Below are 144179 nucleotides of genomic sequence, written 5' to 3'. Positions count from 1 at the left end.
TGATGATGATGATGATATATATATATATACATATATATATATTCACATATATATATATATATATATATATATATATATATATATATATATATATATATATATATATATATATATATATATATATACATTTATATATATAAAAGCATATGTATATATATATCTTCATATGCATATCTAGATTGTCTAAAAATTGTCTGCAAAAATTGTCTGCAAAAATTTATCTACTGTCATGGATAAAGTTTAACTGTAAAAATGCAGAATTATCTGAGTAATGGGCATTCAAAACAGCATGTATGTATAGAAATGTATGAAAGAAGTCTTTAATGATTAAGATTCAAATTAAGGAAGTGCAATCATAATGTTTAGCAGTTCAAAACTGTGAGTAGTAAAATGCAGAAATATGTCTGCTGATTGTGAGAATAAAATATTGATCACTTCGCTAAAACCTGCATGTAGTATGGGTTATTTCCCTTGGTTCGTTTAAATAAAATATTAGTAATATGTAGTAGATAGAAGGATTCATTGGAAGGCACCTATCATCGATCCTTTTCAACAATCACAGTATGAGATGGCAGCATGGGTTTCCGCCCTGACATCAGAAACTCAGAGTTTTATCATGGCAACCCAATAATAGATACATATTATTTACAGATATATATATATGCATATATATACATATATATATATATATATATATATATATATATATATATATATATATATATATATATATATATATATATATATATATATATATATATATATATATATGCATATATATAAATAATTATAGGCATCTATGTAAGCATATATGCTATTGAAGCAATTAAATTCTGGCTGGAGAAACACCCAGAAGCATTTCCTAATCGCATCAGCACAACCTTCATTACAGAATCACTTAAGTTCATTCTGACCAATAATTACTTCCTGTTTGCAAACACACACTTTTGCCAAAAATGTGGTATTGCGATGGGTAGCAAAACTGCACCAGTCCTTGCGAACCTCATAGTGGGTTTTTTTTAATTATCATTATATGAGATCTCACGCCAGAAATTTGGACACCTTTTCCACATCTACTTAATGGAAAACTGGAAAAGATACTTGGATGATTGTTTCATCATATGGATGGAATCCTACGAAAAACTTCTAGAATTCAAAACCATACTTAACAGCATACATCCCAGCATTCAATTCACTATGGAATTCATCATCTCCCTTTTCTTGATCTCTTAATTATAAAAACACCTAATCACCTAAATCACAACCGACATCTACCACAAACCTACAGATTCATAACAATACCTCCTATTCAGCTCATGCCACCCAAAACACACCAAGATAAATATCATCATCATCATCATCATCATCATCATCATCATCATCATCGTTTAACGTCCGCTTTCCATGCTAGCATGGGTTGGACGACTTGACTGAGGACTGGTGAAACCGGATGGCAACACCAGGCTCCAATCTAAATTTGGCAGAGTTTCTACAGCTGGATGCCCTTCCTAACGCCAACCACCCAGAGAGTGTAGTAGGTGCTTTTACGTGTCACCTGCACGAAGGCCAGTCAGGCGATACTGGCAACGGCCACGCTCGAAATGGTGTCTTTTATGTGCCACCCGCACAAGCCAGTCCAGGGGCACTGGCAACGATCTCGCTCGAAAATCTTACGGAAGCCAGTCAGGCGGTACTGGCAACGGCCACGCTCAAAATCCCCTTCAATTTAGCTAAAAGAATTTGCACCATTGTCTCTGACCCAACCACTCGAGAAATACGCTTACAAAACCTTAACAAAACACTATTACAACGCCAATATCCCTCCACACTCATAGATTTTGGAATAAAACATGCCAAAGAACTTGACAAAAGCACACTAAAAGCCAACCAACACAATAACACACCCAACCCCAAAATACTTCCATACATCTCCACCCACAACCCCCAAAACATCGAAGCATACACCACAATCAAACAAAACCTCCCCTTACTAACCATAGACCCAAAAATGAACAATATCATCAATACACACAAAGTCCTTAAATGCAAAAGGCAACACAAATCTTTGAAAAAACTCTTAACTAATGCCAAACTACACACACCACTTCCACCCCCATCAGTTAAAAAATGTGCACGCCCTAACTGTGGTACCTGCCCCTACCTACTTGAAGGCTCTGAATTTACCTTCAAACGAGGAACAAAGTTTAAAATCAAGACCAATTTCTCTTGTTCCTCTGGGAACCTCATTTATGTCCTCACATGCGCAGGTTGCCAACACAACTATATCAGGCAGACGATCCTCCCTTTGCGTAGAAGAGTAGCAGTCTATAAAGAACAAATAAATCTCCCACAACACCACCAAATTCCACTCAGTGGCCACATAGACACTTGCGCCAGAAATAAAAACCCTAAATTCTTTATATTTCTTTTCTATCAATGTAAAGACAGAATCTCCACACAAGAAAGAATCAACAATGAGAATCTTTCTATAGAGACATTCCAAACACTTCTTAACATACAAACCCCTCGGTGACCATATTCCCTTCTCTTGCCTACCCAATGAAATGCATACAAATTTACTTCTTGTTTCTCTAAGAACAGACATAAACTTCCTGTTGACAAAGAGTCCAGAACTCCAACTAAAGAGTATAAAACCCACAGAATTGTCTTCCCTTACACACACTTCCTCTTTTGGCACCACACTTCCTACTTAACACATAAACTTTCAGCCCCTTTTTTTAAAACACAACACAACTTTTAATTCCATGCATCCTAATCTTTCTAACAATTATCTACATGGATTACCATTGAACTTTAAGAGCTCAAAGACAATATAATGTATTGGTATATTTATTTTTTTATATATTAGTTTTTATCTTTTTGTAAAAAAACATTTTCATTTTCCCTCTTCTTGAAAATTTGCTATGCAATGAAAGCTGGTTAGAAATCCCTTTTAATCCTCCTTATACACATCTTTATTAAAATATGCTTTCAATTTAGCATTCTGCCTTATTATTATTTTTTATTTGCCTATTATTTCTCCACGTGCGGTTAACACAACCCCACCATTTACTGACTTATATATATATATATATATACATATATATATCTATGTGTACATATATATATATATATATATATATATATATATATATATATATATATATATATATATATATATATATATGTACACATAGATATATATATGTATATATATATATATATATATATATATATATATATATATATATATATACGCATATAAACATATATATATATATATATATATATGCATATATAAATATATATATATATGCATTTATAGATACATATATACACATGCATGTATATTTAGATATATATATATATGCATATAAATTGAAAATGCTTGACATAGGAATAAAGATACGATAAACAATTTTAAAAATGGATAAAAAATGTCAAAATTCAAAATATATATATGCATATATATGTATATATATATATATATATATATATATATATATATATATATATATATATATATATATATATATATATGCATATATATATATGCATATATATATCTATATATATAAAAATGAGAATGTGTGTCTGTCTGTCTGTCTGTCTGTGTGAATCCCTAAAACTCGAGAACTACGCAACCAATTTCATTCAAATTTTACACATGCTTTACTTAGGGTTCCAGTTGTGTTTTAGTCAAAAAAAAATTTTAACTTCTTGCAGAGTTCGAGCCCACGGCAACATAATATCTCCTCCACTATTTAAGTATTACGTGTCAAAAGTGAAACAAAAACACTCATGTCAAATACTTTCACTTTAAAAATGAAACTATTCCACTAACTGAAACAATCACATTTTGATACTGTAATGACAGATACTTTCAGAGAGAGAGAGAAAGAGAGAAAGAGAGAGAAAGAGAAAGAGAGAAAGAGAGAGAAAGAGAGAAAGAGAGAGAGAGAGAGAGAGAGAGAGAGAGAGAGAGAGAGAGAAGAGAGAGAGAGAGAGAGAGAGAGAGAGAGAGAGAGAGAGAGAAAGAGAGAAAGATAGAGAGAGAGAGAGAGATGTATATGTATACATATAGATGTATATGTACACGTTATTCTACTAACTGAAACAATCACATTTCGATACTGTAATTACAGATACTTTCAGAGAGAGAGAAAGAGAGAAAGAGAGAAAGAGAGAGAAAGAGATGTATATGTATACATATACATGTATATGTACACGTATATGCATAGATATATATAGATATAGATCTATATGCATACATGTATATGTATACATATGTGTAGATGTATATATATATATAGATGTACATGTAATATGTACACATATATACATATATATACATGTATACAGATATCTATACATATATACACCCATCACACACAAACACATGCACACAAACACACACATTAGTCATTTGTTTTCTTATCCAAAACTACGTCAAAAGTACTGAACGGATCTTTATGAAATTTGGAAATTATATTCTATGTATAACGGCCATAACTCCCATGAAAATTCATATATTTTTGATGTTGATGAAATTTTAACCCGAACATAACAGATGAGCATTATTTGTAATTCAACGGTACAACGGTTTAAGACTACCCTTTCAGATATACTTACATTGGGATTTCTGCAATGTGGTGCATAAATTGTCAAGTAAATGAGACGCATCTTTGCCTCCACTGATTCACTTGCAAAGCGTTGAGTAAAATTATTTCGTTGCAGACCTCCTTTGGGTCTTTTTATTATCACTGCGACACACATAGTCCCCAGTTGGTAACATTGATTTCAAGGCCCTCCTAGATGAGAGACTGGCATTCCACTTAATGTCTATGTTCCATGCTGGCATGGATTGGAGAGTTATTAATGTAGAAATATGGTATCGTAGCTACTAACAGTTGAGGGTTGCGTAGTCTAGACGGCGTTTTTAGATTTCATTATTCTCTTTAACCCGGGCAAAGCCGGGTATTTCTGCTAGTATATATATATATATATATATATATATATATATATATATATGGGAGAATATACAAAAAATAACAACAGACGAGGACAGGTGGTGTAAATAACAAAAGTATATATTAGTATGACGCTCGGGAATACGGAAAGTCTTTGACGTTTCGAGCTACGCTCTTCAACAGAAAGAATACGGAGACAAGGAGAAAAACACGGAGAAAAAAAATTGAATAGTGTTCAGTCAACGGTCAATCATAATAATGGCCGATCATAACAATGACTGACCGGAAGTTAGAAATTCTTATTTCAGGAGAGCTAAGAAAGGGGGAGATAACAAACGGTGATCGGGAACGAGGGGCTGTGTGTGGGAGGTAGACTGCTGGTGATCTTGACGTATGTAGTGTGAAAATGGGGGAAGGGAGAAAGGAAGAAAGTAGTTGGTCAGTTGTAGTGTGTGCGTGGTGTGATGCGAGGGTATTGGTGTGGTGTGCGTGGTGTGATGCAAGGGTATTGGTGTGGTGTGATGTGAGGGTGTTGGGAGGTGGGGAAGGCATGGGTGGAGTGTGGGGTAGAGGTAGGGGTATGTGGGTAGGGTGGGGTATGTGGGTAGGGGTGGGTGGTGGGTGTAAGGAATTGGATGGGGTGGAGTGGGAAGGTAGAGTAGGAGTGTGTTGGGGTGTGGTGGGATGAGCTTATGAGGGGGTGTTGACGAGGAGGGAGAAGGGGAAGGTGGATGTAAGAGAGGGGGAAGATGGGTATGGGAGGGGAGAGGAAGAGAGGAGAGAGGGTGGGTATAAGAGAGAGAAGGGGGATTGAGAGAGGGGGAAGGTGGGTATGGGGGGAGAAAGAGAGGAAGAGAAAGAGAGGAAGAGAAAGAGAGGAAGAGAAAGAGAGTGAGAGAGAGGGAAGAGGGGTATGGGGGGGAAGAAGAAAGGAAGAGAAAGAGAGTGAGAGAGAGGGGAAGAGAGTGAGAGAGTAAGGGTGAGAGAGTAAGAGAGTAAGAGTGTAGAGAGTAGGAGAGTAAGAGTGTAGAGAGTAAGAGTGAGAGAGGGGGGAGTACGGGAGAGGGGGGGAGGGGGAGTACGAGAGAAGAGAGTGAGAGAGAGTAAGAGAGAGGAGAGAAAGAGTAGGGGTGAAGAGAAGTGGGAGTGGAGAGAAGTATGAAGAGAGGTACAAAGAAGTAGGAGTCGGAGCAGGAGGTGGGGGAGGGGAGAGATGGGTGGTAGGAGGGAGGGTGGGGGAGAGAGACAGGAGGAGGGGGTTAGATGAAGAGTGGAGGGGAGTTGAGCCCATGTGGCGCAAAGGAGCGAAGATAGAAGATTAATCCCTGTTCACGGCGCAAACGGGAGTCCGGATGGCCCCTGTGCATGGACAATCCAAACACAGACAGGTGTTGCCGCAAGGAGTGGCCGGCAGAACGGAAGTGGCGTGACACCGGGGTGTCATTGCCGACGTTGATATCTCGGAGGTGTTCCGCGAATCGGTCGGCCAGGCGCCGCCCCGTTTGTCCGATGTACAGGGATTGGCAGAGAGAGCAGGAGAGGCAATATATGATGTTGGTAGACGTGCAGGTGAAGGAGTCGGTGATGCGATAGGGTCGGTGATGGGTGCTGGTGAGGAGGGTGGTGTTGGAGAGGTAAGGGCAAGTGCGGCAGCGTGGACGGGAGCAGGGGAAAGAGCCAGGTTGGGAGGTTGGGTTGGGGAAGAAGCTGTGGACCAAGAGGTCCCGTAGGTTGTGGGCTCGTTTGAAGGAGGGGAGGGGTCGATTAGGGAAGATGTGGGAGGTGGAGGGGTCGGACTGGAGGCGCCGAAAAGCTCGGAGAATGGAGCGTTGGAGGGGTAGGGTGGTGGGATGGTAGGTGAGGGGAAAAGGGAGGCGGGAAACGGCAGGGCGGGTTCGGGGGGAGAGAGCAGATGCACGGTCCACAGAACGTGCTCTGGCAAGGGCGGTGTGGATGGTGGTGGGTGGATATCCACGCAGGCTAAAGTGGTGAGCCATGAGTTGAGACTGAGTCTCAAAGTCATGGCTGTCGCTACAAAGTCTGCGTAGACGGAGGAATTGGGAATAGGGGATGGAAAGTTTTGTGTGTCTAGGGTGGGAGGAGGAGAAGTTGAGATAGGAGTGTGAGTCTGTGTGTTTGTAGTGGATGGAGGTGCTAAGGGCGGAGTGGAGGATGCTGACCGAAATGTCGAGAAAGGGGACAGAGGTGTCAGAGACAGTACAGGAGAAGTGGAGGGCAGGATGGAAAGATTGAACGAAAGAGAGGAACGAGTCAAGATGTTCGCGGGAGAGAGAGGTGGCACCGATACAGTCGTCGATATACCGACCGTATAGTTCGGGAGTGGGACCAGTGAAACTGGAGAATATTTGGGCCTCAACATAACCAACGAAGAGGTTCGCGTAGTTGGGGCCCATTCTCGTCCCCATGGCCACTCCCGAGAGGTGCTGGTAGATATCTCCCGCGAACGAGAAGCAGTTGAGAGATAGGACAAGTTCGGCCAGACGAATGAGTGTGGAGGTGTCGGGTTGTGGGTTGGGGCGTTGGTCTAGAAAAAACTTCAGGGCACACAGCCCCTCGTCGTGGGGGATCACTGTATAGAGGCTCTGGATGTCTAGAGTGAAGAGAAGCTTAGAAGGGCCGGGAGGGAAAGAGAAAGAGTTGAATAGACGAAGCGCGTGGTTAGTGTCATGAATGTGGGAAGGGAGAGAAGCCACTAGGGGAGCGAGGACCCGGTCTAGGTATTTTGAGATAAGCTCGGTGGGGCAGTTGCAGGCGGAGACGATGGGGCGGCCAGGGTTGTTCGGTTTATGGATCTTGGGGAGGAAGTAAATGGTGGGGGTGCGTGGGGTACGAACAATAAGGTTGGAGGCGGTGGCGGGGAGATGGGAGGAGAGGATGAGGTCATGGATAGTGGAGGACACAGTCTGTTGGTAGCTGGGCGTGGGGTCGGAGGGCAGAGGGCGGTAGAATGAGGTATCTCGAAGTTGACGGAGAGCTTCGGCCTCGTAGAGGTCCGCGCGCCATACTACCACGGCTCCACCCTTATCAGCCGGTTTTATGATGATGTCCGTGCGGCGTCGGAGGGATCGAAGGGCCGAGAGTTCGGCTGGGGAGATGTTGAGTCGAGATGGACGCCTGGAAAAGTTAAACCGGCCCACAGTGCGTTGGCAGGCGCCCGCGAAAAGATCAACTGCCTGGAACTGGCCAGGAGCAGGCGTCCACTGGGATGGTCGTCGGCCCAGGTCAGTGAAGCAGTCCTCGTTGGGTGCGGGTGGTGTGTTATGGAAAAGCGCACCCAACCTAACGCGGCGCACAAAGCTGTGGACATCAGCACGGGTTTGAAATTCCTTGCAGGATGGAGTGAGTGGGATGAAGCGCAGACCCCTATTGAGGACGGAGCGCTCCGCCTCAGAGAGAGGAATATATATATATATATATATATATATATATATATATATATATATATATATATATATATATATATCTATATATATATATATATATATATATAACCTTGTGGTATTTCATCATGGCCGGTATGACAGACTTTAACAGACTGTAATAGACTGGCTGGTTTTCTGTCTTTTATACCAATTCCTTTGGACAGCAGCAGTATGTGTTTGGCTATTTTTAGAATTGATGCCAAATTTATTTTTAGAAATGATGACATTTGAGAAATTGTTTTGTGTTTTGGTTGTAGGGATAAGATTTTTAAACCCCAGTAGGTGTTTGGCTATTCTTAGAAATGATGCCAAATCTATTTTTAGAAATGATGACATTTGAGAGATTTTTTGTGTTTTAGTTATAGGGATAAGGTTTTTAAACCCCAAGTAAGATAAATTTAATCATTGTTTGTTAAGAGTGGGTTTGAATTTCTTAATAAAGTCCTTTTCTTTGCATTTTCTCTCAATTTCATTTCGGTTGTAAAGTTTATGGAATGGAAATATAATAAAAGTTTGATGACCACATGTTGCCAGATGGTTACTCAGTGGTATTTGGCGGACTTCTGGGTTTTTAATCTGTTGTCGATGCACCCGTGAGCGTTCCGATAGTGCATTACCTGTCTGGCCAACGTACAGTTCTTCACAATTAGGGCATTTGATGCAGTAGATTAGATTTCTACTTTTGCAGTTCATGTTCGCATTGGTGAATATTTTCCCTGTTTTTGTGTTCATATATGGGCCGGTATGGATTGATCGGCATGTACCGCATCGGCTATCATTGCATTTGGATACAGTGAATGTTTGATTTTTGTTGCTGAGGTTAAACCTTGCCTTTGTTAATAGCTTTTTCAAGTTTTTAGGTTGTCTCTTACTGAGAGTTATATTTTGATCTGTAATGATATTTCTCAATTCCTTACTTTGTGCAAGGATCAGTAAGTTCGCTTTGGCGATATTAAAGATGTTCTGGTGGCATGGATTTTGTGTCACTATAAATGGAATGATCTTTTCCTGTTTGTCTTTTCTTTGCGGTGTCCTCAGTTGTTGTATGGGTATTTTCGAAGCCCGCTGAATACCATTTTCTATGAGTCGTGACGGGTACTTTTGCTTCAGCAGAAATTCTTTCAGTTCTATCAGGCGCTGATTTCTGGTCTCTATATCCTCTACAATAGTACATATTCTCCTGGCTAGGCAGTATGGTATGTTGCGTTTTGTATGGGGTGGATGGCACGATTTAAAGTTCAAGTATTGGTGTGTGTCTGTGTGTTTGTAATATATATCTGTGGTAATGGCGGTGTTCTTTTTAATTACCATTATATCTAGAAATAGTAATTTGCTTCTGCTCATCTCCTTTGTAAATTGGATGGATGGGTGTAGGTTGTTCAGGAGGGTGTTAAATTCTTCCACGGTTCTTTGAGGTTTGGTCCAGATTATGAATCAATCATCCAGGTCTCTCTTCCATGCTTTTTCTATAAACTTCCTAATTTCGGTATTATATCTCTCCTCTATTTCCTGGTAGAGTTTTTGTTCCAAGTAATCCATCACCGAATTCGCATAAACGGGAGCAAACCTCGTTCCCATAGCCGTGCCTTTAATTTGGATATAGTTCTTACCATTGAAGAAGAAAGTTTTATTTTCCAGGATAAGTCTCACTGATTCTAGTATAAATGTCACCGTGTACCTGTTGGGAATTGCTTCTCTGTGTTTGTCTACCCAGTATTCAACCGCCTTTATTCCTAAATCATGTGGGATATTTGTGTATAGGCTTACTACATCAAAGCTCAGTAGGATTGAATTTGTTTCAGTGGTTTTGGGAAGATGGGATAAAAAGTCGATGTCATCCCGAATGAAACTGGGTATGTATGTACATAGTGGCTTCAAAAGAATGTCGATGAAATTGCTTAGACGGTGAGTAGGGCATACTGGGCCAGCTATAATTGGTCTAAGTTTTAAATCTTTTGGATGTAGCACTTTTATGTATTCACTTCCTTGTTCTTTTACTGCCTGTTGAATGTCTTCTGACTTATGTATTTTGGGTAAGCCGTAAAAGTTACTGGGTTTTGGTTCGAAGTTGGTAATGTAGTCTCTTTCATTGTCAGTGAGTGAATTGTAGTGTTTAGAAACTAGGTGGTTGATCTTCTTCATGATGTGGTGGTCTATGTTCGAGGGTATTTCACAATAGAAGGTTGTATCCTTTAGTTGTTCCTCAACTAAATCCTTGTAGTATTCCACATCCATGATGACGATTGCACCCCCTTTATCTGCTTGTTTAATTATTATTGTTTCATCGTTTTGTATGCGTTTAAGTGCAGATATCTCTGATTTGTTAATGTTCGGCCTAACTTTGGTATTTTGTTTTAGGGGGAAGTTTGATAGGGTGTCAATATATTGGTCAAGGTAGATATTTCTGCCTTTTGGTGGAGTGAAATTTGATTTATTCCTCACTAAAGAATCTTCGGTTTCATTATTATTTTTATTATTAATATTAGTGGTGAAGAATTCGACAAGTCGTAATTTGCGACAGAATTTCTGGATATCTTGGTGGTTGACTGTTGGTGTAGGTGTAAATTTCAGGCCTTTTAACAGAAGTTGGGTTTCATCATTGTCAAGATCTCTTCTGGAAAGATTAATTATCTTAGGATCTATATGTCCAGTTGTTTTGGGTATGTTACCTCTTGGAGTGTTTCTTTCTCCGGTGTTGTCCTGACATTAAAAAATGAATTTTTTTTCTGTTTATGGTTACTATTTTTGTTAGTGTTGACTTGAAGTTTGTGTTTTCGTTGTGTTATTTTACCTGGTGTTGTTATGTTTGCCGTCCAATTTTCAGAATTATACATCTTCTTTTTCAATTTGTAAGTATTGGTTTTAGTGATCTGAGAGGATGGTCTGGTATTGTTTCCGGTTCTAGGTCGGTTTTTTTTCCCGTTTTTTGTAGGTAATCATTGTTGAGGTTTTGAAAATGATCTGGTGTTCCTACGTCTAATGGTCTGATCAGAGAAATACTTATTTTGTTCATGTTTTTTGTTTATAATGTGTACATTAGGGTGTTTGCGTACAAAAGGGGAAGAGTTCTTACCGTAGTTCCTCTTTGATTCCTGGTGGAATAGGCGTTTATGTTGCCTCATGCTCTGGCTTTTGTTACCTTGGTGAGATTGTTCTTTTTTACTGTTATTTCTCTGGGTTCTAAATTCTTTACCGTAGTTGGTAGAATATTTATCCAGGAATAGTTGTTTCTGCTGCCATAATTTTCGTGATTTGTTCTCTTTGGAGATATCTTTGATCCATAGTTCGCGCATTTTTTCTTTTACATTGCCGGTTGCTAGTTTTGATATTTCATCTTCAATAAGACTGTCGATTGCTTCATATTTGGTTTTATAACGGGATTGTTTAGACAGGGTGATAGAAATGTCGGTCCTGAATTTTGTTAAGGTGAGATCCCATCGGAGTTTTGTTTCTTCCTCTGGTTCTCCTCTAATTTCTTTAATTAGGTACTTCCGAGGAAGTATGGGTGCCGTTAAGGAAATCCATTCTGAGTGTGTTTCGGCATATTTTTCGCATTTATATGCTTTCCAGAAGTTTTGTTTTCTTATATTGAGAGATTTCTTCCATGTCTGCCAAATTTCTTTTCTTTTTTGGTGGGCTTCATTTTCCAGATTTCTTTCATTTATTTCTGATATCCACGGAGGTTGTGGTAGATTTTCTTTGGTAGACTTTATAATTGTTGGTATGATTTCCGTGAGATTCTTCATTTCATTGTTTATATGTTCGTTGATGAGTTTTCCATCTGTTGACTGTTTTTCTATTTCTTCTAAGATAGAGGATTGTGTTTCTATCATTGTGATGAGGGTTGATAGTTTGGATGAAATTCCCAAATGCATACATATATATATATTTATATATATGCCTTACTCTGTCTCTCTCAATCTCACTCTCTCTCTCTCTCTCTCTCTCTCTCTCTCTCTCTCTCTCTCTCTCTCTCTCTCTCTCTCTCTCTCTCTCTCTCTCTCTCCCTCTTTCAATTACCTCTCGCTTCGTCAGGACTTTAAACTTACGCTCACACCCCAATTTCCCTACTCAATCTCAAACCTCTACCGAAGAATATGAATCTTCAGAATGATGTCCAGATAAGAAATTTTCTGTCTTTTCAACCTCGTTCATACCCTTCTATTTATGCGCTGATCATTACACCTTACTTAATGCTGTCTCTATTCTGTCTATTTCATTACCATGTTGTCAAATTCATTCTTTTATTCTAGTTTATCACACAATCACTTATTTCTATAATTCTGTCTTAGATTAGCTGACCGAAAACCCTCAGATTTTTCAATTCTATTTTACTATTATCAACATTGCTGTCTTGTTAAACTATGCTACACAAATCTCAAAAGAATATCTTTCCCCTTCATGTTCTGACCACTAACCCTAATCCCTCTCTATGCCTTATTCTGTCTCTCTCAATCTCACTCTCTCTCTCTCTCCCTCTCCCCCTTTCGATTACCTCTCGCTTCACCAGGACTATAAACTTACGCTCGCACCTCGATTTCCCTACTCGATCTCACTTTGCTCATGGTCACTGACCCTTCCACCCCCTCCACCAGTACCAGAAGTTCCTATCCTCTCCACCTGTACCGGAAGTTCCTATCCTCTCCCATCCTTTGGTTGTCTCTCATGAACACTTCTAAAGGCTTCACACAATCCCCACCCCTACTTAGGGTTTATCTCCTCCTATGTAAGGTAGTGATCATGTAGAGCAAAAATATGATAGTGTAGTGTATGCAGGTTGAATTGATGGCTACTGCTTGTTTAAGAATTCTGCCAAATCTGAGCTTTCTTTTCAGGTACATGATGCTGCTGTCCCCCGTCCCAGGTCTCACGGGCCCATACCTCCCACACCCTCAGGGATGGCACTCTCAACATCGGCACACTAAAAGGTAGGTTTGGTGAGATTGTTGAGATGCTTGAACGGAGATGTGTCGATATATGCTGCCTTCAAGAAGTAAGGTGGAGAGGAGGTTCCACTAAGTTACTCACAGGCAAAGAACACAGGTACAAGATTTTCTAGGCAGGGAACACAGACGGGGTTGGGGGCGTGGGTATACTTCTTGCGGAGAAATGGGCGGATAAGGTAATCGAGGTAGTCAGAGTATGCGATAGAATACTTAAGATTAGATTAGTCCACCATCATGGGTTAGCAACCATTATCTCGGCCTATGCCCCTCAACCAAGGCTACCCGATGAACAGAAAGACAGATTTTATGACACCCTCTTGCAGACTACCTCGTTGATGAATGACAGAGACCTTCTCTTCAATGGACATGTTGGACAACATTCAGGGGGCTTCCATGGCGCACCTGGAGGCTATGGTTTTGGTTCCCGCAATTAGGAGGGAACCAGGCTGCTGGAGTTCTGCAATGCAAATGACCTCATGGTTTGCAATACTAACATCAGGAAACCTGCCAGTCACTTAGTCGCCTACCGTTCTGGCAGACACACTAGCCAAATTGACTACATCCTCGCCAGAAAAAGGGAAAGATGGCTGCTTATAAATGCCAAAACCTTACCAGGCGAAGAATGTACCCCACAACATAGATTAGTAGTTAGTGACTTCAGAATCAGGGTTGAGTGGCTGCCCAGAAGACGATCAGCATGGAGGAGAAGGGTCTGGAAGCTTGAAGATCCCGCAAATGGACAGAAATTTAGAGACATATTATTCAAAGCCTTTGACGAAATAGAAGGGGATATAGCTTCACCCAATGTAGAAGACAACTGGAGGTTTCTATGGGACAACCTGCTGAGGGCCACTGACCGGATCTGTGGATGGTGCAAAGTCCCCTCCCGACCCAAAATAACGTAGTGGTCGAACAATGTTGTTGACAGGGCTATTAGACAAAAGAAACAGGCTTGGAAGGACTGGAAGAACGGTGGTAGCAGGGAATTGTATCAGACTGCCAGAAGGGAAGCTAGGAGACAGGTTTATTTAGCCAAAGGGGAAGCAGATAAGAAAAAATTTGCCAATGTTCTGCGCTGTGAGGACCAAAGACTTGAAGTATTTCGTGCTGCAAGACAGTGTGTGAGAGAGAATTGTGATGTCGTAGGAAAGAAATGTGTTCGCATGTTAACTGATTTAGTAGGTATTTATGTATTATTGGAACTTCAATTAGAAAATTTTAAATTGGAGGGTGGTTGACAAAAGGGATGACCTTTTATTAATAACTAAGAATTGCACCAATAGAACACTAGAATTATATAAGAAGAAACTATATAGTTTTTTTTTAAAGAAATGGATTAACGATTACTATATATAATGAGAAATATGATGTTAATTATTTAGATGCTAATTTTAATTTAATAACAGGTAAAACCCAACCATTCCATAAAATTAATGAAAACATTAGATATATTAATGCTAATAGTAATTATCCAGCCTCAATTAAGCAATCATTAACATATAATATAGGTAAGAGAATATCGTTACTTTCTTCTAAATTTGAGATTTTTCAAAAACATGCACCTTATTATAATGAAGCCCTTCGTGGGGTGGGATATATTAATAATATTAAATTCTTTAATAATTTGTAATATAATTATAATATCAAAGATTATAATATTAATGATCCATCTATTTTCTATAATAATAAACATAACATTAAGAATTATGATAAGATCTACTTAGGTAATAATAGTAAGAATAATATATATTATGACAATAAAAAACATAAACATAATTATAATGGACAAAATAATAAGATTAAATTTAATTCATTTAATGATAATAATGAATTTAATGATATAAATAATAAATACAATAATATCTATAATAAAAACAAAATTTGGCTAATTATTCCTTACGGCGTATGAGTTAAAACTAACATTATTAAAGAGATCTTATACATAATTGATATATTCCTTAGAGATAATAAAAAATATAATATTGTTTCTAGTAATAATTTGGGAGTTGGTTATTCTACTACTAATAATGTTGGTAATATTATTTCTTCTTTTGATAGATTTAAGTTAAATAAGTTTTACAAATCTAAATTAAATACTTATTCTAATAATAATAAGAAGAACCAGGACATAATTAATTGTACATGTAGAGATAAGGCCAAATGTAAATTTAATAATAAATGTGATTTGAAGAATGTGGTGTATAAATGTATAGTGACTTTAATTGATGGGAATAAATTGAATGGTTATAATTTAAATAAGATTTACATAGGATCGACTTCGAATAAAATTAAATTACAGAACTAAAATCTAAAAATATTAAGTACATTTTAAATTGGGAGATAGTTTGTAAGGCGAAATCTCATCGTATAGGTAATAATTTTTGTATGTCGTGTACTAATGAATTTAAGGATATATCATTAAATAATAATAATACTTTGATTAACTCCTTTGGTGAACATAAAATTAGATGTAGACATAAATTAAGTTGTTTATATAAGTTTAGCTAATTGTGTATATATATGTATATATATGTATATATGTGTGTGTGTGTGTGTGTGTGTGTATATATATATATATATATATATATATATATATATATATATATATATATATATATATAAACCCTATTTTATGTTTACTAGTAGTTATAATTTGTACTTATAAAGTGTGTATTAATTAGTACGATAATATTTTTAGTGAATATTATATATTAATAATTAAATGATACTATGATTTTTTATAAAAGAAATAATTTAAATATTTTAATTAATTTATTTAATGTATATATATATTAATTTATAGTATTTTAGCTTCTTTCATGTATATTATCTAATTTAGGTATTTTAGTTTTAATCTATTAGACTTTAAAATTATTTAGAATTTTAATTTTCCAGTAAATGTTTATAATACAGCTAATTTTTTATTATGGTTACAGCTAAAATGCATTTTGATTTTATAAATAAAATTTAAATACATATTTATATATCTCTTTATTCTATTACTTTTCTTTACGCCATATTTTCACACGACTTAATTCTAATAAACGCTAAGTTAAAAGTATAGCATTTAAAATTTTAGTTTAAACTAAAGCTTCGATAAGATAAGTATTGCATTTATTTTCAGTAATATCGTTAAGTGCTTTTCTTTTATTTAAGGGTAAAATAAGTATTTTTATATAAATTCATTTGATATTTATTGTTAGTCGATATACATACATTGATTTTATTATTATTGTATTTTGAGTTGACAATTAGCTATATTTTTTTATAGAGTTGATTTTCGATCGAATTATTTTGAATCGATTTGATTTTTATTTTATTGTCTATTTGAAAATATGGTAATAAATCACGTGTAGTCATTTCTACTATTTTAATATTTATTACTTTGTACTTTTTTGATTTTTATTATAGGTCTTTTTAGTGTATGTACTTATTAAATTTTTATATATGTGATTGTGGATTTTCATGGATAAATTAAATAATTGTGGTTTTTTTCTCTAAATTATATATATATATATATATATTAGCAATCCACCTAGTGGTCTCGTTTTTATATATACATATACAATAATCCTTTGAGATCTCAGATATTTTTTCTGAATCTCCTTGATTCTTTCAATGTGCTTGTTCCCTGGTATTAAATTGATATCAATTAATATCCAATTTTTTACCCTTCTGTTTTAATTTAATTAACCATAACCACATTCTCAAAGTTGGTAAATTCGATGCGGAAACTATTTTCTGCAGAGATATTTCCGGATTTAGCGCGTCAAAACGAAAACTTCTGAATCTTACCATAAATATAATTAACAGAACCATGTTCACGTTCTTCATTCATGGGGAACAACTAGTATATGATTCTGGGAATTATATTTCTTTCGTGGTCCATACTGATGAGAAACAGATATTAATTTTGAAACCAGTCTGCAGATAACATCATATGTATTTATGTAATTTTCACTTGTCTTGCACGTATACATTTTGTTGCTTCGCTAAATTTTTCTTTGAGAACAATTCAGTCTTAGTAGACGCATTACATGTGATCTTCTTCTAGCACATTAACAGTCCACCTAGTGGTCTCCTTTATATACATATACAATAATCCTTTGAGATCTCAGATATTTTTCTGAATCTCCTTGATTCTTTTAATGTACTTGTTCCCTGGTATTAAATTGATATTAATTAATATCCAATTTTTTACCCTCTGTTTTAATTTAAATATACATACATAAATAAATATATATATATATATATATATATATATATATATATATATATATATATATATATATATATATATATATATTATTTTGTTTAAAAGAGTTCCAACACTGTCTGTTTTTTATGTTTTATTTATATTCCTTGTGGTATTTCATATTTTCTATACCTTGTTGTATTTCATCATGGCCGGTATGACAGACTTTAACAGACTGTACTAGGTTGGCTGGTTTTCTGTCTTTTATACCAATTCCTTTTATACCAATTCCTTTTATACCAATTCCTTTATACCAAAGGAATTGGTATAAAAGACAGAAAACCAGCCAACCTATTACAGTCTGTTAAAGTCTGTCATACCGGCCATGATGAAACTCTTTTAAACAAAATAATATATTCCTCTATACACAATCATACAACCCCCCTTTTTTTGTAGGTATTTATTTTTACTCGCATATATATATATATATATATATATATATATATATATACACATATATGCAGATATAAATATATGCATAAATATATATTTATATATATATATATACATATAAATTTATATATGCATATTTATATATATATATATATATATACATATAGATATGTATATGCATAATATATGCATATATATATATATATGCATATAAGCGTAGGAGTGGCTGTGTGGTAAGTAGCTTGCTTACCAACCACATTGTTCTGGGTTCAGTCCCACTGCGTGGCATCTTGGGCAAGTGTCTTCTACTATAGCCTCGGGCCAACCAAAGCCTTGTGAGTCGTATATATATATATATATATATATATATATATATATATATATATATATTTATATATACATATATATGTATATAGATATGTATATGCATATATATATTCCTATTATATATACATATATATATGCATATATATATATGTATCTACCCACACACAGATATATATATGTGTGTGTATATGTATATATATATATATGTATATAACATACAAAAATAAGAGGAATGACCAGCAAAAGTGGACTCCTATATGCTAGAAATAGATGCTGAATCATCTAACCACAAAAATTATTTTTCGTGGTTAGATGATTCAGCATCTATTTCTAGCATATAGGAGTCCACTTTTGCTGGTCATTCCTCTTATTTTTGTATGCAATATAATTTTAATCTTCGGAATTTTTTAATATGCTAGACCACTGGTTTTAATTGATTAATATCAATTTCTACCCTTATTAATAATTTTTTAATATATATATATATATATATATATATATATATATATATATATATATATATATATATATATATATATATTACAGTCGGACCTTAGGCTTCGAACTTTAATTAGCAAATAAAATAATTTGCTGTAAAACATGGTAAATGTCTTTATTTTTCATTCTCTTCAAAATTGCTCTGAACTGTGGTTTAGACTTCTTGACTCTTCCTTCTAGTATGTTAGGCTACCTGTTAAGGCTCGCCTATTTGTGTTTAAATGTACACTAATTTATATATGAAAAATATGTCTAATGACTTTGTATACATGCTAGGCCACTGGATGTAAAAATTTCTATAATTTTTCTTACTCTATATTACATTTAAGAAATGATTTTAGCAATTTCTGAAGTTTAATTGGAATCTTTACACGCCAGCATTTGAAACTGTGCTTGCGCAGAGGATTTGAAAAATTATAATATATAAGGATGAGACATATGTTATTTTGTCTCTAATTTATATGCTAATATTTTGGCATATCCCCTGATGAGAACTTCAACTAGCAAAGTATTTTATTTGCTAATTAAAGTTCGAAACCTAAATACTAACTTATCAGATGGTATCTGTGAATATTAATATTAGCTAAATAAGTAAATATATAACTTTTAGTGCAATATATTTTGAATTATTATACTTTTTCTATAAATCTTCTTTATTGATATTAATAGATATACCATCTGATGAGTTAGTATTTAAGTGTACAATATGTATAAATATTAAACTATTTCTGAATAATTTCTTTTCCTCCCTCTATTGTGGTAATACTTTGTTATATACTCAAAAGTATCCATAAATTTCTATCTTTTTGTTAATATATTCTTTTTAATAACTCTCTGAATAGCCATAAACTTTATATGTATACAATATAGCAACATTGTTTTAAAACATTTAACTTCAGTACTACATGATAAGACTTCCCCTGTTTCATTATCAATGGTCTGCTAGTGGGCGACCCCCCTTAATTGTCATCTTGTTTTAAGTTTTCCTTTACCAAACCTCATGATTTTTATGTCTATACGAACTATGATTTCTGTCTGCTCTCTCAGCCCTACCTCTAACAGATAATGCCCTTTATTCTCTCAGCCTTAGATACACAAGGTTTGATAAACTAGTCTATAAATTAAAACTGACCCCATAAAAACAAATAGAATCAGTGACAGGCAGAGTCTTCTTGACAATTTATTTATTAACTTCTATGTTGTAGTAAAAGCAACATATTTTTTGTCTATCACTTTAACTTCTTGGAGATTTTAGGTATAATTATACTACTGTGTCCATCTGTTCTAATTTAATTAAATTCTATGTCTTTGTGCAGCTGAGGATTGCTCTGCATTTTAAATTGATGTAATGATTACATTGTTCAATTAAATGGAGTTGCATGAAACGATCGTACTGCATTACCTCTGGATATCCTTGTTGCTTATTTTGATATATATATTTATATGCATATATATATATATATATATATATATATATATATATATATATATATATATATATATATATATATATATATATATATATATATATATATTTATGTGTATATATATATATATATGTGTGTGTGTGTATATATATATATATATATATATATATATATATATATGTATGCATGCATATATACATATGTTGATATATGAATATATATGCATATATATACATATATATATATGTGTGTGTGTGTGAGTGTGTGTGTGTGTGTGTGTGTGTGTGTGTGTGTGTGTGTGTGTATGTATATATGCATATATAGACATATATATTAACACCACTCACAATACTTGCAAATCTAAAAAAAAAAATAGTTTTCTTGTTATTGCAACAAATTCAGTAACTTGGCTAACTAGAACGCCTTAGCAGCTCTTTTAATATAATTACAGAAATGTTATTCCACTCTTTCTAACCAGTTTCAAGATAATGTTTTTTTGACAGCCCTTGTATTCTTCATGACTGAGTATCAATGTCACACAACCTTTTTACTCTGTTACTCGGTATTTATTCTACAGCCTATAATGTTACACAGTTCAAAAGCAGCTTTTTTTCTTTTTATACACTTGGTTCAGTGTTCATTTCAAAATCGTGAAATAAATTATTTTTGTATGAAATATTGAATTATGCCTTTTGAATTTTCTTGAACTTTCACTTTTTTCACCATGACATTCATTCAATCATGAATTTTCTAACATTCCCAATAAGTGTTGACTTTCTGTACTTTCTTACATTGTTGTTGCATACTAACTCTTGCTAAATTGGTGACTTTCCATTTTTTTTATAGCATAACTATGCTACAGGAAGTATGTTTTGCACCTATATTGACATTTTGTTTCGCTTGAACTTCATGTGTGTACGTTTTGCTGTTTTCAATATTGTCAATTCTAGGAGTGTGTGTGTGTTTCTACGTTTATTACATCTATAGCAAACTATAGTAAAGAACATTTTATGCTGTTTTAATGAGCCCACATCTAATGAAGTAGCCATCCTTATGGTTGGTGATCCCATTGAAATTCATGATATTCTCATTTGTGTTCAAGATAACTTCAAACATGTTTCACAGACTCATCCTTCTTATAATGCTCTCCAGTATAATCTTCTGTGGAATTATTGGATATTATTTCAATATTCCTCAGATTGAAATACAACAGGATAGCCAATTACAAACAAAAGGGTGTCGTCAAATAACTTCTATTCTTACCAACTGATGTTAAGACCAGAACAATCCAATCCTTTCTAATATAGGCACAAGGCCTGAAATTTTGAGGGAGGGGACCAGTTGATTACATCGGCCCCAGTGTCTCACTGGTACTTAATTTATTGACCATGAAAAGATGAAAGGCAAAGTTGATCCTGACTGCATTTTAACAGGCAAAATACCACTCAAGCATTTTGCCTGGCATGCTAATGATTCTGCCAGCCTGCTGCCTTTCAGAACAATAACCAGCTATAGTTATTTCAAATACACTTCTCTACAACGACCAGGTTTCATTAGAAAATGAAAATAGTTTCACACTTTCAATTTGAACCAAAATTACAAAGTGTTACATTACGAGAGTGACGATGTGTGAATAATGAAAGTAATGTTTCTCCGAATTAGTCACATATATATTATAGTAAATAAAGCTGCTTATTATCTATCTACCAAGTAAACTATGTTTTTGACTCAACAACCCTTTTTTACAACTAAAATAACCTTGGCCACTAGGTTGGGTCGCACAATTTTGAGTTCATTTTCGGACAATATTTTGATTTGCTTCTAATGTATCACTTTCATCCGATGTTTCACACATGCGTAGAATTCTACTCAGACAAACATTTATGAAAATGTACACATAAATATTGTATTAAAATAAACCTTAACCCCAAAAAATTGCATTAAAAGACATCAGATTTTCTATATGTTATGAGGAAATACAACCTCACTCTCTCTCTCTCTCTATCTCTATCTATCTCTCTCTCTCTCTCTCTCTCTCTCATGCATATAAAGATGTATGCATATGTATTTATGGGTGGAGATAAGAATATGCACTCCCAGTGTTTAGGGTTAGGGTTACGCAGAAAACAGGTGGTGTGCATATTCTTTACCTCCATCTATTTTTGTACATGTATATGAAAGATTCGTGAGAGAGAGAGAGAGAGAGAGAGAGAGAGAGAGAGAGAGAGCGAGTTCCACTTGCACATACATGCACAAAATTTCATACATCACAACACACATCTTCACTCACTCTCTCTCTTTCTCTCTCTCACACACACACATGTCCATTTCATATACGTACGTCATACACTTTCCCTCTCACTGCAAAGCAAATGTTGCCTTTTCACTTTATCCTCTCTTTCAATTTCTGCTCTCTTCAAAGCATATAGAAATTAAAACAATTTTACGGAAATTAACAAATAATCATATGATCCCATATATGTCGAGTTGACAACTTTGCTTTTTCCAATCAAAGAATGCCATAAAATAACTTCCTTTGACACACACTCTACGTAAAACTTCTGTGTGAATTATGTTAATTCTTGCAGTGTGCACGTGCAAATTTACAGCTCAAACCCAACTGAAACGATTTTCTGATCTTTGATATAAACTTAAAAGGAAGTTTTCTCAGAAATCCTGTCCTTTACCTCTTCTTTCTAGCATGTCCGAGGTGACATTTCTGCCCCACCACCCTTATTTTTTCGTTAATTTCTTCCATTTCCTATGTTTGCAATACAGGACATTAGGATTTCACCCACAAAACACGGTCTCAATATTTTAATTTTCTCCCTCTCCACACCAAATTCATTTTTTACTGTTTTCAAATTTTTATTCTTGGTAATCCATGGAGGAAAAACAGAGAGTTTGAATCTTTAAGAATTTTACCCATCACCTCACCACTTTCAAAAAGCTACACACTCCCAATGTTTCCCTTTTAGCTTTTTGGAAAGCAAGGAAGTTTCTTCAGAAATAATGTCATTTACCTGTTGTTTCTAGCGTGTCAGGTTTTCTGGTGGTGGTCTGGTATTTTTTAAGTCTACTATTTCAGTAGAATTCTCCGCATGCGGGGAAACATCAGACAAAAGTGAAAGAATTGGAGATTTTAGCTTTTTGAAAGCTGGTAGGTGATGGGTGGGCGAAGTGGAGGAAGCATTCAGTGCTTCTTTAAGAAAATTAAACTATAAAAAATATATATACATTTCCCAGATTTGTAATCTCTGTATTTTTCTACGTAGATAACAAAAGAAAAATATTGAAAAGGTTACAAATTAAGAAATTGCGGTGGGGATAGACGGAAATTAAATTTTTTAAAATGTGATTTCTGGGCAAAATCGTATTAACCCCCTTTTATATGATGAAGCAATACATGGTTTCTGATCCTTCTTCAGAACAGAAAGCACTCTCATGCAAACCCATGCAAATTGTACCCCTGCCCTTCACTATTAAATAAAAAATAACTTACATTATTCCATTAACTATATATCAGTTGTGCTGATTCTGCCCATAAGAAAAGAGCAAATAATACAATGTGCTTGTAGGTCAAAACGCCTGGACAACGCTGGGATGCATTGCTAGTGTGTGTGTGTGTATATATATATATATATATATATATATATATTAATATTATCTCAGTTATTAAAAAAACCTTTGATAATGTAAATATGTTAATAGTTACCAGAGGTAACGTGTATGTTATTATCTTTATTTCTTCTCAAATAAATATCCTGTACCCTGCTTTACCATTAACAAACGTTAATATCCGTTCAATAATATAATATAATATAATATATCACTAGGCTACGATGCTTCATTTATTTTTATTCACTTTCTTCACTACATATAAATATGTTATTAGTTTCCCTTATATGATGTACTCCCTTAGTTCCCTCCCTTCCTCCATTTTTGACTCAGCAATTAGCTCACGCTCTTTCAAATTTAACAGTACTACAACATATTTGTCTTTCTCCCCCATTTAAATAACTCTCTGAGTTTAACCCCCTCCCTTTATATCTCTATGTAAACAAGCGTTCTTATTCCTAAAGCCCATGGAATAATATCATTGACGCCTTTATATCTGTATGTAAACAAACGTTCTAACGGTCACTGACCATGTAACATCTCTGCTCGTAAGTTACCTCATCATTTCGTTTTTGTCTTGCTATTATATGTTTTATTATGAACTCCCTGAAGAGAAATATATGAGGAATCCCAGCAGCTCTTACTTCTTTGTGAAGTAGCTCTCATTTATTTTGAAACATGTGTAGGAATTAAAGGAACTTTTATTTATATGCGTTTTGTTCCATTTACTATATATATATGTATATAATGTTTCGTTTTGGGATTTGGTTTGCAAGATTTTTTATGTGATTACGTGTGTTGAAGCTTATTCTGTTGTGTCTGGGGAAAGTCATTTTCTTTTTGTGCCTTAAAATTTAACACACTGACCGTTAAAATTTCCACTTATTTCTTATTTTTATTTTCATAAAATTTTCGTTGCGTCTTGCAACCTTTTCAATAGTCTTGACTCTGTCCATTATTTACGTTGCGTTCTGTTTTTGCTTTTTTTTTGTTTTTGCGCATCGTGTGTCTCAGTGTGTGTGTATGTATGTATGCATGTGTGCATGCGCGTGTATGTATGTCTGTGTGTGTGTGCACATGTATATATGTATGTATGTGTGTGTATGTATATATGTATGTATGTGTGTGTTTGCATGTATGTATGTATGTATGTATTCTGCATTTGTGTGTGTTTCTCTTTTTTTTATGTATGTGTGTGCATATATATGCATGTACCTCTGTCTCCTTGTGTGTGCATGTCTGAGTGTGTGTGTGTGTGTGTGTGTATGTGCTCTGCTGCTATGTACCATGTTTGCATGTATGGGTGCACATCTTCATATGTGTGGACAAATGTGTGTGTATATGTGGCCATGTGTTTCAGTCTCTATTTGTGTATGTGGTTGTCTGTTCTTATATCCTATGTACCTACCCGTCTGTATGTAGACCTGTTGGTTTACGTATACATACATGCGCATGCACACACACACACACACACACACACACACACACACACACTCACAGACATACATACATCTATCTGCATAAAAGCCCATCAACTGTTCTACTTTACTTGTGTAAAATGTGGGTATGGGGGTATGATATCTATGTATATTTCCTATTTAGTATTGGGGAAGTTTCATTTATAAGGACGTACTCCCGTATTTGTCTTAGAGTTGGGTCTTTTGGGTGCTTAGATAAGATGCGGATGTCAAGTTGACCCAAGTTGCCTCCATGCTGGTCTTTGGCATGTTGGTAGAGTACGGAGGACTGTTTTTTGTCGTCATATTGTCTCATATGTTCGTTTAGCCATTCCACAATGCTCCTAGATGTTTCACCTATATATGTCATATTCAGGTCTTTACAAGCACCTTCCATGCATTTTATGCTGTAAACTACATTTCTATTTCTGCAGTTAATGCCAGGGCTAATCCTACATACCATGCAGTTATCATTGGTACATATGGTATTCTCAAAGGGGTACGTCCTACATAGCTGTGACCTGATGGAGTTCCCTGGCTTTTCAACAATTTTAATGTTGAGTTTGGACTCCTTCTCCATGGGCTGTGGCCTCTACAAACATCACTCCTTGATATCTGTCGGTTTTATACTACGTGTTCGCCTTGTTGGCTTTGTCACAAATTCTTTGTATCCTATTCCATTCTTTGTTTCTATATCTAGGGCAGGTACCACTGGTATCATTACTTATAATCTTATCTAACCTCTTTCTAGCTCCCCTGTATACTCGAACCCTATCTTTCTGATCATATCCAGAGAACTGCATGCGGTGCATGAAGTTCTGTATATGTTTTTTCGTTTCATAGGGCTCGCATAGTGGGGAGATGTTGTTCATTATCCTAACTAAGTCTGCTATCAGTATGTTAATTTTCATGCTGTGTGACAAAGCTGAGTTCTTGTGAACAACATGTTTTGAAGCTATGGGTTTCATATAATATGAGTGGAGGAGCTGCACACTATTGTTCACAGTCTCTAACCAAAGTTCAGTATCAAGTACCGGGAGCCTATTGTTGGGGTGTTTAGTCGGGTAATCTATAGTTACCTTGATACTTTGGTGGATGGAGTTAGCTATTTGCTGGATGCTCTCCATTACGTTCCTTTCTGTTTCTACATGACCGTCACTAGAGTTGGTCCTAACTATGATATTAATGTCATCTACATATCTGCTAACCTATGTTTGAATTTTCTGTCCCACCAGGTCATGAAGAGGCCGGCCACATCTCCAGCTACACCAACGCCGATGGCTGCACCTTGAACCTGCATGTATAGTTTTTTGTTGAACTTTACTATGTGGTTCTTCAAGGTGATTTTTATACTGGCCCCTATTGCGTGAGCAATTATTTCCTTTACCTGATTGTTGTTCTCAGGGTTTTGGGTGGGTGCAGTTCAACCACTCCAGCATTCAGTGGTGCTTTTTTTCACTGCTGAAGTGATGGTGGGTGGTCTTCCCCTCTGTGGTCTGGTGGGGCAGAATCTACTGAGGTCATGGTCATCTAAATAGTTACTGTCTTAGCTTAGTCTGAGGAGGAGCCCCAGTTCCTTCATGTTGACCTTGCGGAACTCCACCTCACTCTCACAGATCACCTGAATGCATATCTCCACAGCAAAATCTATGTCTATAGATGGGTAGAGTGAAATCACATCTATACTACCCACTACACAACCTGTGAGGTCGTTGGAGTGGTTGCAAGTACTGATTTTACTGAGAAGATCTTCCGTGCTCACACAGACATCTGGAGACATCTCTATGAGAGGTCATAATACCTGTGAGAGGAAGTAGGACAGTCTATAGTTGCTGGAGATATTTGCTCCACAAACTGGTCTGGTTGGAGGCCCCATGACAGGGTTTATGTAGGGTTTGTGGTCTTTGCGTAACCCGTATAGTGTAGGAATGTTGTTGTTGTTGGTAGCTTGGAAATTGTGTGCTGTCCTTTTTGTAGGTTGGAGTATGTTGCACCACATTCCCATGTGTGCGTTGAGGATTTTTCCACTTTATCATGTTCTTGTGGTGCAACTTCTCTCATGTTACTGATGTGTTGTTGCATGGTCTGGACATAGTTCTGACGGCTGTCTATTGACAGTCTGCCAGACTTGTCCGTAGGGAGACACACTAATTCTCTGTTCCTAATTCGCTGTCTCGGTTTATGTAGGCCTCTGTCAACAGATGAGCTGATCTGGTGGGTCCCCTCCTCACTATGTTTTTTAGTGGATTTGTTGTATCGGTCTAAGATATGTCGGAGTCTATTTCTAGCTAAGGAGATCTTTGCTTCTGTTTCACTGTCGATTTTGTTAAAGGGTAAGTTTGTGGGGGAGGTCCTTGTCATGTCATAAGATTTGTTGTTAGGGTTGTAGAAGGCAGAGTGTAGGGTGTTATTATCATTGTGGTTGTTGTTGTTGTTATAGTTGCTGGTGTTGTTGTTGTTGTTGGTGTTGGTGTTGGTAGTGCTTGTGTTGTGCATGTGGTTGTTATTGTTGTGGGTGGTGTAGTTGGTAGTTCTGTGGTTGACGTGGTTGGTATCATTGTCTGTGTGTGGGATGTTGTTATTATTGTTGCTATCATCATCGTTACTATTGTTGTTATTATAATAGTTGTTCCCGTTTCGAACACTTGTGCTGTTATTGTTATTGCTATAGTTGTCTGAGTGCTGAATGTTGTTGTTATTGTTATTGTCACTATTGTTGTTGCTGTTATCATCATCGTTACCATTGTTGCTATTATGATAGTTGTTTCTGTTTCTGTTTCGTACACTTGTGTTGTTATTGTTATGGTTGTCTGAGTGAGGAATGTCGTTGTTGTTATTGTCACTATTGTTGTTGGTGGGACAGAAAACTCAAACATAGATTAGCAGAACAGTCCACAACTCTTCTACTTTACAGCATACACGCGCATTCACACATACATGCATACATACATACACACACACTGAGACACACGCATGCGCAAAAACAAAAAAAAGCAAAAACAGAACGCAACGTAAATAATGGACAGAGTCAAGACTATTGAAAAGGTTGCAAGACGCAACGAAAATTTTATGAAAATAAAAATAAGAAATAAGTGGAAATTTTAACGGTGAGTGTGTTAAATTTTAAGGCACAAAAAGAAAATGACTCTCCCCAGACACAACAGAATAAGCTTCAACACACGAAATCACATAAAAAATCTTTCAAACCAAATCCCAAAACGAAACATTATATACATATATATATAGTAAATGGAACAAAACGCATATAAATAAAAGTTCCTTTAATTCCTACACATGTTTCAAAATAAATGGGAGCTACTTCACAAAGAAGTAAGAGCTGCTGGGATTCCTCATATATTTCTCTTCAGGGAGTTCATAATAAAACATATAATAGCAAGAAAAAAACGAAATGATGAGGTAACATGGTTTGTCATAAACACCTGTACTTTGTGGGGGGGGGGGGTTGTCACTTTAGCTATGAATTAAGTTAATGAATTCAACGGGATACACTGTCTGCAAGTCGTTGGGTTCAGCATATTATCCTCCATTTTCTAATTGATATACAAATTTATTGCACTTGGTATAACACTAGTGTAACAATAATTGGGTACCCTCCGAATAGATATTGGATAGATACTATCTCTTAGTGGATTGAAACCTCAACACTTAACTCTCTCGCATTATATATATATATATATATATGGGAATCATCTTAAACGTAAGACATTATGACCGATTATGAAAACAATAGATGGATAAGGTTATGACTTGATTCATTTGAAAAAAACCGTTAGAGAATTGGACGCTGCCGGATAGTGGGTTGGACAACACATACCTATAAATGTGTGAGAACGTACATGCATACATAAATACATATACACAAATACACACATACATGCATATTGATACACACACACATATATATATATATATATATATATACATATACATATATATATGTGTACTTGTATATATATATATATATATATATATATATATATATATATATATACACACACACACATATATATACACTCATACGTCCACATTTATACATATGCACATACGTACCCACACATATGTGTGCATGTCCCCATATACACATATGTATCCATTTATATATACACATGTATAAATAGAAATAGACTCATACACGTAGCTATACATCTACGCCTATTACCTAATAAAATAAACAGATACGCATATACATATACATACATGTATACATACGTAAACACACGCATGCACATACATACATACATACAAATACATACATACATACATACAAATACATATATATATATATATATATATATATATATATATATATAAAAGAAAAAGAACTCAAGTGTTTTCATATATACATACATACACATACCCATATACATATATCCACATATCCATATATATGTGCATGTATACATATATATATGTGTGTGTACACACACACACACACATACACATATATACACATACACACATATACCCATACATATACATACATAAACACACATACACGCATACATACATATATACACACACATACATATAGAAATATGTACTTACATACAGAACCTAATAACGCATGCATATGGGTTTATACAAATACATACACAATTATATATGCTTACATATACGTAGATATGTACACATATACACACATATATACATACTTACAAACATTAGAAAAAAACTACCGAATCACAAGTAAAACAACACTTAGGAATGCTAACCTTGAAGCGAAAAAAATTATGGAGGAATATGATTTGCAAAAAAGAACTGAACCCTTAAACCCAAAACGACCCTATTTCATTTTAAAAGACCATAAGACAAACTTTTGGAATAGCCCTAAATTACGCCTAATTTGTCCATCCAAATCAGATATTGGTATCCTTAGTAAAAATATACTTGATAAATACATTCCCACTTTAGTTAACAAATTAAAACTTAGTTTATGGTCTAATTCTTTGCAGGTAGTTGACTGGTTTCGCAATATTAACAACAAAAACAATGCCAAATTTATCCAATTTGACATTTCTAATTTCTATCCCTCAATTAACCCCATTATTTTAAATAAAGCACTTTGGTTTGCTCACAAGAAGGCGGGTATGCCTAGAGACGAATTTAAAGTCATTAAAGCAGCTAGAAATTCCATAATTAAGTTTAATAAAAAAAACTATGGATACGTAAGGACACCCCAGAAGGATTCGACGTCCCGATGGGAAGTTCCGATTCAGCTCAGATAGCTGACTTAATACGCACATACATTCTATACGAATTAGAAGACCAATTCCCAGATGTTAAGGGTGGTCTATACAGAGATGATTGTCTATTATACTTAGAGAACACCACAAATCAAAAAATACAAAAAGTTAAAAATAAATTAGCTAGGTTTTTTAACAGAATGGGCTTTGGTATAGTATTTGAAGATGAAACATCTATAGCTAACTTCTTGGACGTCACTTTAGATCTACACACTAAAACATTCTTCCCGTATCACAAACCCTCCACTAACCTAAAATATATCAGTAAATCTAGCAATCATCCAAATTCAGTAACGAGAAATTTGGTCAAAAATATTTCTCTTAGACTATCCAATCTTTCTACGAATGAATGCATCTTCAATAAGGAGGCTGAATTTTACAATTTAGCTTTATCAAAAGCAGGTTACAGAGAAAAGGTTAATTATATAGATTCTAATTATGAAACCGATATGAGTAATAATATTAATAATAATATTTTTAATAGCAATAGTTATAATGATAAAACTTTTAATTTAAATAATAACAATAAATACGAAGATAACCCCAACCATAAATTACCTAACGATAGCAACAAGATTAACATCCTTTCACGAAATAAGGGAAATAAAAGCCAAATAAAACCTTGTCTCAATGATAATAATAAACTAAGACTATTTATAAACAATACCGGAAAACATTCTAAACCAGAACCTAATAAATATGTCTGGGTAGTTCTTCCTTTCAGTAAAAATGTAAAATCAAACTTGGTATACCAGTTCCAAAACGCTATAAATAAGAACTTTCCTAAACACTCTCATTACTCCCAAGTCATAAATACACACAAGGTTAGATTCGGTTTCTCTAACATGAAGAACATTTCACAGATAATATCTGCACACAATATGAGGCTTTTGCATCCACTAGAGAGTTCAAACAGTAATATCATTGAACCAAACATTATTAACCCTTACCAAAATAACAATAATAACACTAATAATAATAATATAGGGAACAATATTAATAACACGACACATAATAGTAATAGTCATAACAACAAAATCATTATTTCAGAAGTCAATTCCAAAAGAATTAGTTTTTTAAGTGAAAATGTGAGACTCAGAAACACTATCTACCAATGTCAAGTTAGTACTCCCCAAAATACTCACTTTTATGTAGGTTCTTCCTCTACACCTTTATCCACTAGAATTTCTAACCATTTTTCATCCTTTAGAGATAGAAGCAAACGTAATACCACGAGCCTTAGCAAACTAATTTGGGATCTTAAAGATAATAACATTAAATTTAAACTAGACTGGCTTATTCTTTCTATTTCTAAGCCATATGAAAAGGGTGGAAAATTCTGTGATCTATGTGTAACAGAATTCCTTTTCATTTTATTTTCAAAGAATAATCTGGTAAATACTTTCATAGAACATTCTTACAAATGTAAACACTGGCAAAAACATACATATTCTGCATTCAAATAACAATAAAGGTTTTCATAAAACGCTATCATATTTACCCGTAATAAGTAAATTCTTAAAATAGTTCTAATAAAACATATTAGTTTTTCCCTCAGGTTAGAAGATTAAAATTATTTACGATTCTAATTATTTATCTATACTTTCGTAATTTATTAACCTTAATTAGAGTATATTTTAAATCTTGATAAACCCTTGTAACAACCATAACATACTAAATTTATGTACGTATGAACATACCGGTATGGGTGTTTTTATATATACGCGTGTATCTGTGAGAGAAAATGTGTATATATATATATATATGTGTGTGTCTGTGTATACATATTTAGGGTTTTGTATAAAATAGAGGTGTTTTAATTGATTTTTCTGTGTACATATACGCATTATCATTTATATTTTCACTCTTACCCTTGTTTTCACTCTTATCAATATTATTTTTTTTTAAATATATAAATATGCATTTTTGTGTAAAAATGTATTTATTAACACATAGGTTTGTTTATATATACATATATGAGTGTACTTGTGAATAAGTATGGGAGCATATTTGTGTAGATGTACGTATGTTTGTAAGTATATATATGTGTGTATATGTGTACATATCTACGTATATGTAAGCATATATAATTGTGTATGTATTTGTATAAACCCATATGCATGCGTTATTAGGTTCTGTATGTAAGTACATATTTCTATATGTATGTGTGTGTATATATGTAAGCGTGTATGTGTGTTTATGTATGTATATGTATGGGTATATGTGTGTATGTGTATATATGTGTATGTGTGTGTGTGTGTGTACACACATATATATATATGTATACATGCACATATATATGGATATGTGGATATATGTATATGGGTATGTGTATGTATGTATATATGAAAACACTTGAGTTCTTTTTCTTTTATATATACATATATATAGCCGAGCTTTTCGGCGCCTCCAGTCCGACCCCTCCACCTCCCACATCTTCCCTAATCGACCCCTCCCCTCCTTCAAACGAGCCCACAACCTACGGGACCTCTTGGTCCACAGCTTCTTCCCCAACCCAACCTCCCAACCTGGCTCGTTCCCCTGCTCCCGCCCACGCTGCCGCACTTGCCCTTACCTCTCCAACACCACCCTCCTCACCAGCACCCATCACCGACCCTATCGCATCACCGACTCCTTCACCTGCACGTCTACCAACATCATATATTGCCTCTCCTGCTCTCTCTGCCAATCCCTGTACATCGGACAAACGGGGCGGCGCCTGGCCGACCGATTCGCGGAACACCTCCGAGATATCAACGTCGGCAATGACACCCCGGTGTCACGCCACTTCCGTTCTGCCGGCCACTCCTTGCGGCAACACCTGTCTGTGTTTGGATTGTCCATGCACAGGGGCCATCCGGACTCCCGTTTGCGCCGTGAACAGGGATTAATCTTCTATCTTCGCTCCTTTGCGCCACATGGGCTCAACTCCCCTCCACTCTTCATCTAACCCCCTCCTCCTGTCTCTCTCCCCCACCCTCCCTCCTACCACCCATCTCTCCCCTCCCCCACCTCCTGCTCCGACTCCTACTTCTTTGTACGTCTCTTCACCTCTCTTCATACTTCTCTTCACCCCTACTCTTTCTCTCCTCTCTCTTACTCTCTCGCACTCTCTTCTCTCGTACTCCCCCCTCTCTCACTCTTACTCTCTACACTCTTACTCTCCTACTCTTTCACTCCTCTTTCTCTCCTCTCTCTTACTCTCTCTCACTCTCTTCTCTCGTACTCCCCCCTCCCCCCTCTCCCGTACTCCCCCCTCTCTCACTCTTACTCCCTACACTCTTACTCTCCTACTCTCTACACTCTTACTCTCTTACTCTCTTCCCCTCTCTCTCACTCTCTTTCTCTTCCTTTCTTCTTCCCCCCCATACCCCTCTTCCCTCTCTCTCACTCTCTTTCTCTTCCTCTCTTTCTCCCCCCATACCCACCTTCCCCTCTTTCTCCCCCATACCCACCTTCCCCTCTTTCTCCCCCCATACCCACCTTCCCCCTCTCTCAATCCCCCTTCCCTCTCTTATACCCACCCTCTCTCCTCTCTTCCTCTCCCCTCCCATACCCATCTTCCCCCTCTCTTACATCGACCTTCCCCTTCTCCCTCCTCGTCAACACCCCCTCATAAGCTCATCCCACCACACCCCAACACACTCCTACTCTACCTTCCCACTCCACCCCATCCAATTCCTTACACCCACCACCCACCCCTACCCACATACCCCACCCTACCCACAAACCCCATACCTCTACCCCACACTCCACCCATGCCTTCCCCACCTCCCAACACCCTCACATCACACCACACCAATACCCTTGCATCACACCACGCACACCACACCAATACCCTCGCATCACACCACGCACACACTACAACTGACCAACTACTTTCTCCCTTCCCCCATTTTCACACTACATACGTCAAGATCACCAGCAGTCTACCTCCCACACACAGCCCCTCGTTCCCGATCACCGTTCGTTATCTCCCCCTTTCTTAGCTCTCCTGAAATAAGAATTTCTAACTTCCGGTCAGTCATTGTTATGATCGGCCATTATTATGATTGACCGTTGACTGAACACTATTCAATTTTTTTTTCTCCGTGTTTTTCTCCTTGTCTCCGTATTCTTTCTGTTGAAGAGCGTAGCTCGAAACGTCAAAGACTTTCCGTATTCCCGAGCGTCATACTAATATATACTTTTGTTATTTACACCACCTGTCCTCGTCTGTTGTTATTTTTTGTATATTCTCCCATATATATATATATATGTGTATTTGTTTGCATGTATGTATGTGCATGCGTGTGTTTACGTATGTATACATGTATGTATATGTATATGCGTATCTGTTTATTTTATTAGGTAATAGGCGTAGATGTATAGCTATGTGTATGTGTATGAGTCTATTTCTATTTATACATGTGTATATATAAATGGATACATATGTGTATATGGGGACATGCACACATATGTGTATATTTGTATATGCGTGGGTACGTATGTGCATATGTATAAATGTGGACGTATGAGTGTATATATATATATGTGTGTATATATATATATATATATATATATATACAAGTACACATATATATATGTATATGTATATATATATATGTGTGTGTGTATCAATATACATGTATGTGTTTATTTGTGTATATGTATTTATGTATGCATGTACGTTCTCACACATTTATAGGTATGTGTTGTCCAACCCACTATCCGGCAGCGTCCAATTCTCTAACGGTTTTTTTCAAATGAATCAAGTCATAACCTTATCCATCTATTGTTTTCATAATCGGTCATAATGTCTTACATTTAAGATGATTCCCATGCTTTCCCTGATGAGAAGGTTACAATTTTAATATCAAAGATCCCTATGGATCACACAGGTTGTAATCCTTTGAAACATATGTAGGAATAAAGTATGCAATTATAACATGCGTTTTCTCCATTCCTTAAATTCTTAAATATACTCAAATACCCAAAATTTCAAGGAGTTCCTGCCTTAAAAACAGGAACTAAACCACAGTTATTTTGTGTTCTTTGCTACATTGGTTTCTATTAACCCATTTATTATATCAGAAGAATTTTTATTCATTAAGATAGAAGAAATACACATAATTATATATATATATATATATATATATATATATATATATATATATATATATATATAGTTTTAGGGAAAATAACCAATTTTCAAGAACTCATCGATGAAAATCCACTATCACATATAGAAAAATTAATAATTAAAAGCACAATAAATTTCTTTTCTATTTGAAAATTGGTTATGAAACACGTGTAATCTTTTTATTATATTTATCTTATGATATTTACCTTACTTTATATTATACTCATTTATTGTGCTTTTAATTATTAATTTTTCTATATGTGATAGTGGATTTTCATCGATGAGTTCTTGAAAATTGGTTATTTTCCCTAAAACTATATATTTTTATATATACTTTATCTATAAGGCTCAATTTAATTTTAATTTTTTATAAATTGATTTTAATTGAGTTTTTTACCTGTAATTTTGGATTTTGTCCCTAATATTATTATTATTATATATATATATATATATATATATATATATATATATATGATGTGTTATACTGACTCTGATGTGAAAATCATGTGATTTGTGGAAACATGCATAGCGATGTATTAAATATTTATAATTCCATCCTGCAATTACTGTTATTATTATCCTAGATTATATTGGTATAACCATGATGCAACCCCAAAAAGCTGACTGACTAGTCAGTATCATTAGACGGTAGCCAGTATAATGAAATAGGAGCTTTATTTACATACCTCTAACGTTACCATAAATGAATTTAATATATATATATATAGATATATATATATATATATCCACTTCTCTGGTGCCTAAGGACTGGGAACAAATAGTCTCAACTTTGAATTAGTAGGGATGCCATTCAATTTCACTGTGTTGTGTATATGTTTTGCTGCATTGCAATTCACACCAGTGTAAAGTCATGATCATCTATCTAGCTTTACACACATTCACACACACACACATTGGTGCCTAAATGCATTGCCAAATTGGAGTGGAACTAACAACCACTCTGTTTACAGCTATGGCAACATACACACAATGGTTGCAAAGTCTTAGAGTTTGCAAAGAAGCCATATGAAACATTTGGATGTGTTCCTCCCACTGATGTTGAAGCATGTCTGAATACTACATTAATCTTGTTCTAATCAACCTTTTGATCTCTGAAAGTCTGCAAATGTTATATTTATGTATATGTGTATGCCTATAAATGCATGTGTGTGTGTGTGTGTGTTCACTAGGAGGATACCTGGCATTGCTAGCTAATTAGTTACATTTAACTGATTGCAATTCTGCATAAAATTATTTCAAACAGGTTGTTTATCTAACTTGTAATAGAGATTTTTTTTTTCTTTACCTCTTAAAATTTTACTTTCATTTCAATAGCTCACCATGAAAGAAACGGCAATATATCCACAATATATGGATGAATTTTGCAATAAGCTTCCTATCCACTGCCTTTTTAATATCTAATTATTTAGAAAAGTTTTTCCAATTTCTGTTTTAAACATTATACTGAAAAGTCTGCAAAAAGGAAATTCATAGGTTCAATTTTAAAAAATTATTTCTCTTCTCTATACCTTAACCCTAAAACTTAATAGTAAATTCAAACTTTAAACCCTAACCCTGAATTATAGCAATTCAGCAAAAATTTCAAACACATTGCTTCTTAAAATTTAATTTGTGTTTCAATAACTCGATACAAAATGAAATAACGTGAAGGCATTCCAGCTGTATCCTGTCAACATATCATCATTGTCATTATCATCATCCTTTAATATCCACTGTTCATGCTGGCAAGCAGAGAGCTTGCACCTGTACATGTGTGTGTGTGTGTCTCTCTCTCTCTTCTGTTTTTAATCATTTAAATTTTTCCTCTGAAAAAGGAGCTGGTTTCTAGCAAAGATACAAAGCTCTATCTTTGGAATGTGGATAATGAAAACAATGTCACATTTTAAACTGAGAAAAGTCTTATATAGTTTTATTGTTCCACTTATAGATTGTATTTGTAATGTGCGAATCAGTTGGTTGATTTTGCTTTATGAAAATCCCCTGCTCGATCTGTAGAAAAGGAGTGGGAAGTAACTCTATTAGATGCACCCAGTGCAAGCTATGGACACATAAGAGGTGCAGCAATATCAAAGGAAGGTTAACTAGGAATTTAGTTTTTGTTTGCAGCAGATGTTCTGGAGCTATAAATACAGGAAATGTGCAGATAACAACTTCTACCACATTCTAGGGAGAAAAACTAGAAGTGGTTGATAGCTTCCGCTGTCTTGGTGACCAAATAAGCAGTGGAGGTGGGTGCGCTGAAAGCGTAGCTGCTAGAATTAGAATAGCCTGGGCAAAGTTCAGAGAGCTCTTACCTCTGCTGGCGACAAAGGGTCTCTCTCTCAGAGTAAAAGGCAGATTGTATGACGCATGTGTACGAGCAGCCATGCTTCATGGCAGTGAAACATGGGCCGTGACTGCTGAGGACATGCGTAGGCTCGCAAGGAACGAAGCCAGTATGCTCCGATGGATGTGTAATGTCAGTGTGCATACTAGACAGAGTATCAGTACCTTGAGGGAAAAGTTGAACTTACGAAGCATCAGTTGTAGTGTGCAAGAGAGACGACTGCGCTGGTATGGTCATGTAGCGAGAATGGATGAGGATAGCTGTGTGAAAAAGTGCCACACCTTAACAGTTGAGGGATCCTGTGGAAGAGGTAGGCCCAGGAAGACCTGGGATGAGGTGGTAAGGCACGACCTTCGAACATTGGGCCTCACCGAGGCGATGCTTCTGACCAAGACCTTTGGAAATATACTGTGCGTGAGAAGACCCGGCAGGCCAAGTGAGACCTAAATCTAAGGCCCAGCCAGCCACTTATGCGTACCTTCCTTCCTTCATTGGACACTAAATTCCACTTGTGAAGACCTGTTGAGGCAAGTGAAATCGAAATCGAGTTGCCAGCGCCCCCGGACTGGCTCATGTGCGGGCGACACATGAAATCTTTCGAGCGGGATCGTTGCCAGTGCCCCTGGACTGGCTCATGTGCGGGCGACACATGATATCTTTTCGTGCGAGATCGTTGCCAGTGCCCATGGACTGGTTCTTGTGCGAGTGACACATGAGGTTTCTCGAGCGAGATCGTTGCCGGTGCCCCTGGACTGGCTCATGTGCGGGTGACACATGAAATTGTTTGAGAGGGATCTTGCCAGTGCCTCTGGACTGGCTCATGTGCGGGTGACACATGAAATGTTTCGAGCGGGATCGTTGCCAGTACCCCTGGACTGGCTCATGTGCAGGTGACACATGAAATTTTTTCGAGCAGGGTCGTTGGCAGTGCCCCTGGACTGGCTCATGTGCGGGCGACACATGAAATCTTTCGAGCGGGATCGTTGCCAGTGCTCCTGGACTGGCTCATGTGCGGGCGACACATGAATCTTTCGATCGGGATCGTTGCCAGTGCCCCAGGACTGGCTCATGTGCGGGCGACACATGATATCTTTCATGCGGGATCGTTGCCAGTGCCCCTGGACTGGCTCTTGTGCGGGTGACACATTAGGTTTTTCGAGCGAGATCGCTGCCGGTGCCCCTAGACTGGCTCATGTACGGGCGGCACATGAAATCTTTCGAGCGGGATCGTTGCCAGTGCCCCTGGACTGGCTCATGTGCGGGCGACACATGAAATCTTTCGAGCGGGATCGTTTGCCAGTGCCCCCGGACTGGCTCATGTGCGGGTGACACGTGAAATCTTTCGAGCGGGATCGTTGCCAGTGCCCCTGGACTGGCTCATGTGCGGGCGACACATGAGGTTTTTTTCGAGCGGGATCATTTGCCGGTGCCCCTGGACTGGCTCATGTGCGGGCGACACATGATATCTTTCGTGCGAGATCATTGCCAGTGACCCTGGACTGGCTCTTGTGCGGGTGACACATGAGGTTTTTTTTTCGAGCGAGGTCGCTGCCGGTGCCCCTAGACTGGCTCAAGTGCGGGTGACACATGAAATATTTCGAGCGGGATCGTTGCCAGGCCCCTGGACTGGCTCATGTGCAGGCGACACATGATATCTTTCGAGCGAGTTCGTTGCCAGTGCCCCTAGACTGGCTCTTGTGCGGGTGACACATGAAATGTTTCGAGCGGGATCGTTTGCCAGTGCCCCCCGGACTGGCTCATGTACGGGTGACACATGAAATCTTTTGAGCGAGTTCGTTGCCAGTGCCCTTGGACTGGCTCTTGTGCGGGTGACACATGAAATGTTTCGAGCGGGATCGTTTGCCAGTGCCCCTGGACTGGCTCATGTGCAGGCGACACATGATATCTTTCGTGCGAGATCGTTGCCAGTGCCCATGGACTGGCTCTTGTGCGAGTGACACATGAGGTTTTTCGAGCGAGGTCGTTGCCGGTGCCCCCGGGCTGACTCGTGTGCGGGCGACACATGGGGTCTTTCGAGCGGTATTGTTGCCAGTGCCCATGGACTGGCTCTTGTGCGGGTGACACATGAGGCTTTTTCGAGCGGGATCGTTAGGAAGGGCATCCAGCTGTAGAAAGTCTGCCAAATTAGATTGGAGCCTGGTGTTGCCATCCGGTTTCACCAGTCCTCAGTCAAATCGTCCAACCCATGCTAGCATGGAAGGCGGACGTTAAACGATGATGATGATCCAGACGGACAGTAAGCCATTTAACTTACAAAACCAAGTATTCCAAATATTATTGGAATAAATGCAAATTTGTAATCCAGATATAGAAGCTGAAGGTTTTGAAACAGTTGTCCACAGTTGTTTTCTTTCTCTATGATTTTCAAAGAGATATTCACATCGGCAGGACAGATGACCTCTATGATGATACATACTTTTTCTTGCACATCCCAAACAATAATATCCAGTCTGTTGTGCTTACACTTGACAGATGTTTTGAGAATGTTCCACCAGTGTTCCTTGTGCTGGTATTTGTATACATATTCAATAACAGGAGGATTCGCTATATATATATTCCAGGAGTCTTTTTCTGAATGGCATTGTATATTGTTTTTTGCAACATCATGTTGCATAGGGAAGAAGTACTTTGATGACACTTTGGGGCAGCTGCTAATCACAGAAATATGACATAATCTACATTCATGGGTGCATCTTGAAACTCCAAGAGCTTCACTGTCACTTTTGTTGCTTAGGTATTTAGTAGCAATCTCCAGTTCTTGGATTGCAAATGCATAACCTTTGAAGTCTGATATGATGTAGTAGTCATGAGTCCAAGAGAAGCTTCACTTCATGTCAATGTTACTATCTCCTTCAAGTCTTCAAGAAACACACTCATGCATGGTCTTTTTTTGATATGCTGAGGATATCACCTTCAGGCCTTCTTTGAGGCATGCTAGTCTGGTTGATTTGGGGAGGTCATCAGTAAAAGAATGCTTCCTGAGGGGCTTATTTCCAACATGTAAGATATTGTTTTCTTCACTTTTCAGCACTAAGCTGCTGTTGTTTGACAAGTGCTATCTGAGAGAGACTATGCAACATTCAAAGGCTATCTGATTTCAAGCCTCATCCTCATCCTCATTTAATGTCGGTTATCCATGCTGGCATGGGTTGGATGGTTTGACCAGGGCTGGCAAGCTGGAATGCTACATCAAACTCCAGTCTGCTACCTCCTTTACCTCTTCTTAGGTAGTCGACAGACTACCTAAGAAGAGTCGATATCACTATTTTTGTGGAGATTTCCAGTTGATGTTAGAATTTTGTGGGTTTTAATGTTTATGAAGTGGATTTCTATTCGCCAGTCAAGTATCCCAAATGTTGGAATCAGCACTGGTACAATAAATGCACTGTGGGATATAGTCTTGTAGAGGAGAGTTCAGACTACCATATTTTTCTTAGTCTTGGGTCATCATCATCATCATCATCGTTTAATGCCCGCTTTCCATGCTAGCATGGGTTGGACGATTTGACTGAGGACTGGTGAACCAGATGGCTACACCAGGCTCCAATCTGATTTGGCAGAGTTTCTACAGCTGGATGCCCTTCCTAACGCCAACCACTCCGAGAGTGTAGTGGGTGCTTTTACGTGCCACTGGCACGAAGGCCAGTCAGGTGGTACTGGCAACGGCCACGCTCAAAATGGTGTATTTTACGTGCCACCTGCACAGGAGCCAGTCCAGCAGCACTGGTAACGATCTAGCTCGAGTGTCTTTACACATGCCACCGGCACAAGTGCCAGGAAGGTGACGCAGGGCACAGGTGCCATCACGATTTCGCTTTCGCCTGCCCCAAAAGGTCTTCACAAGCCGAGTTTCATGTCCTGCATAGGAGCCAGTCCCGTGGCACTGGTAACGATCTCACTCGAATGACTTTACATGTGCCAGGAAGGCGACACTGGGCACAGGTGCCATCATGATTTGCTTTCGCTTGCCTCAACAGGTCTTCACAAGCTGACTTTCGTGTTCAATGAAGGAGACGACGTTGGCATGGGTGCCAGTCGTCGAATTTCGTTCGATATCACTTGTCTCAACAGGTCTTCGCAAGTGGAGTTTTGTGTCCAATGAAGGAAGGTACACATAAGTGGGCTGGCTACACCCCTGGCGGAGGCCTTGGATTTAGGTCTCACTTGGCTTGCCAGGTCTTCTCACGCACAGCATATTTCCAAAGGTCTCAGTCAGAAGTCATCGCCTCAGTGAGGCCCAATGTTTGAAGGTCGTGCCTCACCACCTCATTCCAGGTCTTCCTGGGCCTACCTCTTTCACAGGTTCCCTCAACTGCTAGTGAGTGACACTTTTTCACACAGCTATTGTCATCCATTCTCGCCACATGACCATACCAGCGCAATTGTATCTCTTGCACAACCACAACTGATGCTTCTGAGGTTCAACTTTTCACTCAAGGTACTTATGCTCTGTCTAGTATGCACACTGACATTACATATCCATCAGAGCATACTTGCTTCATTCCTTGCGAGCTTACGCATGTCTTCAACAGTCATGGCCCATGTTTCACTAACATGAAGCATGGCTGTTCGTACACATGCGTCATACAGTCTGCCTTTTACTCTGAGAGAGAGACCCTTTGTCACCAGCAGAGGTAAGAGCTCTCTGAACTTTGCCCAGGCTATTCTTATTCTAGCAGCTACACTTTCAGCACACCCTCCCCCACTACTAACTTGGTCACCTAGATAGCGGAAGCTATCAACTACGTCTAGTTTTTCTCCCTGGAATGTGGCAGAAGTTATTTTCTGCACATTCACAGTGTTTATAGCTCCTGAACATGTACTACATACAAAAACTAACTTCCTAGTTAACCTTCCTTTGATATTGCTGCACCTCTTATGTGTCCAAAGCTTGCACTTGGTGCATCTTATAGAGTTACTGCCTACGCCTTTTCTACAGATCGAGCAAGGCCATCTACCTGTAGGTGTTTGTGTTTTGTCTACCTTCCTACTTATTAGGACTTTGGTTTTAGTTAGGTTGACTCTTAAGGACCTTCGATTCTAGTCCTTGCTTCCACACCTGAAACTTCTCCTCTAGTTCTGATAGTGACTGTGCAATTAGTGCAAGGTCATCAGCATAGAGGAGCTCCCAGGGGCAACCTGTCTTGAATTCCTGTGTTATTGCCTGGAGTTGAGGACTGAACCTTGGTGGACCTCCTACCTCTACCTGGAATTCTTCACTGTACTTGTTGCCAACCCTCACCTTACTGACAGTGTTCCTGTACATGGCTCGCACAGCTCTCACTAACCATTCTTCTATCCCTAGTTTCCTCATTGACCACCAGATAAGGGATCGGGGGACCCTGTGAAAGGCTTTCTCCATGTCAACGAAAGCAAGGTACAGAGGTTTATCCTTGGCTAGGTATTTCTCCTGCAGCTGTCTTACCAGAAATATAGCATCAGTGGTGCTTTTCCCAGGCACGAACCCAAACTGCATCTCATCTAAACTGACTGGCTCCCTAATTAGTTGGGCTATGACCCTCTCTGTGACTTTCATTACCTCATCTAACAACTTGATACCTCTGTAATTATTTGTATCTAAAGCATCACCTTTACCTTTGCAGCAGTTGACAATGGTGCTGCTACACCAGTCATTGGGTATGATTCCTTCGTGTATCACCTGCTTAACAATACGGGTGACTAGGCTATAGCCGATACTGCCAGATATTTTGAGCATCTCTGCACACACTACCTTGGTATGATATATTTTCATCAGTGCCTAGGTACTTGTAGCATTCTTTGTGTGGGACAGGAGAGATGGCGAGACAGTTGATGTCTGAGGAATTGATTTTCCCATTCAACAATCAAATAAGAACATTTCTTCTAGCCAAATTCCATTCGTACATCAACTGGTTAATGTTTACTTTAACTCTTGGTCATGAAAACCGAAAAAAAAAAAACAAGTGTAATAGGCGTAAAAAAATGTGTATTAAACAAATATGGAAACAAAAATTTCTGCAAACAAACTAGGGTATGGGGAAAGGACTTTCAGAAAATTCACAAGATCCACTATTTTCCTACATAACTTTTAGGAAAATGGATATCTTTTAATGAAATATTATATAAATACCTTTCAAATGGCATCGATTATGATTTTAAAGAAATTTTTGGAGAAAATCTTTTCCAAGGGGATGGGGAGAGAACTTTTGAAGAGAAAGAAATCCATAATTTTTTTTTGCTTGAAAAAATCTTTAGATTCATTTATTTTTTGTTTGAGTAATAGAAAAAGGTTTTAAAAAAGATTCCATGTATTATAGTGAGAGAAACAAATTCATAAATACAGTGTTGAATATGGTTTCACCATGGAAAAAGTTAATGGTGATTTAGCTGTTGTTTTTAGCACATTTCCACCATTGGGATCTTTTTCAAAACCTTTTTCTATTACTCAAATGAAAAGTAGATGAATTAAAAAATTTTTTTCAAACTTATTTCCATTACACTGAAGCAAAAAAATAATTTATGAATTTCTTTCTCTTCGAAAGTCTTCTCCCCATCCCCTTGGATAAAATTTTTCTCACAAATTTCTTTATAATTGTAATCTATGCTGTTTGAAAGATATTTATATAAAATTTCACTAAATGATATCTATTTTCTTAAAAGTTATGAGGGAAAAAATTGGATCTTGTGAATTTTCCGAAAGTACCCTCCACCCCAGTTCATTTGCACAAATTTTTGTTTCCATATTCGTTTAATACACATGTTTTTACACCTACTACACTTGTTTTCTTTTTTGTTTTGGTAACCAGGAGTTAAAGTAAACATTAACCAATATTTTTGATAAAAGGAAAATTTTTTAATATACCAGTATAATTTTTAAGTGACTCTGTATTGAATGAATGCATGCTGTTAGATAAAATAGCTGTATAACTTTGACATGAGGCACAATTTGAAGAATATTATCAGTTTCCGGAGTCTGTTTTGATAAAATGAAAATTCTTTTATTATACTGGTATCATTTTTTTTTTAAATTAAGAAGTGATTTTGTTGTTATGACTGTTTGGAACACTATAAGCCTTACAATAATAACTATCTGGACTGATTTTGGCCATTTTTTTTTAAACCATGGGAAGAGCGTTTTTGGTAAAAAAAAAAACTGTGAATATTTTCAGAGGAAAAGGTAAACAATTCAAGGGAGGTTTGGCTGTTTTTTAATGTACCAGTATAATTTTTGTAAAAAAAAATTAAGAAGTGATTTTGCTGTTATGGCTGTTTGGAATGCTATAAGCCTTACAATAATAACTATCCAGACCCGTTTTGGCCATTTTCGTTTTTAAATTAAAAACTATGGGAGGAGCCTTTTCGGTAGAAAAACAAAAATTGTGAATATTTTCAGAGGAAAAGATGAACAATTCAAGGGAAGTTTTGCTGTTGTTCCTAGCACAACCCAAACCACCCTCCATTTTCACTCTCACATATATTGATGTCTTTTCAATATTTTTCTCCCATTAAACACATTAGTGGAATATAAGCAACAAACAAAAATTGTAATCTAAATTTTTACCGTCGCCTCAATCAAATAAAGCCATGTGTGTGTATGTAAGAAAAAACACCGCCTAACAGAAAAGTATGCTATTAAAATGAATTATTATTTATGTAACTCTTCCTTTAAATCACTGTGGATAAATGCCAGCAATGATCTTCTCAGGTTCTCCAATATTTTAATTTATAAACAAAAAGAATCAGGGGTAGGGAGTGGGGTTGCAAAAAATTCGTAATTTTTCAAATTTTCTTTTCTTTAGCATAAAAATGTATTTATGGGGAGAAAAATTTTGAAAACCATCGATACATGCAGGAATGATAAAGAAATGTGGAGGGCTGTCTCAGGATGTGCTAGAAACAACGGCCAAATCTCCCTTAAATCACTCACTCTTCCCTCTGAAAATATTAACAATTTCTTTCTTTAATTTTTTTTACTGAAAAGGCCACTCCTATGGTTTTGAAGTGCAACAAAAATTGGCCAAAATAGGTCCGGAGTGGGATGATGAAGGTATGGGGGTTGCAAAAAGAAATTTCGAAACTTTTTTCATCCACCCCCATCCCATCATTTCAAAGGTTGTGGTTTAAAAAAAAATGAGGAAAATCCCTGTCAAAACAGAGTAGTTCTAATTTATTTGGTCTTCCTTTATCCAAAACTTCTCTCCCCACACACTCAGAAAAAATTTTCCCCACTAATTTCTTTATAATTGTAATCTATGCCGTTTGAAAAGGTATTTGTATAAACTTTCATTAAAAGATACCCATTTCCTGGAAGTTATGAGGGAAAGAAGTCAGATCATATGAATTTTCCCAAACTCCTCTCTTCACCCTCTTGGAAAAATTCTTTCCCATAAATTTCTATGTATTCTGAAGTCACAACATCTAAGCAATATTTGTAGAAAATTTCATTAAAAAGTATCCATTTTTCTGGTTGTTATGAGGCAACAAAGTCATGGACATATACATCTGCAGTTATGCCCTTTTATTTATACAATTTTTTCATTTCATGTTTATTCCATTCATTGTTTGCAATGTTCTCTCTCTCTCTCTCACACATACACACTGCAAAGCTGCTGAATTGAAATGCACTGCTGAACTGAAATCTCTTTCCTCCTCCATTGTTGGACTACCTTGATGTTTGTTTAAAAATGAGAGATTATGACTGTGATAAAATAATGAAAGTAATATTTAATAAACAAGTGAGCACTATTATACAAAAAAATAATTAGACGTAAAATATCATAAAAATTACTAGAATTGGGAATCAAATGTGAAAATATTATCAAGTGACTAGCAAAAAACTACCCAGGGGGGGGGGGGCAGTCTTTCTGCTAGTTTATATAATGTCTTTAACGTAAAACAAAATTATTATTAGATTCTCCAGCTGTTGTATCAATATGAATAGCTTAGAATAAAATTTCACTGGAAATAGATTATCAAAATTTAATAAGAGGAGAGGGGGGTCTTAAATCAATAAGTGGGGGGATAAAAGTGGGGGTGGGTGGAAAAAATCTGAAAAACTAATAAGCAGGGGAGGGATGATTATTCAAGACCCCAGAGTAGCTTACTCTTCTCCCTTTTAATATGAGAGCCTTTGTTTCTCTGAGATTTTTTTGGTAACTCTTATCTTTCTGTGAAGCCGGTCACACTGGCAAACAAGCAGTCACTTAGACACAGCTTCTGTTGATGTTATTATGGCTGTCAACTGCTATAGTCAAAGAGATGATGGTAATGTTGTAAAACTCAGCGGACTCATAACTGAGCTGGTGATAGTGTTGCACATGAGATTGGTAATCTTCTTATTGTTTCTGCTTTCACTTTCCCAGTCAGAAGAGGAATGACAGTGACAACACTTGTGACCAGGAGAACAAGGTAGCCAGTTGAAATCATAAAGGTATAATTGGTGTTGCTCTTATTATTTCTGGGTTTGACATGTTGTTTATAGATGTGCTTCTCTTCCCAACAGCTGTTGTCACAATCAATACATGCACATGCATTTGCTGCTACACAGAAAATTTTTTGGAAATAAAACACTTTAAAGGGTACATCGTTTTAAAGCCTTCAGTTTTTTAGCAATGTCTTAAGCAATATTAAAGATAAACTTTCCAAACATGGTCAAAGTTACAGAGTGTCAATATTTACAATCAGAGCAGCTTGGATAGGAAAATAATAACTTAGGCACAAAGTGCCAAATTTTGGGGACAGGTGTAGTCAATAACAGGAACGTCAATACATAACTGGTACTTATTTTACTAATTCAGATGAAGGAAAGGTAGAATTAATCTCATAGAATTTGAACCCAAAACATGGTGGTGGTGATAGTGGTGGTGGTGGTGGCAGCAGTAGTAGTAATAGTAGTAGTAACATAGACACATATGACATATTTGAAGGAGGAGTACAGTCAATTAAGCTGACTCCCAATACACAACTAATACTTATATCAACTCCAGAAGTATGAAAAACAAATTCAACTCCAACAAGACTTAAGCTTATATATGCAACAAAATCCTACCAAAATATAATAGTAACAATAATTTAAACAACTATCATTAAGATAAAAGGAAATAATTTTTAATACCAAATCTTTTTAAAAACTTTTTTAGTTCAATAAATTTTATAAAATTTCAATTTAAATGGAAGATAAATAGTTCAATCAAAATTACATTATAGAAAAATAAATAACATTGGAAAATAAATAAACTCATGCATTAGAAGGGAATTGCATAAATGAATGTGACTGTATGCATGGTAAGTAAAATGAATAGCTTGGTTTGCAAATATTTTTATGATAAAAGAACAAATGTCAATATGAATCACAGTAGCATGAAGGAGAGGAGAGATGAATACTACCATCGCAGATATGGTGCTCGTCAGTTATAGGTAATAAATCTGGTAGCTAATGACCAAAGTTTGCTGAATTGTAATATAGATAACAATTTTGATTTTCAATTTACTTTAAAGAATGAAAATGCTCATTTCCTTTCTTAGTCCTCATTGATAAGGTATAAATGGCTTTATTTAATAGAATCAGTGTTCAGTTCGAATTTTCTAAAGTCAGTGGTTGGAGAGAAAACATAGGTATGAGAATGAGTGGCAGAGATCTGGCAAGGATTGGGAAATGCATAGTACAAGGCCTGGGAGTAAGGCAATATGAGAAATGAGAGGAGGCAAAGTAGGTGATATACAACTAACAAATTCAAGAGAAAACTTCTTATAATTTCAATACAAGAAGCAGGAAGAGAATACAGCCCACCCATGCTTATTTGGATAATTTTGTTTTTGCAATTAAGAATATGTGTATGCTTATATAAAAATCATCCCTGAGGTCTGAGCAGAATTCTATTGTAGGTTAAATCTATGCCTTTCAAAACCGTGTTACTGAGAGAGAGAACATCTGTAATGGCTATGAACTGATGACCTTCTACCCTCAGTTTTAAACCTTGTTAATCTACTTCTATTTCATAAACTCATAAGTGTTAGCAATGACTGAGTCAATACAGTATCAGACACCCAGCCAAAAGACTAGTAGTTCATATCTTGTTATCAGCACTACACCATGTCTATGACCAAGATCTTAAACTCTAAATAACCAAATCTACAAGCTCTACAAAGTCAATCAAGTAGTATCATTATAAAACAAGATCCATTCAAAAACTACTGCAAGTTTGGGTGATGTTAGAAGTGCTAATAGTATACAAACCAACTCACTGAAACACATGAATTGGAGCACCAAAACTACTCTGCTGATTGATAATCAACAGCATTCCTTAGTATGACAGACTGCTAACGAAATCTGTGACCAGAAAAGGCAAATAAAGTAGAATTAAAAGCCTCCAGCCAACAGGATAACCTTCACTAATGGATTACCCACTTTCAGCATCTTGGGAAACCATCAATCATTACTGACATGCTTGTAGAAACTAGTATAAACTACAAACTGAATATCAAAGTGAGTAACTACACAGCAGATGAACTAACAGTGCTCTGACTAAAAAGATATTTGAAACCAGATCATTTAATGATACACTTTAACTGATTAACTCTGTCTACAGTCAAAATCCACCCAATAAATAGACTGAAGACTGTATCCTCCCTTTGTTTGAAAAAGGTGACTTGACTTAGCAGAGAGTTACTGGGGTATTAGCAGCTGGAATCCGAGAAAATTTTTCATTAACTGTCTAATAGATGGTGTTTCAGTAAAGAAGCTTCCAGCCTTTCTGTTATTTGTACATTACTCAGTTCACAAACATAAGATACTATAAATTCTACCGATCTATGGAATCCTTCAAGAAATAGTAGATACTCTACAGAAACATTTGAGCATAGAATTTTTTTAGATTTTTTTTTATGGTGTTTTACAAGGAGACACTAGCATCTTTCTTATTCATACTCTGTCTTGACTATGTTCTCTACATTTCAATAGATTACAACATGGAACATGGCATTATCTTCACAAAATTAAGAAGTTCCAGATACCTAGCTTCTACAATAACAGATGCAGAGTTATCTGAAGACTTATCCCTAATATTGTTTACAATAGGAGCCACTATCCTCTTTCACATTCTGAAAGATGCCACAAGAGGCATTAATCCTTATGTAACACTAGAAAAATTAAATTCATCAATTACAACTTGGAGGGGATGATCACTTCATTGTCTAAGATTGATAAAACCAGTAAACTTTTTTACATACCAACATGTATCAACAAAGTTTATACAATACTTTAGTGTCAACATTATACAGATATCTCACCTTTTAAAGTATCTAAACAGGAACTTTTTTCATGAAGTGTTTGAATCTGCAATACTTTATGACTCTTCTACATGGATACTAACAAGAAGGTTTGAAAGTATACTTGATGGCACCTACATGTGCATGCATCATGCTATTTTGAAAATGTCCAGGAAAGAACATCCTATACAAGAAAGACTGTACAAAAAGCTTCCAAAATCCTACAGTATCAAACACTATTCAAGAAAGAAAAGTTTACTTTGCTTTCTGTTGAAGTAAGGAGGAGCTGATTACTGACACTCTCTTCTGGACAGCTTGACATAACCATAATTGTATTGGTTGCCCCATAGAAACAAATATTACTGGATGTCATTGGGTGGAATTATCACCTGTCATGGCAAATAGAAATGAGTATAGGATCAGGGTCGAGTGAATTCAAGCACGCTTGATCTGAAGATGATGATAATGGCTATCATTACCACTTCTAAGTGAACTAAAAAAAAAGTAACTATCTTCAATACAAAAAAGTAAACCCTACTACCTCTGAATAAATATTTGCTAACCTTTCTTAAAATTTAAATACTCGTTACTATTGAAAAATGTCAGGCAACATGAGTTCATCTAGGCATTTCAATTACATTTGTAAAAATATCTATCCTGGTTATATTAGCATGAAAAATATGGATGTGCAACAGTTGCTTAATTAGCAACAGAAACAAGAGGCATCAGCTCTTAAAAAATAATTATAAGAAAACAAATGAATGTCACATAATTCCTTAAATTATTAAGGATATCAAAAAATATTTTGTCTTCATATAATGAACCTACTGCAATAAGATATCTTATAATTCATTAAGTTCCCACAGAAAACATGGTGAAAAATAATATAGATATAAAAGAACTGAAAGAAAAAGTAATATTTATCTGAAAGAATTTATGAAGGGAAAATTTTATAATCAGGATTCCATTCTGTTAGGATGCCAATGTAGGAGGAAATCATTCCCAGAAGGCCCAATACTCCAGGGGAAAGGTTAACATGATGTAACATGGCCATAGGTAAAGGTAAGTCTGTGGTATTACGTATTAGATCAAACAATAATGGCTTGTTTTTCAGCAAACTAAAAACATACAGCTGTAACTGAGAGCAATTCTTCATAGCAGTGTTGTTAGTTATACACCCCAGTTGGTAAAAGTCTCTTCCAATGCTGCATAAAATACTTGCCAGCCAGAACTGGGCAGATAATTCAGAAATCTTAGAGCGATTGATCTTTAAAATACCAACACGGTCCAACCAAATTAAATTATCAAACAGCAGATACAAGGCATTATTGATCTTCGCTAAAGAGATCAAGGTTCTCAAGACTATATCATCAACATGTAAAGTCTTTAATGTACTGTTCAGCAGTTCAAAACTTTTCCCAAAACGAAACACTGAAAAGAAAATAAATAGATAAATAAATAAAATTGATGTAATTACAAAATGAAATTTCTGTTGAATTTTAAAAAATCAAAACATCAATTAAACTGAATTAAATTTTGAAAAGAACTTAAAACACTTCAATATGATTTACAAACACTTAAAACATAGGATTCATTAGATATGAGTTAGAGTTCAAGGAGGCAATTCACACAGAAAAATCTAAAAATGAACAAAATACCAGTTTATATTAACAGCTCACTTATGCTGTGCTGTGTGCCTTGCAAAATACATTTTGTTGGTTCAGTACATACAGTAGAAAAATAGATGCTATTTAAATCAGTGGTTCCCAGACTTTGTCAGACTGCCATCCCCTTGGCACTCAGGCCACATTCTTGATGCCCACACTCCATACCACCACAAACATAGACCTCTTTCTACTACAAATTCTAACAACTGTATTTCACAAATAAAACAACCCATTATTTTGTTGTTTTTACAATATGAAAGAGTAAATTTACATCTCACCTGTAACTATGTTGTTTTCATATTTTTAATGTGATGGATGTATATTGTGCAAGAATATCAGCTTTTCGATGTTTGGCTGAAAGGTACTAAGAAGTAGTCTCAGATCTCTGTGTTCAATAATTTTCAGTCAGTTTCCTCACTTAGAAAGAATCAGAGCAGCTGCACAGAAACCCCGCTCCACAAAATATGATATTGGAAAGACAATAAAGTACATCTTAAGTTTGTTCCACAGTGCAGGGTAGCAGTCAGAAATGTCCTTTTGCAATAAAAAACCTTAGCATGATTTCCTGAACTTTGGCCTCAGCTCAATGTCATTTTGAAGTGAAACCAGCTCTTTCTCCACTATTCTTATTTCCTCATTACTGATTATAGAGTGTTTTGCAAACACACTAAGTATAACTTTTTTAATAAACTGATGAAGCACCGATGACAACCTACCATCAATGGTATCCTGTCTATTGCTCAAACACAAAATACTGACATTTCTTTTGTATTTGTTTCTCGTCTTACAATCAATAGCTTTTTGAATCAAATGTTAATCTTTGACAAAACAAACATAAGCAAGAAACATACTTTTATTGTTTGGCAAAGGGGACTAATCTAACTGTAAGCTAATTTTGGTTGTTCTAAGTATGTTGCACAATATATCTTCAATGTTATAGTATTCTACATTTTAAAATACTTGTAACATGCATTTTTCGAGAAAAAAATTTTGTACTTCCACTTCATTTTAATTTTCTGGATTAAAATCACGAAAATAAAAAAAAGGAAATTCATATTCATGCATGATAACTTACCAAACAATTTTTCCTGAATAAAGATGGCTAATATGTGTTTCAGAATGTGGAATATTGCAACATGATGAAAAATAATAATAAAAAAAGGGTGGCTTGTATTCCAATTGTGTAGGGATGAGTAGACATTTAAAAAAGCATTGATTAAAATGTTTTAAAGAAAGTTCACTGGCAAGTGTTTTGAAACATATTTTAAAATATACTACAAAATATATGTAATATATTATATTGTTGTTGGCACTCTGTCGCTTACAACGTCGAGGGATTCAGTTGATCCGATCAATGGAACAGCCTGCTCGTGAAATTAATGTGCAAGTGGCTGAGCACTCCACAGACACGTGTACCCTTAATGTAGTTCTCGGGGATATTCAGCGTGACACAGTGTGACAAGGCTGACCCTTTGAATTACAGGCACAACAGAAACAGGAAGTAAGAGTGAGAGAAAGTTGTGGTGAAAGAGTACAGCAGAGTTTGCCACCATCCCCTGCCGGAGTCTCGTGGAGCTTTTTAGGTGTTTTCACTCAATAAACACTCACAACACCTGGTCCGGGAATCGAAACCGTGATCCTATGACCACGAGTCCACTGCCTTAACCACTGGGTCATTGCGCCTCCACAATATACTATATACTATAACATAAGGAAAAAAATCCCTAAAAAGGAAAAATGAGAAAAATTCCAAAGTAAGTCAACTGTTCTGAAAGTTTGACAAATATAAATGAAATGTTGTCTTTTAAAACTTCATAATGATGGAGTTTCTAAAACATAAATTTGAAAAAATTGTGGGGAAACTGAAAAAACAAAACAAAAAAACAAAAAACAGACTAGTTAAATAGTGAACTCCAGTTAGAACTCACTATGATAATGTACATCTTAGAATACTCCGCCAATTCTAAAAAAAAAATATTAGAGTAACTTATATTTATAACAACATTTATTCAATCATTGTATGAGTCTGTTGGGTCAGGCCTATTATTTAAAACAAATGTATTACGACAAATTATGAAATTTGTCTGATACAGAAAATTTACAAAATCCGTATATATATAAGGCAGGATGTGTGTGTGTGTGTGTGTGTGTGTGTGTGTGTGTGAGTGTGTACGTGAATGTAATTTATGCACGTACACAAATTAGCACGCATGTCGCTCCAATTTTAGGAGGAGATTTGGAATGACCCTATCTGCATTTTCGTCAACTTTTTCTCTCGATAAACTTTTATCAATTTTGAAGTTTGTTGACATGGCGAAGTCAAATCTGTGCGTACACGCGTGAAGGAGAGAGAGAGAGAGAGAGAGAGAGCGACAGACAGAAATAGTGTGTCTGTGACAGGGGGGAGATATTGAGTGTTTGCCAGCGTCTAACAAAAAAAAAGAACGAAAAAGTGGAAGAGGGAAACAAAGCGTATTACGAAAAAAAAATGTAGGTAAGGAAGACAGAGTAAGTGTAAAATGTAAAATGCATTTTTTTTCTTAAACATGAGATATAGTTTAAAATATACAATGTTTTTGAAAGACACTATATTTTATAATGAGAGTATATATACTTTCTCACACAACAATTAAAATATATTTATTTAAAATCGTTCATCTTTCTCCCCTTCTCACTCTCACACACACATGCACATATACTACTTTGGGAGCAAAAGAGTTTTGTTTATATTTCACAACTATGAAACAAAAACGTATGTAACAATTTGTCAGTCACAACCCCCCCCCCAACCCGTTTTTCGGACCACAAAAAGAGTTTGGTAATTTTTCAGATTAACACTCGCACGATTTCCACTAGGGTGTTATGGTTAGGGTGTTAGGGTTAGGGTTTTAGGGTTAGGATTAGGGTTAGGGTTAAGGTTAGTGTTAGGATTAGGATTGGTGTTAGGTTTACGGTTTTAGGATCAGGGTTAGGATTAGAGTTAACCTAGAAGGGACAGGCCCCTTATTTTTTGGTTAAGGCTGTTGGTAAGTTTTCCTAAGTTATTCCAATCCACATCCCCAATGCAAACCTTCTATGCAGATCTCTAATGCAACTTTAAAAAAAACAGTCATTGAGTGGAAATAACCAATAAACTGATTATGGGATTTCCCAATCAAATTGCCAGCAAACCATTTTCAGCCAAACCAATTTCAACGGATTTCGCTCAAATCTGATGTCGATGTTACTTATTTTGGTTTGGAATAAAGCACTTGATCACTTAATAATCCTAGCTTAATCCCGAGCAGCACCGGGCTATACTGCTAGTATATTATAAAGTTATTAAAAACCATGTGTCAATCCCTAACATTTACATTCATAAAATGTGTTAAAATAATTGTACAATCTTTGCTAAAAACAAAAGTCAATATATTAAATTATAGAAGATATGGAATTTCTTACCTTAATCCTAAAACTACAAACTTAAGATAATAGCCATGTGGAAAACACTGAAGTCAAAATTGTAGTTATTGAAAAAGAAATGATTTGTTTAGTGAAAGTAATCAATTTCTCTGTATGTATATATCATCATCATCATCATCATCATCGTTTAACGTCCGCTTTCCATGCTAGCATGGGTTGGACGATTTGACTGAGGACTGGTGAAACAGGATGGCAACACCAGGCTCCAATCTAATTTGGCAGAGTTTCTACAGCTGGATGCCCTTCCTAACGCCAACCACTCAGGGAGTGTAGTGGGTGCTTTTACGTGTCACCCGCACAAAAAGAGCCAGTCCAGGGGCACTGGCAACGATCTCGCTCGAAAACCCTACAAGGCCAGTCAGGCGGTACTGGCAACGGTCACGCTCAGGATGGTACATCTTATGTGCCACCCGCACAATAGCCAGTCCAGGGGCCCTGGCAACGATCTCACTTGGCTTGCCGGGTCTTCTCACGCACAGCACATTTCCAAAGGTTTCGGTTGGTAGTCATCGCTTCGGTGAGGCCCAATGTTCGAAGGTCTTGCCTCACCACCTCAGCCCAGGTCTTCCTGGGCCTACCTCTTCCACGGGTTCCCTCAATTGTTAGGGAGTGGCACTTTTTCACGCAGCTATCCTCATTCATTCTCACCACATGTCCAAACCAGCGCAATCATCTCTCTTGCACACCACTACTGATGCTTCTTATGTTCAGCTTTTCTCTCAAGATACTTACACTCTGACGGGTATGCACATTTACATTACACATCCAGCGGAGCATACTGACTTCATTCCTTGCGAGCTTACGCATGTCCTCAGCAGTCACAGCCCATGTTTCACTGCCATGTAGCATGGCTGTTCGTACACATGCGTCATACAGTCTGCCTTTTACTCTGAGTGAGAGTCCCTTTGTCGCCAGCAGAGGTAAGAGCTCTCTAAACTTGGCCCAGGCTATTCTTATTCTAGCAGTTACACTTTCAGTGCACCCACCCCCACAACTAACTTGGTCACCCAGATAGCGGAAGCTATCGACTACCTCTAGTTTTTCTCCCTGGAATGAGATGGAAGTTGTTTCCTGTTTGTTTACAGTGTTTATTGCACCTGAACATCTGCCACATACAAAAACTAACTTCGTAGTTAATCTGCCTTTGATATTGCTGCACCTCTTATGTGTCCGGGTACATCTTATAGAGTTACTACCTACTCCTTTACTGCATACTGAGCAGGGCCATCTACCTGAAGGGGTTTGTGTTTTATCTACCTTCCTACTTATTAGGATTTTGGTTTTTGCTAGGTTGACTCTAAGGCCCTACGATTCTAGTCCTTGCTTCTACACCTTAAACTTCTCCTCTTGTTCTGATAGTGACTGTGCAATTAGTGCAAGGTCATCAGCATAGAGGAGCTCCCAGGGGCAACCTGTCTTGAATTCCTCTGTGATCGCCTGGAGGTCTATGATAAATAGGAGGGGGATGAGGACGGAACCTTGGTGCACCCCTACCTCTACCCGGAATTCATTACTGTACTCATTTCCAACCTTCACCTTACTGACAGCATCTCTGTACATGGCTCGCACAGCTCTCACTAACCATTCTTCTATCCCAAGTTTCCTCATTGACCACCAGATAAGGGATTGGGGGACACTGTCAAAGGCTTTCTCCATGTCAACGAAGGCCAGGTACAGAGGTTTATCCTTGGCTAGATATTTCTCCTGCAGCTGTCTCACTAGAAATATGGCATCAGTGGTGCTTTTACCTGGCACGAACCCAAACTTCATCTCATCTAAATTGATTTGCTCCCTAATTAGTTGGGCTATGACCCTCTCCATAGCTTTCATAACCTGATCTAACAGCTTGATGCTTCTGTAATTATTAGTATCTAAAGCGTCACCTTTACCTTTGTAGCAGTTTACTATGATGCTGCTACACCAGTCATTGGGTATGACTCCTTCGTGTATCACCTGGTTCGTAATACGGGTGACTAGGCTGTAGCCAATACTGCCAGATATTTTGAGCATCTCTGCAGCGATTCCTGATGGGCCGGGGGCCTTCCCTGTCTTCATACTCTTAATTGCTTTATCTACCCTGGTACTGTCAACTCAGATAGCTGGTCCCTCTGTTGGGTCGACATACGGCAGGCTCTCTTTCTCCCATTCATTCTCTTTATTAAGCAATCTATCATAGTGGCATCTCCAGACCTCTTTCTTTGCAGCCTCATTTAGTGCAAGCGTACCATCATCCATGCGAACACATTTCTCTCCTACAACATCACTATTCTCTCTCCTACACTGTCTTGCAACACGAAATACCTCGAGTCTTTGGTCCTCACGGCGCAGAACATTGGCAAATCTTTTCTTATCTGCTTCCCCTCTGGCTAAATAAACCTGTCGCTTAGCTTCCCTTCTGGCAGATTGGTACAATTCCCTGCTACCACCGTTCTTCCAGTCCTTCCAAGCCTGTTTCTTTTGTCTAATAGCCCCGTCTACATCCTTGTTCCACCACCACGTTACTCTGGGTCGAGAGGGGACTTTACACCAGCCACAGATCTGGTCTGTGGCTCTCAACAGGTTGTCCCGCAGAAATCTCCAATTGTCTTCCACGTTGTATGATGCTATATCCCCGTCTATTTCGTCAAATGCTTCAAGTAACTTGTCTCTAAGTCTCTGTCCATTTGCAGGGTCTTTAAGTTTCCATACCCTTCTCCTCCAGGCCGGTCTACTTCTGGGCACCCATATTGCCTTGATCTCGAAGTCGCTAACTACTAATCTGTGTTGGGGTGTACATTCTTCGCCAGGGAGGGTTTTGGCATTTATAAGCCTCCCTCTTTCTCTAGTTCTGGCAAGGATGTAGTCGATTTGGCTAGAGTGTCTGCCGGATTGGTAGGTGACTAGGTGACAGGCAGGTTTCCTGAAGTTGGTATTGCAAACCATAAGATCGGTTGCATTACAGAACTCCAGCAGTCTGGTTCCCTCCTCGTTGCGGGAACCGAAGCCATAGCTTCCATGTATGCCATGGAAGCCTCCAGCACGACGTCCGACATGACCATTGAAGTCACCAGCCACAAAAAGAAGGTTTCTGTCTCTTGTCGACGAGGTAGTTTGCAAGAGGGTGTCATAGAATTGGTCTTTCAGCCCATCTGGGAGCCCCGGTTGAGGGGCATAGGCTGAGATGACAGTAGCTAGCCTATGATGAAGCACTAGTCTAATCTTAAGTACTCTGTCACATACTCTAACTACCTCGATTACCTTATCAACCCATTTCTCTGCTAGAAGTATTCCTACGCCCCCGACTCCGTCAGTGTTCCCTGCCCAGAAAAACTTGTACCTGTGTTCTTTGCCTGTGAGGAACCTCGCAGAACCTCCTCTCCATCTTACTTCTTGGATGCAGCACAGATCTACGCGTCGCCATTCAAGCATCTCAACAATCTCACCAGACCTACCTTTCAGCGTGCCGACATTGAGAGTGCCAATCCTGACAGTGTGGGAGGAGTGGGTGTCAGAAGAGTGGGCCCGTGTGACCCTGGGATGGGGGTAAGCAGTGTCATGAACCTGAAAAAAAAGCTTGCATTTGGCAGAGTTCATAAACAAAAACAATACCTACAACCTTCATATACTACTCAATCTTTATGTTCGCGGAAGATGATCTAAAAAGACTTCCGGTACTGGTGGAGGGGGTGGGAGGGCGGGCGTACCGCGGGCTAATGGAGTTTCGTCGTGGGTTCTATTAGCATAGAGATTCCAATACGAAATTGTGGTCGAGTTGGAAAGCGAGCTGGTTATATGTTTGGGTTCGCGTGCGAGTCGAAGAGGAAATGGTGGAAGAAATGGTGATTCAGAGAGAGATAGAATACAATAGGGAGGGAGAACCGGCAGCAGTACGTCATGCTGGTCAAATTCGTTAGGTTTTTAGAAAAAAGTTGAAAGAAACACAGCAGTGTTTAAATGTGAGATTAAATGTTTAAATCGGTAACAGAAATGAGAGTTAAAAATCGTAATTTTTAAAGGGGGTTAGAGACAAATTTCAGTCAGGTTTGGGCTAAGGAGCAAAACTTCAACAAGTAGATGCGAAGACGATAGATCGCGTGAGAGAGAGAAAAAAAATACATAAATAATCATGAATTCAAGACATAAATGTATAGTTAGAGAAAACGAAGTGGGGTGGTGGAAGGGGAGCGCATCAGAAGGGATAATATATGAAAAATAGGAATGACTTAGCTATTGTTCGTGTCTTGGTGAGCTTCGTCGTGGGCTAATGGAGCTTCGTCATGGGTTCTATTAGCATAGAGATTCCAATACGAAATTGTGGTGGAGTTGGAAAGCGAGCTGGTTATATGTTTATATATATATATTCTTTTATTTATTTCAGTCATTTGACTGAGGCCATACTGGAGCACCGGCTTTAGTTGAACAAATTGACCCCAGGACTTATTCTTTGTAAGCCTAGTACTTATTCTATTGGTGTCTTTTGCTGAACTGGTAAGTTATGGGAATGTAAACACACCAACATCGGATGTCAAGCAACGGTGGGGAGACATACACAGACACAGAAATACATAAATACATGCACACACATAAACACACACACACACATATATATATGACGGGCTTCTTTCAGTTTTCATCTACCAAATCCACTCACAAGGCTTTGGTCAGCCCAATGCTATAGTAGAAGACACTTGCCCAAGGTGCCACATGGTGGGACTGAACCCAGAACCATGTGGTTGGCAAGCAAGCTTCTTACCACACAGCCACATACACATATATAGACTGCTTCTCCACTTACAATTCTCTGGGGATTTTGGCTAGTAAAATGACTGCTGGCTTCATCATCGCCACTAGATATACATATGCATGTGTGTGTGTGTGTGTCTGTAAATATATACATGTATAAATGTATATATCTCACTATTTTATTATATATACACACACCTGCATATATATATATATATATATTGGCGCAAGAGTGGCTGTGTGGTAAGTAGCTTGCTTACCAACCACATAGTTCCGGTTTCAGTTCCACTGTGTGACACCTTGGGCAAGTGTCTTCTATTATAGCTTCGGGCCAACCAAAGCCTTGTGAGTGAAGTTGGTGGATGGAAACTGAAAGAAGCCCATCGTAAATATATATATATATATATGTGTGTGTGTTTGTGTGTTGGTGTTTGTCCCCCCACCATTGCTTGACAATTGATGTTGGTGTGTTTACCCCGTCACTTAGCTGTTCAGCAAAAGAGACTGATAGAATAAGTACTAGGCTTACAAAGAATAAGTCCTGGGGTCGATTTGTTCAACTAAAGACAGTGCTCCAGAGGGCAGCAATCAAATGACTGAAACAAATAAAAGAATATATATATATATATATATATATATATATATATATATATATATATATACCTACATATATTTGTATGCAGAAAATGTGTGTGTATCTATGTGTGTATCATCATCATAATCATTTAACATCTGTTTTCCATGCTGGCATAGTTTCTATGGCTGGATTTTCTTCATAACACCAACCACTCCAAGAGTGTAGTGGATGTTTTTTATGTGCCACTGACACAGGTGCCATTGACATGACACCTGCATTAGCCACAACTACAATCTCACTTGGCTTGACAGGTTTTCTCAAACACAGTATATTACCAAAGGTCTTGGTCACCTGTCACTGCCTCTGTGAAGCCCAATGCTCGAACAGTGCTTCTTATGTGCTACCAGCATGGGTGCCAGTCATATGGCACTGGCATCAGTCATGACTATGGTTGCACTTGGCTTGACAGGCCTTCTCAAGCACATCATATCGCAACACTTGAAGGGTGCTTTTCACATGCCAGTTACATGACACTGGCATCGGCTACAACTATGATATCACTTGGCTTCCTGGGTCTTCTCAAGCACAGCATATCACCAAAAGTCTCAGTCACTTGTCATTGCCTCCATGAGGTGCAACATTCGAAGATCATGCTTCACCGTCTTGTCCCATGTCTTCCTGGGTCTACATCTTCCACAGGTTTTCTCCACAGTTATAGACGGGCACTTCTTTACACAATTGTCCTTGTCCATACACATCACATGACCATACCAGCACAGTCATCTCTCTTGCACATCACATCTGATGCCTCTTATACCCAACTTCTCTCTCAGGATGCTTACACTCTGTTGTGCATGCACATCATTGCACATCAAACGAAGCATACGAGCTTTATTTCTTTCAAGCCTATGCATGTCCTTGGCGGTCACTGCCCATGTTTCACTGCTGTGTAGCATGGCTGTTTGCATACAGGCATCATACAGTTTGCCTTTCACTCTGAGAGAGAGGCCCTTTATTACCAGTAGAAGGAGGAGCTTTCTAAACTTTGTCCAGCCTATTCTTATTCTAGCAGCTATGCTCTCACAGTATCCACTCCTGCTACTGACTTGGTCACCTAGGTAACGGAAGCAATCAACTACTTTTAAGTATTCCCCCTGGCATTTAATGGAGTCTATTTTCTGTACATTTTTAGTGTTTATTATACCTGTGCACCTTCCATACACAAAAACTATTTTCCCTATTAACCTTCCTCTAATATTGCTGCATCTCTTATGTGTCCATAGCTTACACTAGTTACATCTTATGGAGTTTTTACCTATGCCTTTTCTACAGATTGAGCAGGGCCATCTACCTGAAGGGATTTATCAAAACTGAATACTTGGTCAGCTCTCTAGTCATAGCCATTCTGTCTTTAATAGGGGACACAATATCCTTAATTTTCAGACTTTAAAAATATCTTATTTCAGTCATATAGATGGTAAGTAACTTGTTGAAAGACTCTTTCATCAATTATGATATAGGTAATCATTTTCAATTATAATCTTGCAAAAACTTCTATTGTCTTGGGAGGGTTGTTACACCAATAATAAGAATTAATCTTATACCTGTGTATGTATGTCTGTATGTGTGTATGTAGAAGTGTGTTTGCTTACAAGAGAAAGTAAGGGTGAGAGTAAATAAAGAGTCTGTGTGTGCGTTTGTGTGTACACTCATGTAACTGCCTGTATGTGCATTGTATTTGTGAGTGTGAGTGCATTTGCTATCCATGACCTCTTTAAGGATTTGGGCTTTTGTTCAAGGTCAGTTTATCTCAGGGATTCATTTGTCATCCTGTAAAGATTTAGGGATGTAGTTCCTTATGTAGAGAGGTGTAGGAGAGGTGTGTGTGTGAGCATCTGCATGAGTGTGCATGTGCATGTGTATATCTGATTTGTCTTTGTTTAAAAAATTACAATGGTTTCGTTGAAAGAAATAGCCACTATGTATAAATCATTTTTATTTGTCTTTTATCCTCTTGTATCAATTTGAGAAATTATTATTATAATTAATGTTTTTATTCTTAAATATTTTATCATTTAATTTGGTTTTTTATTATGAATTTTATTGAATCATTAAAATAAAGTTGCTTGTGTCCAGATACTTGAGAAGACCGATAGATTAACTATTTTTAATTTGTTGTTTTTTAGCCAAAGTCTAACCTAGCAGACAGAATCAAAAGCATTCCAGTTGTGGCTGTTTTATATGTTTTCCTCCAGTAATTATATATATAGGATTACATTATGAAAGGATATGAGTTTTGGAAGAGCATAAAATTGAGGCAGACATGGTTGCTATTTAAGCAGCTTGAGCAACCATGTAGATGCTCCTTTCATTGATTCATAATGACATAAAAGCTCTCACAATGAGCTCATAATAATATAGAGGCTCTTTTATCAAATCAGTGCCAAAGGAGCTCACTGATTCATAATGGTGTAGAAATATTCTCATCAGTTTTGGCTGTGCTGTGACTGTCTCACTGAGCATGGAACTATGTAGAGGCTCCTTTTGTTGATAATTCTCACTCATTGTTGATGCTGTAGTGTTGCTGACACTCTTATACCCATGTTCACCAGATGTTAGTCAATGCCACAGGTTATTGAGGAATTATAGATTATTGTAGAATTGCTTCATAGCTGTAGTGTTGATTCAAATCCATCTCTAGCTTAAGTTGGAGTGTGATAGCAGACTGTTTTAGATACACTATTTGAAGACAAAGTCTTCAGTGACACTTGTGTATCCTAGTGGACAAAATAAGCCATTCATTCAAGCAAGTCCAAGGTCTACATTCTTAACAAATTTTGGAGGAAGGAGAATACTTGATTAAATCAAATCCCAATACACAAACTAATTTCATCCAGATTTGACATTCTCATTACACTGATTTCTAATGAAGATACCAAGCAAATTTGGGAAAAGAGTGAAGTCAACTAGTTCAGTCCCAGTACTTGATAATACTCAATTCATCAACCTCAGAAAAATGAGAGACAAGGTTGATTCTGGCAGGATATCAACTAAAGATGTAAAGAGCAGTAACCATATACCACAACATATTAGGTCTGCCCCACTTCTGATTGCGGTTCCATGCATCCATTACCATTTCTTTCTGGTTATAATTATTAAAAACTCAGTTACAATAACAATAAAAGTAATATTAACCTACTTTTGCGAGATGTACTGATGGAGCTGTCCAATAATTTTAACTTCTGCACCAGTGGAGCCTGGTAGTGGCTTTTCTGAATGTACCACCAAGCAAATTTACTGCTGTACTGAATCAACCTAGAAATATAGATAAAGTTATAAAATATGAACTATTAGTCAAAGTAACATACAGAAAATGTGTAGTAGTACTTATTTTATTGATCTGGAGAAATAAAAGGAATATTAATAATTTCTTACACTGGCCAAGAATCACAACTTAATCAACACCAGAATTTAAGCAGTACTTATTTTATTGACTACTCCACTCTACCTCAAAGTCATGAATGTATGAAAAACAAAATTTTAATGTTTCATTATACAAGAAATAAGTAGACTCAGCAAAAATAATAAGAAAGTAGAAATATAGGACTTACAACAAAATACATAACAAAAAAGAAATCTGAGGCACCACCTTCAGAGATTAATGTCCAAGGCCTATTGTGTCATCTCTGTGTATATCTTGGCACCAATGGTCTTTTTCTTTTTTTTTTCTGATTTTTCAGTGCACATAACATCTCTAGTTTGATCAGAAATTAGTGATGTGTACGGTTATCATAGGTAGTGTACATAGACAGGGATCTGGTTACTGGAAGCTAAACAAGACTATTTTGGCTTGTGAGGCATATTGTAACTGGATTAAGGAGTTAAACAGGTGGTGGTTGGCCTTCAAACAAGCCATCCATTTAGAGTCAATTAGGTTTAGTCATCAGCTAAGCATATATAGAGCTAGAATAGAGGGCAACTTACTTAAGGATTTAGAAGAGGCGTTAAGATTGAGCTCTGCACCCCATGTTGTAGCAGCAAGATTGGCCTTGGACCAACACCTCAAAGCTAAGCAGGAGGGATGTAGAGTTCGGGCAAAAGTATGTGTGTTGAGGCATGAGGGAACTAGCGTTGCCAGATGGGCCCATATGGTAGAGACCCAGCATGGCGATAGTGCCGCAATTAGGTATTTGGTAAACGAGCAAGAGTGTTTGGTCAAAGAACAGGAAAAGATGAGTGAGGCCTTTTATGAGCATTTTGCCCAATTGTCTGGGAGGAGCAGGACGCTAGACCATGGTGAGTCCCTTCAGGACTTCCTGAATGGCAGCCCACATTTCTCGGCATGAGAGGCTGAGTGCTGTGAAGGACCGATCAGAGCCGAAGAGGTCATCAAGGAACTTTCTGAGTGCCCTGGGGAGAAGCCGCCGGGACTTGATGGTCTGCCTTATGAGTTTTATCCAAGTATGCCAGACGTTCGAGCACCTATTGGCCAAAGTATGCCAACTGGCAGCAGAATGGGAGTATTCCCAAAGCTGTGAGCCAGAGTGTGATGACTCTGGTCAAAAAGTACCTGAACAAGGGGGATAAAATTAGCAACTTAAGGCCCATAACTCTGTTAGACACAGAGTTTAAGATTTTGGCCAAGGTATTAGCAAAAAGGTTGGCGTGGGTCATGGGCGATTTTGTCAGGGAGGCGCAAACTTGTGCCGTTCCCGGCAGGTCAATACTCGACAATCTCCACCTTATTCGCTCCACCTTCGAGCAGGTCAGGAAAATTACTGGCAAAGGAGAGGCACTGGTGCATTTAGACCAGTCTAAAGCTTTCAATAGGGTCGACCATCGGTACCTGGCAGCAGTTCTTGGGGCAGCTGGGCTGGACCCGACTTTCCAAGGTTGGATCGCTGCTATATACAGCAACATCAAGTCTGTCGTCTGTGTGAATGGTTTCCTTTCAAAACCATTCGAGATATGGTACTCTGTTTGCCAGGGATGTCCCCTGTGCCTGCTTTTGTATGTGCTGGCTCTTGAACCATTGCTGCAAAGGTTGGAGGCTATGGGGGGGGGGACAACCCACGTGATCTGAGTGGAGGGAAGACAGTAACTGTGAACATGGATGACGTCACCATCATCGTGTCAGACGAAGGGCAGCTACCTTGTGTAGAAAACGCCATCAGAATATACAAAGCAGTAGCAGGAGCAAGTATTAATCAGGATAAGTCGATCGGCTTGCAACTCGGCACCTGGAAGGGCAAGTCGATGTCATCCAATAACATCGTGGGACATTGGACAGAAGGTCCTGTTAAGATTCTAGGGATCAAGTTTGGTCCAGACTTCCAAATAGAGAAGAAATGGGGTGAGGTCACAAGCTAGGTAACAGCCCTAACCCATACCTGGTATGGAAGGGTGTTATCACTGCTAGAGAGGGCGGAGGTAGCATGGGTGTAAATTGCATCCATTATCACCTACCCTCTGACAGTCATGCCTTGTCCAGATTCATGGCTAGGCAAGTTGGAGAAACTCCTCTTTCGCTTTTTGTGGAAGGGGAGGCCACTTGTAAGGTGCTCTATCTGCTGCCAGAACCATTAAAAGGTGGATTAGGAATGCCATGGCTGAAGATGTGCAAATTTGCACTGAGGCTTAGGCATCTCTGGCATCACCTGGATGATGAGCAGATGTGGTCACCGCTCATAATGTTCTTCCTTTCACAGTTAACCTCCCTTCAGGATTTAGGTCCATGGATCAGTCGAAGACCTAGGCTGGGTGAGTGGCAATTGGAGTGTCGACGGGCACTCAGGCTTCTCTCTCGGGCGGGCAATGCTGGCAGTTGGAGTTCCACTGTGGACTTTTATAACGGGTTTGTGGAATACATGTCTGACGATGTTCTGGAAGAGACTCTGGGCTTCGATAGAAATGAGTTGGTCAACCTGTTCAGGAGGACTTTCGAGCTGGGGTATCCCAGAAATCCCTGGCCTGGTTGTGCTATCAATTGGCTTTACTTGTTCGAGAAAGGTTGTCGAGGCATGGTTGTATCATCCCGCTGACATGCCTGAGGTGCGGGCGGGATAGTGAAACAGTTCTGCATACCTTCGTGGAGTGTGCAGAGTTAAAGGGATTGATAACCTATGTCGAACAACTGTTGTCAATGAAAAGACAAATACAGCTATCAGCTGAATCAATTATCAAGATTGTTCCACCTCCTTCTCTTAATAGGGAGAGGAGGGACAGTTTTTCTGCATACAGTGTGGAAGACAGGCGCAAAAGGGATTGTGACAGATACCTTCATTTCTGGCCAGGGTATAGTTAATTACTTTAACTATCACCTAAAAAGTAAGATCCATAGCATGTTTCGGAAAAGATGGATGAACGTAGTGAGAAAGTTAGTAATGGATGGAACCAGCTAAGCTCAGCTGCCCTAAATGGAATAAAGGAAACATTGGTCAATAGCAGTGGGCCTATGAGCCCAGGTAAATTACATTTTTAAACGATTATATTGAACTACAATTTTGTAAAAAAAAAAAAAGGAAAATGCATTCTTAAATGTTTGTCTGTCTTTGTATTGTCCCCCCTGTGTTGAGTCCTTAGTGGCCAAATAAAGAAATAAGAGTGTCATATGTGCAGTCATATAGTGTACAGGTCATAGGAATTATTGAATATCACGGAGTGCTTGTTGAAGATACACAGTTGGGGAATAATAGAGAATATCAGGAACATTTGATATTATAACAGTTCAGATATAACTGTGATGACAAGTCGTCATATGTCATATCAGTGGTGACGAGGATACCTCCCACTCTATGATGGTGTCGTTATAACAGTGGTAACAAGGTTACGAAAGCTCGTAATGGAAGAACTACTAGCTTTCATTGTGAAGCAACAACAACAGTTGCAGCCGCAGCTGTTACAACAGCAGTAAGAATACCGTGAACAACAACAACAACAAAAGCTAAACCAGCAGCTGATACAGTTGTTGCTACAATCCAAGAATACAGTGGCATCCTATTCGGCAGATTGAGTAGCCAACTCCATTGAAGAATTCCTGTATAATCCTGAAGATGGGATTACATTTTCTTCATACTATAGAAGGTATGAAGAAATATTTAAAGAGGAGTGCAAAGGCTGGATAAAAGAAAAGAAGGTAAGACTTCTTTTGCATAAACTAGTTCTGTCAGAGCACGAGAAATACAGCAACTTTATTCTACCAAAAAAGCTGCCAGAAATTTGTTTTGAAGAAACAGTTAAAATATTAGCTAATATATTCAGTGAAATGAGCCCACTATTCAACATATGTTGGAATGTCTAAATTTTTTAAAATATGCAGGAATTGTAAACAAAGCATGCGAAAAATTCAAGTTAGGAGAGTTGTCCCCCAGATATGGTTAAACATTTGATATTTGTTAAAGGACTAACTGCAAGTGAGGATGCAGAAATACAAGCAAGAATATTAACAAAATTGACACACGTGGCAGAAGAATGTCAATATATTATTAACCTATGGCAGGATGCTGAAAAAATTGAAAATAATAATATAAATGTACAGGTATGTCAACCTATGACAAACAGAAAAATAAAACAAGGCCCAAACCGTGTTATGGTTGTGGTGAGTTGCACTTCAAAAGGGACTGTCCCTTTAGGAATAAAGAATGTTTTACTTGTGGCAAAATGGGGCATAAATAATTGCAGTGTTGGGCGAAAAAGAATGGGTCGAACGGAAAAACAAATAAAGTGTTTACAATGAAAACAGATAGTGAGACAAACAAAAATTTGTATTGGTAAAAATTAATAATGTACACACAAGATTACAACAAGACACAGGGAGCGATATCTCAATAATAAATACTGAAACTTGAAAGAAAATTGGAAGACCTATGTTCAAGAAAACAAAGCAAATAACCTATGGAGTCACTGGACAGCAAGTTTGATTCCTGGGTGAATTGACGTCAGATGTAACATTTCATGGGAAGATGTTCAAAGCAAAGGTCTACATATCAGAAAATGCCATGAATCTGTTTGGTACAGATTGGATGGAGACATTGAATTTGTGGGATTTGCCCATAAGTATTTTCTGTAATAATATGAATGCATCACATGCCAGTTTGAACAAGGAATTTAAGAAGTTAAAAATGAAATTAAAAAGAATATATCCTGATGTTTTTTGGAAGAACTTGGTACATGTACAAAAATAAAAGTGAAATTCCAACTAAAAGAAAATGCTGTTCTGGTTTTTAAACCAAAGAGAGCTGTGCCTTTTGTGGCACTGAATCAAGTAGAAAAAGAACTGCAAAGACTTGAGAATATTAAATATTAAATATTAAATATTAAATATAAAAATTAGATTATTTGGAATGGGCAGCACCAACTGTGTACATAAAGAAGAAGAATAATAAAATAAGGGTCTGCACCGATTTTTCGATGGGGTTTAATGAATGCCTGAAAATTTATTACTCGTTATCAAGTCCAGAGGAGATTTTTGCTAAGCTTAATGGAGGCAAACACTTTTCTAAATTGGATTTATCAGAAACTTATTTACAGCTTCAAGTAGACAAAGAATGTTCCAAGCTGTTAACAATAAACATGCACAAAGGGTTATGCAAGTTTAACTGACTTCCTTCCGGAATAAAAGTCACACCTGCAATTTTTCAACAGGTTATAGATATAATGTTAGCGGATTGTGAATTCACAATTCCATACCTGGATGATATATCAATTAAAAATGAATCTCGTGATCAGCATGTCAAGCACATAAAGTGTGTTTTTGAAAAAATAAGAGATTACAGTTTCACACTGAGTGACGAAAAGTGTGAATGTGAATTTTTCTTAAGCTGAAATTAAGAATTTAGGACAAAAGCTTTTAATGAAATTGGAGAGGAGTATTTAAAGCAGTGTAATGAATTCTCACTCTGGCAGATTAACACCTGTCTATATACCCTGTCTACTACTGCAAAGCAGTATATAAATGACACCCAAAAAGTAAACAAAAACAAAACAATGAAGAAAGTGCCATCATGGGTTTTGAAGACAGAGAAAAATATAGTTGATGGAAGATCATCAGCCATGAAATGATGCTTATTACTTGCAAACAAGCAAATCACTACGGGTCTCACCAACAAAAAGTGAAGAAGGGGATAGAAGTGATGTTTAGAGATAGCAAACTGATCACAATCTAACAGAAGCTAAAAGCTGTCCAACATCAGAAGAGAATAACCGAGAGAAAAACAATAAACAAAAAATTTAACTGGAACCAGGCAAAGTGTACAGAGACATGAGAGGAGAAGCAGTGAACATCATAGAAGCTCCTTCATGAGAAGATATAGAATCCTTCTGAATGAAAATTTGGAATCTAGAGTTTAACCCTTTCGTTACTGTATTTATTTTGACATGTTCTGTGTTTCTTTCAATTATTTTAAATATTACAAAGAATTTAGTAAAATAACCTAGTTATCATTGAGCTAGTGTTAGGAACATAAATTGTAACTAAGGTTTGGTGGAATATTTTATTTAATTCAAAACTTAGGAAAGCAAGACATTTGTACTACAGAGCCAGAGCTGGTTTTGGCCAGGTTGGAAACAAAAGGGTTAACCAAGATTCGCTGTGGCTGGAAGAAAATTGAAGATGTACAGTATTGATGTTGATACCCTTGTGACTGTAATCCAGAAACTTCAGGATAGAAAAGCACCTGGAAGAGACTTGATAGTTGGATACTGGTACAAGAAGCTAACCTTCTACCAACCATGTCTTATCAACCTGTACCAGCAAGCTTTCAATGAGAATAATAGCATATCAGACTGGTTAGCTCTGGCTGAGACAATACCAATCTCCAAATACAGAACCACCCACATGGCAAAAAAACTACTAGCCAATTGCATGCCAGAACTTAATGTATAAAATATATACAGCATGTTTAAACCTCTTCCTCCAAGACCATTGTGAAAGCAATAACATCATCACAGCAAAAAAAAGAAGCTGGGAAGAAGTGAGTCTGAGGATGTGCTAAGCTATTGTTATTAAACAAAACTATAAGGTCAGAGGTGCAGGAACATAGAAGGAACCTAGTTTCAATGTGGTTGGACTACAAGAAAGCTTTTGACTCTGTCCCCCACTCATGGGTGTGAGAAGCCCTTTGACTTGCTAAAGTTCCAGTGAGTATAGTCAAAGCCATAGCTGACCTGACTTCATTGTGGGCCACTATCTTGAAGTTAAATACAAGGAGTGCTTGTATTACAACTGATAAAATACAGTATTTTATATTGTTTATACTTTCTGTAAATCCCTTGTCATTCATGTCAAGGAAGTCTAAAAGGTATCTTACTGGTTCACAACGAAACAGAAATACCAAAATTACACATTGTTTCTCTGTGGATGACTTGAAACTACATGCCAAGAATATGCATGTGATGAAGAAGAGCCTTGATCTGGTTACAACATTCTCAAAGGGTATAGGGTTGGAGCTTGGTCAGGATAAATGTTGCTATATGGTTGTGAAAAGAGAGAAAACTGTAAACCAGACTAGCAACATCTCCATTAATGACTTGACTGTTTCCCCTACATCTGATGAGGAATGTTACAGGTATCTAGGGGTAGATGAAAACATTTCTTACAATGACAACTGTGACAAAACATGTATCACTAAAGACTATTACAGATGAATAAAGAAAATATGGACTTTGGAACTCTCTGCATTCAATAAAACAGTGGCCTACAATGTGTCTGTGGTGCCTATACCCATACCAACATTTGGGTTACTTGATTGGATCTGAGCCATTAATGTGAGTAACATTGATCATCAAAGCAGTCTATCATGGACCAACAAATGGATTAGGGTTAGGGTTAGGGTATGTGTTTGCAATCCAGGAACAGGAAATATCAACCAAATACCTGATGCACAAAAGAGATACACAAAAGAGATAACCAATGCAGACTTTGTGAAGTTAAAACTGAAGATATCCCCCACATCATAAACAGTTGTCCAAAATTGTCTTCATGGTATTATCTACTGATGAGACATTATGTTACAGCTGAGATACTGTATAATGAGATCTGTCAGAAGGATAACCCCAAGGCCAAAGAAATAAGAACTCACAGTATGGTAAAAGCTATAGCCACTAATACAAAAAGGAATACTGGTGGAATGTCCCAGTGAAAACCTCAATAACATGTAAACATAATAAACCTGACATAGTGATTTGGAATAGAGAAGTGAAACTGTGTACAGTTGTGGAAATCAGCTGCCCAGAGGATGTTAACTTAAAGCTAAAGGTCAGCAAAAAAGAAAATATCTATGCTGAACTATTGGGAAATCTATAGTTACTTTATCCAGATTACAAGTTCAAGTTTATACCTGTAATTATTGAGGCACTGGGATATGTAACACACTGCCAATGTACTAATCTTGAGAAATTAGGTTTCTCAAAACAAGAAAGGTAAAAGCTGATTTGAAGACTACAGATCCAAGCCATCACTGGAATTGTAAAAATTTGTGAAACTTCTCATAGGTTTACCATTTAAGCATATATGAGCATGTCTAGAGAGCAACTATATGCATAAGAATACATACATAAAACAAAACATACAAATCTGCACATATGCATACATACATACAAAAATACCCTGTTGCTGATGTTGAAATTCTAATGACGGAGCCTTGAACCTAGGTTAGAAACTGGCTCTTTCTCTATTGGCAAGAAATCTTGAAATAAAACTGAATAAGGACAGACACACATACACATGTGGAACACTCCAAAATAAAAACATCAATTCAGTGCAAACATAACAGACCAGATATTGTTCTATGGGACAGAGACAAGCACTGTTGTAGAGGTCAGCTGCCCAGCAGACTTGTATGTACAATCAATAGTCCAGGAAAAACAAAACATTTATGGCAAGTTAATGTGGAACTAACAGCTCTTACATTTTGACTATGAATTCTTATTTGTACCCATCATTATAGGTGTATCAGGTTATGTACCAACAAATTTGCACAAAACCCTAGAAACACTTGGTTTCATGGAAAAAGAGAAAAAGAAATTGACATGGATTCTCCAAACCCAATCTTAGTGCTACAGTGAAGATTTGTAAGACATTCCTAAAATTCTCCATGTGAGATTAAGAGAATAGATGCACATACTTGATGTATTCACTGACAGTTCAGCCAACACACCAACTCAACAACATATCCACAAACACTGAGAACTCTCTTAATTCAAAACGTTTTGTTGCTTTGTTAGCAACCAGCTTGAACCTTCTCAAAGAAAACACACACACATACATACACACATAGGCACAGGTGTGGCAATGTGGTAAGTAATTTGCTTCCCAACCACATAGTCCTGGATTCATCCACACTGTATGGCATCTTGAGTAAGTATCTTCTACTGTTACTTGCACCTTATGAGAGGATTTTGTCCATGGAAACTAATATAAACCCATTACATACATACAAGCATACATGTATGTGACAGGCTTATATCAATTTCCATGTACATACATGCATGCACACATACATGTATGTATGCATGTGTATATATATATATCTCTATATATATATACATACACACATTTTATACACACATACACACATATATGAGGTGGTATCAAAAAGTTCTCAGACTAGTTCTGTAACATGCCAAAAGATGGCAACACATGGGTACATGCACAGTGAGACCTGGCAGTAACCTTCATGAGGCAGTGAGCTGAGTAACATTGCTGTGTTTACTTCAGAAGTTGTGAAATTTGCAATTTTGTAATCACATGTATGCTGTAGCCTGCGATTTTGTCATGGAGAGAAAGTTGGAACAAAGAGTCAATATGAAGTTTTGTGTTAAATTTGGTAAGTCTGCTACACAGACATTGAGCATACTTCAGCAAGCTTACAGTGACAAGGCAATGGTTTGTATGCAATGTTTTGAGTGGCACAGGCACTTCAAAAGCAGAAGATGATGAGCCATTTGGAAGACCTTCCATGTGCATCATCCCTGGAAGTGTAGAGAGAATTCATCAGCTTGTGCATGAGGATTGTCAGAGGACAATCAACGTCCTCAGGTGAAAGAAAGGCTTTCTTTCACCTGAGGATGTAGCTTAAATTCTGCATTATTTTTTGCATTTTGCATTAATGCAGACATGTAAGTAATTTATTTATCATTAAATATAATAATATAAATTATTTACATGTTTTTAAGTTACAAAACAATTTGTCATGATGGAATCTCTATGCTAATAGAACCCACGACAAAGCTCCATTAGCTAATAGAACCCACGACGAAGCTCACCAAGACATGAACAATAGCTAAGTCATTCCTATTTTTCATATATTATCCCTTCTGATGCGCTCCCCTTCCACCACCCCACTTCGTTCTCTCTAACTATACATTTATGTCTTGAATTCATGATTATTTATGTATTTTTTTTCTATCTCACGCGATCTATCGTCTTCGCATCTACTTGCTGAAGCTTTTGCTCCTTAGCCCAAACCTGACTGAAATTTGTCTCTAACTCCCTTTAAAAATTACGATTTTTAACTCTCATTTCTGTTACCGATCTAAACATTTAATCTCACGTTTAAACACTGCTGTGTTTCTTTCAACTTTTTCCTAAAAACCTAACGAATTTGACCAGCATGATGTACTGCTGCCGGTTCTCCCTCTCCCTCCCTATTGTATTCTATCTCTCTCTCTCTCTCTCTGTCTGAATCACCACTTCTTCCACCATTTCCTCTTTGACTCGCGTGCAAATCCCAAACATATAACCAGCTCGCTTTCCAACTCCACCACCATTTCGTACTGGAATCTCTATGCTAATAGAACCCACGACGAAGCTCCATTAGCCCGCGGTATGCCCGCCCTCCCACCCCCTCCACCAGTACCGGAAGTCTTTTTAGATCATCTTCCGCGAACACTGCCTGTGACCTTATACCCCCCCCTCTTATCGACCTTATAGCGCATAAAGATTGAGTAGTATATGAAGGTTGTAGGTATTGTTTTTGTTTATGAACTCTGCCAAATGCAAGCTTTTTTTTCAGGTTCACGACACTGCTTACCCCCATCCCAGGGTCACACGGGCCCACTCCTCTGACACCCACTCCTCCCACACTGTCAGGATTGGCACTCTCAACGTCGGCACGCTGAAAGGTAGGTCTGGTGAGATTGTTGAGATGCTTGAACGGCGACGCGTAGATCTGTGCTGCATCCAAGAAGTAAGATGGAGAGGAGGTTCTGCGAGGTTCCTCACAGGCAAAGAACACAGGTACAAGTTTTTCTGGGCAGGGAACACTGACGGAGTCGGGGGCGTAGGAATACTTCTAGCCGAGAAATGGGTGGATAAGGTAATCGAGGTAGTTAGAGTATGTGACAGAGTACTTAAGAGTAGACTAGTGCTTCATCATAGGCTATCTACTGTCATCTCAGCCTATGCCCCTCAACCGGGGCTCCCGGATGGGCTGAAAGACCAATTCTATGACACCCTCTTGCAAACTACCTCGTCGACAAGAGACAGAGACCTTCTTTTTGTGGCTGGTGACTTCAATGGTCATGTCGGACGTCGTGCTGGAGGCTTCCATGGCATACATGGAGGCTATGGCTTCGGTTCCCGCAACGAGGAGGGAACCAGACTGATGGAGTTCTGTGATGCAACCGATCTTATGGTTTGCAATACCAACTTCAGGAAACCTGCCTGTCACCTAGTCACCTACCAATCCGGCAGACACTCTAGCCAAATCGACTACATCCTCGCCAGAACTAGAGAAAGAGGGAGGCTTATAAATGCCAAAACCCTCCCTGGCGAAGAATGTACACCCCAACACAGATTAGTAGTTAGCGACTTCGAGATCAAGGCAATATGGGTGCCCAGAAGTAGACCGGCCTGGGGGAGAAGGGTATGGAAACTTAAAGACCCTGCAAATGGACAGAGATTTAGAGACAAGTTACTTGAAGCATTTGACGAAATAGAAGGGGATATAGCATCATACAACGTGGAAGACAATTGGAGATTTCTGCGGGACAACCTGTTGAGAGCCACAGACCAGATCTGTGGCTGGTGTAAAGTCCCCTCTCGACCCAGAGTAACGTGGTGGTGGAACAAGGATGTAGACGGGGCTATTAGACAAAAGAAACAGGCTTGGAAGGACTGGAAGAACGGCGGTAGCAGGGAATTGTACCAATCTGCCAGAAGGGAAGCTAGGCGACAGGTTTATTTAGCCAGAGGGTAAGCAGATAAGAAAAGATTTGCCAATGTTCTGCGCCGTGAGGACCAAAGACTCAAGGTATTTCGTGTTGCAAGACAGTGTAGGAGAGAGAATAGTGATGTTGTAAGAGAGAAATGTGTTCGCATGGATGATGGTACGCTTGCACTAAATGAGGCTGCAAAGAAAGAGGTCTGGAGATGCCACTACGATAGATTGCTTAATAAAGAGAATGAATGGGAGAAAGAGAGCCTGCCGTATGTCGACCCAACAGAGGGACTAGCTATCCGAGTTGACAGTACCAGGGTAGATAAAGCAATTAAGAGTATGAAGACAGGGAAAGCCCCCGGCCCATCAGGAATCGCTGCAGAGATGCTCAAAATATCTGGCAGTGTTGGCTACAGCCTAGTCACCCGTATTACGAACCAGGTGATACACGAAGGAGTCATACCCAATGACTGGTGTAGCAGCACCATAGTAAACTGCTACAAAGGTAAAGGTGATGCTTTAGACACTAATAATTACAGAGGCATCAAGCTGTTAGATCAGGTTATGAAAGTTACGGAGAGGGTCATAGCCCAACTAATTAGGGAGCAAATCAATTTAGATGAGATGCAGTTTGGGTTCGTGCCAGGTAAAAGCACCACTGATGCCATATTTCTAGTGAGACAGCTGCAGGAGAAATATCTAGCCAAGGATAAACCTCTGTACCTGGCCTTCGTTGACATGGAGAAAGCCTTTGACAGGGTCCCCCAATCCCTTATCTGGTGGTCAATGAGGAAACTTGGGATAGAAGAATGGTTAGTGAGAGCTGTGCGAGCCATGTACAGAGATGCTGTCAGTAAGGTGAAGGTTGGAAATGAGTACAGTAATGAATTCCGGGTAGAGGTAGGGGTCCACCAAGGTTCCGTCCTCAGCCCCCTCCTATTTATCATAGTCCTCCAGGCGATCACAGAGGAATTCAAGACAGGTTGCCCCTGGGAGCTCCTCTATGCTGATGACCTTGCACTAATTGCGCAGTCACTATCAGAACTAGAGGAGAAGTTTAAGGTGTGGAAGTAAGGACTAGAATCGAAGGGCCTTAGAGTCAACCTAGCAAAGCCAAAATCCTAATAAGTAGGAAGGTAGATAAAACACAAACCCCTTCAGGTAGATGGCCCTGCTCAGTATGCAGTAAAGGAGTAGGTAGTAACTCTATAAGATGTACCCGGTGCAAGCTATGGACACATAAGAGGTGCAGCAATATCAAAGGCAGATTAACTACAAAGTTAGTTTTTGTATGTGGCAGATGTTCAGGTGCAATAAATACTGTAAACAAAAAGGAAACAACTTCCATCTCATTCCAGGGAGAAAAACTAGAGGTAGTTGATAGCTTCCGCTATCTGGGTGACCAAGTTAGTAGTGGGGGTGGGTGCGCTGAAAGTGTAACTGCTAGAATAAGAATAGCCTGGGCCAAGTTTAGAGAGCTCTTACCTCTGCTGGCAACAAAGGGACTCTCACTCAGGGTAAAAGGCAGACTGTATGACGCATGTGTATGAACAGCCATGCTACATGGCAGTGAAACATGGGCTGTGACTGCTGAGGACATGCGTAAGCTCGCAAGGAATGAAGCCAGTATGCTCCGCTGGATGTGTAATGTAAATGTGCATACCCGTCAGAGTGTAAGTATCTTGAGAGAAAAGCTGAACATAAGAAGCGTCAGTAGTGGTGTGCAAGAGAGACGATTGCGCTGGTTTGGACATGTGGTGAGAATGAATGAGGATAGCTGCGTGAAAAAGTGCCACTCCCTAACAGTTGAGGGAACCCGTGGAAGAGGTAGGCCCAGGAAGACCTGGGCTGAGGTGGTGAGGCAAGACTTTCGAACATTGGGCCTCACCGAGGCGATGACTACTGACCGAGACCTTTGGAAATGTGCTGTGCGTGAGAAGACCCGGCAAGCCAAGTGAGATCGTTGCCAGTTCCCCTGGACTGGCTCTTGTGCGGGTGGCACATAAGATGTACCATCCTGAGCGTGACCGTTGCCAGTACTGCCTGATTGGCCTTGTAGGGTTTTCGAGCGAGATCGTTGCCAGTGCCCCTGGACTGGCTCTTGTGCGGGTGGCACATAAAAGACACCATTTCGAGCGTGGCCGTTTTCGTGCGGGTGACACGTAAAAGCACCCACTACACTCTCTGAGTGGTTGGCGTTAGGAAGGGCATCCAGCTGTAGAAACTCTGCCAAATTAGATTGGAGCCTGGTGTAGCCATCCGGTTGCACTAGTCCTCAGTCAAATCGTCCAACCCATGCTAGCATGGAAAGCAGACGTCAAACGATGATGATGATGACGATGATGATGATGATTAGAATTTTCTTATTGTCAAATAAAATTTCATCAAACTATTTCTCTGTTATTTATGACTATACACTTCTTAACCTTTTTCACTCGTATCATACTATAATATTCTATATGTTTTGTAGAATGATACATTAAGGAGTTCTTTTTATGAGTACTACCAGATTACTTGAATCCATATATTATGACTTAAATTTATATAGAGAGAGAAACCAAAGTCTGAAAATTTTCAGATGATGAACATTCAAGTTTATAGATATCTATAGATTAATGGAGCAAACTTACACAGAGTACAAAAGATACAGAAAATTAAAGGGGCAAAGGTAAGGTGTTACAAGTCCTACAGCTCTTTCTGGGGGCTTGGAGTTACTTCATAATGTTGGCAGATGTAGTTCACCAAAATATGTAACCAATAATGGAAGTGAATAAACATTGGATAAATCAGGCCTCCATCTTCAGGAAGGAGGTGGGTAGCTCAGCAGGGGTGTGGGGAGTGTTGAAGCAAGGAAAAGCAAGAAGAGATAAGAGAATCAGTTCAGGAAGATGGAGGAAGATGGATCAGAGTATTGAGAGAAATAGTAACAGTAGAAGTGGAGTCAGGAGATGTTAAAATTTAGAGATAGTATGCTAATTTCTAGCTAGCAACCAAAGTATACTATAATGTATCTGGATCAGAAGAATTTCATGGCATTCAATGACATTTTAAAAATTCAATTTTTCTGATGCTTTATGGATCTTTGTTGAACAACTGGTAAAGCCTTGATTTCCTCTTCAATAATTTGGGTTAATGCTGGACTGTTCCTATTCACATGCTTGATGAGCCTGACTTCCCAATATGTCACTGCAACATCCATGAATGGATCATCCATTTATAAGACTTCATTTGTATGGGATTATTCAACATATCAACACTGGAATTCTCTCCAGTGAAATCAGAGTTTGGTCAACTTTTTGTGACTTATTATTCTAAATAAGGCTATATCTTCAGTTGAGACAGTGTTAATTCAACCATCTGGATATGTGATATGAGTAGATTGATGATTAAACCATCTACAAAACAACTTCTCCCAAGTTCAGAGAGACATCTTGGTAAAGACTGACATATTGACAAGTAAAGTTGAAAGTTGAATAATTTTTTTTTTTGAGCTGTCAAATGAGAGACCTAGTTGCATAGTGTGTTCTTCTTAAACATCACTGTATCATTTTTCTGGCAGCTTTCTCAACCAAAATATTATTGCTGTCCACAGAGTTCTATTTAGATGTTCTCCTTCACTGATTCCAGCAAAATGGCATGGAATTGTATTAGTTTGAACAACATTATAGTTTTCATAAAAATTACAAACATCTCAAGACATAAACAGGGACCCTTGGTCTAAATGAACTGAAGCTGGAGTACTAAACCTGAAAACTATACATTGAAGATAATGACAACTACAACAACAACAACAAGAGCAACAGTTGCAATGGCAACTACAGCAGCAACAAGAACAACAGAAACAGCAAGACAGGTACAATAGCAACTACAACAACAAAGTCAACAGTTGTTGGAATTATTGTTGCAGTCAAAAAACACTTCAGGTTCGTTTTCAGTAGACACAGTTGCCAATTCAATTGAAGAATTCACAAATAATCTGGAAGAAGGGTTTACATTTTCTGCTTACTTCAGAAGGTATAAAGGAATCTTCAAGGAAGAGTGTAAAAGATGGACGGACAAACAGATGGAACGTCTTCTTTTAAGGAAATTATCACCAGCAGAACATTAAAAGCTTTGTAATTGCATCTTGCTGAAAAAAACATCTGAAATTTGTTTCAAGGAAACAATTAAGCTATTATCTAAAATATTCAACGAAAGAAGTTCACTATTTAATATTCACCAGGAGTGTTTGAATTAGAAAAAAAAAAAAGAAACAGAAAATTTAGTCATGTATGCTGGAATCGTAAATAGAGAATGTGAAAAATTTAAACTCGACGAATTAAGCCCAGACATACAAGGATTAACAGCAAGTAAAGATGCAGCGGTAAGGACTCAAATATTGACAAAGCATGAACAAGATTCAAAACTAATTCTACAAATAATGGCTGAAGAATGCCAAAGAATTATAAATCTATGACAGGATATAGAAAAACTTGAAAAAGATTATCAAAATATACATGTGTCTACCGGTAACAGATATGAAAAAAGAAAAAACAACAGTCAATACCCAAACCATGTCATGGATGTGGTGAAATACATTTCAAAAGAAACTGTCCTTTTAAGAATCTAAAACATTTTGGATGTGGGAAAAATTGGACACAAGAATTCACATTGTTGAGTGAAACAAAAAAGGTCGAATGAAAAAATTCAAGAAGGAAAGCATTGTCAAAGCGAGGCACAAAAAGAAAATTTGTCTCTATAAATAAAGATAATGTGAATACAAAACTACAGTTGGACACAATAATTAATGAGGATACATGGAGAAAAAATAAGAAGGCCTGCATTGAAAAAACTGCAAAAATGGCTAGAGGCATTTCAGGAAAACAATTACAATTTTGGGGTGAAATTATTAGTGAGGTAACATTTCATGGGAAAACTTTGAAGGCTAAAGTTTTTGTATCAAAAAATATGATGAACCTTTTTGGCACAGACTGGAGAGAATTGTTTACTTTATGGAACCTACCCGTAAATATTTTTTTGCAATAATGTAAACGGTTATAATGCCAGTTCAAATAAGGTGTCGGAAGATTTAAAAAAGAAATTGAAAAACATTTTTCCTGATGTTTTTTCGGAAGAATTAGGTAGATGCACAAAGGCAAAAGTAAAATTTCAAGTAAAAGAAAACACTGTACCAGTGTTTAAACCGAAGTGATCTGTACCTTTCATGGCATTGAATCAAGTCAGTGAGGAATTAGATAGGCTAGAAAAGCTGGGAGTTAAAGAAAAAGTTGATTATTCAGAATGGGCAGCACTGACTGTTTATGTAAAGAAAAACAATAACAAAATACGAGTATGCACAGACTTTTCAACAAGTTTGAATGAATGTTTAAGGACATACAATTATCCACTACCAAGCCCAGAAGAAATGTTTTGTGAAACTCAATGGAGGAATATCTTTCTCAAAATTGGACTTGTCAGAGGTGTGTTTACAGTTACAAGTTGAAGAAGAATGTTCGGAATTATTAACGATAAACACTCATAAAGGTTTATATAAATTCAATCAATTTCCTTTCGGGATAAAGGTGGCACCTAGTATTTTCCAACAGGTGATGGACACAATGCTTGCAGATACAGATTTCGCTATAGCCTATTTGGATGACATACTCATAAAAAGTGGGTCTAGAGGACAGCATAAGGAACATGTTAAAATGGTTTTTGAGAAGATAAAGGAGTATGGATTCAAACTTAGTGAGGAAAAATGTGAATTTTTCATGCCAGAAATGAAGTATCTTGGGCAAATTATTGATAAAAATGGTTGCAGGCCAGATCCTTCAAAATCAACAGCAATAAGAAATATGCCTACCCTGAAAAATATTACATTACAAGCATTCTTAGGGCTTGCAAACTATTACCAAACATTGAAAAATACCTTAGGAATGAGAACCTTGGTTTGAAATTTCCCCAAGACACCTGATGAAGGCTGGAGGGTATATCAGCCGAAACATTATGTTAACAACAAACAAGATGAGAACAAATATCAGTCAAATGTTAATAATGTAAATGATGTACATAATTCCTCATCTCTTAAATATAGAACTATATTACCAAACGTGCATGAGCTAAGAGCACCCCTAAACAACCTATTGAAAAAAAGATGTAAAATGGTATTGGTCAGATAGGTGTCAAAAAGCATTCAAAGAAATTTTAAAAGTTTTAACATCGGAACTGTCCTTATCGCACTTTGATCCAAATTTAAAAATAGTAGTAGCATCAGATGCTTGCAAAAGTGGTATCAGAGCGATAATTTTACACAAGTATGAAAATGGTAATTTAAAACCCATCACTCATGCTTCACATTCATTGTTGGCAGCTGAAAAAAACTACAGCCAAATTGAGAAGGAGGTACTAGCCATTATTCTTGTGGTGAAAAAATTTCACAAATTCATACATGGACGGAAATTCAGCCTGCAAACAGATCACTGCACATTGTTATCAATTTTCAGATAGAAAAAAGGTATCCCCACACATACAGCCAACCGATTGCAGTGTTGGGGGACAATCCTGCTAAATTATGATTTTAACATGGAATTTCTACCATTGAAAAAATTAGGACATGCAGATGGGCTGTCAAGATTGATTCCTAAATACAATGAACCGTTAGAGGACACGGTAATAGCGGCATTAAAAGCTGAAATTGAAATGAAAAATATACCTTGCAACCTAGTATGTGAACTACCTGTCACTTTAGAAGAAATAAAAATTAAAGCAGAGAAGGATGCGTTCATATTAAAAATGGAAAAAACAGTGAAACAGTTTTGAAATGGTATTTGATATGTGATGACATAATTATATATGCTCAGAGAGTTGTAATACTTGTTTCTTTGCAAAACCATATGTTAAAAGAATTCCACATGGGACACCCAGGGATCGTGAGAATGAAAGCATTGATGGGAAGCTATGTTTACTAGCTGAATATGGATCAGGATATTGAAAAATTGGTGAAAGCCTGCAGGGGTTATGCCCTGGCAGCAAAGTTCAACCTTGGCCCAACACTGATGTAACTTGGTCAAGATTACACAAAGACTTTGCAGGGCCATTAAATGGAGGGTATTATTTAATAATCATGGATAGTTACACGAAATGGCCAGAAATATGTAAATGTGGGAAGCCAACTTCCAAAGTAATGATGGAATTTCTGGACAAACTTTTTGTGCAATATGGCATCCTAGACACTATAGTGTCTGATAATGGAACACAGTTCACATCTAAGGAATTTTAAAACTTTTGCAAAATGCATGCAATGGAGCATATTACTACTCCGCCATACCATCCAAGATTGAATAGACTAGCGGAATATTTCATAGACACATTTAAGAGGGTACTGAAAAAATCTAAAAATGAACTACTAGTTGATACTGCATTGATGCAGTTCTTAAGTCTCTACTGAAAAATACCTAACCCCAACACCACATCAGGTATGTCACCAGCTGAACTAATGTTTGCCAGGAAAGTCAGGTCAGTGTTTGACACATTACTACTGGGAAGAATAGAAAAAATAGACAGAAATGCCAAAAATAAAATGAAATACTTCAAAATCGGTGACAAGGTTTTTTATATATATACAGAAACAGAAAGGAAAGTTGAGAAGAAGGTATAATAAGTAAATGTTTAGGGAAAATAATGTACATGGTAAAATGTCATACATGGGAACACAAGAGACACCTAAACCAACTGAAAAATTGGTTTACGGAAGAAAGAATAAAACACGAAGAGTCAATGAAATTTCTTTACGACATTTTTGATGTTCCGATACCTCAAGGAATAATCAAACCAACAAGTACAGCAACTAGGAAAAGAAAGCAAACAGAACTTTTGCAAGTAGACCCAAAACGAAAAAAATATTCCAATTTCATCCAGGGGAATTGAAAAAAAAGGGTAGGGGTGGTAATAAAGATAATAAATACAAGAAAAATATTGACTTCCAAATGAAAGTCAAACTCAAAAAGGGAAGATGTGGTGAAATCTTCACACCACTGTGGAATAGCAAGTCAACTGTCCTAAACCATGTAAAGGTGCATGCATACTGCCAGTGAGTACGGTGTGTGCAGGCGCTTTGTGAAGACAGTTGTAGGAGTTGTTGAGAAGAGATATTGTTTTGTTACATGTTGTTTCTGATTTGTATTTGTATTGTCATAACCTTGTTATAAGTCTATGTTATAAAGTGGCATATACAGTGAGTTCAAAGAAGGACTTAACAGTGTTGATGAGACACAAAATGAAATAGTAATTTCCTCTTTTTTTTTTTTTACATGGAATGTAATGAAAGAAAATGAACATCTTTTTCATTTTCTTCCAGTCTCTTGTAGATTTATATTTATGAGGGGGTATCCAAAAGAAACTTGAATTTTGCAATATTATTTTATTCACTTAGTTTTATCATCTTCAAAGTATTCTCTATTTGAAGCAATACATCAGTCCAGACATGTTTTCCACTGTTCAAAGCAGTACTGGGACTCTGGTGAAGTGATGCCTTTTAATGCCTCTGTTGTCTTTTACCTCACCTCTTCCACATCTGCAAATTCTGTAGCACCAGCTTTCTTCACCAGTGATGACTTTTGAAAAAGGTCAGGATCAACTTCCAACTGTTCTTTCAGTTCATGACATGCATTCAGTTGTGACTACTTTTGATCTTCTGTGAGCAAGCGAAGCACAAATTTTGCTACAACTCCTTTCATTTGTAATTCCTCACTCAAAATTTGTTGGCAGGAGCACCAGGACATACCAGTCATATCAACAAGTTTGTCAAGTTCAGTGACAATCCTCCAAGATCAGTTCGTGAATTTTCATGATGTTTTCATTCATTCAGGAGATTGAAAGTTGCCCTGAACGAGGTTGGTCCTCAAGCGACAAGTGAACATTCCAAAAACCACTCATAAACTTGTGTTTTGCTCATGGCAGTGGCCTTGTAAGCATGAAAACTGTTTCAGTTACTGTTTTCCCCAGCAGAAAACAGAATTTTATGGAAGCACATTGTTCTTTCGGTTTAGCCATTGCAAAAACTGATGAGTAGGGGAGAAGCACTGAAAAACAAAGATGCACCATGTGGCAGTATGACTTCACCTGATGCCATCAGTCTCCCGACTGATGCTTGGTCACATCAAGTGGCTTCTAGCAGCGGAAGCCTGAACTACAACGGGCTTGTCCTACAGAGAACATTTCTAGTTACTTCTGGTACCCCTTTGTATATATCATCATCATCATTTAATGTCCATCTTCTATGCATGCATAGGTAGGATGGTTGACAGGAGCCGGCCAGGTAGAAAAACTACCCTAGACTACTGTGTTGGTTTTAGTAGGGATTTTACAGCTGGATGCCCTTCCTAACACCAACCACTCAGCAGAATGAACTCAATACTTTCTACGTGGCACTAGCACAGTCAAGCTTAGTTTTGGTATGATTTTTTCAGCTGGATGCCCTTCCAAATGCCATCCACATTACAGTGTGGACTGGATGCTTTTAACGTAACACCAGCACTGGCAGGGTCACCAAGTAACTCACAAGACAAGGAATTATGAGAGGAGCGAGGGTATTTGAGGAGGAGAACTTGTGTTAGAGTGTGACAAAGAGACAGAAGCAGATGTCTTGCCACAACAGAGGGGCATTAGAGGAGGTGATCCATTATCAGAAGATGAAAGGTCAGAGTGTAAAAGAGAAATAGAGTGGCAGAAATAGGTGTCTTGCTATGGAAGAGGTACATGGTGAGAGAGAGAGAGAGAGAGAGAGAGAGAGAGAAAAAGAGAGAGAGAGAGAGAGAGAAAGAGAGAGAGAGAGAGAGAGAGAGAGAGATAGAGAGAGAGAGAAGTACAAGAAAGAGGCTAGAAATAAGTGTGCTGATGTAAAAGAGACACTTGGTTACCTAGTCAGAGGAAAAACAAGAGAAGGAGAGAGGCAGTGACCAAAGGGAAATAGAGAGTAGGAAAAGCAAAAGTGTAAGAGAGAGCAGGAAAGAGATGGTGTAGTGTTAGGGTATACTCACAAGTAACAAGGATCTGAGCATAGAACCTGGGTAGAAAAATAGGGTGTGGGTGTTGGGTGAGGGGGGGAGCAATACAGTGAACAGGGCAGTGAGGGCAAGAAAGGGGACTGGAAAACAATCATAGTTTATGAAGAGGAAATGTGAGGAAGAGAAAGATGCAGTTTGGAAAAGGAGTTGTAGTTCAGTTTCTTAGGGTAGAATAGGTGAAAAGTGTGTTGTTACATGTGGGTGGGACACAACTCTTCTAGCACTCAGTTTTGTGGACAGGTCTTCTCTAGAACTTCATATCACCAAACATCTTGGTCCATTGTCCTTTCCTCCATGAGCCCTAACATCCTAAGATCGGTCCTCATCACTTCATCTCCTGTCTTTCTGGGTCTCCATCTTCCACAGGTATCATCCACTTTCAGTGACAGGCACTTCTGTATAGAGCTGTTTTCGCTAATAAGCATCACATGTCCAAACCAATACATTCTCCTCTTCTGTATACCACATTTCATCCCTCATATGCCTAACTTTTCTCTCAACACAGTTGTACTTTGTCAGTCATGCACTCTGATGTTTCAAATCCAATGGAGCAAACTGGGGTTTTCCGAAAATCCGCCCAGGGCTGTTAAACAGATTTTACAGAAGTATTTTTTAGCTTAAATAACTGCCCACCTATAATAAGCACCCATGGGCAGTAACATGGAAGTAAATATTTCATCTAGGAAAAACAAAGATATTCTCAAAAACCATATTTATTTTATACAATTCCACTGAACTTCTATCATTTCAGTTATCAGATATATAGACATAAAGAAACTGAAACAGCCTTAAAAGAAGTAGCATATTAAAATATTCTGAAGTCAACAATGGATCTATTAGGAAATATTGAAAATTAAACTGTTGAAAACATGAATAGAAACCTCATGTGAACAAATAATATCCTTGGGCATTTATGGTAGAATAATAACTGAATTATTTCAACTTAAATATCACGAATTTCTTTATTTGTTGCTTGGGCATTATTCATATCAGAGCAAATTTCATTTACTTGTATCTCATCTTCTTTAATTTTGTCATTATGTGCATCTGGTGCATTTACCTCAAGGCCAGAAAAACATCCTGTAAGCGTGAGTTTAAGAGGCTATGTTTTACAGTCTGTTCAAGAGGAGCAATTCTACAACATTCAAAAGCACGCTTTATAGTTTATTTAAAGTGGCAACAGCTTGGGTCACAAAGTTCACTATCTCTTGATAAGAAGGTTTTCTGCGATATCCTTTATTTGTATACTCCTTTTTGCCATTTGAAAACCAATTCTTCCATTCAGCATGAAGGGCTTTCTTGAAAGGACAAATAACTGATACATTTAACGGCTGCAAGTAAGATGTTGTTTTAGGAGGTATAAGTTTGAGAATTGTATTCCTACGTTTGAACACTTCTAGGAGCTCTGTTTTCTTGTGCACTGAGCATTCATCCATGAATAGCACTGAATTTTGAGCATGGAATAGCTGTGCTGTTCTCTGCCCAAACACTTTGTCAGCCCACAGCTGCATGAGTTCATATGTGATTGATCCTCTGTTGGAGACTGTTAAGTAAATATTCTTGGGACCTTGATTTTAGGCATGTTTTTGAATCCTTTAAGGATAATCATTGTTTTCAACACCTTTCCTGCAGCATTAACACAGCAGAAAAATGAGCTTTGGTAGCACCACAGTGGCTAGCATCTACATTTTTATTACCAACAAAGTCTATGGTTGTTGAACTCAACATGTCAACGTATACAGGTGCTTCATCCATATTATAAATCTGCTCAGTATCCTTATCTGATACTATCTAGATACTCACTGGCGATTTGTGCCTTTTCTTCAAGTGTTTTATTGTCTGCTTGACCAACATGTGTAATCTTTCACACAGTCAGTTTATTCCATTTCATGAAGTTGAAAATCTATTTATCAGAACATCTAAAGCTGTTCATTTCAATTCCAAACCTTTTTACCAATTCAAAAGTATATTCCCATAAACGGTGATAATTCACAATTATATTGTTTGCATGCTGAACAACAATCCTCTGTAAGAGTTCAATCTCTAGATCATTAAGTGCTGGTCCTCTTCCTCCACCAATTAATCTGCGCCTCCTCTTGTCTGACATATGGATTAACTCAGTTTCTTTTGTGCACCATTCTCTCAATCGTTTTCTATCAATACGTGTCTCTTGATGCAGCAGATAAATTGCCAGTATGTTCTTTCACTTGTTTAATAGCACTCAATTTTTCACTAATGGTATATGATCATTGAACACGTTTTGGTATATTTTCTTTCAACTCCATTATTGGGAATAAAAATCCTTTGAATTTATCTACAGACATGGAGCAAATGAACATCTAAACAGAATGCAAACAAGAACACTAGCTCTGTTTCAAATTTTAACCTCAAATAACTGCCCATCCAAATAAACGCCCATGGGTGATCTAATGGATGGGCTGATTTTTGGAAAACCCCAGTACTACCTTCATTCCTCTCCAGTCTATACATATCCTCCCCAGTCAAAGCCCATGTCTCACTATCATGGAACATAGCTGTTCTCACACAAGCATCATAGAACCTACCTTTCAATCTGTTTCTATTCTAGAAACAATACTTTCAGAGCATCTACCATCATTAATAATTTGGTCACCTTAGTAGCAGAAACTATCTACTACCTCAAGAGAGCCTCCTGGGCATTTGAGAGAGTTTAAGTCCCTCATGCCCTTAGTACTTATTGTTCCTGTGCATCTGCCACACATGAAAGCAATCTTATCTGATAACCTACACATGATTCCACTGCATCTGTTATGTATCCATAGCTTACACTTGGTGCAACATATGGAATTATGTCCCACTCCTATTTACCAGCCAGAATGAGAGTCTTATCTCCTTTCTCACTAACAACAACTTTAGTCTTAACTAATTTAACTCTAAGGCCCTTTGATTCCAGGTTTTGCTTCCAAACCCAGAACTTCTTCAATTCTGCTTAAGAATCTGCAATAAAAGCAAAATCATCAGCATATAGTAGTTTCCATGGGCATCCAGTTTTAAATTCATCTGTTATTGCCTGAAGAACTATGATGAATAAGAATGGAGTAAGAACTGATCCCTGATGTACTCCAACTTGTGTGCTAAATTCATCACTGTATTCAAGGCCAACTCTCACCTTACTTACAGCATCACTGTACATGGCTTGAACAGCTCTAACAAGCCACTTCCTTAGAGACCAACAGATAAGAGAGCAGAGTACCCTGTCAAAAACTTTCTCTGGGTAGACAAAAGTTAAGTACAATGGCTTACTTTAGGTCAAATACTTTTCTTGCAACTGTCTCACTATGAAGATGGCATCTGTGGTACTTCTCTCTGGAACAAAACCAAGTTGCATCCCATCTAGTTTAATTCTATCCCTAATTAGTTGAGATATAACTCTGTAATTTTCATGACCTGAAACTACATCCAGTAGTTTGATACCTCTGTAGTTGTTTCTATCTAAGGCATCACCTTTACCCTTGTAGCAGCTGACTATAATACTGCTACACCAATCTTGGGGGATGATGCCTTCCTGAATAACCTGATTAACTATGCAAGCGATTAGACTATATCCCACACCACCTGATATTTTAATCATTTTGGCAGTGATACCCAATGGTCCAGGGGCTTTCCTAGTCTTCATTTTCTTAACTGCCTTATCTATTATACTGCTATCAACTCTGGTGGCTGGTCCCTCAATTGGTTCAATATTTGAAACACTCTCCTTCTCCCAATTAGAAAAATAATATTATTGCCATGGTCACAGGTTTTGCTTTGAACTCACAATGAATAACAGCCAAAATGAAACGTAAACATGGACTGTCAATAAAAGAAAATAATGATGAAAGAAAACAAATCCACATACACTCAGAGATACAAATCCACTGTAGAACAATGTGTGCCACAGCACCATTTATTCCTTCAAACGAGAAAGGCCCAACTGCTTTCTACTTGAATATGGGTTCTGTCTTGCAAGTTTACTAATTCAATGTTGTGCTTCACCATTCTATGGTGAAATTGGTACCATAGTATCTCAAGAATATGCAAGTATGCATGTCATGGGATCACTGTAAATAGTTATTCTTGGCAGAATTGATTGTTGAATGCAATCTGCGAGCACAGTGAACAGAGAATAAAATAAAGTATCAAAAAGCTAATTAGCATTATAATCAATATTATTCAACAACCAATAATACTCTTGAGTTAATCCAATAAATATGAGAGACAACTCTAGGCATGTTTTGATTTTATTCTGACTTATTCAGTGAAACACTGTTTTCACTGTATTTGCTGACAGAATCACTCAACTGTGATTAGAAGGATATCTCTATGTTATTTCAAACAAGCTGAAGAAGCTCCCTTTTTGGGATATGGAACTAGCACTTATCAACTTGGAAGATTGGATGGCATTCTTTTGATATTATGAACTTACTTTGAAAGAATGCTGATTAACAAAAGGGGTCAAAATAAATGTGATAAAACATGTAATCTGGCTCTCTTTCTCTCTCTCTCTTACACACACACACACTCTCTCTCTCTCTCTCTCACACACACACACACTCTCTCTCTCACACACACACACACACTCTCTCTCTCACACACACACACACACACTCTCTCTCTCTCTCTCTCTCTCTCCGAATATAAGGATTTCATGCACTAGCTGTAATTATTTCTAACATTAGCACAGGGAGGGAGAATATCTATTAATCCGACTTCCATATTGTCGATTCTGGACAAAAGAAATATGATGTTTTTATGGAAATTTGTAATTGCTGAGTTACGATGCTGAATAGTGCACATGTCTGACAAGTAACTCAAAAGCACTCACCTTAATATTAGCAGATACTGATTTCAAATTTTGACACAAGACCAGCAATTTCGGGAGAGGGTGATAAGTCAATTACATCAATCCCAGTGCTCAACTGGTACTTATTTTATTGACCCCAAAAGTATGAAAGGCAAAGTCGATCCTGGTGGAATTTGAACTCAGAATGTAATGTCAGAAGAAATACCACTAGGCAGTTTTTCTGGCACAGTAACGATTGTGCCAGCTTGTCACCTTAGTAATTTCAGATATTGACATTTGTAATGGTATGGAACAGATCAACTAAATTGACAAACAATACAACTCATACTTATTTTGTTGTCCCCAGAAAAGATGTAAAGCAAATGACCCACATGGAATTTGAACTTGTAGCATACTCATTGTGCCTGCTTGGATTATCTCAGGGCTAAACATAAAAGGCCAGAAGGGATGAAACAGGCAGCCACGATGCATGTGAAAAATACAACAGCCCTTAATAGATGTAAAAGGCATATAAAGAGCCTGACTGACAGAATTTTTCCTCTCTTTTCCCTTCTGGGTAGTCAGCTCGCCAACTGCCCACAGCTAGGACTGCTAGCTCTCTTTCTTTGCTTCAGCGCCCTACAAGTGGTGTTGAGATGACTCTCTCACAGTAGGTACTTCCTGATGATATATCTGCTTGCTCTGTTTTTTCTTAAACTGTACATGCCAGAATGCCATAACATCTTGCAACAAATCTCCAACAAAATAAAAATCATTACAGCTATATATAGTGAGCGTTCATTCCTCATTTACATGCAGCCTGCACCTAATCAGCCCTTCACCAACCTAACATTGAAAACACTCATACACCTACTAAAGTGGTGAACCCAATGTTGGAGAAAACCAAAACATTTCTCATGTGGCAGTACAGAGCATCATAGTGACATTTCTTTCACCAGACTCACACACTTGGCAAGTAACAATGTCTTCACCTTCCATGGCTGCTGTTCCTCATCCACCTGTGCCTATTTTCACTGGAGAAAAAGTTTCACAAACGTATTAATGATGAACAGTAAGGGAGACTGAGCTCTGTCACAACTACAATGCAGAATGTGCCAGCTTGCCGAAGACAATTCATTAGAGAGCAGGTTTTTCAAATACCATTTTTTTCTCGCTTGCCCGCTAACATCCAAGCCATCCTCACACCCATGTGCGACACCAGTACTGTTGAACAATTGGCAACATCAGCCGATAAAATAATGGAGATAACCACTTCAATGTTACCTTCTCCTTCCATTACCGTAGCAGCCATAACATCCCAGGATTTTCGACACACTACAGAAAAAAAAACAATCGAAGACTTGATAGTGCAAGTTCGCAACCACCGTTGGAAAAGGAATACAGTCCCACATGCTAGACGCCAATCCTGCTCTAGGTCTCTATCTAGGCATCAATATGTTGGCAATCAAGGATCGGTATGTTGGTTTTCATACCAATTTCAGTGCCAAGGCAAGGAATTGCACACCACCTTTCTCTTATAACACCCAAACACAGCTACTGTCTCCACCAAGTCGTGCAATATTTATCCAAGATGAAATTTCCAGAGGAGCTTCCTGGTTGACTCAGGAGCTGCCTGTAGTATCTTGCCGGCCAAATATATGTACAGAAAACCTTGTCCATCAGCCACTACTTTGCAGGCAGTTAACCATTCACCTATTGCCACATATGACAAAATTTCTCTCACCTTGAATATACAACTCAGACGTTGCTTCCAGTGGGGTTTTTTAGTCGCCAATCTGTTGTACCTGATCATTGGGGCAGATTTCTTCTACCATTTTCCTTTGCTGGTCGACCTGAAGAACGTGCAACTTATCAACAGTAAGACGCAACTCAGTGTACGTAGCACTGACTGTTTTGTTTCCAGTCAACCTGGTTTACTTTGTTGCCACTGCTTCCAACTGATACCAAACACTGTTGCAATTGTTCCCAGAGTTAATAAAACCCATGTCCTATAGAAAGGATAATGCACACTCCGTAGAACACCACATTTCGACCACAGGCCCTCATCTTTTCTCGCCTGAGACGTCTATCAGCAAAGAAATTTAAAGTTGCAAAAGCGGAATTCAAGCATATGTTACCGCTTGGAATTGTACGTCCTTCTTCCAGTACCATGGACCCCAAGAAATCATCCGCTGACTTTAGACCTTGTCGAGACTACAGATAACTTAATAACATCACAGTACCAGACAGGTATCCCATTTCACACTTTTAGAATTTCACAGCTTCGCTACACAGCTAGATCTTGTTCATGCATATCACCAAATACCCATCTACCCTGCCAACATTCCAAGAACTGCTGTAACCACTTCCTTTGGAGCTTTCGATTATCTAACAATGCCATTTGGATTATGTAACATTGCGAGCTCTTTCCAACACTTCATAGACAAAGTCATCAGTGACCTCCATTTCGTGTATGCCTACATCAACGATCTCCTCATTGCCAGTTCACCTGAAGCCGAACATGAAAGTCATCTACAACAGCTATTTGCTCGTTTGTCACAACATAACATCCAGATTAATGTTACCAAATGTGTTTTCGGTGCTTCCTCCCTTACTTTCCTGGGGCACACCTTCAACAAGGCTCAAATCAGGCCTTTAGCCGACAAAGTTGAGCAGTTGAAAAGATTCCTGTACCTACTTCACTGCGTCGACTCCATCATTTTCTAGGCCTCATAATTTTTTACCTTTGGTTTATCCTGAACTGTTTGCAAATATTGGCACCCCTTACAGATATGTTGCAGAACAGAAAGAAAGCAAATGAACCTATCTCATTCACTCCTACCCAGACCAAAGCCTTTCAGGATATCAAACAGAGTTTATCATGCATTTCTATGCTGACCTATCCGGCTTCTGACGCAAAGCTGTCGTTGTCTGTGGACGCTTCGGACCTTGGTGCTAATTCTGTGTTACACCAACAGTATGGTTCCGAATGGAAACCTCGTGTTCTTTTCAAAATGGCTCAAACCAACCCAAACCTGTTACCGTACTTTTAGTCGCCATCTACCTCGCAGTCAAACATTTCCAGCACATGCTGTAAAGCAGGAATTTCACGATCTACACTGATCACAAGTTGCTATCCTTTGCTTTGAAATACAAGCCCGATAAATTCTCATCCGAGTTTACTTGGATTTCATTTCCCAATTCACCAGTGATATCCAGCACGTTCCTGGAAAAGAGAATATCGCTGCTGATGCTATTGACACCATATTCTCATCTGCCGAGATCGATTCGGATACCATGGCAAAAGATCAACCACGAGCAGAAGACAACAAACCAGAGTTCTCTCCCTTTGACCTTCAACGACTACCTGTAACAACTTGCAACTCTGAGATTCTTTGTGACATCTCCACCAATTGCCCTCGTCGACTTGTGTTCGAGAACCACAGACACTGAGTGTTTTCTGAGTGACATAGCATCTTATACACACGGGCGTTGCTGCCACTTTGAAGCTAATTTCAACTCATTTCGTCTGGCCCGACATGAAGCGAGACATCACCGAATGGGCCAGGAACTGCCTGCCTTGCCAGAAAGCGAAAGTTCACAGTCACATCAAAGCTCCACTGGGAACATTCACTCATCCCGACGCTCATTTCCAACATATCCATATAGACCTTCTAGGACCCTGGCCCTTGAGTCGAGGATTTATGTACTTGTTGACGTGTATAGACCATTTCTCACGATGACCAGAAGCCATACCCATCACAGATATGTCATCACTAACTGTCGCTCAGACGCTCGTATCGGGTTGGATTTCTCATTCCAGTACATGTGCAACAATTACAATCGACAGAGGTCAGTAATTTGAATCTCAACTTTTCTACGATCTGACAAAAAATCTACCATCTTGCCTCAAATGGATCCATCAAGCGATTTCATCACCAGTTAAAAGCATCTTTGCATGCATATCCTGACCCACAGAAACGGATGTTGTCTTGATCTTCGTTCTGCTGTCAAGCAAACATTGGTTTTTCCCCAGCAGAATTGTCATATGGATCACCTTTATCGTTAACTGGTCAAATGATCACTCCAATTTCTTTGCATTTACCAGATTACATTTCTTTTGGTTTATTATTTTGTATCTTAAAAGCTTCTGTAGATACATATTTTCTTTCGTCTCTCGTTATCGCCATAACTTCACGACTGTAGAGTACCCGTCGTGCCTGCTTGTATTATCTCATTGCTAAACATAAAAGGCCCGGAAAGGATGAAGTGGGCAGCCACGACGCATGAGCAAAACTAAAACAGCCCTTAACAGAAATCGTGAAAGGCACATAAAGAGGCCGACCGACAGGACTTTTCCTCTCTTTTCCCTTTTGCTAGTTCTCTTTCTTTGCATCAGTGCCTTACACGTGGTGTCGAGATGACTCTTTCGTAGTAGGTGCTTCCTTACGATATATTCGCTCGCTCTGTTTTTTTTGCTTAAACTGTATATACCAGAATGCCATAACAATCTTGCAACGAATCTCCATCAAAATAAAAATCGTTACAGTTATATTTAGAGAGTGTTCATTCCTCATTTACACGCAGCCCACACCTAATCAGCACTTCACCAACCTAACAATGAAAACACGCATGCACCCACTAAAACTCGGAATTTAGAGGCATGAAACGACGAATGTAATGTCAGTCACTGAATCACACTTTTTGATGAAAATAAAAGCTGCAAAATTATTATTTCTAACAATGTGAAAGCAACAAACTGAATTCACCCAATGTTTGACATTTTATTGAACAAGAAGGATGAAAGGCAAAGTCAAAACAAAGTAAATACAAAAAAAAAAAAAAACAGGTGTCTATAATATTTACCTGCAGAGTTTGTCACGACCAGAAGTCTTGGAAACAAACTGGATGTAATGGTCAGTCATTTCTTTCACGGGGCTCATTTGTGCATGTAAAGCGCTGATGTTATTACTTGGATGTTGATCAACTACAGCCACGATCTCTAAAGCGCCCAAGTATTCATTATTGTTAGTGTCTCCCATGTCACGTGTGATAACGTTGACACTTCATAAAAAAGCTAAATACTTGGTCACTCTCAACAACAACTTGTTTTATGAATAAAGCATTACAAACGATATATTTTCTAGCATAGGCCGAGCAACGACTGGCAAAATCTCGTTTATTCTCGTTTGTTATGTTTTCTCATTGTGTTTATTTCTCCTCTGTTGTCATCCTTCTTTTTTTTTCCTACTCTGTCTTTCTATTTTCCTTTATTCTCTTCTCACAATATATCTATTTTTTTACTCACTCGTTCTTTCTCTCTCCTACCCTATCTCTAATATTATTTCTAAAATCACTAGGTGATGAGAGTGACATCTGTAGTGTCGAACAAAATGTCTTGCAATATTTATGATTAAAGCGGCGGGCTGACAGAATCGTTAGCACACCTGGTGAGATGCTTAGCAGCATTTCGCATTGAAATTCCGCCTTTCATCCTGTTGAAAGGTCGCTAAAACAAGTACTAGTTGAACACGCGTTGATGTAATCGACTTTCCCCTTCCCCAAAATTGCTGGTCTTGTGACAAAATTTGAAACCGATATTTATTATGATTCTTTATTAAAGTGGAAATTTCATTAACGCAGGTATGTAACGTGGAAAACTACGGAAATTTTAACAACAATATCGAAACAACAATTTCTACAGTTTAGCCAAATGAACATAGAAAGTGAATGTGGTATGATGTCAGCAACTAGGGAGCTGACCGGAAGAGGATGAGGGGCAGAGGGAGCCTCGATTGAGATTTCGTGCCCTTTTTTTAGCGGGGTTGTTCTGACGAGAGGACGTGCCAAGCGATCGTCTAGGTGCTGGGAGAAGCAGCTGCTATTTCTAGCGTTCTTCGGGTTGGGACAGCCACGAGGATCGGATACTGCAGGACAGACTTGTGCAAGGGAAGGAAAACGAGGTAAGCCGATTACTTCGATTCGCATGCATACACCACAAGCTATTTCGGCGCCACGTGTAAAACTTCGCCGCGATGGCAGCTAAGATCAGAATCGCCAGCGACGTGATCAGGCCTTTTAATGGCAAGGGAGATGTAATGGCTTGGATGCGAAAGATCAGGCTTGCGGCGAGACTGCAAGGGATAAGCAATATGGCGAGTCTTATAGCCCTGACCCTGTATTTAGAGATGGACGAGGAAGAGAGGTTAGGTTCGGAGATGATCGAGCAGAGATTGATAGAGGCATATTCAGAGAGCGAGTATCCCGCCTTTGTTAAGCTAGGGACTGTTAGAGGGGGGGGGGAGAAGCGGTGGACGAATACACGGCATTGGTGCGTAGGCTGGCCACGCTGGCTGGGTTTATGGGAGAAGGCCTGGACAGCGGCGCGGCTGGCATTTTGTGAGTGGGTTCCCTGACGATGTAAGGATTCGATTGCAGCAGTTACCTGGCAGGAGAAAGATGGCACTCAGCGAGCTTGTAGCACAAGCTCGCGTGTTGACGCAACACATCGGACAGAAGACGATAGCGACGGAGGCACGTCCCGATGACCGGAGAAAGGCGTGAGAAAGCCTACCAAGCAACAACAGCGGCTGTTCTCGGTACAGTGTTTTAAATGTCAGGGGTCGCACATGGCGAAGGAATGCACCGAATCGGGGCCTGTCTGCTATCGATGCAGGAAGACGGGCACATCGCCTATGATTGCGGCCAGGGAAACAACCATGGGGAAGTAGCTGCCTCTCAAACTTTCCCCGCAACCGAGTAGAGGCACTTGTGGAGACGCTGCCCGTAGTCGAGGTCGAGGCCAAGGGGAAGAAGTTCAAGGCCCTCGTGGACACGGGTTGCACGACTACCCTCATGACGCCAAGGGTAGCGAAGAAATGGGATGGGGTGAGTAGCGTCTGGGCGGTCGACGGCAGAGAGATCCGTTGCAAGGGCAGCTGCAGTGTGGAGATAGCGTTACCAGGCACGGCGCTGAGGCTACAGGTGATCGTGATCGAATATATTTGATAGACGGGGTTGACGTCGTGTTGGGGATGGACACCATCAACCGTCTTGGTGGTGTCAGGATTGCAGGAGATGAGGTCACGTTCGGAGGTGTGGGGGCATCGTGCGTCGGGATCGCTGGGGAGAGCAGAGCCCCATGAGGGACAGCGCCGCTTACAACATTGAGAACAAAGATTTTCAGGCGGCGTTCGATAGTCGGAGGTGGACGATAGAGTGGCGATGGAAAGACGAGCCCCCAATACTAAAGAACAGGGTGAGCTGCTACCAGCATACCCTGAAAAGTTACGCTGGGGTCGAGTTTGATGAGGAGGTAGAGAGATGGATCAAGGAAGGAGTCCTTGTCCCGTGGAAAGAGGAGGCGGTGAGCGGAGTACTACCTCTGATAGCGGTGGAGGAGCCGACGAAGGGAAAAGTCAGACCGGTGCTGGACTTTAGGGAGCTGAACAAACATATATCGTGCCACACGGGAGGCGAGGCAACGGACGTTTGCGGTGAGATGTTACGTGTGTGGAGACAGTCGTGCAGCTCCATGTGAGTGACAAGCTGGTGCGGTACAAGGGCCGGACGTACTGTTAAACCAGGCTGGGTTTCGGGCTGAATTCCGCTCCGAAAATTATGGCAATGGTGCTCAAGTCCATCCTATGGAAAGAGGAGAGGATAAGGAAGGCCACCAGTTCCTACATCGACGACATTTTGGTTGACGAGACTGTAGTGCCAGCCACCGAGGTAGTGAGACACCTGGAGAGGTTCGGGCTGATTGCGAAGCCGCCAAATTCGATGGTGGGGGGAGCTGCACTGGGGCTGAAACTACGAAGAGACAGATCGGGCGAGCTGGTGTTCCGGAGAGGAAACGAGATCCCAGAGCTGAGTTCCAGCGTCAGCAGGAGAGAGTTGTTCTCGGTTTGTGGGAAGTTGGTTGGACACTACTCGATCGCTGGATGGCTGCGCACTGCGTGCAGTTACACCAAGAGATGAGCAGAGGGGAAGAGTTGGAGTGGCAAGGTGGGAGAGGCGATGATGCGGGAAATCCTAGAGAGGATGAGAGTGGAAGACCCGGTTAGAGGAAACTGGTATGTGCCCAAGACGGAATGCGGGACAGTTTGGTGTGATGCTAGCAGTATAGCGATAGGGGTTGTGTTGTGGAGATTGAAGGTGCTGAGGTACAGGATGTGGCTTGGCTACGGAAAGTGGACGACTTCAACCATACTAATGTTGCCGAACTAGACGCGGTGCTGAAAGGGGTGAACTTGGCCCTGAGATGGGGGTTGCGCTTGATCGAGATCCGTACGGATTCGGCCACCGTGGTCGGCTGGGTAGGAACAGTGATTACCAGTGAGAAGAGAGTCCGGACGAAAGGTACTGTGGAGATGTTGGTGAAACGCCGCCTAGGAGTTCTAGGAGAGCTGATCACCGAGTTTGGACTGAAGCTGAACGTGGTTTTCGTGCCTTTGGAGAGAAACAGGGTAGACGCAATGACCAGGGTGAAAAGGGCGTGGCTGGAGGAAGCAAGGAAAAGGATAGCGGCTGGGTGACTCCGAACTGAAGAGCTACATGCTATGCACCACTTGGGGGTGGATAGGACCCTGTATCTAGCGAAGATGATTGATGCTGACGTTACTAGGAGAAGCGTCAAGAAAGTGGTCGGGAACTGTGACAGATACCAGTCCATTGACCCACCCTGGGTGGGCATGAGCAAGGGAACCTCTCAGTAGAGTGCAACTGGAGGAGACTAGCTGTGGATGTGACGCACTACCGTCAGGGAATGTATCTCACCATGGTCGACTGTGGGCCGGGCCAGCTAGCCATTTGGAGGGAGTTGAGGACAGGCATTGCTGATGAGATTGCCCGGATTTTGAAGGGATATTCTTGGAGAGGGGTCCTGTGGAAGAACTGCTGATGGACAACAGGGTGGCGTTTCGTTCGGAAGCGTTGGGGGAGATGCTTGACTGGTAGAAGGTGCGACGATTGTTCAGAGCGGCGTATAGGCCAAGCAGCAATGGACTCGTTGAGAGGCACCATCGGATGATCAGGGCCATGGCTGAAAGGGGGCACATTTCGCCCCTGGAAGCAGTTTTCTGGTATGTCTCCCCGATCTGGACAAGCGGAAGAGTCTGTACCACACAGAGCAGTGTTCAAGTATGAATGGAGGCATCCCAGTAAGATGCCGGAGTACAGGGAAGGAACCCGCTGGCGTGAAAGTAGGGGAGGAAGTTTGGGTTAAGCCACCGAAGGCATGCTGCACGTCGCAATGGGGCAGGGGAACGGTGATGGCAGTCAATTCCAGAAACAATGTATCCATGGATGGAATGCCGCGTCACATGCTGGGCCTGTGCAGGATAGCCACTTCGTCAGATGAAGAGTGTGGAGAGGAAAACGAGGCACCTGGCTTGAGAAGATCTCGATGCGTAAGGCACCCGTCCATCTGGATGGCGGACTTCGAAGTGGAGTAGGGGTAAACGTGATCTTTAAGATCAGGGTGGCATGTGGTATGACGTCAGCAACTGGGGAGCTAACCGGAAGAGGAAGAGGGGCAGAGGGAGCCTCAATTAGGATTTCGTGCCCTTTTTCGAGCGGGGTTGTTGTGACGAGAGGACGTGCCAAGCGTTCATCTAGGTGCTGGGAGAAACAGCTGCTATTTCTAGCGTTCTTCGGGTTGGGCCAGCCACGAGGATCAGACACCGCAGGACAGACTCGTGCAAGGGAAGGAAAACGAGGTAAGCCAATTACTTTTACTCGCACGCATACACCAGTGAACTTTACATACCTGCTTTAATGAAATTTCTACACTTGAATATACAATACTTTGAAAAGTGCTGGAGATTTAAAATTTAATTTATTTATTCATTTTGCATATTCGTAATCTCCGACATGTAAAATGTAGGAACCCAAATGAACTTTTTCAGAAAAATGTATTTTTCAAGGTGAGGTGCGATTCTACATTAGCCTCAAATATTACCCACAAGTTAAAAAATTCTAAGCAATCACAACTTCTTCTAGAACTGGTTCCAGCAACAATCCCATCTTTTCATGCCTGTCTCAGCCCATCAAGCACAATAAATTCAGCACAGTTTGATAACTTCACAGAGAGCATTGAGAAACGGCAGATAGACAGTGAAAAGATGTGGACAACTAATGACAACTGACAGCAGCTAAACAATGACGGATGAGGACAGCAACACCAGCACCAAATAACCACACTTTGTTGTTACAATCACATGAAGAACAATAGCATTCAAACTTTCTCAATGTTTAGTCATTTGTAGTAATGACAATATTTGCTTTTTGTTAGTAGGGTGCACTGAAAGTGTAGCTGCTAAAATAAGAATAGCCTGGGCAAAGTTCAGGTGGCACATAAAATACACCATTTTGAGCGTGGTCATTGCCAGTACTGCCAACTGTAAAGAATGACGGAAAACACCATTGTTGACTCCTGCCATTATTCTAGCAATGTCAGTTCCTATAGCCAGTAAATTTTTTAAATCTAATTTCTTTTTCACTAATTCAATTTTTAAGGCATCAACAATACCATCTGCATCACGTTTCTAAGTATACCATACTGAGATATGTATGTACCACTTTTTTATGAGTGTCACTATAATATATAACAATTCCTAACAACTTGCTTATCAATTTTTCATTGGATTCATCTATTAACAGGCTAAATTTTCTGTCTCCTATATCAGAAATCAAATCTCCATCAAAATATGGAGCTAGAACATTTCTCACAATATTTGCACATTTTGTACAATGCAACTTCACTTTGGACATAATATCACTATCAGACATATAATTCTTGCATTACTCTATTAACTGATCACAACAATTAAATGAGGAGTGGCAACAAATAAACATTGATAAATTTGCTTCAAGCATAGATGTCTTATCATTTTTGGTATTGATAAAATTGGTAAGCAGAATCATTTGCTGTGGAGCTGATGCCTTACGTTTCTTTGCTTCACAGTGGCTTACTGAAAGAGAATATTTTGCCAACATATTACATCTACAATATCTGCAATGTGCTTTAGATTGGTCACTAGGTACTTCACACAACCACCTAGTAAACATTGGCGTCTTAAGCCATTCCTTTCGAAATTTTTGCTTGTACAACTTTGTCTTTTCTTTGCTCATTATAATGTAGTGGGAAGCAAGAAAATAAATTGAATGATTAATAAAAATATAAAACTGAAAACACAACTTATCAGTTTGCTACTAACAATTCTTTCATTCATCATTAACAATTCTTATGTTTGCTGCTTACAAATTCTTGAGGTGAAGAATACTGATTCAGGATGCAGGGTGGCCAACTTATAAATGGAAAAGTAAAATCTGCAGAAATCCTAAAACTGCGTTCTGATATAAACCTGAGAACATGATATTTCGCTTCCAATCTTACAATTAATATCTATTGGTAAAACCACAAATATAACTATAATACTTGAAAACAAAGTAGAAATATAAAGGGGGAGACCCTGCCACCCCCGTACTTCTATACAAAATATATAATCCAAAATAAGCATGAAAAAACACAGGCCTGTTTTAAAACAGTCAAACTGAAAGTAAATCAGTCAACCTGTCATGATAAAAACTCATCACTACAGAATAAAGCATTGTGAGGACGAATTTCTATGCTTTCATTCTTTGCAACATATTTACATTATTGTGTAGTGAGTTCAAGTGCTGACATGAGTTATCTTCTCCTCCTCCCCCCACCAACACCACTGTATCCAAGCCGGTGGTGTGGGGCTTGAAAAGTTCATAACCTCAAAAACTTCCTTTTGATAAAGTTTCATTTGAAGTTTCAAGATAGTGAAAGAAAATTGGATGTTTTATGTGACACATTCTACCAGTATACGAATTTTGAAAGTGTTTAGTTACAAAAAATAATCTTTTAAATGTGTCGGCCAAAGGGTAAAAGGAGGAAAAAAAAGAAAAAAAGGTAACTATTGTGGAAATGTCATGATCAGAGAAAAATGCTAAATAAAATTTTGAACCTGCTAAATGCTGAAAAAAAAAAATGTTAGATCTAACATAAAATATGCTAAATTGGCAACCCTGGTGGTAATCCCAAAGTAAGGATATGACACAGCCTAGAAACAATTCACCTGTAGAACGACCGTGCAGACCAAGGAGAATGATGACAAATGGAACGGCTCCTTTTAATGCGTCGCACTGTTGACACAAATATAATAATATAAGTGAACTTGCATATGAATGTGAGGAAGTGCCAACAAGGAAAAGAGAGAGACAAAACCGGTAAAGATGAATAAAGAGAAAGTTTTATGAGAGCATTAAACTGTATGCCTGTGTGTGAGTGAATATGGCATAATAACACAATATAAGACAGGCCATCATGTAAACAAAGAGTGTGTGCATGCAAATATGTGTAAGTGAATGCAACAGAATACAGAGCATGGAAACAGTCTATAATAAGGACGTTAAGCATCCTGAACACAAGGATAAGAAATACCAGTTCTTAGTTAAGGTACACAGTAGATTGAAAATCTGTATATAAGAGTTTGTGGCATTGAGGCAGAGCTAAGTCACATGTTGTGAATAGTTGAGGCTTCCATGCCGAGCCGGTTACTTGATACAGGAGTCCTCGCAGGTTGAGTTCTGTTAACCTTGGTGAAGATATTTCACAACAGTATTGAGTGAACCTGTGCAGGCGCTGTTTGGTTGCTGTGTACATAGAGACGTCGTGTTGACGCTGGCGACGAAGAAGCTGAAGGTGGCGTCGAAGATGGAGCTGGCAGCAAGGTGTGAAGCTGTGTCGTGTTGTCACTGGAAACTGGCTTGTTGGTGCTCTGTGGTCAACGACCAGACCTCAGAAGGTCTGAAGCCGCGACAATTTGGCATGGATAAAGCAGACTATTTTATAGGAAAAAATCGGCTCCAGAAGCATCAGAAAACACTCTCTCATGTGACCTTATCAGAAGGCCACGATTGGTTGGTATGCACGCTGGCGTGAAAAAGAACCAGTGACAAATGCCACGCAAATAACAACCAATCAGGGCGATGTACACAGCAGGGTCCAAGATGCGGCCGAAGGCTTGATGTTACCCGCTACGTCCGCATTTACAAATATACAACCAAGAGAGAAGCTTCGCTACACACCAATGATTCCATCTAGGAAACTGCATCTACATGGCTCACTGCTATGAACTAGTATTCTCTTATTAATTCTTTTCTATAATAGTAAATATTAGGTAAAAATATAGGGACCCTATTTTGAACTGAGTATGCAATCATGATGTTGTATCGAATGATGTTGATGGATGGATGTTGTCTTTACTTCATATAAAATCATGCATTTTTCAATGGACATGTTGGACAACATCTTCAATGGACATGTTGGACAACACCTTCAATGGACATGTTGGACAACATTCAGGGGGCTTCCATGGCGTACATGGAGGCTATGGTTTTGGTTCCTGAAATGAGGAGGGAACCAGGCTGCTGGAGTTCTGTGATGCAAATGACCTTATGGTTTGCAATACTAACTTCAGGAAACCTGCCAGTCAGCTAGTCACCTACCGTTCTGGCAGACACACTAGCCAAAATGATTACATCCTCACCAGGAAAAGGCAAAGATGGCTGCTTATAAATGCCAAAACCTTCCAAGGCGACAAAAGAAACAGGCTTGGAAGGACTGGAAGAACGGAGGTAGCAGGGAATTGTATCAGACTGTCAGAAGGGAAGCTAGGCGACAAGTTTATTTAGCCAGAGGGGAAGCAGATAAGAATAAATTTGCCAATGTTCTGCGCCGTGAGGACCAAAGACTTGAAGTATTTCATGTTGCAAGACAGTGTGTGATAGAGAATCGTGATGTCCTAGGAGAGAAATGTGTTCGTATGGATGATGGTACACTTGCACTAAACGATGAGATGCAGTTTGGGTTCGTGCCTGGGAAAAGCACCACTGATGCTATATTTCTGGTAAGACAGCTGCAGGAGAAATACCTAACCAAAGATAAACCTCTGTACCTGGCTTTTGTTGACATGCAGAAAGCCTTTGACTGGGTCTCCCGATCCCTTATCTGGTGGTCAATGATGAAACTAGGGATAGAAGAATGGTTAGTGAGAGCTGTGTGAGCCATGTAGAGATGCTGTCAGTAAGGTGAGGGTTCGCAACAAGTACAGTGAAGAATTCCAAGTAGAGGTAGGGGTCAACCAAGGTTCTGTCCTCAGCCCCTTCCTATTTATCATAGTCCTCCAGGCGATAACAGAGGAATTCAAGACAGGATGCCCCTGGGAGTTCCTCTATGCTGATGACCTTGCACTAATTGTTGGTTACTATGAAAACTAAAGGAGAAGTTTCAGATGTGGGAGCAAGGACTAGAATCGAAGGGCCTTAGAGTCAACCTAGCTAAAACCAAAGTCCTAATAAGTAGGAAGGTAGATAAAACACAAACCCCTTCAGGTAGAAACTCTATAAGATGTACCCAGTGTAAGCTATGGACACATAAGAGGTGCAGCAATATCAAAGGCAGGTTAACTAGGAAGTTAGTTTTTGTATGTGGCAGATGTTCAGGAGCAATAGACACTGAAAATGTGCAGGAAACAACTTTTGCCACATTCCAGGTAGAAAAACTAGATGTAGTTGATAGCTTCTGCTATCTAGGTGACCAAGTTAGTAGTGGGGGTGGGTGCGCTGAAAGTGTAGCTGCTAGAATAAGAATAGCCTGGGCAAAGTTCAGAGAGCTCTTACCTCTGCTGGTGACAAAGGGTCTCTCTCTCAGAGTAAAAGGCAGACCGTATGTCGCATGTGTACGAACAGCCATGCTTCATGTCAGTGAAACATGGGCCGTGACTGTTGAAGACATGCGTAGGCTCGCAAGGAATGAAGCAAGTATGCGCCGATGGATGTGTAATGTCAGTGTGCATACTCAACAGAGTGTAAGTACTTTGAGAGAAAAGTTAAACCTAAGAAGCATCAGTTGTGGTGTGCAAGAGAGACGATTGCACTGGTATGGTCATGTGGCGAGAATGAATGAGGATAGCTGTGTGAAAAAGTGCCACACCCTAGCGATTGAGGGAACCTGTGGTAGAGGTAGATCCAGGAAAACCTGGGATGAGGTTGTGAAGCACAACCTTTGAACTTTGGGCCTCACCGAGGCAATGACTTGTGACTGAGACCTTTGGAGATATGTTGTGCGTGAGAGGACCCGGCAAGCCAAGTGAGACCATAATCCAAGGCCTCTGCCAGGGGAGTAGCCAGCCCACTTATATGTACCTTTCATTCATTGGACACAAAACACTGCTTGCAAAGACCTATTGAGTCAAGTGAAATCGAAATCAAACTAAATTCTACGACTGGCACCCATGCCAACATCTCCCTCATTGGACACTGAACTCAGCTTGTGAAGACCTGCTGGGGCAAGTGAAAGCAAAATCCTGATGGCACCTGTACCAGTGGTGCGCTAACAGCACTGTCTGAGCGTGATCGTTGCCAGAGCAGCTGTCTGGCTTCCGTGCCAGTGACATGTAAATAGCACCATTTGAGCGTGATTGGTACTTGTGCCAGTGGAACGTGAAAAGACATTCGAGCGAGGTCATTGCCAGTGCCGCGGGACTGGCTCCTGTGCAGGTGGCACGTAAAATACACCATTTTGAGCATGGCCGTTGCCAGTACCACCTGACTGGCCTTCGTGCGGGTGGCACATAAAAGCACTCACTATACTCTCGGAGTGGTTGGCGTTAGGAAGGGCATCCAGCTGTAGAAATTCTGCCAAATCAGATTGGAGCCTGGTGTAGCCATCAGTCCTCAGTCAAATCGTCCAACCCATGCTAGCATGGAAAGCGGACGTTAAACAATGATGATGGTTATGATTGTCAGGCAGCCATGATCAATGGTTTAGATGGTGAGCAGAACAAGTTTGAATAAAAGCCTTCTTTTGAGTTGTTTTACAACACTTACCAACACCTTGTGAGTTCACATGAACAATACCAACATGTCTCTGAGAAAATTCTCCAAATGATTTTTCCTTGCTGTTGTAGCTTTGGCGATCATGTGCAAACATGCTTCTCAGCACATGAAATGTTTCTAGCAACACCACCAAGATGCCAGTAGCTATGCTACCTGCAATACCGTTCACATCAGCCAACATGCCCAGTAAATTCCTGTTTGTCTTGTTTTCTTTGTTATTCATCCTCAAAAAAGACTATCAGTATCAAATGCCTGCTATCAGTTCATCTTGAGTCTCTAACAATATCAACCATGCCATTTGAAAAACAATATCAGCACATTCTTCCACTGATGCCTCCATCTACTTCAGTGACAGGAATGAGATTAGTCAGCATGTTTTCTCCAGTGCAGTATGGAAAAAGACCATTTTCTTCATCAAGATTTTTATACTTTTCTTACTGATTTCTCCTACTTTCCACTAATATAAGCATACTTCTTAATACTTTCACATTGCACACATTTTGACATGCACATATTCACATTTAATATGCATACAAGCGCCCAGAATAACCTGCACATACACACTTAGCAAACATTCATTGCTAGCAATATGCATAAAATTACTATGGGTAGAAGATGCAATCTTACTCCAGCTGCATATGTCCCTAAGCTCGAGAATAGGTTCACAATTCCAACCCACTGGTATTCAAGGCAAATGTGCATATTTAAATGTACCTGAATATGCAACTACCAACCCATTGGTAGTCACTACACTGATTCACTGGAAAACATGCACATCACCGGTACAAGTTACTCACTCAGTTACACATTTAACTGTACTCATCTGGTTCACATGCCTGTATGTTGTCTCATCAGATCTTCTTACCTAGTATTTTTACAATTATACTCTGGTATAACATTTAATCAACATTTTTAATCTTGCATTCACCCTTTTCTAATAATGCTTTTTTTTTATACATTTCACATCTGCAATTCCTGCACTATTCTCATTTTGTTCAATTCACTGTGATTGGACATTTTCACTGGCAGAAGAGTTAAGTTCTAAGACTGTTCAGCTGTCAGATCACTACACCCAATATTCTTTAATGAATAGGTAGTGTCATTTACATTTCTTCCTTTTCTGCATGCATGCTGCAATATTTTTGGTAGTTCCAAAAAATGAAAAAAATGATTTGCAATTTCGTGTTTCATAAATCTTTTTATATTTAATACTTGTTAATGTGGTTTCTTCCTAGGTGCTATTTTTTAGTACTTTTCACTTTCGTTTAGTGTTTTTTAGTGCCTTTTGAATAGGCAATTACTGTACTGAGAATCTAAACCAATTTAAAAACCTACCAGACAAAATTAACAGTAACATTTTATTTCAAGCAATACATAATTATAATAAGTCATCTGTTATCATTAATACATTATGGACAGCAATCTGTTAAATGTTAGGTTATCTTCATAAACAGAAAGGATGAAAATGTACCAAAAAACCTCATAGCTACTGATGTATTGTCCTTTTTTTAATCTTGCTGGAAATGATTAATTTCATCATGGTTGTTTTATTGCATCAGAACAAACATTTCAGCATTAGAACTCTTGATGATACATTCACAGACATATGTGCAGGTGTGTGGTGCATTTTTAAAATTCTTTATTTTAGGCAAGGGGGTAAACAGCGCCCAGGATTCTTTACAGGTCCTCTGAGATTAGTGGGAAGACCTAGCCTTATAAGTGGTAAATTGGCAGAATTGTAAAAATGTCAGACTGAATTCTTTGTAGCATTTTTTTAGGCCTTCCCACCTAAGTTCAAATGTTGCCATGGTCAATCTGGGATGTTGAAGTAACCTATAATTTGGCTTAACATAATCACTTGGCATATGGATATCTCTAGCAAAGTCAACTCTGTTGCAACTATTTGGACCAGGTTTTCAGTTTGAAGATACCTGCCTTCCTTCAACCAGTCTTGAAGGTCTTGTAAAGAATCAATGGCACTAATGGAAATAGCAATTAAAAAATTGCCTCCCCGATCTATGCATTAATGCTGAAATCCTGCATAGCCTTTCATAACCTTTTGTAATCTCATTCCAAAAAGAGGGGATTGCTAGCATTTTTAAATAGACCACTTGAACATTGTGGAAATTCTTTCCACATGAAACCATTGGTAGTATTGTTAATCCACCAAACGTGGTATTCAGCCCTCATTCTCACTTTTCAATATTTATATATATTTAAAGTGATTATACAATCATCTATGTAATAATAACTACATGATATACTAGTATACATGAGTGAAATGTGTAAAGATTATGCAATTTATGATGTTATAATAAACAGTTTAACTGAATTTGCTATTATAATCTGTTCAAGGATGGCTGCATAAAGAAGTGCTGATCTTTAATTGTGGAGGGAGCCCATGAACAGGGTAGACCTGGAAAGACATGGGACAAAGTGGTGAGAAAGGATATTCAGACGTTGGACCTCACAGAGGAAATGACAAGGGACCAAGACTTCTGGCAGTTTGCTGTGCTTCAGAAGACACATCAAGCTAAATAAAACCATGGCCATCTATACATACAGGTAATGTCCTCTTTCAGCTGATAGGTCCTTGTCTTAAGGGCTCACAGATGCTGATGTTATGTAAAGAGCACTCATGCCAGTGCCATATAAAGCACCCATGCCAGTGCTACATGAAAGCGCCCATACCAGTGCCATGTAAAACCTCTTGTACCAGTGACACATAAAAACTCCCATGCCAGTACCACACATAAGCGCCTGTGCTGGTGCCATATAAAAGCTCCCATGCTGATGCCACATAAAAACACTTGTGCTGATGTCACGTAAAAGTGCCCATGCTGATGCCATGTGAAAAGCTCTCAGTACATTCTGTAAAGTGGTTGGTGTTAGGAAGGTATCCAGCCATAGAAAACATGCCAAAACAGACAATTGGAGCCAGGTGCAACTCTCAACTTGCCAAGTCTTGTCAAACTAACCAACTCGTGCCAGTATAGAAAGGGGACATTAAATGATGATGATGATGTATGTATGTATATATATATATATATGGTGGACTCTCCCATTGAAGACAACGTATGAGCTCTCAGCTTTTTCTGATCAAATGTTCGTGCCACACATTAGTTCAAACTCTCCATTAAATCAACATTGTCTGAACAGGTGCACTGTGTACCATATACCAGGTGTCAAAGTGATCACAGAGAAATGTGCGATGAAGTGTTTTGCTCAAGAACACAACACACCACCCAGGCTAGGAATTGAAATCACGATCATGAGTGCAACACCCTGACCACTAAGTCGTGTGCTCTCACTAAATATATAGGTATATATGTGTCATCATCATCATCATCATCATCATCGTTTAACGTCCGCTTTCCATGCTAGCATGGGTTGGACGATTTGACTGAGGACTGGTGAAACCGGATGGCAACACCAGGCTCCAGTCTGATTTGGCAGAGTTTCTACAGCTGGATGCCCTTCCTAACGCCAACCACTCAGAGAGTGTAGTGGGTGCTTTTACGTGTCACCCGCACGAAAACGGCCACGCTCGAAATGGTGTCTTTTATGTGCCACCCGCACAAGCCAGTCCAGGGGCACTGGCAACGATCTCGCTCGAAAATCCTACAGGAGCCAGTCAGGCGGTACTGGCAACGGCCACGCTCAAAATGGTGCATCTCATGTGCCACCCGCACAAGAACCAGTCCAGGGGCACTGGCAACGATCTTACTTGGCTTGCCGGGTCTTCTCACGCACAGCCCATTTCCAAAGGTCTCGGTCCGTAGTCATCGCCTCGGTGAGGCCCAATGTACGAAGGTCTTGCCTCACCACCTCAGCCCAGGTCTTCCTGGGCCTACCTCTTCCACGGGTTCCCTCAACTGTTAGGGTGTGGCACTTTTTCACGCAGCTATCCTCCTCCATTCTCACCACATGTCCATACCAGCGCAATCGTCTCTCTTGCACGCCACAACTGATGCTTCTAATGTTCAGCTTTTCTCTCAAGATACTTACACTCTGACGGGTATTCACATTGACATTACACATCCAACGGAGCATACTGGCTTCATTCCTTGCGAGCTTACGTATGTCCTCAGCAGTTACAGCCCATGTTTCACTGCCATGTAGCATGGTTGTTCGTACGCATGCGTCATACAGTCTGCCTTTTACTCTGAGTGAGAGTCCCTTTGTCGCCAGCAGGGGTAAGAGCTCTCTAAACTTTGCCCAGGCTATTCTTATTCTAGCAGCTACACTTTCAGCGCACCCACCCCCACTACTAACTTGGTCGCCCAGATGTGTATATATAAATAATAGTTATTATGATAAGAAGTTTTACAGTGTAATGTTTGTTGGTGCCTGGTGTTGCCATCCGGTTTCACCAGTCCTCAGTCAAATCGTCCAACCCATGCTAGCATGGAAAGCGGACGTTAAACGATGATGATGATGATGATGACACCTATGAACGAATAAAATAAGGCATTTAAGAAAATCCCGCACACAACTGGCCTTAAAATCAGAGTTGTAGAAAAGACAGTAGGACTATCAAATCTGTATTAAGTAAGTCATACCCATTTGATAAAATCATGTGTCGGAATAATTGTGCAGTATATTCAGTAAACCCACGTGAACTGCAAAAAGAAAAACACTGTATACTAGATTAAGTGCCAAGAAGGGACTTGCGCGATTATCCCAGAGTCTTTTTGGAGCATCAATGATAGGCTCAAAGACCACCTGGAAAACTACACTGAGAAAAAAAAAACAAACATCTATGAACATGTTGTAGACTGCCACAATGGATCCTTAGGGAGACTTAGGTTAGGCATCCTATCTATACATCCCACTGATGCAATGCTGAGACAAGTCACCGAAGCTGTCTGTATACAGGAATATAAACCCACCCTCAACTGTAAATCCGAATGGGGTAGCACCCAGATTCCACTTGGGAGTACTGATCTATAATCACCCCTTTCTCTCATTTAGATGTAAAAATCCATACATACATGTTGAGATGCATGATACTGAAATACATATATGTAGTTATATATAATCGTATGAGTGTACATAGTTTAATTTGTATGTACATATGTGTAGATGTGTATTTTAGCATGTATGTGTATGTGTGTAAGTTATGAGTGTGTATATGCATGCACATATGGGTATGTGTGTGTGTATGTATATATATATATATATATATATATATATATATATATATATATTATATATATACTGGGGTTGGACAAAATAATGGAAACACCTAGCATCATAGCATCATAATTTGGAAATATCTATAAAACCATCAAAAGCTTGTTTATTTTTATGTTTTTTTTTATTTATTATTAGTGTTGCTTAATGTTTTGCTAAAATTTCTGTTTCTTTTCAGATATTATCAGAAAAGGTAATTAAAATTCATTAAAATGACAGATCTATCAGACTTTCAAAGAGGTCAAATTGTTGGTGCTCGTATGACAGGTGCTAGCGTAATGAAAACAGCTGAAATGTTTGGTGTATCAAGAAGTACTGTCTCAAAAGTAATGACAGCCTTTGAGAAAGAGGGAAAAACCTCCTCGTCAAAACAAAACTCTGGAAGAAAACCAAATCTTTCAGATAGAAACCGTTGGACTCTTATGCGAATTGTTTGAAAGGATCACAAAAGTACAGCTCCCAAAATTACTGCAGAGCTTAATGACCACCTTGAGAACCCAGTTTCCACAAAACTGTTCGCTGGGAGCTGCACAAAGCTGGATTTCACAGGAGGGCTGCAATCAGAAAAGCACTACTTTCAAAAACAAACGTTGCAAAGTGTTTAGAGTGGAGTAAAAAACTACAGAATAGGTCCCTAGAGCAGTGGAAGAATGTAATTTTCTCAGACAAGTCATCCTTTACATTATTTCCGACCACCAGCCGAGTATATGAGTGGAGACAGCCAAAAGGAGCATTTGACCCAGACTGCCTTCTTCCAACTGTTAAACATGGAGGAGGATTTGTGATGATCTGGGGGGCTATATCTTGGAAATCCGCTGGCCCAATGGTTTCCCTTCATGGCAGAATTAATAGTCAAGACTATTTAAGCATTTTATCTAATCAAATTCATCCTATGGTTGCAGAACTGTTTCTGGAGGGTAACACAATCTTTCAGGATAATAATGCACTAATTCACACAGCTAAAGTTGTTACTGAATGGCATGAGGAACATTCTAGTGAAGTTGAACATCTCACCTGGCCACCACAGTCCCAGATCTTAATATTATTGAACATTTATGGTGCATTTTAGTAAAACATGTAAGGAGTTAATATTCTCCACCATCACCGCTACAAGAACTGGAGACTGTTTTAGCTGAAGAATGGACAAAAATTCCTTTGGAAACAATTCAAACTTTGTACAAGTCCATGCCTCATAGAATTCAAGCTGTAATTACTGCCAAAGGTAGTTCTACCCCATATTAAAATAAATGTTTGAAATTTTAAGGTGTTTCCATTATTTTGTCCAACACCTGTATGTGTGTATGCACATATATATGTATATGTCTATGTAAAATACAAGGAAAAAAAATTTTGAATTTTAACCATTGTCTGCGAAAATAGTGACATTTATGTGTAGATGGATAAGCATATATATGTGTATATTTTAAGATTATACTCATATATGTGTATGTGTACGTGTTCATATGATTGTGTGTGCTTGTACATAAGTATAGGTAGGTTTATATTTGCATGTCTCTATCTAAGACATTGTATCCATTCACCGTTAGACGGTGGTGAGAGGGATATATATATATATATATATATATATATATATATATATATATATACAACCTTCAACAGAGTAACAGTCATACATGAACAAACACACATATCAGTACATAAACATACGTTCACATGTACATACACATATACACACACGCAGACACGTCTACATACATACCTAAATGCTCACATACATACATAAATATATAGATACATATGTACATATACACATGCATGTAGGCATGCATACATACATACATACATACATACATACATACATACATACATAAACAGTGGCCTACAATGTGTTTGCAGTGCCAGTACTCATGCCAACATTTGGACGCTTGGTGAGATCCAAGCCATTGATGTGAAAAGCCAAAAAATACTAACAAGCACACATAATTTCCACGTAAACAGTGATGTAGACCGCTTCTACCTAAAATGAAAACAAGGCGGAAGAGGCTTAACATCAATCTAAAATGCCTTTGAATGTTGCATCCCTTTGGCAACATCTTTCAACCAACAAGTGGCGAAGTGCATCCCTTGACCAAATTTGTATACATGAGGCTGATAACATCATAAGACTTGGAAGGCAGCTCCTTGAGCAACACACTTTGTCTGATATCCTAGAATACATGCCCAAAGAAGTTGCAGGACTCTACCGCAACATATCATCAGATGAAATGATAAGCAGAAGATTATGCATGGATATGTTACTAGAAAGCTCCGTGATAATAGTAACATCGATCATCAAAGCAGTTTATCATGGACCAATAGCTGGGAACAGGAAATATCAACCAAGTACTTGATGCACAAAAGGAATAGAAACGCAGGTAAAAACGTAAAGTGTGAAAACTGATACAGACTTTGTGGAGTTCACACTGAAGATATCACCCACATCATAAGCAGTTGTCCGAAAATGTCATCACAGTATTATCTACCAATGAAACATGATGTTTGTAGCTAGGGCACTCTATAATGAAATCCGTCGGAAGGATAATCCCAAGACAAAGAAATAAGAACCCACAATATGATAGAAGCCATTGCCACTCATAATATAAAGGAATACTGGTGGAATGTACCAGTGAAGACCTCAATACAATGTAAGCACGACAGACCTGATATAATGATTTGGGGTAGAGAAGAGAAACTGTGTACAGTTGTGGAAATTAGCTGCCCAGCGGATGTTAACATAAAGCTGAAGATCAGTGAAAAAGAGAATACTTATGCTGAACTATTGAGAAATCTGTAGTTACTCTATCCAGATTACAAGTTCAGCTTTATACCTGTAACTATTAGGGCCCTGGGATATGTAACACACTACCTAAATACCAATCTTAAATTAGGCTTCTCAAAGCCAGAAAGGAGAAAGCTAAATTGAAGACTACAAATCCAATCTGGAACTGTAAAAATCTGTAAAACTTACCAGAAGTTTATCATTTAAATATATATAAGCATGTCTAGACATGTAACTATATCCATGAAAATACATACATAAAACATACAAATCTGTACATGCATGCATGCACATGCACACACACATACATACCATGACCTAACTGTTACTTTCTCAGATGCAGCACAAAATTTTGTCAGTGAACTGGTTGTGGCTTTAAAGCGACGAAAATATTTTGACACAAATTAAATTTAAATGTTGAAGTGAATCCAATGGTTTTTTTGCTTTTTTTAAAATGGCTTATAAACATCCTCCATGCTGCAGTTGTTTTTGTTTCAGCACACAATCTCAGATCAAGTCACTTCCTATGCAAGTACATCTCCATAATGTGTACACACACACACACACACACACACACACACACACACACACACACCACACCACACACACACACATACATCATCATCATCATCATTCTTTTAACATTTACTCGTCCATGTTTGTATGGTTCAGATAACAATATGTTGGAGCAGTCTTCTATACTTGATACCCTTCTTGTCAAAAATAACCATAGGTTGCAAGTGAGGTAATAATCTTTCATTGAACAAGAACCTGACATGTTTCTGTGGCAAACTGAAAAAGAATACTGTATGAATAAGCCTTTTGTTTACAAATAGTGAATGAACACATGTAGATGAGGGAAATATGAACTCACTAACGCACACAGGTTTACTTGTGTGTGTGTGTTTGTATGTGTGTATATATATATATATATTCATCAACAGCACTATTTAGCATCTGTTTTCCATGCTGGCATGGATTAGACAGTTTGACTGGAACTGGTAAGCAGGAGAGCGGTACCAAGCTCCAGTCTGATTTGGCTTGATTTCTACAGCTGGATGCCCTTCCTAATGCCAACCACTCCAAGAGTAGAGTGACATGTAAAAGGCACCTGTGCCAGTGACACATTGTGCTTTTTACATGTCACTGGCATTGGTCATGATTTCACTTGGCTTGATGTGTCTTCTCAAACATAGCAAATCATCAAAGGTCTTGATCACTTGTCACCACCTCCATGATATTAAGCATCTGAAGATCATGCTTCACCACCTCATCCTGAAGCTTCTTTCATTTTCTCTCTACCAAATCTTCTCAAAATGTTTTAGTTTTTCCTTTTGTAGTAGAACTCAATCAAAATGTCACACAATGAGATTGAGTGGTTGGAAAGCAAACTTCTTAACCACAGAGCCATAGCTGCACCTAGTGAACATCCAATTACACATACATACATGCCCGTCTTTTACCCATGTCTCTGTCAATCTTGCTTCTAGTTCTCATGCCCTCTTCTTACTTTCACTGTACTATGCTATCAATGTGACCAAAGATAGCAGTAGATCTCTTCAGCTCATGGTACATTGCTTCAAGTGTAACTAGGGATGCTACAGGACCTATCAGACCCTCTCTCCAACATCCCACCCCCCTTTCCTTATTCTTACCACCCTAGCTCTCTTCCCATCTTGAGGCATATATACTTAAGAGATCTCACGATGTCTGTGTATACCTCATACACTTAACCTATATTCCCTACTTGGTATAAACATTTGCAATTCATTACTCTCTCACCCCTATCATCTCCAGTACAAGCACCAAGAAAAAGTGCACCCATTATACTCAGTAAAGTTGTTGGTGTTAGAAAGGACATCCAGCCATTGAAAGCAAGCCAAAAATGAAGTTTTGAAGTGCGATGTAGTCTCTCATCCCATCTAGAAGATAGAAATTACCTATCCAGTGAATGCCAGCATAGAAAACAGATGTAAAACAATGATGATGATTACGATATACATACATATATATACACACACATACATAAACACTCACACACACACACACACAGGAGTATGTATGTGTGTGTGCATATAAATACACATGCATTTGTACATATATACTATTACCGTCATCATTTTTACATGTTTTTCCATGATCGCCCATCTCTTCCATTGGCTTCTTTCATTTCAATCTCCTGACTTTTCATCCACCTGTCATTATCTATATACATCATGTGCATACTCACATAGCCATTACTTTTGCACTATAATTGATTTCTCTTATACCTAGTTTTTCTCTCAGCTCATTTATGCCTCAGTTCATGCACATTAACATTACACATCCAGCAGAACATGCTTATCATATTTCTTTCCAACATTCACACATTCTTTGCTTTCAGTGCCTATGTCATTCTACCATGCAACCTCACATACACATGCATTATATAATCTACCCTTTACTCAGAGAATCCCTTCGTTGTCAGCCAAGGTGACTGCTTCCTGAATTTTTTCCATCCTATTCCAACCACTACACCTTTCCCCACTGCTGATTAGTCACCTAAGTAACAAGAAGCTATCAGCTAACTTCTACAGCATTTTCTTAGCTTTGCAAGGAATTTACTTTACTTGTGCTCTGAGGGTTCACTACTCCTGTATATCAACCAAAGGCAAAATCTTTATTTGCTGTCAACCTGCCTTTGATGCCACTACACTTATTGTGCATTCATAGATCACATGGAGGACACCGTATGGAATTTCTAACCACTCCTTTTCTGCATAATGAGCACAACCATTTCTTTAATACTATCAGTCTTTGCTAAGTTTACTCTGAGGCCTCTTGATTCTATGTCTGGAATTTTTCTCTAACTCTTCCACAAAATCTACTATAAGAACTAGGTCACCAGCATAACAACTTTTTCACTGTTATGGCTTAGAGGACTTAATAAATAAGAATGGACTGAGAATTGAGCTCTTACACTCCAAATTCCTCACTAAGCTCATTGCCAACCCTCATTTGGCTGATTGTATCATTGTCCATGGCATGTCCTGCTCTCACCAGCCATTCTTCAACTCCAAGTTTTTTTGCGAGTACTAAACTATAAATCATTGTTTTCTGTCAAAAGCCTTCGCTAGATCAAAAATGCTAAATAGAGAGATTTACTTTTGGTTAGGGATTTGTGTTGCAGTTGTTTCACTATGAAGAGTGTCTTTGGTACTCTGACCTGAGAGAAATCTGAACTGTATCTCATCTAAGTGGATTCTCTCCCTAATCAATTACTTTGGTTCACCTGTTTGATACCCAAGTATCTTCTTTACTCTTGTAACATCTGTTATGCCAGTTATTAAGATGTGACACTTCCCTGTAAACTTAGTTGACTATGTTTAGTAACTAACATGAGTCCTATATTGCCAGATATTTTCTGCATCTCAATAACTATCTCAGATGGACCAGCTGCCATTTTGACCACATAATTGTCTACTCCATTTGGGCAACCTTTGAGAAGATCTCCTCCCTTCCATAAATTTTCCACATTCTACAATCTCTCATAGTGACATCTTCAGGCCTCTTTCTTTTCTTTGTCAGTTAGGGAAAGTGTGACACTATCATTTTGGATACACTTTTCTTTAGCAACATTTTTGTTTACCCTGAGAGTGCTTTGCAGTCCAAAACACCTTATGCCATCTTCTTTTAGTTTCTCTCACACTGTGTACATCATCATCATCATCATCATCGTTTAACGTCCGCTTTCCATGCTAGCATGGGTTGGACGATTTGACTGAGGACTGGTGAAACCGGATGGCAACACCAGGCTCCAGTCCGATTTGGCAGAGTTTCTACAGCTGGATGCCCTTCCTAACGCCAACCACTCAGAGAGTGTAGTGGGTGCTTTTACGTGTCACCCGCACGAAAACGGCCACGCTCGAAATGGTGTCTTTTATGTGCCACCCGCACAAGCCAGTCCAGGGGCACTGGCAACGATCTCGCTCGAAAATCCTACAGGAGCCAGTCAGGCGGTACTGGCAACGGCCACGCTCAAAATGGTGCATCTCATGTGCCACCCGCACAAGAACCAGTCCAGGGGCACTGGCAACGATCTTACTTGGCTTGCCGGGTCTTCTCACGCACAGCCCATTTCCAAAGGTCTCGGTCCGTAGTCATCGCCTCGGTGAGGCCCAATGTACGAAGGTCTTGCCTCACCACCTCAGCCCAGGTCTTCCTGGGCCTACCTCTTCCACGGGTTCCCTCAACTGTTAGGGTGTGGCACTTTTTCACGCAGCTATTCTCCTCCATTCTCACCACATGTCCATATCAGCGCAATCGTCTCTCTTGCACGCCACAACTGATGCTTCTAATGTTCAGCTTTTCTCTCAAGATACTTACACTCTGACGGGTATTCACATTGACATTACACATCCAACGGAGCATACTGGCTTCATTCCTTGCGAGCTTACGTATGTCCTCAGCAGTTACAGCCCATGTTTCACTGCCATGTAGCATGGTTGTTCGTACGCATGCGTCATACAGTCTGCCTTTTACTCTGAGTGAGAGTCCCTTTGTCGCCAGCAGGGGTAAGAGCTCTCTAAACTTTGCCCAGGCTATTCTTATTCTAGCAGCTACACTTTCAGCGCACCCACCCCCACTACTAACTTGGTCGCCCAGATAGCGGAAGCTATCGACTACCTCTAGTTTTTCACCCTGGAATGAGATAGAAGTTGTTTCCTGTTTGTTTGCAGTCTTTATTGCACCTGAACATCTGCCACAAACAAAAACTAACTTGCTAGTTAACCTGCCTTTGATGTTGCTGCACCTCTTATGTGTCCATAGCTTGCACCGGGTACATCTTATAGAGTTACTACCTACTCCTTTTCTACATACTGAGCAGGGCCATCTACCTGAAGGGGTTTGTGTTTTATCTACCTTCCTACTTATTAGGATTTTGGTTTTAGCTAGGTTGACTCTAAGGCCCTTCAATTCTAGACCTTGCTTCCACACCTGAAACTTCTCCTCTAGTTCTGATAGTGACTCCGCAATTAGGGCAAGGTCATCAGCATAGAGGAGCTCCCAGGGGCAACCTGTCTTGAACTCCTCTGTGATTGCCTGGAGGACTATGGTAAATAATAGGGGGCTGAGGACGGAACCTTGGTGGACCCCTACCTCTACCCGGAATTCATTGCTGTACTCATTTCCAACCCTCACCTTACTGGCAGCATCTCTGTACATGGCTCGCACAGCTCTCACTAACCATTCTTCTATCCCAAGTTTCCTCATTGACCACCAGATAAGGGATCGGGGGACCCTGTCAAAGGCTTTCTCCATGTCAACGAAAGCCAGGTACAGAGGTTTATCCTTAGCTAGGTATTTCTCCTGCAACTGTCTCACTAGAAATAAGGCATCAGTAGTGCTTTTACCTGGCACGAACCCAAACTGCATCTCATCTAAATTGATTCGCTCCCTAATTAGTTGGGCTATGACCCTCTCTGTAACTTTCATAACCTGATCTAACAGCTTGATGCCTCTGTAATTATTTGTATCTAAAGCGTCCCCTTTACCTTTGTAGCAGTTGACTATGATGCTGCTACACCAGTCATAGGGTATGACTCCTTCGTGTATCACCTGGTTCGTAATACGGGTGACTAGGCTATAGCCAACACTGCCAGATATTTTGAGCATCTCTGCAGTGATTCCTGATGGGCCGGGGGCTTTCCCGGTCTTCATACTCTTAATTGCTTTATCTACCCTGGTACTATCAACTCGGATAGCTGGTCCCTCTATTGGGTCGACATAAGGCAGGCTCTCTTTCTCCCATTCATTCTCTTTATTAAGCAATCTATCGTAGTGGCATCTCCAGACCTCTTTCTTTGCATCCTCATTTAATGCAAGCGTACCATCATCCATGCGAACACATTTCTCTCCTACAACATCACTATTCTCTCTCCTACACTGTCTTGCAACACGAAATACCTCGAGTCTTTGGTCCTCACGGCGCAGAACATTGGCAAATCTTTCCTTATCTGCTTCCCCTCTGGCTAAATAAACCTGTCGCCTAGCCTCCCTTCTGGCACATTGGTACAATTCCCTGCTACCACCGTTCTTCCAGTCCTTCCAAGCCTGTTTCTTTTGTCTAATAGCCCTGTCTACCTCCTTGTTCCACCACCACGTTACTCTGGGTTGGGAGGGGACCTTACACCACCCACAAATCTGGTCGGTGGCTTTCAACAGGTTGTCCCGCAGAAATCTCCAATTGTCTTCCACGTTGTATGATGCTATATCCCCTTCTATTTCGTTAAATGCTTCAAGTGCTTATATATATATATATATATATATATATATATATATATATATATACTTGTCTAGTTTTTCTTCAAGTGAGATGATATTCCGCTTTGTTGCTCCCTCTTCCAAAGCCTAACTTTTAACTTTTGTGGCTCTATCCATAGTGGTGTTCCACCACCATGTTACTTTTTACTGAGCTTGCTGTAGCCACAGATCTGGCCTGTAGCTTTCAGCAAGTTATCCCATATTGTCTCCTTTTCATTATCTAGAATTTCTCTGCACATGTGTTGAGTAGAAGGATATTTTTGCTTCTACACCTTCATTCTCCAGACTATCTTTTATTTCTCAGTCTGTTGTATTCTGATGTGAGAATCCTTACTGAAACGATGCAGCATGTCAATGCAATGAGAATCAACATCAAGCTGTTCTCTGTGGTTTTTCACAAAGAAAGTGAGAAAAGACAACCCAGAAGTGTAAATAAAAAGGAATGGCTAAACAAAGCTAATGATAAAGTTGTAAGTGGATCTGAATGAAACCTTTGTCTTCCCAACCCATACTGCAATAACAAAACAATATCCTAACATTACGCATGATCTGACTTGACAAAATAAGTACTGATAATTAAGCTCACAGTGTTTTGGAAGGGCATTATGGAATAGAAATATGAAAAGAAAGAAATTATATGAAGCATATAGATGAGAACAAAAGATGTTTCTTTTGAAATTGGAGTGTTGTGAATTTGTAGGTGGATCCATAATGCTCTGTTTGACTAACACTGGACTTAGAGAGGACAGCAGAGCACTGGTTCACAAAGTGGGGAGGATTCAAGAAATTTCTTCAAAATGGATATGACAGTTGTGAGAGGAAAGTACAAATCCTCAGCTTATACTAAAACAAAATAGTTTCTGCACGATTAGACTGATTAAAGCTACACTTTGTATTGAGTAGTGGTGGCAAGGATAACAATAAAAAGAGCATGCCACAGTGTGGGGCAAAAGAACCAGAACAGTTTCTCTACATCATAAGATTAACAGACTATTCTATACACCGGCCATCACACACAACTTGTAATTATAACTAGTGATTGGATCCAATCACTTTACTAAAACAATTGGTGAATTGTGGTCTACAATTGAAACCCTTTAGTTCTGTGTCTTCCATGTTCCATATAGCATGTTAACTGGTTCATTTTAGAATAGACTATTGTATCTAATTAGACAACATGTAATTCAATACCTAGATCATTCAACCATTTGGGCCTTTATCTTCACAGAGAGTGAGGAGAGAGAGAAATACATCCTAATAATAGTGGCATAATGAATATGCAGACAACATAGGGCAGATATTTGGTGTGGGGGAGCAAACTCATGTTGCAGGTATGTTACATTTAAAGAAGTAGCAACCTAATTAGGCTACACAGGGTGATCAAAGCCTATACTACTAAGGTTCTGTTCTCAATCTCCTCCTATTTATCATAATCCTCCAGGCGATCACAGAGGAATTCAAGACAGGTTGCCCCTGGGAGCTCCTCTATGCTTATGACCTCGCACTAATTGCGGAGTCACTATCAGAACTAGAGAAGTTTCAGGTGTGGAAGCAAGGACTAGAATCGAAGGGCCTTAGAGTCAACTTAGCTAAAACCAAAATCCTAATAAGTAGGAAGGTAGATAAAAGACAAACCCCTTCAGGTAGATGGCCCTGCTCAGCATGTAGAAAAGGAGTAGGTAGTAACTCTATAAGATGTACCCGGTGCAAGCTATGGACACATAAGAGGTGCAGCAATATCAAAGGCAGGTTAACTAGGAAGTTAGTTTTTGTATGTGGCAGATGTTCAGGTGCAATAAACACTGTAAACAAACAGGAAACAATTTCTATCTCATTCCAGGGAGAAAAACTAGAGGTAGTTGATAGCTTCTGCTATCTGGGTGCGCTGGAAGTGTAGCTGCTAGAATAAGAATAGCCTGGGCAAAGTTCAGAGAGCTCTTACTTCTGCTGGCGACAAAGGGACTCTCACTCAGAGTAAAAGGTAGACTGTATGACGCATGTGTACGAACAGCCATGCTACATGGCAGTGAAACATGGGCTGTGACTGCTGAAGACATGCGTAAGCTCGCAAGGAATGAAGCCAATATGCTCCGTTGGATGTGTAATGTCAGTGTGCATACCCGACAGAGTGTAAGTATCTTGAGAGAAAAGCTGAACATAAGAAGCATCAGTTGCGGTGTGCAAGAGAGACGATTGCACTGATATGGACATGTGGTGAGAATGGATGAGGATAGCTGCGTGAAAAAGTGCCACACCCTCACAGTTGAGGGAACCCGTGGAAGAGGTAGGCCCAGGAAGACCTGGGCTGAGGTGGTGAAGCAAGACCTTTGAACACTGGGCCTCACCGAGGCGATGACTACTGACCAAGACCTTTGGAAATGTGCTGTGCCTGAGAAGACCCAGTAAGCCAAGTGAGACCTAAATCCAAGGCCTCTGCCAAGGGTGTAGCCAGCCCACTTATGCGCACCTTTTTCTACATTGGACACTAAACTCCGCATGCGAAGACTTGTTGAGGCAAGTGAAATCGAATGGCGTCTCCTTCATTGGACACGAAACTCAGCTTGCAAAGACTTATTGGGGCAAGCGAAAGCGAAATCGGGATAGTACCTGTGCCCAGTGTCGCCTTTCTGGCATCCAGCTGTAGAAACTCTGCCAAATCAGATTGGAGCCTGGTGTTGCCATCCGGTTTCACCAGTCCTCAGTCAAATCGTCCAACCCATGCTAGCATGGAAAGCGGACGATAAACGATGATGATGACATATATATATACATATATATATATATACATATATATATATATATATATATATACTTACATATATATATATATATATATATATATATATATATATATACATAAGAGTATGAAGACCGGGAAAGCCCCCGGCCCATCAGGAATCACTGCAGAGATGCTCAAAATATCTGGCAGTGTTGGCTATAGCCTAGTCACCCGTATTACGAACCAGGTGATACACGAAGGAGTCATACCCTATGACTGGTGTAGCAGCATCATAGTCAACTGCTACAAAGGTAAAGGGGACGCTTTAGATACAAATAATTACAGAGGCATCAAGCTGTTAGATCAGGTTATGAAAGTTACAGAGAGGGTCATAGCCCAACTAATTAGGGAGCGAATCAATTTAGATGAGATGCAGTTTGGGTTCGTGCCAGGTAAAAGCACTACTGATGCCTTATTTCTAGTGAGACAGTTGCAAGAGAAATACCTAGCCAAGGATAAACCTCTGTACCTGGCTTTCGTTGACATGGAGAAAGCCTTTGACAGGGTCCCCCGATCCCTTATCTGGTGGTCAATGAGGAAACTTGGGATAGAAGAATGGCTAGTGAGAGCTGTGCGAGCCATGTACAGAGATGCGGCCAGTAAGGTGAGGGTTGGAAATGAGTACAGCAATGAATTCCGGGTAGAGGTAGGGGTCCACCAAGGTTCCGTCCTCAGCCCCCTATTATTTACCATAGTCCTCCAGGCAATCACAGAGGAGTTCAAGACAGGTTGCCCCTGGGAGCTCCTCTATGCTGATGACCTTGCCCTAATTGCGGAGTCACTATCAGAACTAGAGGAGAAGTTTCAGGTGTGGAAGCAAGGTCTAGAATTGAAGGGCCTTAGAGTCAACCTAGCTAAAACCAAAATCCTAATAAGTAGGAAGGTAGATAAAACACAAACCCCTTCAGGTAGATGGCCCTGCTCAGTATGTAGAAAAGGAGTAGGTAGTAACTCTATAAGATGTACCCGGTGCAAGCTATGGACACATAAGAGGTGCAGCAACATCAAAGGCAGGTTAACTAGCAAGTTAGTTTTTGTTTGTGGCAGATGTTCAGGTGCAATAAAGACTGCAAACAAACAGGAAACAACTTCTATCTCATTCCAGGGTGAAAAACTAGAGGTAGTCGATAGCTTCCGCTATCTGGGCGACCAAGTTAGTAGTGGGGGTGGGTGCGCTGAAAGTGTAGCTGCTAGAATAAGAATAGCCTGGGCAAAGTTTAGAGAGCTCTTACCCCTGCTGGCGACAAAGGGACTCTCACTCAGAGTAAAAGGCAGACTGTATGACGCATGCGTACGAACAACCATGCTACATGGCAGTGAAACATGGGCTGTAACTGCTGAGGACATACGTAAGCTCGCAAGGAATGAAGCCAGTATGCTCCGTTGGATGTGTAATGTCAATGTGAATACCCGTCAGAGTGTAAGTATCTTGAGAGAAAAGCTGAACATTAGAAGCATCAGTTGTGGCGTGCAAGAGAGACGATTGCGCTGGTATGGACATGTGGTGAGAATGGAGGAGGATAGCTGCGTGAAAAAGTGCCACACCCTAACAGTTGAGGGAACCCGTGGAAGAGGTAGGCCCAGGAAGACCTGGGCTGAGGTGGTGAGGCAAGACCTTCGTACATTGGGCCTCACCGAGGCGATGACTACGGACCGAGACCTTTGGAAATGGGCTGTGCGTGAGAAGACCCGGCAAGCCAAGTAAGATCGTTGCCAGTGCCCCTGGACTGGTTCTTGTGCGGGTGGCACATGAGATGCACCATTTTGAGCGTGGCCGTTGCCAGTACCGCCTGACTGGCTCCTGTAGGATTTTCGAGCGAGATCGTTGCCAGTGCCCCTGGACTGGCTTGTGCGGGTGGCACATAAAAGACACCATTTCGAGCGTGGCCGTTTTCGTGCGGATGACACGTAAAAGCACCCACTACACTCTCTGAGTGGTTGGCGTTACGAAGGGCATCCAGCTGTAGAAACTCTGCCAAATCAGACTGGAGCCTGGTGTTGCCATCCGGTTTCACCAGTCCTCAGTCAAATCGTCCAACCCATGCTAGCATGGAAAGCGGACGTTAAACGATGATGATGATGAATATGTATATATATATATATATATATATATAAATATATATATATAGATTCAAGGCTTGAATATGGTACTTATGCGAAGGCACCCGAATATCGCATCCCAAAAGGATGGGTGATTAAAATCAAACAATAAGCAACACGGATTTCAAAAGTGATTGCAGTACGCACGTTTCATGCTACTTCAATTTATTTAAGTAATGCGAGCATTACCTTAAATGCAATATGAAGAGCAATCTTCAGCTGCACGAAAATTCAGAAAAAAGACATATTATAAATGTGGCAACATATCAAATCCAAGTGGGAGAAAGCATACATAAAAATCCAAATGTGAGGAAGAATATATAAGTTCATCTTGACATAGCGGAGTCTATCAGGCTAGTAATTGATTCTAGACAAAAGTTTTAACTCTCTCAGAATTCTATTGTTTCTTATCTAGTGGTGATAGCAAAGGGACAATTACTTCTAAAGAGAGGGAAGGTGTAAGCAGTATGCATGGACAAGGCTATAAAAAGTATTAGAATCTAGAGGTTTCACTGGTCATAGTAGTATCAGGTCATTTTATTACTATCAAAATGTTGAGGAATTATAGCCCTAGGTATATGGGTCAAATAGGTTTTTTACTTAGTTCATATAATATCAATATGCCTAATGTGGAAAGAATAAGTCCAACTAATAGCACATCAAGATATGAATTAAATAATGATGGTAATAGCCAATATATACCTAATAATAGAATTGAAGAATTGATAAATGATATTAGTGTAAATAATTGTAGTAATAATAATAATAGAGATATTAGAAATAATATAGGTGGAGTTGATAACCCCACCATGTGCAACTGTAGAAAAAAGTCCCATTGTCCTTTATTTGGATTTTGTTGTACCCGCAACGTAGTGTACAGATGCATCATTAGTACTAGAACAGAGAATTATATTTATATAGGATGTAGTATTAACCTGAAACAGAGAATATATAACCATAAATTTTCATTTAGACTTAGACATAAAGCAAATAGTACGACTTTGTCAAGTAAAATTTGGGAGTTAAAAGATAATGGTATTAATTTTAGCCTTAAATGGGAAATTATAAGAAAAGCTCAACCTTATAGAAATAATAGATATGGATGTGAATTGTGTTCTATGGAAATATATGAAATTTTTAAACTTAGGAACAATCCTAATCTAATCAATAATAGATTAGACCTTAGGGTATCATGTGTGCATTGCTCTACTCGCACTTTTAAATTTTTAAAAAATAGGACTTTTATTTAAATAACTAAAGTTATCAAAATTTATAGTACTTTACTTCTATTATGGTCATCTAGAACTATCAATTAGCACATATTTATATTGGTAATTGAAACTTTATAACATATATTCCTGATCTCTATCCTTAACATCTAATCTACTTAAATCAATCATCAGATTCCTGTATTGATTATCCTTGTTATTTCCTAACATCCTTTCTTTTTTCAGTCCCTTAAACATTAGTAAACACATTATTATAAACTAATATAAATCCGATAATAATTTTTATTTTTTATTCACATTATATAAATAAAGCTTACCTATGTGTCTCCTAAATAGTATCATTATCTTATCGTCAGCTAATAAGTTTTTTTAAAGATAATTCAAAATAGTGTTCATGATCACTATATACTTAATATCCTCAACTTTTACACCCTATCCAGAGCCCCTGAATTCAATATTGACATTATTTCATGATTTTTGTGGAAGATAATTACATCTCATTTTATTTTATTTATTTTATTAACATACCTCTTACTGTGTAAACATTAGTTAGAGTTCTGTTGTTGTCTGTACCACTATACTGTTACTCTATTCAGATTAAAAGTAAAAAACCTATTTGACCCATATACCTAGGGCTATAATTCCTCAACATCAATTCCTGAACATTTTGATAGTAATAAAATGACCTGATACTACTATGACCAGTGAAACCTCTAGATTCTAATACTTTTTATAGCCTTGTCCATGCATACTGCTTACACCTTCCCTCTCTTTAGAAGTAATTGTCCCTTTGCTATCACCACTAGATAAGAAACAATAGAATTCTGAGAGAGTTAAAACTTTTGTCTAGAATCAATTACTAGCCTGATAGACTCCGCTAATTCTTCCTCACATTTGGATTTTTATGTGTGCTCTCTCCCACTTGGATTTGATATGTTGCCACATTTATAATATGTCTTTTTTCTGAATTTTCGTGCAGCTGAAGATTGCTCTTCATATTGCATTTAAGGTAATGCTCGCATTACTTAAATAAATTGAAGTAGCATGAAATGTGCGTACTGCAATCACTTTTGAAATCCGTGTTGCTTATTGTTTGATTTTAATCACCCATCCTTTTGGGATGCGATATTCGGGTGCCTTCGCATAAGTACCATATTCAAGCCTTGAATCTATATATATATATATATATATATATATATATATATATATATATATATATATATATATATATACATATTATATACATATATATGTATATATATATATATATATAATTATGTGGAGAATGGAGAAACAAACACAAGAAAAACGAAGTCAACTGGGCTAGTTAGCCATTGATTCAATTATGTGGAGATTATATAATGAGTCATTTACGATCGTTTCGATGTGCCAAATGGTTTGGCAGATCTCTTCAGAATGTTGAGGAGTATGTTAGAGTTCATGGTGTGAGAGATGCAGGAGAAACAGTGGATATAGTAATGTATATGGTGGTATAAGAATAGAGTTAGGTAAAGTTAGTCTTACATTTTAGTGGAAGTCGTGTTAATAGTCTTTCTGCAAAGGAGAGGTAGGGTGGGTGCTGTTCAAGCTCGTAGTTCCAATCTTAATCAGACACATTTCGCATGTGGTTGTTTTTAGAATTCAGGAGTGTGTCTTTTACTTTTAGCACCGGCGGTATATATATATATATATATATATATATATATATATATATATATATATATACTAGCAGAGATACCCGGCGTTGCCCATGTTACATGCAATTGAAAAATGAGACTTTTCTGTTATATTTTCTGTAAGGAACTGGAATACATATGATTCGAATTTCATCAAAATTGCACATGAGGGTTCTTTCCCTCTTTACACACCCTAAAAAAATTCTAATCATGAGACATGTATCCCATACTATTGATCTTTATGCGCATATTCCAAAATTTCAGTCTTCTGGAACCTGTAAAAAAGATTTTGCTCCTGCAAAATGGAGCTCATGGAGCTCTAAAATGTGGGAATGAAGGCCCCTCTTGGGGGTGGGCGTGTTAATATCAACCAGAGAAGTTGAATTGTTGGGAATGTTTTTAACTTGGGTCTTATAGTATGCCTGTATATATGTGAGAGTATAGTCTCACTTTAATAGTTTCAGTATGAAATTGAAAGTATTAAAGTGAAAATATTTGAAATTACAGTAGCGACATGTTATTGTTTCACTTTTGATGGGTAATACTGAAATGGTGGAATAGTTTCAGTGTTAGAGTGAAAGTATCTGACATTTCAGTAGAGTGATGTTATTGTTTCACTTTTGACACGTAATACTGAAATAGTGGAGAAGATATGATATTGTTGTGGGCTCGAACTATGCAGGAAGTAAAAAATTTTTTTGGCTTAAGACACTACATGGGCCCTAAAAGAATTTTGCTCCTGAAAAATGGAGCTCATGGAGCTGAAAAATGTCAACCAGAGAAGTTTAATTGTTGGGAATCTTTTTAGCTTGTGTGTAATATGTATTGTTTGAATTTCTTTGAAATAGGAAATATATGTATGTTCACTGGGTTTGTAAAAGAGAGCAAAGCTACAGGAAAGCAAAAGACGAATAATTACGATAATCAGTCAGCTACCATAGCCTAGTCGTTACTACTCCCCAATGTAGGATTCCTCACCATACAGGTGACAGGTACAGCTTTAAGATGCATTATGGATCTATAGCAATTGGAAGGGCATGACCCAATTGAAACAACAATGTGTGACGTTTGGAGTAAAGGGAAATGAAAGTGTCGCCTCTGGAGTTTGCAAATGACTACTATACCGATAAGTAACTGGGCAGAAAATATTTACAATCAATAAATGTCTTAGAACAACCAGTCACTCATCTGGGAAGGCCTTGAAATCAATGTTACCAACTGGGGACTATGTGTGTCACAGTGATAATAAAAAGACTCAAAGGAGGTCTGCAACGAAATAATTTTACTCAACACTTTGCAAGTGGAGGCAAAGATGAATCTCATTTACTTGACAATTTATGCACCACATTGCAGAAATCACAATGTAAGTATATCTGAAAGGATAGTCTTACACTGTTGTACCGTTGAATTACAAATAATGCTCATCTGTTATGTTCGGGTGACCCTATAGCTACCAATGGTACAACTGTATTCGTCTTTGCTTAGGAAAAATAACTAAATTGTGGGTGTGAAGTCCCCATGAAGGGGACTTTGTAACTTCTAAGAAAAAATTTTAGAAATATTACTTTATTTGTGTGTAATATGTATGGTTAAAATTTCATCAACATCAAAAGTATGTGAATTTTTATGGGGGTTATGGCCATTATGCATAGAATATAATTTCCAAATTTTTTAAAGATCCATTCAATACTTTTGACATAGTTTTGGATAAGAAAACAAACGACTAATGTGCGTGTTTGTGTGCATATATATGTGTGTGTGTATGGGTGTATACATGTATAGATATCTGTATGCATTTATATATGTGTACATATTAGATGTACACCTATATATATACATCTACACATATGTATACATATACATGTATGCATATAGATCTATATCTATATATATATCTATACATATACGTGTACATATACATCTATATGTATACATATACATCTCTCTCTCTCTCTCTCTCTCTCTCTCTCTCTATATATATATATATATATATATATATATATATATATATATATATATATACATGCATATATATATATATATATATATACACACACACACACACACCATTAAAGTGAAAGTATCTGTCATTACAGTATCGAAATGTGATTGTTTCAATTAGTGGAATAGTTTCATTTTTAAAGTGAAAGTATTTGACATGAGTTTTTGTTTCACTTTTGACATGTAATACTTAAATAGTAGAGGAGATATGATGTTGCTGTGGGCTCGAACTATGCAAGAAGTTAAAAAATTTTTTTGACTAAAACACAACTGGAACCCTAAGGCATGTGTAAAATTTGAATGAAATTGGTTGTGTAGTTCTCGAGTTTTAGGGAAGCACACACACACATTCTCATTCATATATATATATATATATATATATATATATATATATATATATATATATATATATATATACATAAGTGGAAGCGCAATGGCCCAGTGGTTAGGGTAGCAAACTCGCGGTTTCGATTCCCAGACCGGGCGTTGTGAGTGTTTATTGAGCGAAAACATCTAAAGCTCCATGAGGCTCCGGCAGGGGATGGTGGTGAACCCTGCTGTACTCTTTCACCACAACTTTCTCTCACTCTTACTTCCTGTTTCTGTTGTGCCTGTAATTCAAAGGGTCAGCCTTGTCACACTGTGTCACACTGAATATCCCCGAGAACTACTTTAAGGGTACACGTGTCTCTGGTGTGCTCAGCCACTTGCACGCTAATTTCACGAGCAGGCTGTTCCGTTGATCGGATCAACTGGAACCCTCGACGTCGTAAGTGACGGAGTGCCAACAACAACATACATATATATATATGTACATATATAAAGAAGACTACTAGTTGGATGGCTAATGTTCTAGAAGATCACATTCTTCTAGCACATTAGCCATCCACCTAGTGGTCTCCTTTATATATACATATACAATAATCCTTTGAGATCTCATAATTTTTCTGAACTCCTGATTCTTTCAATGTGCTGGTTCATTGGTATTAAATTGATATTAATTAATATCCAATTTTTTACCTTACTGTTTTAATATATATATATATATATATATATACACACACACACACACACACACACACACACACATATATATATATACATATATACACACACACACACATATATATATATATATATATACATATACACACACACACACACACACACACACACACATATATATATTGTTACGAACGCCTGCGCGAAACACCTCAATGAAGAGAAAACTCGCGCGTGCGAATGTCAACGCTCAATGAGTCGGGATGTTCGCCGCTACTAAGCCCAGCCGGTGCACGTAACGATGCCAACAGAAACGAAGAAATAACACAGACCATATGTTGAATAGTCAAACTAACTTTTTTTTTACATCATAAATACAAAACAACATTGCATAACAATAATTCAATAACATAGTACTTGCTTCTGAAATAATACATGTAACAATAGCGTTTCCAAGCATTTAACAAAGTTTCAGAACAATTACAAAGTCTACAATCAATTCACATAATCATAAAGTTTACAATCAAAATTCGTGTATCAAGAGTCAATTACAAGTTCTTTTTGTTTCTTTTGTTTTACTTTTCTTTTCCTCTCTTTTAACACAGTTAACAAAAGTTCTTTCTTTTCAACCAGTTAACATCACAATTAACAAGAGTTAACGAAGTTCTTTTTCTTTTAAAACATGTAACAACAAAGTACATTTTTCTTTAAAGAAATGCAAACAAACCTTCACCGCAAGAATTTCCTTTCCTTCAAATCTCCCACTACAATGACAAGAACTGACCAACGTAGTCTACTACAATCTTCTGCCTGCCACAACAGTTCCATCTCTCTCTCAGACTCTATCCATTTCTGCTGACTGGTACCTTCTGACAATAGCCTCTCTCTCTCAGTCTCTTTCTGTCAGCCTCTCTGTTCATCTTGCTTCTCTTCACTCAGTGCTGGCTGTCACACACTCGTCCTTCACTGGCTGATCGCTTGTACACCGACTGCAATTCCATCTGGCTCCTTTACTGGCTGCTGGCCTTTACACCAACTGCGATTCCCAAATCTATGCTCTCGTATTTATGACAGATACCGTACCCAACAGTCCTACGTTACCCCTCCAAAGCTGGGTCAGTTTAGTACAGTTCCTACTTGTTTTTCTGAACTTTCAATGACCGGAAAGGGTCAGAGATCATACTCCTACGCTATAAATAACTGTGCTTGTTGACAGGACAAAGGAAATACCATTGTCCTCAACAAGCAGAATACGGTTTCAAACTCAGCTCGGGGAATAGGGACATAACATTATTTTTATTTATCGGCGTCCGTATCAATATATATATATATATATACACACACACACACATATATATTCACAGCAAGTTGTTTTACACCTATTACACTAATTATTTTTTGATTTTGAGCTTGGGTCAAGCACTATAGTTTAGAGGCCATGGACTGATGATGTGAATGTTCCGAGCCCTCTCCCCACCCCACCCTGTTCGCGAGCGCGCATTTTTTTCGGTCAAACTAAAGCGTTTGACCTGGTGACAAAATTGGTATCATTTTTTCTCTCTCCTGTCCAGACTAATTCTAATAAAAGTACACTTGTAAAAATTTAACAAAATTTTAAAGAAACAGCCCCCGTTTTCCGGACAAAAAAATGTTTTGTGGCATATTAGGTCACCGTTATTCATTCATTGAAAAAAAGAAAAAGATTTTCCAAGAATTCCGGTTTCCTTCCCCGCACCATTTTTTCCAAAGAAAAATGAGTTTGGGGCACATTAGGCATCCGTAATGCATGCCATCTAAAAGGTATTTATATATAATTTCATTAAAAGATATCCAAAACTCTGGATCCTGTGAATTTTCCGAAGTCTTCTCCCCCACCCTCGTTGCTTTCCGTGCATTTTTGTTTTCAGATTCGTTTCCTACGTAGGTATGAAGTAGAACGATATCCATTTTCCTCAAAGTTATGAGGGAAAAACGTCGGGTCTTGTGAAGTCCTCTCCTCACCCCCTCAGAAAAGATTTTCCCCACAAATTTCTTTATAATCGTAATCTATACCATTTGAAAGGTATTTATATAAAATTTCATTCAAAAAAACCCCCATTTTCCTAAAAGTTATGAGGAAAAAACATCGAATCTTGTGAATTTTCCGAAGGCATCTCCTTACCCTCATTGCTTTCCGGACATTTGTGTTTCTATATTCGTTTCCTACACTTTTTTTACACCCAGTGCACTATTTTTTTTTTAGATTTTGTTTCCGGGTAATAATGTCAACATAACCAAATTTGGAAAGACTTCCGCCCGTCCCATCTCCACACGCCCATTTTCTCCCAGATTTGTTTATTAAAAAAAATTTTTTTTCCAAAAATCCCCGTTTTCGGATATGGAGGTTTGGGAAAATTGCCAAAAATCAGCATTGTGAAATTCCGCCCCTCCTTTCCCCCCCAAACTTCTTCAATTTTGACTTTTTTCCCTAACACTAACCCTAACCCTAAAACCGTAACAGTAAGTACCGAAATGTTTTGAAATTTTTGTCTGAATCATAATGTCTGTATTTTCCCGCATAATTTAGAAAAAAAAAACTCTTAAAAAAAATTTTATAAAGATGTTTGGAAATTTTTTTCAGAATCATAGTCTCCGTATTTTTCTGCATATTTTGAAAAAAAAATTCCAAGAAAAGTTTAAAATGAAGGAAATGGGGATGGGGGTAATTTAGAAATGTCGATTTTTGCAGATTCTTCCCCGTATTCCCGGGGTTTGTGTCGAAAAAAAAAGTTAAAGAAAGGGTGGTTTGAGGAGGGGGACGGTTGGTAGTCTTGCCCCAAATTTTGGAACACCGATTTTTTTTTTTGCAGATTCGGAATCTCTGCAGTCGAAAAGGTAAGTTTCTGTAGAAAAAAAAACCTAAAGAAATAAAAAATATCGAAAAGGGTTGCGGTCCAAGTCCTTTACCTCTGCTAGTCGTGAGAGATGGTTGTAAAAGTAACAGAAATCTGTGTGCAGTAGAAAACATTTGGTTCACGGATGGCACTTACTGTAACGAATTCATAGCAGGTGTCATTGTGACAACGATGATAAATCAGCTTGGGCAGATGTCGTTAGAACGACAGTAACCGTATGCGGTCCGTGGCATTTAGGCAGCAGAAAGATTGTGCTCCTATTTATTTATTTATTTATTTATGTGTTTCAGCCAAGTGGCTGCGGTCATGCTGGTGTACCAAAATTGCAAAATAAGCAGAGGACGCCAAACGTTCGAATATATTGGTGTCAGCTGTCACGCCACCTGGTGGCCTATCTCATCAAAGTGATGTAATTCAACTATCTTCGCCATCTGGTGGTGTTTGCCAGCAAAGGGACGTAATTCAGCTATCTTTGCTGTGCTACAACTGAAGTAATTTGTTATTTCAAAATATATAAAATTGGGTTCTTTAACTCTTTAGCATTCAGATTACTCTGCCAATTGTAGCACTTATTTATTCACATTGTTTTGAATTATGTATTATTTTGTAGCTTTGAGATTTTGATTGTTTATTTTTAGAAAGTCTTTGTGGGATCCATGTGAGAGGCCAAATTTGGCTGGTTTGAAGATAAAAATGGCAGAATAATTGGGCCAAATATGGTTGGTTTAAATGCTAAAAGGTTAAATTTCCTTTTAACAAATGAAATTTATGTTGTTACTTTAAGTTTTTTTCCTCACTAATTTCTATCTCCAGCTACTAAGGAATAAAATGTAATGGCTGAGTGACAACATATATGTCTCGTCAGATCAAAATCAATGGCTTTGTCTGGCATTAACCAGATCTCTGCAGCAACCTTATTACAAGGAGTCATCAATTCCTAAACCCCTTTTGTCAGAATAACTTTGCTATATCCCCAAATAGGTTTTCTAGAAGGAGCTTCTCAATTCTTTAAATCAATGTACACTTTATCTAAAAAATAAAAATCTTTTCTATTAATTATCATCTCATGACATCCTTTTATCTTTGAACCAACTTTATCTTAAGAATATTGTCTGGTTCCTTATTTAGTTTCATCTGAAGAACATTATTTAATCCCTAAACTTTTTTCATCTGAAGAATTTAGATGCATTCTATCTTCAGTCCAAGAACCTTTTATATTGGGTCATTCCATAAATAATGTGGTTGTTTACAATTGCATGAATCTAAAGTTGGAGGGGGACGGGATCAACTACCTGCTTCAACTTGCTATAAAAGCACTTATTCTTAGTGCAAGTTTTGAAGAGTACAGTTCGATTTTAGCAGTTACTTTTTCAAAGCTATAACGGAAGTGACAAAGGAGCATATTCAGCATATTTTACTTTATGAGTTCAATAAAGGCAACAACACAATAGAAAGTGTGAAGAATATTAATGCAGTATATGGGGATCAGACAATAAGTGTAAGCCAGTGTCGACAGTGGTTCCAGAAATTCCGAGCCAGAAACTACAGCCTACAAGACAAGCCTTGCCCAGGAAGATCTGTGGAGCTTGACGAGGATGTCCTGCAAACCCTGTTAGAACAAAATCTCATTGTAACTGTTGAGGAACTAGCAGAGAAGCTTGGATTGGGTCATTCAATCATTCATTAACACCTGCGTGCCATTGCAAAAAAAGCAAATTGGGTCAATGGATTCCTCACAAACTTTCTGGGTCTAATCACACACAGAGTGAATGTGTTTCTTCTTTACTGTTATGTCTCATGAATGAACCGTTTTGAACCAAATAGGGACTGGTGACAAGAAATGGGTTCTCTATAAAAATGTCAAGCGTTGAAGACAGTGGGAAAGGAAAGGAGAAACACTGGCACCCCAGGCTAAAGAAGGTCTTCACCCACATAAGGTGTTGTTATCTGTTTGGTGGGATATGAAAGGTTAATCCACTTCGAACTTTTAAACCCAAACCAAATGATAACAAAGGAGATTTATTGTGAGCAGCTTAAGTGGCTTAAGTCAGCGCTAGAACAAAAACGACCATCTATGGTTTCGAGATGAGAGGTGTTCTTCCATCAGGATAATGCTTAGCCACATACAGCAAGGATGAGATTCCAAAGGCTGGAGCAGTTTGAATGAGAAACGATGCCCCACCCACCATATTCACCAGACATTGCCCTATCTGATTATCATTTATTCAGCAGTCTTTAAAATCATTTGGACAGAAAAAATATGAACTTTGTAAACGAGGTCAGAACAGTACTGGAGGAGTATTTCTTGTCACGAACAAGTGAATTTTGGAAGAGGAGCCTTGCAAGTCTACCAGATAGATGGAAGAGCTTTGTAGAAAATGAAGGAGAGTACATTTTAGATTAAAAAAGAACTTTGTTTATCTTAATTTTGAAAAATAAAAGAAGTATAAAAAAAACCACATTATTTATGGGATGATCCAATAATTTCTGAACCAACTTTCTTTGTCTCAAGAACATTGTTTAATCTCTAATCCAGCTTCATCTTAAGAATTACTTCACCTGTTTTCAAAATTTGTATTGTTTGAACATTAAATATATCATTGGCAAAGTCTAACACAGAAGTTTCTTAAGAAAGTTGTTTTCTAATGCATCAGTTGAAAAAGGAATTTCAGTTATAAATTCAATTATAAATCTAAATTAAGCACTATGTTTTGTCCTTTAAAAATGTAAAAGTTTCTTTATATAAAGAAAAAAGCAATAATTAGGATAATACTATTTCTATATTTCTGAGATGAGTAATTATGTACATTATTTACAATGGACGGATAGGTGTCCTGACCTTGTTTGTTGTACATCAGCCAAAACATTGTGATAACAATAAACAAGGTGAGGACACCTGTGCAATAAATAGGAGTCCGATAAATCAATTTCTTGAAATTTAGTAATATTCAGTAACATTTTAGTGTTTTTACTGATGGTGCAATGGAGTGGATTGAAAGAAAAGCTAGAGCAAAAAATAATATATCCTTTAGACCAGAATTTGTCATATGTATAATGATTATTCTTCATATTAAAGCGATAGTTTGCTAGCACCTAGTTTACTGAAATATATTTAGTTCAATGCTCTTCCATTTAATATACTCCACAATCTTCTGCTGTATAAAATGATAAGTGACAATATAGCTCTGAATTCAAAGTTTACTTCAGCAGTATGTAACTTGCTGAGCAAATCAAATAAGCCTGTCCTCTCCCTCTCCAGTTTGACAGAGCATGGGGAAGTGGTACAACTATAGACTGCTGGATTAAATGCACTGCAACATTTAATTTTGTCCCTCTATGTTCTGAGTTCAAACCTCACGAGGACTAGCTAAAACAAGTAGTAGTCAATTCAGTTGACCCTCTAGCTCTACACTGCTATACCACAATAATGAGTTCATATATTAGCTCAAGACTGAAAACTTTGGGAAAAGAATGTAGTTAACTCATTCTTTCCTAATTCATGACTAGTTTTATCAAACCTAGTGAGAATTGAAGTTAACATAGAGAGACAGTACCAAAGGCTGTAGTTTCAAGCTTTAATAGTGTTGCTACTTGAACACCTGGAGAGGTGGCTGGGTAATGGAAATATGTGTTTTTTGCAAGGGTCAGAAGGGAAAGGTTTTAACCAGGAACCTTCATTATGGATTTTGCATTACTGCATTATGTATTTTCCATCACTTCATTGTGGATTTTGTATTACTTCATTATGAATTTTGCATTACTGCTTAATAAATGTGGATTTTGCATTACTACATTATGGATTTTGCATTACTTCTTGTTCTATATATTTATACCACCATAACAGTACTACTAATCATTCTTAACACTAAGCAGATGGTCACACATTTTGGAGAAGAGTACATTTACTGGGGGAATATGAAGTAAAAGGGCAAGTAAGCCCCCTGAAAAATTTGAATTCAGATCATAGGGAGAAAATTAAATACTAGATGTTTCATCTGGCAGTCTATTGTTTCTATCACTTCACTAACGAGTCAACAAGGAAACCCTTGCATGATTACTTGGCCTGCTAGAAATAGTGGTCAAGTCTCTCAAATCATACCCTACCATCTTAAAAGAGGAAGAACACACCTAAATAAAGACATGATGGTTATGACTGGAATGCCATTGCCATTAATTCTCAAATTTTACACAAAATATCACTATGACTAATAACAACAAGAAACCAGTGGCTAGAATCCTGTATTTACTCATTCAGATCTCACCTAGAGCTAAAAAAAAATAGCAATAAAATTATTAATAATTGTTTTGAACATATAGACACAAGAGCAGAAATTTGGAGAAGGGGAATGGTTCATTACATTGACCCCAGTCCTTGACGGGTTCTTTATTTATTGGCTCTGAAAGAATGAAAAGCAAAATAGTTCTGGCAAGATTTGAAATCAGAACATAATGATTTCAAACTTTGGCACAAGGCCAGCAATTTCAGGGAAGGGGCTAAGTCAATGAAATCAACCTGAGTGTTCAACTGGTACTTATTTTATCAACCCTGAAAGGATAAAAGGTGAAGTTGACCCTGGCAGCATTTTAACTCATAATGTGAAGATAGATGAAATACCACTAGGCATTTTGCCCAGCATACTAATGATTCTGCCAGCTCACCACCTTAACTCAGAAAATAATAATAATCGTGTGATAAAATAATAAACATAAGTAACATAAAAATGTGAAGCAGTTTATTAATAATAAAGCATCAATTTATAAAGATATGCAATAGACATGTCATGCATTACATATCGATACAATAAAAAAATTACAGATCAGGATGGAGAGACAGATGTTCCAATTAAATGGTAATGAGTAATAATAATGCTGGTATGAAGCAAAACAAAAAAAAAATGGAAAAAGCGAAAAATAGAAATGAAATATAACATGTTCAACCTGATAATCAATCCAAATTAGGCCCATTTTGGTCTGGTGATGACAAAATTGGTTATGATACATGCTGTATATCAGAGAATTTCATTTCAGCTCAGCATGCTAAAAACATTGGTTGGATAAAAGTAATGATGCAGTGCACCCACTATTTACAATGGTGAAATGAACGTGTTTACTGTAACAAAATGTCATTTTTTAGTGTCTGTTTACAGCTTGATGGACTAGCAGCAAGTGTAAAGTATATATTGGCTATGGTTACAGTAGAATAGCAACTACTGACCCTTTCAATAGCAGTTGGGCATTCTATTGACTTTGTCATCTGTAACACTTGATAATTCAAACAATGGATGAATGTTAATAAAAAGAAACTGTAGAAAATTTAATGTTTTTGTATAATTGTATACGAAAAGGTGAATATTAGAAATTTTTTAAAAGTAGCATATTGAATCCTATCAAAGCTTTCCACCCTTGACTCATCCTCTTATCTATTGCCTCTCTTTTTTTCCCATTTAATCAAATCATTTCATTTATCACTCATATCCCTCCATCTCTTATTTTTCTCACTACCTATGAAGCTCACAAACCATGAATGATTACTCTGCATACTACTTCCATCCTCCACTAGGTCCATATATGACAAACTATATTGTGTCCATTCACACCCCACCTTCCCTCCACTATCCATCTCTCAACTCACTTCAGTTATTACCCTAACATTCACATCTCTCATCTTATTATCCATGACACTCGCTTACTCACTCACTGCTATCCCTCACTCACTCTCTGCCTCTTTTTTCTTTCTCAAGCTTCTCCCCAAATCTTTTATATTATCTTAACACATTCATTGCTATACTCCCATGACCTACAAACCCTTCTTTTCTTTAATGACTTTCTGAACCCTCACCACCCTCATCTTTCTTTCTTGTGTAGGTTCCCTTTCTCTCAAATCTTCCACTCCTGTTTGCCCTTATAAGCACCCAGTACACTTTGTAAAGTGTTTGGCATTATAAAGAGCATCCAATCATAAAAACCATAGAGAAGCAGACACCAGATCCTGTCAAACTGTCCAACACATGCCACCATGGAGAGAGGATGTTGTATAAGAATATATATATATCCAATAAAAACACACAGTGCGTGTGTTCTTATTGGATAAACTGGCAATATGACCATCCCCAAGTACAACAATATATATATATCAATATACACATATTTCCAACCCTATGTCACCCTGGCCTCAACCCTGATGTTGCACAGCTCTTACAACCCCCCCCCCCTCCCCCAGGCACACACACTTCCACCAATTATCTCTCTGACCCATTCCTTTTTCCACTACCTTACTAATCACTACTAAGTGATATTCACTATTGACCATGCTTCCACTCATGTTCACCTTTATCCCATCTCTATCCATCTGCTATTCTCCTTTCTCATGAATTACCTACCCATTCACATTGCCCGATTCTCTGTTTACCTGTCTTACACTCACCTTTCTGTATCTTGAGGACACACCATGATACCCCATCAGCAACATCTCTCTTTTTTCCAGCTAGAGTAGCTACTGTCTCTTTTCTACAAGACACCTTTTCCTGTCTGTCTATCCTAGTTTAATTTCTCATTACCTGGCTTAAAGCCCTGAGGTTATAGTAGATGACACCTACCCAAGGTGCTACTCAGTGGGATTGAACCCAGAACCATGCAGTTGGAAAGCAAGCTTCTTACCACTTAGCCATGCCTGTGTGCATATATATATATATAAATCATGTGCATGTAAGTATATTATATATATTTATATATTCAGAAACTCATGAATGTATATATTATATATTACATACATCTATATGTATGTGTATGAATTTACTTATGCATATATACATATATCACACACACTCATACACTTTTGACATCTTTCGTAAACACCAAGTAAATCACTGACAATAGAAACTTTTGTATTTTAAAAGAGAAATCAATTTGTCATGAATATTTGAATGCTAGATCAATAGTCTTTATACTTCAGACACCAAATTTGAATAAGTGCTTTGAGTTAAATATGAGAATGATTAAGAAAAATATTTTTATTATATTATTAATGACAATTTAATTTTTAGTGACTTTAATAGGTTTATTTCAGTTGGTCATCATTCAGAGACAAGATTTGTACAAAAAGTAGAAAACATTGAGAGGTAAGTAAGGAGAGAAAGGGAGTATTTCCTACCTTCTATGTTAATTTCTTGTTTCTTAATCTTTCATGTTTTTTAACTATTGTTTTGTTTTAAGTTTGTTATCAAAATCTTTAAGGCTGCCAGTAATTATCAAATTTTACACAAAATATCACTATGACCAATAACAACAAGAAACCAGTGGCTAGAATCCTGTATTTTACTTGCTAATTAAGGGATTCTGAAGTTTGTGTGTAAGTTTAATTTTTAAAGAACACATTCTGAAAAAAATTCATTTTGTTTTAAAAGTTTGTACTGCATTAAAATAATACAAAATCTATTTGAAACATATTTTTATATATAATGTTGTTGATTGAGGCAGCTTATACTGCTCATTTAGTAAAAGCAAAAAATATTCAACCCTTTGTTAATTTATTACCAGGTATATGGCACAGCTAATCTAAAGCTCTCAGTAATACAGCAGTGCTAATAATGATTCCTTCCATTAGCAAAAAGCCAGTGTCAAGAATAATAATAATAATAAACAATATATAGTAGAAGCATAATTAATGTGTTGTGGGATTATTTAGATAACATCATAAAACAAAACTATTCTTTGACACAGTTTGAAAATATTTAGGATAATAAAAAAGATGTTTAAATGGTTTTCAATTCTATATCTCTGTCTTTTTTTAACCCTCTTATTTTAGAATGATATCTAAGAAATTTGTTGACACAAATCAGATTTCCTAATCTAAATTTGTTTTCCTTTGTTGATTAATTTTGACTATTACAAAACACTTAAAATTGAAGATAGAGTTTAAGACCCAAACGTGTTGCTTGTGTAGGAATATTCCTGGAATTCAACTTTCAACCTTAGATTTATAATACCATGCACTTGAAAACCAGAAGAGGAAGTATATAATGAATATCTGTTGGTGTCTGTTATTATTTTTAGTGTGTGTGTGTGCACATGTGTGTGTATAATAATACTTTAATTTGAAAATGATTGTGAAGGTCTCAAAACATCAGTTTAAAGGATTTAGGGAAATGTTTTTGTTTCAAATCAAACAAAGAGATAATAGAATATGAAATATCTAATATAATGTTTCAAAGAGAAGCACTTCTCTCTCTCTCTCTCTCTCTCTCTATATATATATATATATATATATATATATATATATATATATATATATATATATATATATGGTGGTTGTCTACTCCTTATGCAGAATTTGACCACCTCCTGTACCTACACCTTAGAACCATCATGGCATCTGATGTGGCTTTTTAAACCAGACAATGTTCTGAAAAGATTGCATATCTGAGTTGGACTACCAAAAGCTGCAGATAAGTTCTGATCTTTGTGATCTTAAAATGTCAGATTGCTCTTGAATGCTACTGGTAACATGTAATCCAGTGTATACACACACACACACACACACAAGTAAGTGTGTGCTTAATTTGCCTCAGATAGTGTTGCAAAAAACTCATTGAAAATGTATTTTTTTTACATGATATAAGGATGAATAAGACCAAAATTGCTTATATGATATATTCATAATTTTATCAAATACCTCCTTGTAATACATGTCTGAGATCTGTTGTTCTAAATAGAATTATAATGCTTTTGAATACTTATTTCTTCTCAAGAGATGAAAGATATTTGCTTCAAATGATAAAGTTTTAATCTGAAAAATTGCAGTATATTCAAAAGAAAGAAAAAGTTGCTGCAAAATAACAACACTAAGAAAGAAGTGAACACATGTGTCTGAATGTGTAACTGTAAACAATTTGTAACAACTATTTTTAGAAATGTAATTGCCTTTTCTAAGAGATTTTGGTTTATCACAATTCTTTTGTTTCTTTCCAGTAGATATGAATTTGTTTTCTGAAATATTAGCCACTATCTGGCATCCATTTTTACCTGCTAACATGTTAAATAGGTTTTGCAAGTTCAAAATTTTTCATATTGTGTTTATGCAGTCAGCCACTTCTTATTGCTAATAAATTAACTGTAAACTATAAAGCAAGCAGAGTTATTTGTGTTGACTAAAAGCTGTAGTAAGATTCAAACTTATCATGTGGTGTGTGGTTTAGCCAAACCACATATGGTCATAAAAGATATACATATATATACACACACATACATATATACAGAATTATATCATCATCATCATCATTGTTTAATGTCCACCTTCCATGCTAGCATGGATGAGACGGTTTCACAAGAGCCAGCCAGGCAGAAGCCTGCACCAGGATTCTGTGACTGTTTTGGCATGATTTTTACAGCTGGATGCCCTTACTAACACTGACCACACAGCAGAGTGCTTTTTACATGGCATAAGCACAGGGGAGGTCAGTATTGGCAAGGTTTTTACAGTTGAATGCCCTTCCGAATACCTACCACTTTACATTGTGGACCGGGTGCT

At 38.3% G+C, this 144179-nt stretch overlaps 2 protein-coding genes across 3 annotated transcripts; one reads left to right on the top strand and one right to left on the bottom strand.

The window, feature by feature from the left end:
• Positions 1-48152: 48152 nt before the first annotated feature.
• On the bottom strand, positions 48153-95930 carry LOC106883833 (peroxisomal membrane protein 11A). Its single transcript, XM_014934971.3, has 3 exons — positions 95631-95930; positions 63962-64077; positions 48153-51765 (listed from the first exon to the last, which is right to left on the bottom strand). Exons 1-3 carry the CDS (start codon positions 95804-95806, stop codon positions 51269-51271), a joined length of 789 nt encoding a protein of 262 aa, XP_014790457.1. The 5' UTR covers positions 95807-95930; the 3' UTR covers positions 48153-51268.
• A 154-nt stretch (positions 95931-96084) lies between these two features.
• LOC149136608 (uncharacterized) lies at positions 96085-113489 on the top strand. 2 transcript variants are annotated; one of them, XR_016241111.1, is made up of 3 exons: positions 96085-100483; positions 109050-109259; positions 112069-113489. XR_016241111.1 is itself a non-coding variant. In XM_089349306.1 (2 exons), exon 1 carries the CDS (start codon positions 104360-104362, stop codon positions 104858-104860), a length of 501 nt encoding a protein of 166 aa, XP_089205432.1. In that variant the 5' UTR covers positions 96085-104359; the 3' UTR covers positions 104861-109259; positions 112069-113489. The 2 variants fall into 2 exon arrangements, 1 of the variants encoding a protein (XP_089205432.1); XM_089349306.1 differs by having other exon boundaries at positions 96085-109259.
• Positions 113490-144179: the final 30690 nt, after the last annotated feature.

Source organism: Octopus bimaculoides, chromosome 3 (genome assembly GCF_046866305.1).
Source record: "Octopus bimaculoides isolate indiv1 chromosome 3, ASM4686630v1, whole genome shotgun sequence".
Lineage (NCBI taxonomy): Eukaryota > Metazoa > Mollusca > Cephalopoda > Octopoda > Octopodidae > Octopus > Octopus bimaculoides.
This window is presented reverse-complemented; position numbering and strand designations above follow the sequence as displayed.

What these genes read in the sequence shown, in the direction of transcription:
- LOC149136608 (XM_089349306.1), top strand. Translation starts at nt 104,360, where the DNA reads ATGGCTGCTTATAAATGCCAAAACCTTCCAAGGCGACAAAAGAAACAG.
- LOC106883833 (XM_014934971.3), bottom strand. Translation starts at nt 95,806, where the DNA reads ATGGGAGACACTAACAATAATGAATACTTGGGCGCTTTAGAGATCGTG. An exon ending in GGTCGTGACAAACTCTGCAG is followed by an intron (nt 64,078 to 95,630) that starts GTAAATATTATA and finishes CTATATTTCTAG; the next exon opens with GTTGATTCAGTACAGCAGTA. An exon ending in CATCAGTACATCTCGCAAAA is followed by an intron (nt 51,766 to 63,961) that starts GTAGGTTAATAT and finishes TTTTCTTTTCAG; the next exon opens with TGTTTCGTTTTGGGAAAAGT.